Genomic DNA, 143,396 nt, shown 5'->3' on the forward strand with positions numbered 1-143,396 from the left:
ATATGTTGACGACATGTGCCAAGACCTAGAGCAGAAAGACACCCAGCATGCAAAGATCACCCAAGGTTAGGGAGTAGAAAGAAGTGTAGAAGCCTGGCATTTCTGTACCCCATAATGATAGGAAGAAATACCTTCTCTCCATCTCTCCCTCTTTTCCACAGGTGGATGTATCTATCTGGTTTGGGGGAGAAAGTGAGACACCACAAGGAACAATGGTTGAGGTGGGGTCAGCAGAAGGAAAGTATCAGAACAAGAAAGAAAACATCACCCCAGAGAACTGGAGATAATGGTACTGGGCCTGGGATCTGGAGAGAAGGGAGCTAAGTTAACCCTGGGTCCATCATCACATGAAAATCTGGAGGAAACAAAAATATAAGCTAATACCTCCTTAATATTGTGTGGGCTTAAAATCTGTAATGTTTACAGGTAGTCAGCAAGTGCATTTCTTACCGCTATGGGAAAGATCTAACTTGGCAACAATTTAGCTCAAAGAACTGGTGATTAAAAGGCCATATTCTGCTTTTATTACATACGGATGCCTTCTGATTCACTATCTGAATTTCTAGAAGATTCTCCTTCCTGCATTTTCTACCAAACAAAGACAAGTCCCTCTGCCCATGTGGGCATGCTTTGCTGTGAAGTAGCTATTAATCCCATTGACCAAGTATTCCTTGACCATCTCCTGCCCCACGGTGGGACTCATAGCTGACCCACTCCTCAAAGTCCTCTCCACTTTTGCAGGTCCTTGCTCTGTGACTTTCTTTATACCAGACTTTCTACACCCCCGGGTATTCCCCAGGTTTTAGGCTACTGCCCGCCGCAATAATTAAGCCTTCTTTTTCTATGATTGTGAAAGCAGTAAGTCCCTGGGACCCTACAGCCCAGTGATAGGAATAGAGGATAAGAGGAAAGCCAAGTTCAGAAGACCAGGGAGGACATCTTTGTGGTGACTTTGAAAGATACCATGGACTATTCCAAAGACAGAGAAAACCAGTGGACTGAACTGAGTGTTGTGTATGGGAAGGTACATACAGGGGTGGGCAAAAGTAGGTTTACAGTTGTTTGTATGGAAAAATATATTATACAAGAATAAACTCTGTGTTTCGTGCACTGGAGGCTGTAAACCTACTTTTGCCCATATGTATGTGCTGTTTTCACAAGACCAAGGGGCAGTCCCAATTAGGCATGAAAAGAGGATTTAGTGGGAAGGAAGTATCAGATCCCTAAAAGATTATCAGGAGACACAAGCAGAAATACACAGACATTTCTGCATTCCCCGCCTCCACAACACAGCTGCTTTCTCTTTCCCCATCACTCCCCTCCCCAGTCGCAGGCCTCAGCTTTCACAGAAAATGATTTCAGAGTCAGCTCTTCACCAGGCATATCTGATCTCTCAGCTCCACACCCGCACTTGTCTGAGGCTGATCCTATTTAAGAACGTATCAGACTCATCCATACCCAGGGATGTTGGGTGGAAAGTGAGCCAACTTTGAGGTCAGTCAAACTTGGTTTGTGTGGTGGCTCCACCCATGACTAGCTGTTTCACAGGAACTTAATAAAAGGATTTAATCATCCAGGCTCCATGGCATCAGTGAGTCCTCTCATGGCTGTCATGAGAAGTCAGTTTTTAAAAACAAGTCAGTGTAAGCTTCATGAGGTAGAGGCAGTGCATCTCTTGATCTGTGCTATACCCTCATTGCCAAGGACATTGCTCAGCATTTAGAACTTGCTCAGTAAATACAGTCCATAGTTCATAGTCTGTGTTAGGTGCTCACTAAATGTTTTTCTTTCCATACACTGTTACAACTACATGGGACACTAAGGATCCTCCATTTTTACACACGAGAAAACAGACTCAAGTAATTTGTATGGAACATACAGACTGCAAGAGGTAGAACAAGACAAGAAGCCAGTTCCTCAGATCTGGTGTGCTGTTAATAAAACAAGGGATAAAGGGTGAGATTAGAAAACAAAATGCCCCCCCCCCCCCAAAGCGGCAGAGAATATGGAATTGCCAGGAGGAGAGATCAGGAAAATAGCCTGGACCATGTCTCCTAAGCAGGAGTGATTAAGGCACAGGGGACAAGGAAGGACATTGGCTGGAACAGAAAAGTTGTAGTCAGAAGTCATAAGTACCAGGAGTGACGAATAAACACAGAAAGGAGGATACTAGGTAATTAGAGTAGGTAGTATTTATTAAGCAAGTACTATGTAACAGATTCTGTGATAAAGTTATTATAATATCCAGTTTAACAATGAGGAAATTGAAGCACAGAAGAATTCAGTAATTTGCTCAAGATCTGTAAAATCTGGATTATTAACCATAATGCTTACCATATTGAGTAAAATCCTAGTTAGAAATTATTGTCTTGAATAATCAGAAGAAGGTCAATCAAAGCCCTAAGTAGGGACTACAATGACCCCAGAAAGTGGGTGTTCAGGGAGGGGGAAACAAAGAGGAATTATTGAAAATGGGTGAGGGAGATGGGGACATCAGGAATGGGGATGAGAATAATAAAAGCAAGATAAAGTAGTTGGAATCACTCTACAGTCAGTCACTGGACTAGGCAGTTGAACTGTTAAGTTGGGCGGAAAGAAAAGTTGCAAATAATATAAAAACTAAAAGTATTTTGCTTGGTTTTGGAATGGCTATATGAGTGTTGTTGTGTCTGTTACCTCAATATTCACAAGATATCCAAAGAAATAAACTATTCAGCTGACTCTGGAGAGTCAGCAGATCTGATTTTCTCTCCCAGTCTGCTGATAGGTTCCCTCTTGTGGCACAATGGGGTATTACCACTAAGACTCAGGAAACACCAACACAAATGCCAATGTCTGGCTTGGACCTTACTGAAGAGAGGACATTAGGTGCATGGTCTGCCGCAGAGTTCCAGGAGGCTGGCAGTGAGAGCTGAATCATCCTGTTTTCCCTGCAGTGGTTGACCGGGTTCCCCAAAATTGCCCCAGCACATCTACACAAGAGGGGTCTTCATTGCTCAACCCCTTTTCCCCACGGCTGTTTGATCAGCTTGTTACATCAACAGGCAGGGTGGTCAGCTGGGCACACAAAGTCCCCTTTGCTAGTGGGGATACAAAAGCAGATAGAGGAGGTGCAGATACTTTTCAAAGTCTTGGATTTAACCCTACTTTCAAGCCAAGAAACTAATCTGTTACTGTTCCGTGGAAGCTGGCAGAAGACAGGAGAGCCCTGGGGTGGAGACAAAGGACTGGTGATCACACACAAAAGGCAGTATGAGTGTCACGCAGGCCAGGGTTGTCCTGGGCTCCTAACTCCCTGACAGTCACTCCAAGGACACAGGTTGATGCTATACAGGCAGTAGGCTTGCAGTGCAGTCAAGGAACACTGAGGTTGAGGAATGCAAGCTTTTATAGCCAGCTATCATAAGCCTGATCTCTCTCCAAAGGGGATCAGTACTTCATCCCCTGAGTATGCTCACCGCAAATGCTACCCTGAGAGATGGCCTGGGTAAAGATCACATGGGGTTTTTGCTTACTTGACATGCTCAGTATGAATGTGCCAGAACCTCAAGGCCCATGGCTAATTGTCCCTCTCAACAGCACTCTCCCCGACTCCTTCCCCCACCCCACATCTGTGCTCAATCAACAGGTTTTTGCCTGACTCACAAGCTGGGAGCCCCTACTGAGGAGGCAGGATTGCCTCAGAATGGTGCAACTCTGATCACTGGCAACTCTCATGGATGTGGGACACAGGAAAAGTTCGGGATTCTCGGCCAAAACTGCTCACTGCCCTGCACCTCTGAGCGTGTTTGGAGGTGTGGGGAGAATCAGTGCAATGCCCCCTCCAATCTACAGCACCCTGGGGGTGGCCACTGGTGTTCTTCTCCCCTGCTTCCCTCACAACCATCACTTAGGATGCCCGCCCCCCCACCCATGGTTCTCAGGTGAATCATGGAGGAAGGGAAGAGCACCTATCTTCCTTCCTGGGCTTCCCAAAGGAATCAGGCAGAGGAACATCCTCCCTTGCAGTGATCACTGCCAAACTCAGTGCTCACCTGACAGGCACAAGCATGAGGGATTGACTACCCTTCTTGACGCCCCTCCCTTGGCCCCCCTCCTCCTCAGCCATGAGTGGTTGTTGGGATTATGCCTGAGATTCCCACCCCACCCCCAACCTTCCCCACATTCCCTCTGTCTCTTGTGGGTAGCCCTCTCTGCCAAGGGAAGGGAGGGTGCTCCTGCCATTGGCATGCCCCTCCAGCCCCTCCCACTGGCCCTGGAAAGCTCCAGGTTTTTCATCAGATACAGGAGCACAGGGATGGGTCATTCTGTTTGTGGAGCCCCTCAGCCAAGGGGAAGGAGGTTTTCTTAGTTGAAGAAATCTCCCTGAAACTATGGTAAAAAGAAAAAGAGATAGTAGGGGAGAACAGATAAGAAAATGAATGACCAGGGCTTCTAACAGCTATACAATAGGAATTCCACAAAGAAGGAATCAAGAAGGAATAGATTCATACCAAAGCATATTGTTGGGAAATTTCAAAAGTTAGAGAAAAAAAATATTTTATAAGCTTCTGGATGAGACAGGAAAAAGAAACCAGATCGCACATGAAAGAATGAGAAATCAGAAAGGCTCTAGACATTTCAAATGTACCAATGAAAGCTGGAAGACAACAGAGAGATGCCTTCAACCTCTCAAGAAAATTATTTCAAACCTAAAATTCTATACCTAGCCAAACTGTCAACCAAGTGTGAAGGTATAATGAAGACATTTTCAGATACACAAGCACTCAACAATTTTACCTCCAGAAGCTTCTTGATAATGTGCTTCCTCAAGATGAAAAATAAGCTAAGAGAAAAAAAGAAAAAAAATAAGCTAAGAGAGGAAGATCATATATATCTACACATACATGTGTGTGTATATATATACGTGTGTGTGTGTGTGTGTGTGTGTGTGTGTGTGTGTGTATGGACATGGACGATGCTATATAGATAAGAGATGGAATTCCCAGAATGATAAGAAAAGGAGATTCAAGGAAGGTGTGGAGAGCAACCTGTCTAAGCCTGAGACTTCTGAATGTCTTGCAATATGGTTGGTGAGGATTTTGCAACTGGATAAAAACATTAAAAAGTAGTAACTAAGCCCTGGCTGTCATAGCTCAGTGGATTGAGCACGGGCTGTGAACCAAAGCATCACAGGTTCAATTCCCAGTCAGGGCCCCCATGCCTGGGTTGCAGGCCACAGCCCCCAGCAACCGCACATTGATGTGTGTGTGTCTCTCTCTTTCTCTCTCCCTTCCCTCTCCAAAGATAAATAAATAAAATCTTAAAAAATAAAAGAATGGAATCTCTTGATTCTCCCCCCCAAAAAAGTAGTAACTATTAGCTCCATTGAAAATGAAGTTATTTGGAAAAGTAAAATAATTATAGTTTACTACATAGAAGAGCTGTAAAGTTATTAATTACATAGTCATAATAATGAAAACAATTAATATAGATCTAAACCAAGATCTCATATATAATCTTTAGATTGAGAGGATGGAAAATGGAAATGGGTGTGTGTGGCAGAGGTTGGGAAAGGAAAGAAGGTAAATCATCATCCAGAATATTGGTTTTATAATGCCTAGCACTGAAATATCAAGAAAGCATTTTATTTAGAGACATGGAGGCAAAGAGCTGCAAAAAAAAAAAGCTAAAAGATGTGAAAAAATAATTTTAAAAGTGCATTGGGAACCACATTACTTTGAATAAGCCAGGCATTGTGAAAACATACTTACTGTCTTTAGCAAAGAATTTTCTCTGGGAAATGATTCACAGAAAAGGGAGGAATTGCAAAAAAGATTATGTATGCAATTGGAAGTAACAACGTGAAAGTTCATCTAAAACAAAAAAAAATGATTTGAGGCCCAACTGCTTTTAAAGCTTTATAGGATAAAATAAATACTAATAATGAAAAATTAAAATTAGAAAACCCTAAATGGAAGCAATGCCATGAACAAAGCAGAAAATGAAACCAGAACAACTTACTTGTGTAAGGACTTTGGGAGGCCAGACCTTTATGGCCTCACAGTCTCACACCTTCCAAAGACTGTTAGGTTGTGAGAACATCTGAGTCACACACACACACACACACACACACACACACACACACAAGTATGCCTACAATGGACAGATTCATCAAATTCAACAAAGGAATCCCAGCCTGAGTCCCCTTGGACCCTGCAGCCCTGAACAACAATCAGAAGCGGGAAGCAGAGAGCATCTCAATGAAGTGGCTGAGGCCTATCTGGAGGAGGAGTGCCCTGAGATGTTCAGAGGGATCACCTGGACTAAGTGTTCACAGCTTCTTATGTTCTACACACCAGCATTGAGCAGGAGAAGGGCCAAGGAACCTTGAGGAGAGGGGATAGAAGGGAGTAGATGACCTAGTGGAAGAGAAACAGGAGGGTTTAGAGGAATGGTGCTTTTAGAACCCTACTTAACCCACTAAAAAACACTACTCTCAGAAGCTACAGGTTCAGGACAAGAATGAGGACAGAGTGGGACATTTGTCAGCCCACTCCTGAGACTCCCTACAAAGGGACCTAAGTTTAATTTCTGTCCATGTTCTGAGCTCCCCAGGGAGAAAGTAGCCTGGATAAGGCACATGGTCCTTTACTTTCTCACATTAGTATTATTTAATTACACTGTATCTGGTGGGGAGTATGTAGAAATGTTGTCTTTGATATTTAGTAATGGGAGAAAAAACTCAGAAGAAAATAATCTAGCCAGTGGTATTTAAAAAACAACAACAACAACAACTTTGAACCCTTTGAAAACACCACAGGAAAGAACATTTTCAGATCAATGAGGAAACCAAAAGTCCACATGAGCAGCCCAAGGCTAAGGCAGATTAGAATGTGAGATCTCACCTCAGTTATAAGAGGAGAGGCAGAGTGGACAGGGACAAGAGGGAGGAAACCTCAAAAGACTGGAGTCCTGGCAGGCTATGGGAGAGAGGAGGAAAGGACACACAGCCACTCACACACCCAGAGAAATCTGCAGGTATTGAGGTTTCCAAGGAGGTGTGAAGGTCTAACACAGCTTGCCAAAAACAGGTAGAAAGAGTGTTGCTGAGCAGGAGGATGTGAGGCAGCTGAGAGGGGAGGGTCACACGGTCCTGACAGGGATGCAACCTGAATTTGGGACCAGGCCATGGGGATCTACTGGGTACACCAGGGAGGATAAAGGGGGTCCAGAGAACCAATGTGGGTCTTTCCAAGCCACCTCCTCCCCACCCAACAAAGAACACCAACGGCTTCCTCTGCAGGGTAGGACCACCTTCAAGTGCAATTTCAGGAAACCCCACCCCAGGAGAGCCTCCTTGCCACAAATTATCTCCTTAACAAATGCTCAGTAACTTTAGGATAGCATGTTGCTCTGTATCTGGGGGACCCCTCTGCAAACCACCCATCAGGCCACAAAGATGCATGGCAACACTTACATTTCCATGTAACTGGCTTCCTCTTTTTTCTATGTGTTTTATTTATAATGCATTAAAAATTATCTTGAAAGAAAAAATAAATAAATATATTTTTTAATTAGGAAAAAATAAAATTTGTCTCAGCAAGTGAGTAGATGGCCTAAAGGCTAAGAACTGGTAATGCAGAGGGATGGAGTATGCAGACAGTACAGGCTGTGAGGGAAAAGATGCAATAGTAAAATGTGCCTGATCCATTGGAAGACATTGGATGTTCTTTGGATGGGGGTCCTCAGGAATCTGACTCCAACTCCCTTTTGAATATATCACCCCACCTGCCATACGCTCTCTTTCCTCCATATTGGCCTCAATCACCCTCAGATAGATTTGGTGTCATTCCTTTTGATTGCTGCTCATTTATTCTTTGATCTATTTTTGTAAGTGTTACTCATTGTCTTCTTTCTGCCAGGAACTGGGCTAGGCACTAGGGACAGAGATGAACATTAACGCACATTATTGCTATCCTTCTAAAATTTGCCTCCCTGCTGCCAACAGAAATTCTGTCCCTGTCAACATCCTGCTTAATCACAACACCTCTCATGAAGCCTTTTTTGACATCATTCCACACTCAACTTCCTCCTCTGATTAAGCTCTTGTCGTCACCCACCATTAGTAGCAATTATGAAAGATGTGAAGAAATGTCTTGATCACGCTGGGCTATTTTACAAAATATTTTAAGTTTTTGTGATTAAGCTATGAAAACTCATTTTCTGTTCTTAGGTTTATTTTTAAAATATTTTTTATTGATTATGCTGTTACAGTTCTCCCAATTTTTCCCCCTTTATCCCCCCTCCACCCTGCCCCTCCAACCCTCCACCATCCCCCCCCCCCCCGCCTGCCTTAGTTCATGTCCATGGGCTGTATATATAAGTTCTTTGAGTCCTCTGTTTTCTATACCATTTTATGTTGGGAACCACACTGCCTGGTTTCAAGAGCTGTAACCCCACCATGGCTAAGGCTGAGTGAGCAACCTTCAGACCATAAGCCATTAAGGAGACAAAGTTTATCTCCCTGGCAGGAGTGCTACTTCTGCTCCTTTTTCCATAACTGGCCCCCAATGCTTGATCAGTTAGCCAATGACAGGTAAGATTCCCCAAGGGGGAAACCATCTAAGATAGGCATGATCGTGTGGAGGCCCCAGGGAAGGACTGGGAGGCTACAGCAAAAGGGGGTGATGGACCCTCGCCTCTCAGCTTTGACATAGCCTGCATTCTCATTCTGTCTGTGAGAAGTCTCCTAATTTCTTGGCTATCTTGCCTCCTCTACCTGACTTAAGCCTGAAACAATGACAGAGGGTGGTGCAACCCTGTGCTGGAAAGGGCAGGTTCCCTAAGTAATCAGGCCTGAAAAAGAATAAATAAACTCCTGTGAAACCTGCTTTTCTAAGAATGTTCTTAATTAAATGATAAAGGCCTGAGCAGGAAATGAGTTTGTTTCCCAAAGTTTTGTAGCCTTTTAGCTGATAGACCCTGACTCAGAATGAGCCCTAGTAGTTCTTTGTATGTTATCTATCATTTGATCCTTCCTGCCTGACAATAATTAATAAGCTGTACCTGTATTCCTGTGCAAATTAAACCAAATAAAAGCCTGTCTAGGCAAGGGCGTGTGCGCACTCTCTCCTCTTGAGAGAGTGGCCAGGCTGCTCTGAGGCACCCTCCCCTTGAGAGGGTAGCTGTGCCGTCCCTTTTCCTCCACAGGACTCGGTAGTCCATGTGTGTTCCTGTTCTGTTTGCTTAGTTTTTGTTTTCATTGTTTTTCTTTTTTTTTAGGTTCATTTGTTGATAGTTATGAGTTTGTTGTCCTTTTACTATTCATATTTTTTATCTTCTTCTTTTTGTTAGGTAAGTCCCTTTAACATTTCATATGATAAGAGCTTGGTGATGGTGAACTCCTTTAACCTAACCTTATATGGGAAGCACTTTTTCTGCCCTTCCATTCTAAATGAAAGCTTTGCTGGATAGAGAAATCTGGGATATAGGTCCTTGCCTTCCATGACTTGGAATACTTCTTTCCAGCCCCTTCTTGCCTATTAGATTTCTTTTGATATATTAGCTGATAGTCTGATGGGAACTCCTTTGTAGGTAACTGTCTCCTTTTCTCTTGCTGCTCTTAGGATTTTCTCTTTGTCTGTAATCTTGGGTAACTTAATGGTGATGTGCCTTGGTGTGCTCCTCTTCGGGTCCAACTTCTTTGGGACTTTCTGGGCTTCTTGGACATCCTGGAAGTCTATTTCCTTTGCCAGATTGGGGACGTTTTCCTTCATTATTTGTTCAAATAAGTTTTCAATTTCTTGCTGTTGTTCTCCTTCTGGCACCCCTATAATTCAGATATTGGAACGTTTCAGGTTGCCCCAGAGAGTCCTCAGCATCTCTTCATCTTTTTGGATTCTTGTTTCTTCATTCTGATCCAGTTGGATGTTTATTTCTTCCTTTGTTCCAAATCATTGCTTTGAATCTTGGTTTCCTTCTTGTCACTGTTGGTTCCCTGAATATTTTGCTTTATTTCATTTTGGGTATCTTTCACTTGTTCTTTCATTTTTTGACCAAGCTCAATCAGTTCTGTGAGCATTTTGATTACCAGGGGTTTAAATTCTCCATCAGTTAGGTTGGCAACATCCTCATCAGTTAGTTCTGAGGCTTTGCTCTGTTCTTTCATTTGGGCCATATTTCTTTGTCTTGGTGTACCTGGTAAGTTGTTAGGTGTTCACGGGGCAGGCAACCCTCTTTGCTGCGCTGCCTGTGGGGGAAGGGCCAGAGAGGGAGCAATGCATCTTGCCTGCTAGTCTCTAGAGCACTTTGCACCAGACTTTTGAATCAGATGGGAAGTATCTCTCACCAAGGCAACCCCAGCCATAGCCCATAGTCAGCTCTGAGTCTCGGTCCCCCCCTTTTTTTCATTTTTATTTTATTTTAATTGTTGTTCAAGTACAGTTTTTAGTCTTTTACTCCCATCCCAGCCCACCCCCCAGTCCTCCCCACCTCCCTCCCATTTCCAACCCCCCCCCCCCCCAGTTTTTGTCCATGTGTCCTTTATACTTGTTTCTGTAAACTCTTCCCCTTTTCCCCTGAAATTCCCTCCCCTCTCCCCTCTGGTCACTGTCAACCTGTTCTCTATGTCAGTGTCTTTGGTTATACTTTACTTGTTTGTTTGTTGTGTTGTTTAGGTTCCTGTTAAAGGTGAGAGGATATTGGTTCTCCCCTTAAGTCAGTCTCTCCCACGCAGCGGTTCCTCAGAACTTGACAGTCAGCCCCACCCCTTAACCACCTCCCAGCAGTTTTTCTGAGTCGCCCACCAGGCAGGGTCCCCCTTACCTGTCTGGTTGTTCTGGTTGATTTTTTTCTTTAATTGCTTGGTTGTCAGAGTTCCATGCATTTTTATTTTTCTGGTGCTTCTGGTTGTTTATTGATTTTAGATTGGTTGTTATCCTTTTTTTTTGGTTGTGAGAGGAAGCAAAGGGTTTCTACCTACACCTCCATCTTGGTCAGATCTCTGTTCTTAGGTTTAAATCATTAAGCACTATTAAGTTTTTGTCAGTTTCATCCTTAAAACTAGAAAAGCCAAAATTTTCTTTTGGCACTAGTATAGAAATCACCTGATTTTCAGACTGTGCTTTGAGTCAATATTTTCTGCTTTTCAGTTGATTTTCTTCTTCTCTAAGCTTTCCAGCCCCATGGACTCGATCATCACAGACTCTGTCCTTGCATTTCTCAAGTCCTTCACACTGTCCTATGGTAGCAGCTGCTTGGCACCTAATATTTTGCCTTTCTGAGCATTTTATTCTAGTATACCACTCAGTCAGCTGTTTGACCCTCCACTGTTTATCAGGCTTGCAAGAACATGCCCAACATAAGTTTTTAAACTGCCTTTAGCCCCAGTCTGGCCCCATAAACAACCTTGGTTCCCCTCCCTCCATTTCCCGGAGTGACTGTTGCCTGAAAACATCCTGTCCCAATTTCAGTAGCAATGACACCATCAGTTACCGAAACACATTCCTATTCTGACTATAAGCAGAATTACCAGTTAGTTCTCAGAATCAATAGATAGACTCAGAATTAGGTGGGAGAAGCACAGACCAAATCACACCATGGAACTCATTCTGTAAACACAAGCTGATGCCAACACGGCAACCAACGCTGTAGCATGGACCCATGACAAAGTCCCCACACCACGTCATATCTCGGCTCTCCAGTGGCAGACCGTGTGTAGACTCACTGAGAAAACCAACCAGCCTGGACTGCCCTGTTTATCCTGTTTTGTCACAGTCAGGAAAGGAGCCCGTCCTGGCACCTCACCAGAGAAGGGATAAAAGCCCAGCCATTCCCGGAACTACACCTGCCACTCCTTCCAAGTAGTCAGCTCCAGGATATGGGAAGTCCAGAACCTTCCACCCAGATACAACAAGCATGGTGTTGCCTTTCCTGCTGTCCCTACTGTTTGTTCTGGGTCCTGCAGTCACCCAGGAAACCCAAGATGGTAAGTTGGGAAGCAAGGGCTGGGTATGGAGGAGAACAGAGGGTAGGTAATGAACAAGACAGATGTGCTGGGAGAGGGACCCAGATGAAGCTGGGATTCCCAGTGTATGGTAGGAATGGGTGTTCCAGGCTGTCAGCTAACTCAGCTCACATGCTTCTAGAAGCAATTTAGAGACCTTCTGGACCCATATTAAATAAGGCCTTAAATAATTAGAATTAAAAATTCTTAGTAGACAAATGAACAAAACTAAGATGTAGACAAATGAAGTGACCTGTCCTACGTCACAGCCAGACAGGGCAGAGGCCACACAGCTGGAACTTTCTATTCCTCCTTCCTTCCAATAGCTGGATGCACTTGTCTGACTCTCAGGAATAAATATGGCAACTCCAAAGAGCACTTGTAAAAGCACATTAGCATATTAACTGGAGGACGCTTCTAGAAACAAAGCCATTCCCTCACTCCACAGTTAGTCACTACAACAGTGGACCTGGAAGGCTAGAGACTGGGAAAGAAGCCAGATGGAGGTCGGGCAGAACTAGGGTCAATTTTAGGACAGAGTAGTGAGGCTTTCCTTGGCCTACAAAATTTCAGGATGATATAAGCTAAATGGTACAAGTTTAGAATTTATTACATTCACAAGCTGTCAGAATATATCTTTTATAACAATTGATCCTACCTAGATTATCAATCACATCCTACACCAAAATGTAATTTAGTCAGGGTTCTTTAGAGAAATGCCATGAATGCTACATATGTGCACAGAAAGAGAGCTTTCTTTCAAGCTTATGGCTCACAGCACTGTGGGGGCTGGAAGTCTGAAATCTGCAGGGCTGGTCAGCACAGTAGAGATGTGGAGATTTGGTGTTTAGTCTTGGGTCCAAAGGCAGTCTGGAGGCAGAATTCCTTCTTCCGACCACTTCAGTCTCTGCTCTTGTGGTCTTTAACTGATTAAAGGAGGCTCACCCACATTACAAAGTGGAACCTGCTTCATCAATATCTACTAAGTGAAATCATAATCGTATTCAGAAACTAAGAGATTAACTTCATTAGTGGAACTGGAAATCTGCTATATGACCTCTAAAATTAGTATCACCTATGAGAGTTCTATCAGGAAACCATTTTAAAATTAATTATGGAAATGCTCCAACCATCTACCATTCCCTTACTCACACAAAATTGCAGGAACTCTTCTAAAAAAAAAAAAAGAGAGAGAGGCAGGGGCAACCCTGGTATATCTGAACTCCATCCTGTTCTTACTTTATGCTGATCCAATCCAGGTCATTTCCTGAGGTTTCTAGTCAATTCTCTTTCCTACACTTTCTAACTGTGTATCTTTGTCAGGTTCAACTAGGTAATGTTCCAGTGACAAGGACACTTTTTTGTGGCTTCACTCAAAAAATGTTTATTTCTTGCTCATGTAAAGATGAATACACATCAGTCAACTTGGTGTGCTCCCAGGGATGACTCAAGGATCCAGGTGGTTTGCACTTTGGGACCCTCCTCTTCATCCTCTGGCCTCCACAGTCATCACCTAAATGAACAGAGACAAAGGGTTCAAACCAGCTTGCAGGCCTCCGACCAGAAGCAAGACATCACTTTCCCTCACATTCCCTTTTGACAGAACTCAGTCATGGTCCCAATATACCTACAAGAAGACTGAGAAATATTATCTATGATGTGCTAAGAAACAAAACAATGTAGTGAAAAGATAACATGGTATCTGAAATATCATCCCCAGAATAGAAGTAGAGCCCCTTCTCTCACGTGAGCTTCCAATAGTGCATGGCTGACAGCAGGGCAGAGAGAGCTGGGGAGGAGGAAGCCCAGTGACCAGGCCTCCCTTCCTTGTCCTCTGCTGTGCCACTGTGGCATTCCTCTGTGTGGACCCCACATCTGAATCTTTTCTCCTCTTTTGCAGGGCCTTATTCTCTGACCTTCCATTCCATTGGAATATCCAGGCCTGAGGCAGGCTTCCCCAGTTTTCAAGCCACTGGCTACCTCAATGACCAGGCCTTCTTTCACTATGATCATGAAAGTGGAAAGGCTGAGCCCCGCGGCCCGTGGAAACAAGTGGAAGGAATGGAGGACTGGGAGGAAGTCAGTAAATATCAGAAGGCCAGGGGGGACTTCTTTCTGAAGAACCTGAAAGAAGTCATGGACTATTACAAGGACACAGGTAAGTGACTTATGGATTGCTGGGGTGGAAGGTCTTAGCTAAAGAGGCAGCTCTGCAGTTGAGTGGAACAGAGTCTGCAAGCTGGACTGTCATGCCATAGGAGGAGCCAGCAGCACATTCAGAGATTCACAGGCACTTCTGCATACCCCTCACCCACAACACACCTGTGTTTTCCTCCTTCATTGTTACTTTCCCCATCCTCACTCCCAGACCTCACATCAAGTGAAGTCAGCGTGAGCCCTTTTTATTATTTTTATCCTCATCATTTTTAATTGCTTTGAGAGAGAAGGAAAGTGAGAGAGACAAAGGGAGAGAAACGTTAATGTGAGAGAGAAACATCAATCACTGCCTCCTGTACACACCTCTACCAGGGATCCAACACACAACCTTTCAGGTTACAAAACGTTGCTGCAACCAACTGAGCCACACCGATCAAGGCAGTATCGGCCCTTATTGACGTACATCTGACCTCTCAGCTCCACACCCCCCACCTGCCTAAAGTCAATCCCACTATAGAAGGTCTCAGACTCACCTCCATGCAAGGATGCTGGATAGGGAGTGAGCTAACCTTGGGGTAAGTCTGACCAGGGTTCAGGTGCTGACTCTGCCATTCACTAGCTGTTGGACAGTGAACTTGTGCTTAACTATCTGGTCTGAATCTGCAAAAACTGAAGCACTGAGTCCTGCCTCCAAAAGATTCCATAAAATTTATCTAGGCAAATTCCATGAAAGCTAGAATATAGCCGGTCTTGACTCCCATGGACCCCCATAACCTAAGATGGACAATGAATATGATGAATGATTGAAAGTACCTAGTATGAACCATGGCTCGAACTAGCAGCTCAGGAAGGATTGAATTGAAAACCACGAGCTGATACAGTTCCATAAAATCATAAAGACCCTCCTGTTCATAATGAGGAGACTTGGGTGGAGGGGTCATCCGGATCGAGGTGTGAGGTGCCAGTGCAGAGTGGAGCACAGAGACTAGTTCTCGTGTTTCCCAGACCAGCACTCTCTCCTGAAACACACTGCCTAACCCCCAAGCCAGACAATCGCTGGCCTGGTGTACTGGTGATTTTAAATTGTTATAGAATGAGAGTCAAAAGATGGGTTTCTGAGTATAAAAATACCCAAGAAGTTACATGAAATATGAAAGTTTTCAAAAGGAGGCAAAGGTTACTCAGAAGCCTGAAGGACATGGAATGGGATGCCCCTGTGTGAAAACAGCCCAAGTCGTGCTCAGAAATAGGAAAGGGGGTGGCAAAGGTGTCTGGGAAGGACTCTGAAACAAAGCCTGATTGACTGGAATAGAAATGTTGATGTGAGTAACCATGAGCAAAGAGGATAAAGACATGAACACAAGGGTATTAGGAAATGATAAGACCTGGCATTTATTGACCACTACATGCTCAGCATGTGTAATGACACATGCAATGATCACAATAACCCTCTAGCATCTGCTATTGCCAATGCCATTTTAGAAATGGGAAAATGGAAGCAAACCAGGTTAATGGCTGAAGTTTATGCAACAGGCCAGATAAGAGTGGAGACAGATCTAGGATTTGAGCCCAGATAGCTTGAGATCAGAGTCTGTACCAATAACACTAATCAGTATCGGGTAAACACCTACTTTCATAATCAAAATAAAGCAGTTTGGTCCCCCTTTCCTAAGTAGGCCAAAGGGGTGTTGCTAATTGGGAAAAGGGGCCAATATTAAAGATTTTTGGTGAAAATATCAAACACCACAATAGAGAAAAAAACTAATCAACTAATGTTGACTCAGTTGGAGACATCAACACCAGGTACAACAGGGGAAAAGGGCAGATTGCACAATCTCTTTTAAAGTACAAATAATTTTTATTTAACTGGTCAATGCACTTTGGTGTGTTAGGGTCCAATTCCTAAGACCTCACACTGTAGTGAAACAAACTTCATTTAAAGAGAAGCCGCATGGGCCCAGGAGGTCTGTTTAAAGTCCCTACCTCTCTGAAGTTCCCTGGCTGGGAAGAAGGTGTCTCATCGCAGACTGGCCTAAAACACGAAAGAATACTCAGTTTCCCTCTCTCTGCCTGCTCTATGTCTGTCTAAGAACCTAATTTCCATGATAAAAGGGATGGATGTTCATATTTTAAAACCCTTTCTTCCTATTGGGTTGTAAACTGTGCAAAAGTAAGAGTTATTAAAATAGAGTTGATGCCAAGTTGACAGATTTCTGGTGTGTCTGGGTACATACAGGGAATCACACCATGCAAGAAAAGATTGTTTGTGAACTCCGAAATAACAGCTACTGCAGGGCATTCTGGATGACCACCTACGATGGCCAAGACTATATTGAGTTTAACACAGAAATCCCAGCCTGGTTCCCTCGGCAAACAAAAGCTGTGTTCACAAAAGTAAAGTGGGAGACAGAAGGATCTGTGCAGCGGGCCAAGGACTACCTGGAAGAGGAGTGCCCCCGGTTGCTGCGGAATTACCTGCAGTACAGCAAGACATTCCTTGACCGTCAAGGTACCCACTGCTCTCTATGTCCTGCCCCCCTGACACTGAGATCAGAAAGACCAAGGTGATCCCAGGCTGGGAACACAGAGGAACGTTTCAGGCAAATCCTGTAGTCATGGCTCTCTATGATATGCCTCCTGACTTCACTGTTGTGTGTAAGATGTCTGCTCAGGAAGGATGAAGATGACTAAGTGGGAGCAGGATTGATTGCCACAGGCTGAGACTTTAGTGACAAGTAATGAGAAAGAGGGTCCTGTGGAGGGAGGAGGGAAGGGTCCCAATGGCAGAACAGCAGACAGAAATGAGGAGTGGGACTCAGACAGTGGGTGACAGGCACCCCAAAGCACACAGTTTCTTTGCATCAGAAGTCACTACACAGTGGGTGGAGTGGGGGGAGGGGGCTGCTGCGAAGCAAGAAAGTGGCCAAGGACATTCCATTGTCTCACAGGGGAAGCTCATGGAAAGGCTCAGCTTCCCTCATCTTCTTGAAGTTTCCTTGAGGAGGCACTGAGCAGGGAAATGTCCCCTTCAGACCCTCACTCCAAGCTGTATCTTTCCACAGATGCTCCCTCTGTGTCAATCACCAGCCAGGTGGGCCCAGGAAACATTAGGACCCTCAAGTGCCTGGCCTACAACTTCTACCCAGGACCAGTCAGTATGTACTGGACTCGAGCAGGCAACGCAGTGGAGACTGATGAATGGGGAGACATCGTTCTCAGTGAAGATGGCAATTACCACTCCTGGGTGACGGTGAAAGTCCCCTATTCAGACACAGGCCCCTACTTCTGCCGGGTGCAGCACAGCAGCCTGGCAGAGCCCCTCACTGTCCTGTGGAATGAGGGGCAGGAATCACAGGCTGCAGGCACTGCCTAGTCTGGAGACCAGTAACCACCTGTGTGTCCTTTGGGACAGGAGAGAGGTGAGCTGGAGAACAGCTGTCATCACCATCAGTGCATCCCAGAGAAGAGGTGAAGGGGACAGACAGGTGGTGAATTTGGAGACACAAGGCTTGAATGCTGGGCACTGGGCTGCCCCACTGCTACATTCCCCCTCAGAACCCATTATCTAGTCTCTGAAATTGTATCAGCAATAATCTACACTAATCAAATAGCCTAGACGCAAATAAATCAGATTGTTCAACTGTTAAATGCTGTAGAAACTTCATCAGAGGTTATCATTCATCCTGCCCCCAAGCATTTGAATCATCTGAAATCCTTGGTATCCACTGGAAGCAGTATGTCCTGGCCATCTTGACCAGGGGTCCCCAACCTAGTGTGGCCTGGCCACCAGGTACCTTGAGCACTGTTCAGGTGCTCACTGCTGAGGTCCCTTCTGATTGGAAGGTCACACAAGTCTGAAACCTCCTTAATACAATCTGAAGCCTGCTCTCCAGCTCAGATTCCCCGGCATTTGCTTGCCACCCTGTGAGACTCCCTTCCACTCCACATACCCCACCAATCCCACACCACCGTGACCTTGGGGCCACACTCAACCATAGGTTACCTGGGAGGTTTCATTCCTCGAGGATGCACTCCCAAGGAAGCAAGAACCACTCTGATGTTCTCAGGCTTCTTCCAAATAATTTTGAGTGTGTGTGTGTGTGTGTGTGTGTGTGTTTAACTGAGTCACCAACAACCATGCACAGATCTAAGCCAAAAGAAAACTGAGCCCTGGCTGGCGTAGCTCAGTGGATTGAGTGCAGTCTGTGAATCAAAGTGTCAGGTTCGATTCCCAGTCAGGGCACATGCCTGGGTTGCAGGCCATGGCCCCCAGCAACCGCACATTGATGTTTCTCTCCCTCTCTCTTTCTTCCTTCCTTTCCCTCCCTAAAAATAAATAAAATCTTTAAAAAAAAAGTTTTATAATAAAATTAAAAAATTTTTAAAATTTAAAAAGAAAATAAAATTTAAAAAAGAAACTGAACTAACAAAACAAAAACCAAATTAAGAAATCCAGAGCAGAACTCATAGACGTGACCCTTTTTTTCAGCCTTGGTGCCAAAGATTACCTTAACAATTCCTCAGTCTCTCAAGACTGTCTTGCCTCTCCTTGGAGGATTCTTCTGGGGACAGTTTACCAGCTAGACTTCAGGGATGGAGTACTCGGAATCAAGCAGGGAACACTAATGGACATAGGACTTAAAAACAGTTTTTGCTAGTACCTTTCTCATTTTGATGAACACTACTTTTTTAACCTTGTTTTCAGCACTGATGGGGTAGCTCAATTGGGTGGAGCATCATCTCCATACACCCAGGTTGTGTGTCAAGCCTCTGGTCAGGGCACATGCAAGAACCAACCAATGAATGCACAGATAAGTGGAACAACAAATCAATGTTTCTCTTTCTCTCTCTCTCTCTTCCCCCTTCTTCTCTCTTTCTAAAATCACTGAATAAGTAAAAATAATTAACCTTGTTTCCAGCTAGATCTTGCTGTTTCAGCTAAATAGCCTTATCATTCATCAGACATATTTAGTATTTTCTCTCTATTTCCTTTCCTCATATAATGACCGACTCATTGTAGAATTATATATTGAGTGTCTGTTTTATGCTGGAGTTTACCTCAGTTCTGCTTAGTGACATAATATCCAAGGCCCAGCTCAAATCTCACCTCCTCCCTTGACCACTGCCATGACCACCAATGCCAGCACACACTCTTCATGCTGAGGCTCTTTCAGTTAAAAATATCAGGGAAGCCCTGGCTGCCATGGCTCAGTTGGCTGGGGTGTAATCCTGTAAACGAGAGGTAACTAGTTTGATTGCCCATCAGGACACATGCCCCAGGTTGTGAGATCAGTCCTCAGTTGGGGTGCAAGCAGGAGGCAGCTGATTGATGTTTCTCTCTCTCCCCACCTCTCCCTCTCCCCCTCTCCCTCTCTCTCCACACACACACGCACACACACACGCCCTCTCTCTTGAATGAAAATAAAATAAACCTTTAAAAATATATATCAGCAAAGATCAAGGAAGAAATTTGAGTAAAGCCAATCTCCATACTATCTAAGGATGTCACAAGCAATTCCAGACCACCCATCACAAATCCACTCCCTTGTTCCTTCCCACATGAAAGGGAAGACAAATAAAATAAAGGAAATCAAACATGGGTAGAGGTAGGGGGAAAAAACTGGGAAGACACAGAAATCAAATTGGCTGACTTCTGAATCCCAATTCAGACTTTTTTCCTTTGCTCCTTTTTAAAGTTTTGGTGATTATACCTATCCATGTATTTATTCAATAAATATTTACTGAAAATCCCTCAGCTATAAGATATTGAGATAGATGTTAATGTAAAAAGAAATGAGCCCAAAGTATATCATTTCACACAGTGATAAGGTCACAAAGGGCTTTTGCAGTCAAACTGGGGAGATTTTTGAATAATGATCTATGGTTCTGATATTGATTCTTAGTGTGACAGTTGAAGACTATTTTAAAACATCCTCATCCGAAGACACACTTATTGATTTTAGAGAGAGAAGAAGGTAGCAGTGGAGAGAGAGAGGAAACAAACATCGATGTGAGAGAGGAGCATGGAGCGGTTGGCCCGCTATGCGTGCGCCTGCTCCAAGGATCAAACCCACTCCTAGGTATGTGCCCTGACCAGGTGGAGAGCCTGCAAACTTTTGGTACTCACGATGACACTCCAACCTACTGAGCTATCTGCACAGGGCTACAGTGAAAGGCTTTTTGACTGTAGGGTGGCATGATCAGAATTGTGATTCAGGATTGTTAACCAGATATTAAGGAGAATAGTGGGTTGCAGGAGGAGCAGAGAAACTAGCTGCAGAAAGCGCCCCTTGTGGTCTAACAGCAAAGGTGCAGCTGCTGGACTCCCGTGGGCAGGGTCTCCTCCCGCGTGAGTGTCAGGAAATCCTGTGGCTCCCATAGAAGCTGATGAAGCCCAGATGGCTAGATTACTATTCCTGACAGCAGGACAGCTTCGGGAAGTGGCAGTGCTTTCTCTTTGGGAGGTTAATAACTGCCACGGATCATCCTACAACTGAAAGCCTGCAGAGAATGGAAAGAACTCCCGATGGCCCAAACTCTTCCCTAAAGCCAGGTTGGCAGACCTGCCTTCTGCCCCTCCTGCACCTCCCACCTCTGGCTGCCCCAGAATGCAGAAGAGGGAAGACTCCTAAGGAGGCTCACAAAGTGCCTCCTCTCCACAACAGGCTGCTCCTTCTATCATTTATTAAAATTTCATCTTATTTGATTTTCCTCTCTCCAGGTATGAAGATTCAGTTCATCATACCTAGAAAGTAAACACCATAGCACCAGCTAAGACAACTCAAGACCCCTCTCGCTTTTGTTTATGCAGCTATTTTCCCGATTCATACACATCCTCACATTGCACACCCTTGGCTGTTTACAGGAGATCGGCCTCTCTTCTACACACCAGCTTCTAGTAGGTTCTCTCCCTCCTGGGCAAATGAGTCAGGGTGAGCAGACTCAAATGCTGGGATGATAGTCACTTACTGGCCCCCTCTCTCTCTGTCCACCGTGAGTTATGAAATCCCTACGCTGTGTCTCTAATTTTGACAGATCACATTCTGAGATACTGGGGGGGTTAGGGCTTCAACAATCCAATTGCGGGGTGGGAGAAACAACTTAGCGCATAACACTGGTCCTGAGAACTTTCTGGGCTCTGGGCTGGTACTTATTTTACACATTGCCAAACTATGAAGGCCTTTTGGAGTAAGGTGTGTCTCCATAAGGATTTCACAGTGAAGAATAAAGTCCTAAACATCTGGATTTTAATGTAGGAAAGTAACCTACTTGAATATTCTGCTATTCCAGACCCAGCCAAATGGGTTGCTCTCATCTCACCTCTGTGTTCTGTTTGCCACACTTTCTTATTACTTCAGACTCACCATGTGTGCTGAGGCATGAGGCTTTGGGGACAAGCTGCCTTTGCAGCCCCTGCAACCTTGCAGAACCGTGTCCACCAGTGTTGTTTGAGGACAAGCAACAGGTACTGGCTGGCTAACTTCAGGCCGGCACCACCACCGCCCTCTTAACCAGAAATGATCTTAATTAGTCAAATTTTAAGTACCTGGTGATTAAAAGGAACAGCTGAAGAACTGTCCCTCAGGGGGCCAACAACAAACCGTTGGCAAGTATGGGGGCCAGGGAGAAGCCACATTAGCTCTAAGAGTAATAAAGTGCCTAGGAATGAATGGACATTCCCCAGAGGATGATAGGACTTTAGTGCCCGAATTTAGAGAGCTTGTTGTCGGCAACCAAGTTCCCTACCTGTGGCCTGGAATCTGGTATTTGCCACTTGTCTTTAGCAACCCAGGTTAGATGCTCATGCAGTGTTCCTGACTCCAGGAGTCAGCTCTCACGCATCTCTCATCTCCCATCCATCCTTCCTCATGCTCTGCAGAACCTTCTGCAGAGGGACCGCCTAGTTTGGCACCAGGAGCACTAGAAAGAGTCTTGAGTTGGTGACTGCAGACCACACAGGACACAGCATTAGGTGAGGGACTGAACACAGGAGGGGAAGTGTTGCTTGACAGTCTATATAACAAGAAGTCAGACACCTCACCCGCAAGAGAAGGGAGGTATTTTCTCTGGAAAGATCTGACTACAGTTTCTGCTCCAGATTCAGCAACAAGAGGCATGGATGTGGATGTCACCTGGAGATGAGGTACCAGGTGGAAAACGGGGAGGAAATGAAAGTCTACCTCTGAAGAGTGAGACAACCCAGCCCCTCTTCTCCTGATCTTTTCTTCATTTACTCTCCATCTTCAGACAGTGATTCTCAGGGCCACATGTCTCAAGTTTAATTTTTTTAAATGGAGTTTTTGCTTCCTTTCTTTACTCTCACTGGGTTTTCAATAGTAGTTTTTCAAGAGAACAGAGGTGAACACATCCTTACCTCACTGTTGGGGACTGCTCAGTGTGGTTGTGGAGGCTGTAGCCCCATGAGAGCAAGCTCTGAAAGGGGCTGGTAAGAGTCCCTGGAAAACCAGGTCATAACACAGGTGCAGACATGACTCAGTTCTAACACCGAGGGTCCCGTGGGAATCAGGCCTGAAATGTACATTTTTTGTCCTCTGAAGCCGGTTGTACCCAGCAATTAGCGCTGCTAGTATAATCCAGATGCTTGAGTTCAAGACATAAAGAGTAAAACTCCCTACTTCATGATACACAGCTTTACAGCCATCAGGCACCTGCATGTCTCACAGACCCCAACCTGGAAAGATTTCTGTGTTTCTTTAATTGTTATCTATAGATAGTGGTAGTTATTCATGACTGTAGCCTGTTGAACATTGATTGATAAGCTATGCACATGTGCTGTATCCCCCTGCACTTCCCAACCCTAACAAAAGCCATGTAGGAGAAGGGCTGGGGCATTCTCCATTAAAGGGAATCTCCACCCCTTTTCCTGCAGGAGCAACAGGATTGCAACTGGGACCAGATTACTCTTTATTTCCATCTGCCTCACGCCAGGGACCTCGCTGGCCAAAGTCCCCCTCACCTCACTATCCCACTATCCTCCAAGCCGAAGTCTAGGTTTCCTTTCACACTGGGAACCATCACCACCCCGTTGTCGATGGCAGCTGGGCCATTTTCAGCCTGTACCTCCCGCTCCACTTGCAGAGTTTCTCACTTTTGTTTTTCATTCTTCATGGAGTGGAGAAGAAAATGAAGAAACTGAACAATTTATTCAGCGTTCTTTCAGCTTTTTACTGTCTTCAAGATGAATTTAACTTCTGTTCTTAGGGTCTGTGTACACTTGCTTTTTAAAAATTTCATCCAGACTACCTGTCTATATCTGCCTGCACCCAAGCCCAAATTTCGTTGTTGGTTCCTCATATGTATAACGTGTGTCCTATTGTGTTTTTAAAGTGCTCCCTGACTTCCAAATTTTTTCATTTTTTAAAAAGATTATATTTATTTATTTTTAGAGAGTGGGGAAGGAAAGGAGAGAAACATTGATGTGCAAGAGATACATCGAACAGTTGTCTCTCCCGCAACCCCAGCTGGGAACCTGGCCCACATCCCAGGCATGTGCCCTGACTGGGAATTGAACCAGCAACCTTTTGGCTCACAGGCCAGCACTCAGTCAACTCAGCTACACTAGCCAGGGCTCATCCTTTTCTTAACAAAATAAGTCTTCTCAGAGCTGTGCCTTTCTGAGATTCCATGCCAGCTGACACTCTTTAAGGAATTTGTGATATTTTGGAAGGACCATATTTCTTTTCTCTTGACCATCCTTGAATGGGGACACATATTTCAACAGACTGCTGATCACCAAAGTGTGCCCCTTCCCACTACCTTTCCTCGGAGGTGCCCCTAAAGGGGTGTGATGGCAAGACCCTAGGTGAACAGAGATGCCTCAATTCTCTCCTTCTTAACAATTCCTCAGTCCCTTTAGGAGAGCATGTCCCTCTTTATCACGGGGCCCTCTGCAAACAGCTCACCAGCCCCCAAGGGTACACAGAAAGGCCTGTGTTTCCACACAGCTGGCTTCTCTTTATTCTGTGTTTTATATAATGCATGAAAAATCACCATTTTTCATATTGATTTTACTTTATTTTTTCCATTACCATGTCTCCCCTCTATACTCTCTTTCACCTGTCTCCACCCTCCTCCTGCCTTCAATCACCACACCGTGGTCTGTGTCCATCAGTTCTTTCTCCTTTTTTCCTTTTCTGCTCAATCCTTCCACCCCCCACGCCACCATCAGAGTTGTCAGCCTCCTCTTTATCTACCAGTCTGTCTCTGTTTTGCTTGTTAGTTCAGTTTGTCCATTATGTTCCACCAGTGAGTGAAACCATATGATACTTGTCTTTCTCTGACCGGCTTACTTCACTTACCATGACATTCTCCAGCCCATCCATGCAAAAGAAAAACAGTTCTCTTGAAAGAAAAAGGAAAAAGAATAAATACTTTCTAAAACCTAAGGGGAAAAATTGTCTTGGCAAAGGAGTGGATGGCACCAAAGGCTAAGAAATGTTGAAGCAGAGGGATGGGACGTGCAGAGAATAGAGGCTGTGAGAAAAAAGATGCAACAGCAGAATGCCTTCCATTCATTGGAAGATATTGCCTGTTCATTGGGTGGGGATGGGGGAACTCCAGAATTTGACTCTCATACCCCTTTTGAATATATATCACCCCAAGGGCCCACCCCCTCAATCTTCCTCCTGAACTCCATTTCCTCTAAATTGGCCTCAATGGATCTCTGATGCTGTCCATTTTGGTCTTTGCTCATTTAGCCATTGATCTCTTTTGCTAAGTGTCTATTCATGGTATTCTTTCTGCCGGGCACTAGGCTAAGCGCTAGGGACAGAGCAATGAACATGACACCCAGCATCGCTGTTCTTATGAAGTCTCCCACCTAAGCCAACAGAAGTCCCATTACTGCTCCACGTCCTGCTCAACCACAGCAGCTCCCATGAAGCCATTCCCAGGGCCACTGAACACTCCAATTCCCTCTCCAATGAAGCTCATGTGGACACCCACCTTGAATACTAATTACAAAATTTCTAGAAATGTCTTGATTATACTTGGTTATTAAGCCTTTTAGACTCGTGATTAACTGTATTTTTGTTCCTAGCTTTTAATCATTAGGCTGATTAAGTTTCATCTGTTCTGTCCTTGCAATAAGAAGAGACAAAGTATTCTCCCTGCACTGTCATAGAAACCGCCTGGTCTTCAGTCTGTGCTTTGAATCAATAGTTTCTGACTTTCAGTTATTGTATTTTTCTGTAATCTTTCCAGCAGTAACAGACTCACACATCCCAGATTTAGTCTTTGAATTTTCAAGCCCTTCACACTGTCCAGTAAGTAGCAGCCTGGCGTGAACAAACATTTTCCCTTCAACGAGCATTACATTTCAGTTGCTGACAAGACGGAACTAAACCAGCTGTTTGACCCTCCACTGCATATCAAGGCCTGTAAGGACCACCCCCCGCCAAGATATCTGGATTTTCACTGCCTTCAGCTCCAATATGGCCACTCAACCAAGATGGGTTCCCATCCCTCCCTTTCCCTGAGCAACTCCTGCTTAAAACTAGTCCTTTCCCAATTGCAGTCACATCTTTAATCAGTTGCTGAAACAGATTCTTATTCTGACTTTAAGCACAAAATAAATTTATTTACCCATGCTTCTAGAATCAGTGGAGAGACTGGAAAACACACTTGGAATCGGGCAGGAGGAGAACAGGCCACATCACACCATGGAAGGGGTTCGGTAATCACACGGTGCTGCCAACAGAAGGAATGAATGACACAATGGAACGATGACAAGGACCCAGTCCTCAGATCACCTGTCTCAGCTCTCCACTGGCAGACCGTCTGTAGACTCACTGAACACAACATCCGCCCTGGCTGGCCTCTGTATCCTGTTTTCTCACTGCCAGGAGAAGAGCCTCTCTTGGCATTCCCACCGGACTGTGCATTCTCCTCTGCTGGGGTGGGCTCAAAGCCCAGCCATTCCCAAGGCTACACCTGGCTATCTACAAGTACTAGGTTCCAAGCTCCTGGATCTGAGGAAGTCCAGAACTTTCCAGCCAGGAAAGGAGGGTTGAATTTGGAGTAAGCTCCATGGTGCCTGTCCTGCCATTCTTACTGCTCCATCAGCGTCCTCAAGTGCCCCTGCAGATCCAAACTGCTGAGTGTGGAAGCAAGGGCTGAGTATGGAGAAACACAGAGGGGCGGTGATGATTGGGACTGATGGGAGAAGAGCTCCGATGGAGCTGGAATTCTCAGTGTACAGTAGGAATGGGTGTTCTAGGTTCTCAACTAACTCAGCTCACACTCTTCTAGAAGCAGTCAGGGAGCCTCTGGACTCATGCTAAAGCAGAAATTTAAAAATCAGAACTTAAAAAATCCTTATTGTACAGATGAACAAAGCCAAGACCCAGAGGTGCAAGAGAACTTGTCCAGGGAACCCAGCCAGGACAGAGCAGGGGCCACACAGGGGGAAATTTCTGTTCTTTCCCTCCTTCTAAAGTCTGGATGTACTTTGTCTGACCCTCAGGGAGAGAGACAGCAACCCCAAGAGACAGATGTGAAGGCAGGTTAACTCTGTGAATGATTCCAGAAGGAAACCTGTTCCCTCACTCCACAGTGGGCCTGAAAGGAAGCTTTCAGGTGAGCAAGATGAAAGCCTGCTGGAGCTTGGAAAGCACCAGAGTCAATTTTCACACAGGGAAATGAGGCTGTTTGTTTTGGCACACAGAATCTCTGGATGAAGAAATGTAAGCTAGACTGTGCAAGTTTAGAATTCATTACATTCACAAACTGTCAGAATATTCACTTTATGTTGGGTATGTAACTATTGATCATAGTTGGAATGCTAATCACATCCTGCTTGGGATTACTCCAAAGTCAACCCTCCAAGCTTAGCTACTATACGAAATCATTTCCACCCTTCAGAATGCTGAGCCGACTCTCTTATCTTCCTCGAAAGCCTCAATTTAAGGACTATACTTTTTTATTGTGGTATGACACTTCAATCCAATTTCAAAATCAAAGCTGAGAAATAGCTTCTTTAGTGTGTATGAAATCCACATTCCCCTCCTCTGGGGTAAAGGAATGTCCTGTCTGAACATCAGGAGGTCTGCAGGGAACAAAATGCAGGGCCAAGGGGCCACAATGTAGCAACTGATGTTTCAAAGCAGGATGACCCTAGACAAAATGCTAAAACATATGTCAGGAGGAAAATCTCAGATCAGTGGGGAAACCCAGAGTCCACACAAATGGGCCAGGACCAACGCACATTGCAACGTGAGATCACACCTCACCTGTGACAGGAGGGCTGGGGCCCACCTGGCTGAAAGAGAGGGACTCTCAGAAAACCAGGGTTCTGGCCAGGTACAGGGGAGAAGGGAAGGGCATAGGGCCACTTACACACCTAGAGAAACTTCCTAGAGGGATTCAGATTTCCTGAGGAGGAGTGAGAGCCTAAGACACTTTCCAGGAAGAGATAGAAAGATTGTTGCTCAGCAAGAGGGTGTGAGGCACCTCATAGGGGAAGCTCACAATGTCCCAACAGGGATCCCACCTGAATTTGGGATCCAGCCATAGGCATTGACTGGTCACATCAGGGCAGATGCAGGGCTCCAGAGAATCAGATGTGAGTCCATCCACAGTCACCTTCTGCCCACCCAGCTAAAATCACCAAGAGATTCCTCTGCAGACAGGACCAAGTCCACCTGCAATTTCAGGATGCCACACCCCAGGAAGGCCTCATCACCACAAATTATCTTCCTTTTAACAATTCTAGTCACTTGAAAATAGCCTGTTGCTCTGCTAAGGGGGAGGAGGGACTGCAACAGCCTGTTGGCCCGCAAGGGCACTAGAAAAGATGTGTGTTTCCAGGTAACTGGTTTCCTCCGTATCCTACATGTTTTCATTTGTGCATTTAAAATTCTTCTGAAAGGAGGTAAATAAATGAAGTAATTAATTAATCAAGTAGTTGATAACTTATAAAAATACTTAAAATAAAATGTATTTTGAGAATAACCGTCAAGGGGGTAGATGCAGTAAAAGCTAAAAACTGCTGACCCAGTAGATGGGGTATGCAGGGAAGGCAGCCTGTGACAGAAACAAAAGACTCAAGAGTGAAATGTGCCTTATCCACTGGAAGACATGGGATGCTCATTGAATGAGGGCTCTACAGATTCCACCTCCAATTTCCTTCTTTATTTTATCACCCCACCTTCCCTGCCCCTCAGTCTTTTACCGAAACTATGTTTCCACCTAACTGTCCTCAGTGATCCCCAGATAGATCTGGCATTGTCTCTTTTTCATCTCTGCTCATGTATCCACTCACCAATTTTTTATATATTTTATTGATTATGCTATTACAGTTGTCCCATTTCCTTCCTTCACTCCCCTCCACCCTGCACACCCTCTCCCGCCCACATCCCCCTCTTTAGTTCATGTCCATGTGTCATAAGTTCTTTGGCCTCTACATTTCCCATACTATTCTTTCCCTCCCCCTATTTTCTACCTACCATCTATCTACTTATTCTCTGTACCTTTTTCCTCTCTCTCCTCCCCCCACTCCCTTATTGCTAACCCTCTGTGTGATCTCCATTTCTGTGGTTCTGTTCCTGTTCTAGTTGTTTGCTTAGTTTGTTTTTGTTTTAGGTGTACTTGTTAATAATTGTGAGTTTGCTGTCATTTTACTATACATGTTTTTTTATCTTCTTTTTCTTAGATGGGTCCCTTTAACATTTCATATAATAAGGGCTTGGTGATGATGAACTCCTTTAACTTGGCCTTATCTGAGAAGCACTTTATCTGCCCCTCCATTCTAAATGAAAGCTTTGCTGGATAGAGCAATCTCAGACGTAGGTCCTTGCCTTTCATGACTTGGAAGACTTCTTTCCAGCCCCTTCTTGCCTGCAAGGTCTCTTTTGAGAAATCAGCTGACAGTCTGATGGGAACTCCTTTGTAGGTGACTGTCCCCTTATCTCTTGCTGCTTCTAGGATTCTCTCCTTCATTTTTACCTTGGCTAATGTAATTATGATGTGCCTTGGTGTGTTCCTCCCTGGGTCCAACTTCTTTGGGACTCTCTGAGCTTCCTGGACTTCCTGGAAGTCCATTTCCTTTACCAGATTGGGGAAGTTCTCCTTTATTATTTGTTCAAATAACTTTTTCACTTGCTGCTCTTCCTCTTCTCCTTCTGGTACCCCTATAATTAGGATGTTGGAACATTTAAAGATGTCCTGGAGGTTCCTAAGCCTCTCCTTATTTTTTTTTGAATTCTTGTTTCTTCATTCTTTTCTGTTTGGATGTGTCATTCTTCCTTCTGGTCCACTCCATTGATTTGAGTCCCACTTTCCTTCCCATCACTATTGGTTCCCTGTATATTTTCTTTTATTTCACTTAGTGTAGCATTCATTTGTTCATCTAATTTGCGACCAAAATCAACCAATTCTATGATCATCCTGATCACCAGTGCTTTGAACTCTGCATCTGACAGGTTGGCTATCTCTTTGTCGCTTAGTTGTATGTGTTCTGAAGCTTCAATATGTTCTTTCATTTGAGCCTTTTTGTTCGTTTGTTTGTTTGTTTGTTTGGTCTTGATGTACCTGTTATGTAGTGAGGCACTCACCTATTTTTATAAGTGTTTATTGATTGTCTCCTTTCTGCCAGGCACTGGGCTAAGTACAAGGGACAGAAAAATGAACATGGCAAAAACCATCACTGTGCTTCTAAAATTTACCCCTTTAGCCAACAGAAATTCTATCCTTGCTCAATATCCTGTTCAACCACACCTGTCATGAAGCCTTACCCGATGCCATGCCACACTTGAGTTCCTTCTCCAATGAAGCTTCTGTAGGCACCCTCTGTCAGGACCTATCATACAAGATTTGTAGGAATGTCTTGATCACACTTGGCCACTATTCATTTGAGGCTCTTATGGTTGAGGTGTTTTTTCTTATTTTTTTACATTATATTGTATTGATTGTGTTGTTACAGGTTGTTCTGATTTTTTCCCCTTTGCCCCCCTCTGCCCAGCACCCTCAACTCCCTCAGGCTATCCCCCCACCATTGTTCATATCCATTGATCACATGTATAAGTTCTTTGGCTACTCCACTGCCTATACTGTACTGTGCATCCTCATGAGTATTCTCTAACTGCCTGTTTGTACTTCTTAATCCCCTCACATCTTCACCCATTCTCCGCTACCTTCCTCCCATCTGGTAACCATCAAAATGCTCTCCATATCCATGATTCTGTCTCCGTTCTTCTTGTTTGCTTGATTTGTTGTTTAGATCCAATTGTTGACAGGTATATATTTTTTGCCACTTTATTGTTCCTAGTTTTTATCTTATCTTTTCTTAGATAAGTCTCTTGAACATCTCATATAACATTGGTTTGGTGATGATAAACTCCTTTAGAATTCTATTGTGGGGGAAGCTCTTTATCTGCCCTTCTGTTCTAAATGATAGCTTGGCTAGGTAAAGCAGTCGACTCCAGGCTCCTCGTTTTCAGGACTTTGAATATTTTGTGCCAACCCCTCTTAGCCTGCACAGTTTCTTTAGAGAAATCAGCTGACAGTCTTATGTGAACTCCCTTGTGGGTAACTAGCTTCTTGTCTCTTGCCACTTTAACGATTCTTTGACTTTTGGCATTTTAGTTCTGCTGTGTCTTGGAGTGGGCCACTTTGCATCCATTTTGTTTGTGACTCGGTGCTTCCTGGACTTGTGTGTCTATTTCCTTCACCAAATTAGGGAAGTTTTCTTTCACTATATTTTCAAATGGATTTCCAATTTCTTGCTGTATCTCTTCTCCTTCTGGCACTCCTATGATGCAAATGTTGGACCTGTTGAAGTTGTCCCAGAGGCTGTTTACACTAACCTCATTTTTTTTGCGTTATTTTTTTTCTTCTTGTTGTCCTGATTGGGTTGTGGTTTGGGGTTTTTTTTTTGCTTCCTTATGTTCCACATCATTGAATTAATTGTTGGCTTCATCTACTCTACTATTGTTTCCATGTAAATTGTTCTTTATTTCAATCCACCCATTTCTGACTGGATCTTGTTTATGCAGTTGAGGTCCTCACTAAGTTCCATGAGCATCCTGATAACCAGTGTTCTGACCTCTGCATCTGATACGTTATTTATCTCCATTTCCCTGAGCTGTTTTTCTGGAGTTTTGACCAGTTCTTTCATTGGGGCTGTGTTTCTTTGCCTCCTCATTTGGCAGCCTCCCTGTGTGTGTTTCTGTGTATTAGGAAGAGTTGCTTTGACTCTGTGTCTTGGTAGCGTGGACTAATGAAGTATGTGTCTTGTAGGGTCCAGTGTCACAGCCTCCCCATCACCCAAGCTGGGTACTTGAGGTGCACCCTTCATGTGGGCTGTTGTTGAGCCTTGGTTGCTCTTGGCAGAACAATGGGAGGGATGTACCCAGGCCAGTCAGCTTTAAGACTGGCTGTGACCACAGACCACCAATTTCTGCCCTCTGTGGACGATCGACTGTGCAGGTGCAGGCGATGGTGCTACAACATGGACTGTAGCTGTCTACCAGGTGTGCTGGCTGGAGTTTCCTGAGTGGTGCAGGCCTAGATATCCCCAACCTGTGTTGTTCCAGGGGCTACCCTCCTGAGCTGTAAAGCAATATAATCTGCTACTTGTGCTGGGCTTAGAGATTCCCTGATGAAGCCAAGCTGTGACTCTAATTTGGCTGCCTTTAAGGCTCACTGAAGCCTGCTGTCACTTGTTGGATAGGATTTAGGAGTCAAGACCAGCCATTCTTATGGAAAAGCAGCTTATGTGGGCCCATACGTTGGGTGGAGTATAGCCTCTGTAGATCTCCAAGATGGGTCACACAGTGTTAGCCAGGTTCATGGAGTCTCAGATATTGCACTAGCCTACTGGCTCTGGTGGGGGTGGGGGGGCTCAGCAAAGGGACAATGGCCTCTGCTCGCCCTGAAACCAGACACTTCAGTCTCTCCCTGTATACCACTGGTGCCCTTCAACCTGCCAACCCCATGCTGGAACTCAGGATTGAGTCTGAGTGACTCTGAAGGTAGGTTCTTTAAGAGGATCTGCTTGGGTCTCCAGGAGTTTCTCCCACCAATCTCCCCTTGTTTTTGCAGCCAGAAGTTGTGAGGACTTATCTTCCTGGCACTGGAATCCTGGGCTGGGGTCCTGGTGTGGGTCTGGGACTCCTGGCTCCCGACATATCCATTCCAAATATTTATCCACCACACATGGGTTGTGACCAGCCTGTCCCACATCTTTGCACCTCCTACCAGTCTGGATGGTTGTGGTTTCTCTATTTCCATGGTTGTCAGACTTTGATTCAACTCCATTTCTGACAGTTCTGAGTGATGGTTGTTCTAAAATTTAGTTGTTTTCTTGATGTGGTTGTGCAAAGAGGCCAGCCATGTCTGCCTATGCCACCATCTTGACCTGAAGTCCACAAATGAGTTCGGAAACCCTGTTATTTTTGTTCTTAGGTTTTAATCATTAGGCATTATTATGGTTACATCTGTTTTGTCCTTGCAGACAGAAGAAAAAAAAGAATTCTTCTGCTCTATCATAGAAATTGCCTGGTTTTCAGACTGCGCTTTGAGTTGGTAATTTTTGCTTTCGAGTTGATTGTCTTTTTCCTTAGACTTGTCAGCACTTATAAACTCTACTATCCCAAACCTTTTTCTTCAAGTCTCCCGGTCTTTCACACTATTCTCTGTTAGAAACCTCCTGGAACCTAAACATTTGACTTCACTGAACTTTTTATTCTAGTTAAAACAAGAGATGACTCAGTCAGCTATTTGACCCTCCACTGCTGATCACAGCCTGCAAGAATGTGCCCAAGATATCTGTTTTTTCTCCCATTTCTGCCTTTGTCTCCTATATGGTCTCATAACCAGCACTGGATCTCCTTCTTCCATTTCCCCAAGCAACAGTTGCTTCAAGAGTCCTTTCCCTATCTGGGTGACAGTTGCACCTTAAGCCAATTGCTGAAACACATTCCTATTCTGACTTGAAGCACAAAATAAATTTATTTACCCATGCTTCTAGAATCAGTGGAGAGACTGGAAAACCCAGACTCAAAACTGGGCAGGAGGAGACTGGCCATATGATACCATGAAATTAGTTCGGGACTTCCGGCAAGATGGAGGAATAGGTGGACGCACCGTACCTCCCCGTACAACCAAGATTAGAAAAACAATAATTTACAACAATAATTTACTACCAGAATAACACCCAGATCCGGCAGAGGATTTATCTGAATGGAAGTCGGGCAGCCAAGAAGTTGAAGTAGACGCGTTCATCCGGACTGGTAGGAGAAGACGAGCCGGGCGGGTGCGGGGCTGGCTCGCGTCAGCGGCGCACGGAGGTCGTGGAAAGTTTGGCGCGAAATCGGCGCAACAGCCATCCCGGGCGCAAGAACGCAGTGGTGATCCCTGAGTACGCAAGCTGCGGCTGGCGGACCCAGAGGGGTAGCGATTGTGGACCAGGGCAGAACTCACGACCCGGAAGCCCAGACAAGGGTCTGAGTCCAGGAGAACGGAACTATCGCCATTGTGTTCTCCCGTCCTGCTCCCTCTCCCGCCCCACCCCCACATATAGCATCACAATCTAGTGACTGGGGTGCCCAGCCCCGGTGAGCACCTAAGGCTCTGCCCCCCACCGTAACAAGAGCAACCAGACTGGAAAAAGAAAAAAGGGAGAGACAGGGGAAAAATATGTTTTCAACAAAGCAGATCAGTCCCCCAGGACTCATCCTTTTGAGCGACCAAGAATTAGCCAATCTATCAGATGCGCAGTTCAAAACACTGGTGATCAGAAAGTTCACAGAACTGATTGATTTGGGATGCAATTTAGATGAAAGGATGCAGGTTACCATAAAAGAGATGCAGGAAGATACGCGGAGGAGAGCCAATAGTGAAAGGAAGGAATCTGAGTCTCAAAACAATACAGTGGACCAGAAGGAGGATAGAATCAACCAAGCAGGAAAGCATGATGAAATAAGAATTCAAAAAATTGAGGAAAAGATAAGAGCATCCAAGACACCTTTAAACGTTCCAATATCCGAATTATAGGGGTACCAGAATCGGAAGGGGAAAAGCAACAGGTTGAGCACGTATTTGAACAAATAATAAAGGAGAACTTCCCCAATCTGGCAAAGGGAACAGTCTTCCAAGAAATCCAACAAGCTCAGAGAGCCCCAAAGAAGTTGGACCCAAGAAGAAACACACCAAGGCACATCATAATTACATTAGCCAAGGTAAAAACGAAGGAGAGAATCCTAGAAGCAGCAAGAGATAAGGGGACAGTCACCTACAAAGGAGTTCCCATCAGACTGTCAGCTGATTTCTCAAAAGAGACTTTACAGGCAAGAAGGGACTGGAAAGAAGTATTCCAAGTCATGAAAGACAAGGACCTACATCCCAGATTGCTCTATCCAGCAAAGCTCTCATTTAGAATGGAAGGGCAGAAAAAGTGCTTCTCAGATAAGGTCAAGTTAAAGGAGTTCATCATCACCAAGCCCTTATTTTATGAAATGCTAAAGGGACTTATCTAAGAAAAGAAGATAAAGAAAAGACATGTATAGTAAAAGGACAGCAAACTCACAAATATTAACAACCACACCTAAAGCAAAACCAAAAGAAGCTAAGTAAACAATTAGAACAGGAACAGAACCACAGAAATGGAGGGTACATGGAGGGTTAGCAGCAAGGGGGTGGGAGGAGCAGAGAGGGGGAAAAGGTGTCGAGAATAAGTAGCATAGAATTTAGGTTGAAAATAGATGGGAGAGGGCAAGAATAGTATGGGAAATGTAGAAACTAAAGAACTCATAAGTATGACACATGGACATGAACTAAAGGGGGGAAATGTGGGTGGGAGGGGCGACAGGGGGGAGGGGAGAGAAGGGGGAAAATGGGACAACTGTAATAGCATAATCAATAAAATATATTTAAAAAAAAAGAAATTAGTTCGGTAATCACATGTTGCTGCCAACAGAAGGAATGAATGACACAATGGAACGATGACAAGGCCCCAGTCCTCACATCACCTGCCTCAGCTCTCCACTGGCAGACTGTCTGTATACTCACTAAACACAACATCCGCCCTGGCTGGCCTCTGTATCCTGTTTTCTCACTGTCAGGAGAGGAGCCCATCTTGGCACTGTCACTGGCCTGTGCCTTCACCTCACCTGAGCAAGGGCTCAAGCCCAGCCATTCCCAAAACTATATCTGGCTGTCTCCCCAAGTAGTCTGCACCAGGACCTGGGGAAGTCCAGTAGCTTCCACCCAGACACAATGAGCACAATGGTGCCTGTCCTGCTGTCCCTACTGCTTCTTCTGGGTCTTGCAAACACCCAAGATGGTAAGTTGGGAACCAAAGGCTGGGTATCAAAGAGAATGCAGGGGAGGTAATGAACAGGATAGACAGTGCAGGGAAAGGGCACAGGATGAAGCCGGGTTTCCCAGACTACAGTAGGAATGGCTGTTCCATGCTGTCAGCTGGCTTGGCTCACACACTTCCAGGAGTACTGAGCCACTGGACTCTTGCTAAGTAAGACCTTAAATAATTATAATCTAAAATGTTAGTAGACAAATGAACAAAACTAAGTCCCAGATGCTCTGGCCTGGTAGCCCTAGCCCAATATGCCAAGGCTGAGGGTTTCATCTCCGGTCAGGGCACACACAAAAGTCAACCAATGTATGTGTGATTATTAGAATAGCAAATCTCTCTTTCTCTCTCAGATCAAAAAATTAAAAGTTAAAAAAAAAAACAAAACTAAGACCCGAACAGATAAAGTGACCTGTCCTGTGTCACAGCCAGGAGAGAGCAGAGGCCACAGAGGTGGAATTTCTGTTCTTCCCTCCTTGCAATGGCTGGGCATGCCTGTCTAACTCTCAGGGAGAAAGACAGGACTCCAAAGAGCACTTACTTGTAAAGGCATGTTAACTGGAGGACGCTTCTAGAAACAAAGCCATTCCTCACTCTACAGTTAGACACTACAACAGTGGGCCTGGAAGGCTAGAGACTGGGAAAGAAGCCAGATGGAGGTCGGGCAGAACTAGGGTCAATTTTAGGACAGAGTAGTGAGGCTTTCCTTGGCCTACAAAATTTCAGGATGATATAAGCTAAATGGTACAAGTTTAGAATTTATTACATTCACAAGCTGTCAGAATATATCTTTTATAACAATTGATCCTACCTAGATTATCAATCACATCCTACACCAAAATGTAATTTAGTCAGGGTTCTTTAGAGAAATGCAATGAATGCTACATATGTGCACAGAAAGAGAGCTTTCTTTCAAGCTTATGGCTCACAGCACTGTGGGGGCTGGAAGTCTGAAATCTGCAGGGCTGGTCAGCACAGTAGAGATGTGGAGATTTGGTGTTTAGTCTTGGGTCCAAAGGCAGTCTGGAGGCAGAATTTCTTCTTCTCTCTTGTGGCCTTCAACTGATTACAGTAGGCCCACCCACACTATGGAGTATAATCTGCTTCACTTGGTGCTTACTAAAGAAATCTTAATAGCAATTAGAAACTAATTAGTGAAAATAACTTCAGTCCCAGAAAGAAGAATCTGCCATGTGACCTCCACTAAATTAGTAACACCCATGAGAGGGTTACTAATTCATGAATGAGATCAAGAATTCGTTATAGAGTTACTTATGGAGTCGCCCCACCCCTCTCTCTGTCCCTGCCTCATACCAAAGTGCAGGAACAGCCCAGGCAATTCTGAGGTCCATTCTGGCCTTGCCTTATGCTGATCCATTCTAGGACATTTCCTGAGGCTTCTAGTCAATTCTCCCTCCTACACTTTCTAACTGTATGTATTTGTCAGGTTCAACTAGGTAATGTTCCAGTGACAAGGACACCTTTTTGTGGCTTCACTCAAAAAATGTTTATTTCTTGCTCATGTAAAGATGAATACACATCAGTCAACTTGGTGTGCTCCCAGGGATGACTCAAGGATCCAGGTGGTTTGCACTTTGGGACCCTCCTCTTCATCCTCTGGCCTCCACAGTCATCACCTAAATGAACAGAGACAAAGGGTTCAAACCAGCTTGCAGGCCTCCGACCAGAAGCAAGACATCACTTTCCCTCACATTCCCTTTTGACAGAACTCAGTCATGGTCCCAATATACCTACAAGAAGACTGAGAATTATTATCTCTGATGTGCTAAGAAACAAAACAGTGTAGTGAAAAGACAACATGGTCTTTGAAATATCATCCCCACAATAGAAGTAGAGCCCCTTCTCTCACGTGAGCTTCCAAGAGTGTGTGGCTGACAACAGCGTGGAGAGAACTCGGGAGGAGGAAGCCCAGTGACCAGGCCTCCCTTCCTTGTCCTCTGCTCTGCCACTGTGGCATTCCTCTGTGTGGACCCCACATCTGAATCTTTTTTTTGCAGGACGTTACTCTCTGAGGTTCCACTATACTGGGGTGTCCAGGCCCAAGGCAGGCTTCCCCAGTTTTCAGGCCACTGGCTATCTCAATGATCTAGCCTTCCTCCAATATGATAGTGAAAGTGGAGTGGCTAAGCCCTTGGGCCCATGGAAACAGGTGAAAGGAATGATGGACTGGGAGAATGAAACTCAGTTGCAGGAGGCCAGGAAGGACACCTTCATGGAGACCCTGAAAGACATCATGAACTATTACCAGGACAAAGGTCAGTGAACAATGGACTGCTGGGTTGGAGGGTCTTAGCTAAAGAGACATTACATTTTGTAGCAGAAAGGAATCTACAGGATGGGAATACCCCTCATCTAAAAGTAGGGGGAACAAATGCAGATACACAGACACTTCTGCACTCCCTGTCCCCACATCTCAGCCGCCCCTGCCCCTTCCCCATCTCGTCCCCAATCCTCACTCTCAGGCCTCAACTCTCACAGGAGGTGAAGTCAGTTTCAGCCCTTACTTGGGCACATCTGACCTCTTAGTGCCACACCCTGACCTCTGAGGTAGATTCCACTTTCTAAGGTATCAGACTCACCCCCACGCAGGGATGCTGGGTGGGGAGTGAGCTAACCTTAGGGTGATTCTGACCAGGAATCAAGTGCTGACTCCGCCATTCACTAGCTGTTTGACAGTGAACAAGTTCTTAATTATCTGCTGTGAAAATTTAAAAGAAAACAAACACCTGAATCATTGATTCCTGCCTCCAAGAGGTGAATTCCATGAAGGCTAGAACACACATTGTCTTCATCTCCCCTGGAACCCCATCACCTAAGAAAGCCAATGATAGTTGCTAAAATGAAATGAAGAGCTTGTGTCTTCCTTCCAAGCAAATGTCCTTTTCCAAGACTTGTTGCTAATTGGGAAGGGACGTAGACATTAGAGATTTGTTTGAAGACATTAAAACCCCACTAAGAGAGGCAAACTGAGGAAATGGTGCTGACTCAACTGGAGACACCAACTTTACATACAACTGGAAAAAGGGAAAGATCCCCTACTGTACTGTACGCTACAAATAATTGCTGTTGAACTTGAAAATGCACTTTGGTGTGTTGGTGTCCATTTCCTAAGACCTCACACTGTAGTGAAACAGAGTTCATTTACAGAGAAGCCGCATGGGGCTAGGAGGTCTGTCCACAGTCCCTAGCTCTCTGAAGTTCCCTGACTGGGAAAAATGTATCTCATCTCAGACTGGCCTAAAGCACCAAAGCATACTCAGTTTCCCTCTCTTTGCCTCCTGTATGTCTGGCTAAAAACCCATTTGCCAAGATAACAGGAGTTGCATGCTTAGATTTCAAACCCTTTCTTCCTGCTGGGTTGCAAACTGTGTAGGAGTTAGTGCAAACTATTAAGATGGAGTTGATGGTCGATGCTAGCTGACTCATTCTGTGGGGGTCCTGGTGAATGCAGGGAATCACACTCTTCAAGGAAGGTTCGGTTGTGAGCTTCGGGATAACAACTACTGTGGAGCATTCTGGACATATATTTACGACGGACGGGAATACATCAAGTTCATCACACAAATCCCAGCCTGGTTCCCTCGGCAAACAAAAGCTGTGTTCACAAAACAAAAGTGGGAGACAGAAGGCTCTATACAAGCATCCAAGGACTACCTGGAAAAGGAGTGCCCGCGGTTGCTGCGGAATTACCTGCAATACAGCAAGACATTCCTGGACAGTAAAGGTACCCACTGCTCTCTATGCCTTGCTCCCCCGACACTGAGCTGATAGATACCAAGGTGATCCCAGGCTGGGAACACAGAGGAACGTTTCAGGCAAATCCTGTAGTCATGGCTCTCTATGATATGCCTCCTGGCTTCACTGTGGTGTGTAAGATGTCTGCTCAGGAAGGATGAAGATGACTAAGTGTGAGCAGGATTGATTGCCACAGGCTGAGACTTTAGTGACAAGTAATGAGAAAGAGGGTCCTGTGGAGGGAGGAGGGAAGGGTCCCAATGGCAGAGCAGCAGACAGAAATAAGGAGTTGGACTCAGACAGTGGGTGACAGGCACCCCAAAGCACACAGTTTCTTTGCATCAGAAATCACTACACAGTGGGTGGACTGGGGACTGCTGGGAGGCAAGAAGTGGCCAGGGACATCTCATTGTCCCACAGGGGAAGCTCATGGAAAGCCTCAGCTTCCCTTATCTTCTTGAAGTTTCCTTGAGGAGGCACTGAGCAGGGAAATGTCCCCTTCAGACCCTCACTCCAAGCTGTATCTTTCCACAGATGCTCCCTCTGTGTCAATCACCAGCCAGGTGGGCCCAGAAAACATTAGGACCCTCAAGTGCCTGGCCTACCACTTCTACCCAGGACCAGTCAGTATGTACTGGACTCGAGCAGGCTTGGCAGTGGAGACTGATGAATGGGGAGACATCGTTCTCAGTGAAGATGGCAATTACCACTCCTGGGTGACGGTGAAAGTCCCCTCTTCAGACATAGGCCCCTACCACTGCCGGGTGCAGCACAGCAGCCTGGCCGAGCCCCTCGTTGTCCTATGGATTGAGGGGCAGGAATCACAGGCTGCAGGCACTGCCTAGTCTGGAGACCAGTAACCACCTGTGTGTCCTTTGGGACAGGAGAGAGGTGAGCTGGAGAACGGCTGTCATCACCATCAGTGCATCCCAGAGAAGAGGTGAAGGGGACAGACAGGTGGTGAATTTGGAGACACAAGGCTTGAATGCTGGGCACTGGGCTGCCCCACTGCTACATTCCCCCTCAGAACCCATTATCTAGTCTCTAAAATTGTATCAGCAATAATCTACACTAATCAAATAGCCTAGACGCAAATAAATCAGATTGTTCAACTGTTAAATGCTGTAGAAACTTCATCAGAGGTTATCATTCATCCTGCCCCCAAGCATTTGAATCATCTGAAATTCTTGGTATCCACTGGAAGCAGTATGTCCTGGCCATCTTGACCAGGGGTCCCCAACCTAGTGTGGTCTGGCCACCAGGTACCTTGAGCACTGTTCAGGTGCTCACTGCTGAGGTCCCTTCTGCTTGGAAGGTCACACAACTCTGCAACCTTCTTAATAGAATCTGAGGCCTGCTCTCCAGCTCAGATTCCCCGGCATTTGCTTGCCACCCTGTGAGACTCCCTTCCACTCCACATACCCCACCAATCCCACACCACCATGACCTTAGAACCATAGGCAACCTCAGCTTATCTGGAAGGTTTCATTCCTCCAGGACACACTCTCAGGGGAGTAAGAACCACTCTGATGTTCTTCGACTTCTTCAAAATAATTGTGTGATTGTGTGATATTGTGTGTGTGTGTGTGTGTGTGTGTGTGTAACTGAGTCACCTACCAACATGCACAGATATAGCCAAAGGAAAACTGAGCCCTGGCTGGCGTAGCTCAGTGGATTGAGTGCGGTCTGTGAATCAAAGTGTCAGGTTCGATTCCCAGTCAGGGCACATGCCTGGGTTGCAGGCCATGGCCCCCAGCAACCGCACATTGATGTTTCTCTCCCTCTCTCCTTCTTCCTTCCTTTCCCTCCCTAAAAATAAATAAAATCTTTAAAAAAAAGTTTTATAATAAAATTTAAAAATTTTTAAAATTTAAAAAGAAAATAAAATTTAAAAAAGAAACTGAACTAACAAAACAAAAACCAAATTAAGAAATCCAGAGCAGAACTCATAGACATAACCCTTTTTTTCAGCCTTGGTGCCACAGATTACCTTAACAATTCCTCAGTCTCTCAAGACTGTCTTGCCTCTCCTTGGAGGATTCTTCTGGGGACAGTTTACCAGCTAGACTTCAGGGATGGAGTACTTGGAATCAAGCAGGGAACACTAATGGACATAGGACTTAAAAACAGTTTTTGCTAGTACCTTTCTCATTTTGATGAACACTACTTTTTTAACCTTGTTTTCAGCACTGATGGGGTAGCTCAGTTGGGTGGAGCATCATCTCCATACACCCAGGTTGTGTGTCAAGCCTCTGGTCAGGGCACATGCAAGAACCAACCAATGAATGCACAGATAAGTGGAACAACAAATCAATGTTTCTCTCTCTCTCTCTCTCTCTCTCTCTCTTCCCCCTTCTTCTCTCTTTCTAAAATCACTGAATAAGTAAAAATAATTAACCTTGTTTCCAGCTAGATCTTGCTGTTTCAGCTAAATAGCCTTATCATTCATCAGACATATTTAGTATTTTCTCTCTATTTCCTTTCCTCATATAATGACCGACTCATTGTAGAATTATATATTGAGTGTCTGTTTTATGCTGGAGTTTACCTCAGTTCTGCTTAGTGACATAATATCCAAGGCCCAGCTCAAATCTCACCTCCTCCCTTGACCACTGCCATGACCACCAATGCCAGCACACACTCTTCATGCTGAGGCTCTTTCAGTTAAAAATATCAGGGAAGCCCTGGCTGCCATGGCTCAGTTGGCTGGAGTGTAATCCTGTAAACGAGAGGTAACTGGTTTGATTGCCCATCAGGACACATGCCCCAAGTTGTGAGATCAGTCCCCAGTTGGGGTGCAAGCAGGAGGCAGCTGATTGATGTTTCTCTCTCTCCCCACCTCTCCCTCTCCCTCTCTCCCTCTCTCTCCACACACACATGCACACAAACACACACACACACACACATGCCCTCTCTCTTGAATGAAAATAAAATAAACCTTTAAAAATATATATCAGCAAAGATCAAGGAAGAAATTTGAGTAAAGCCAATCTCCATACTATCTAAGGATGTCACAAGTAATTCCAGACCACCCATCACAAATCCACTCCCTTGTTCCTTCCCACATGAAAGGGAAGACAAATAAAATAAAGGAAATCAAACATGGGTAGAGGTAGGGGGAAAAAACTGGGAAGACACAGAAATCAAATTGGCTGACTTCTGAATCCCAATTCAGACTTTTTTCCTTTGCTCCTTTTGAAAGTTTCGGTGATTATACCTATCCATGTATTTATTCAATAAATATTTACTGAAAATCCCTCAGCTATAAGATATTGAGATAGATGTTAATGTAAAAAAGAAATGAGCCCAAAGTATATCATTTGACACAGTGATAAGGTCACAAAGGGCTTTTGCAGTCAAACTGGGGAGATTTTTGAATAATGATCTATGGTTCTGATATTGATTCTTAGTGTGACAGTTGAAGGCTATTTTAAAACATCCTCATCCGAAGACACACTTATTGATTTTAGAGAGAGAAGAAGGTAGCAGGGGAGAGAGAGAGGAAACAAACATCGATGTGAGAGAGGAGCATGGATCGCTTGGCCCGCTATGCGTGCACCTGCTCCAAGGATCAAACCCACTCCTAGGTATGTGCCCTGACCAGGTGGAGAGCCTGCAAACTTTTGGTACTCACGATGACACTCCAACCTACTGAGCTATCTGCACAGGGCTACAGTGAAAGGCTTTTTGACTGTAGGGTGGCATGATCAGAATTGTGATTCAGGATTGTTAACCAGATATTAAGGAGAATAGTGGGTTGCAGGAGGAGCAGAGAAACTAGCTGCAGAAAGCGCCCCTTGTGGTCTAACAGCAAAGGTGCAGCTGCTGGACTCCCGTGGGCAGGGTCTCCTCCTGCCTGAGTGCCAGGAAATCCTGTGGCTCCCATAGAAGCTGATGAAGCCCAGATGGCTAGATTACTATCCCTGACAGCAGGACAGCTTCGGGAAGTGGCAGTGCTTTCTCTTTGGGAGGTTAATAACTGCCACGGATCATCCTACAACTGAAAGCCTGCAGAGAATGGAAAGAACTCCCGATGGCCCAAACTCTTCCCTAAAGCCAGGTTGGCAGACCTGCCTTCTGCCCCTCCTGCCCCTCCCACCTCTGGCTGCCCCAGAATGCAGAAGAGGGAAGACTCCTAAGGAGGCTCACAAAGTGCCTCCTCTCCACAACAGGCTGCTCCTTCTATCATTTATTAAAATTTCATCTTATTTGATTTTCCTCTCTCCAGGTATGAAGATTCAGTTCATCATACCTAGAAAGTAAACACCATAGCACCAGCTAAGACAACTCAAGACCCCTCTCGCTTTTGTTTATGCAGCTATTTTCCCGATTCATACACATCCTCACATTGCACACCCTTGGCTGTTTACAGGAGATCGGCCTCTCTTCTACACACCAGCTTCTAGTAGGTTCTCTCCCTCCTAGGCAAATGAGTCAGGGTGAGCAGACTCAAATGCTGGGATGATAGTCACTTACTGGCCCCCTCTCTCTCTGTCCACCGTGAGTTATGAAATCCCTACGCTGTGTCTCTAATTTTGACAGATCACATTCTGAGATACTGGGGGGGTTAGGGCTTCAACAATCCAATTGCGGGGTGGGAGAAACAACTTAGCGCATAACACTGGTCCTGAGAACTTTCTGGGCTCTGGGCTGGTACTTATTTTACACATTGCCAAACTATGAAGGCCTTTTGGAGTAAGGTGTGTCTCCATAAGGATTTCACAGTGAAGAATAAAGTCCTAAACATCTGGATTTTATTGTAGGAAAGTAACCTACTTGAATATTCTGCTATTCCAGACCCAGCCAAATGGGTTGCTCTCATCTCACCTCTGTGTTCTGTTTGCCACACTTTCTTGTTACTTCAGACTCACCATGTGTGCTGAGGCATGAGGCTTTGGGGACAAGCTGCCTTTGCAGCCCCCTGCAATCTTGCTGAGTCGTGTCCACCAGTGTTGTTTGAGGACAAGCAATAGACACTGGCTGGCTAACTTCCACCCAGCACCACCACCCCCCCCTTAACCAGAAAAGATCTTCATTGGTAAAATTTTAAGTAGCTGGTGATTAAAAGGAACAGGTGAAGAACTGTCTCTCAGGGAGCCAACAACAAACCGTTGGCAAGTATGGGGGCCAGGGAGAAGCCACAATAGCTCTAAGAGGAATAAAGTGCCTAGGAATGAATGGACATTCCCCTAGAGGATGATAGGACTTTAGTGCCCGAATTTAGAGAGCTTGTTGTTGGCAACCAAGTTCCCTACCTGTGGCCTGGAATCTGGTATTTGCCACTTGTCTTTAGCAACCCAGGTTAGATGCTCATGCAGTGTTCCTGACTCCAGTTCTCACACATGTCTCATCTCCCATCCATCCTTCCTCATGCTCTGCAGAGCCTTCTGCAGAAGGACTGCCTAGTTTGGCATCAGGGGCACTGGAAAGAGTCGAGTTGGTGACTGCAGACCACACAGGACACAGCATTAGGTGAGGGACTGAACACAGGAGGGGAAGTGTTGTTTGACAGTCTATATAACAAGAAGTCAGACACCTCACCCGCAAGAGAAGGGAGGTATTTTCTCTGGAAAGATCTGACTACAGTTTCTGCTCCAGATTCAGCAACAAGAGGCATGGATGTGGATGTCACCTGGAGATGAGGTACCAGGTAGAAAACGGGGAAGGAATGAAAGTCTACTTCCGAAGAGTGAGACAACCCAGCCCCTCTTCTCCTGATCTTTTCTTTATTTACTCTGAATCTTCAGATAGTGATTCTCAGGGCCACATGTCTCCTCAAGTTTAGTTTTTTAAATGGAATTTGTGCTTCCTTTCCTTACTCTCATTTCTTTAAACTCTTCCTTTACTCTTCCTTTCCTTAAACTTGTGGTTTAAGGAGTGGTTTTTCAAGAAAACAGAGGTGAAAACATCCTTACATCACTATCCTCCAAGCCGAAGTCTAGGTTTCCTTTCACACTGGGAACCATCACCACCCCATTGACGATGGCAGCTGGGTCACTTTCAGTCTGTACTTCCCGCTCCACTTTCAGAGTTTTTCACTTTTGTTTTTCACTTTTCATGGAATGGAAAAGAAAATGAAGAAACTGAAGAATTTCTGTGGTGTTCTTCCAGCTTTTCACTGTCTTCAAGATGGATTTAACTTCCATTCTTACACTATGTATAGACTTTGCTTCTTAAAAATTTCATCCAGACTACCTGTCCATATCTGCCTGCACCCAAGCCTGAATTTCATTGTTGATTCTTGTATGTATGACAAATATCCTATTGTGTTTTTAAAGTGCCGAATGGAGATTTCTGGCCAGATAGACGCATAGGTAGATATGCTTTGCTTCCTCACACAACCAAAAATGGACCACAACAAACTAAAAACAAAAAATCAACATAATTGCCAGAAAATCAAACTGTATCAAAATCCAACAATGAAGGACTTAAAGAAGAAATATTCATCCAGACTGGTAGAAGGGGTGGAGATGGGCAGCCAATGCAGAGAGGACAGTGGCATGGTTGTGGACTGGAAGGGTCAAGGCAGTGGCTGGCAAACAGGATATCCCACAATTGCAGGCAGATAAACTGGAACAACTGGGGAGTGAGACAAACAATGCAACCCAGGGTTCCACTGTGGGGAAATAAAGCTCAAAACCTCTGGCTGCAAAATCTGTGGGGGTTGTAGCAGTAGGATTAACTTCCAGTCTCACAGGAGAGTTCACTGGAGAGACCTACGGGGTCCTAGAATGTACACCAATCCAGGCCCAAGATGGAGGCATAGGTGGACACACTATGCTTCCTCATACAACCAAGATAAGAAGACAACAATTTAGAAACAGAAAAACCAAAACTAACAGAAAATTGATCTGAATGGAAGTCAGACAACCAAGAAGTTGAAATTGACCCATTCATCCAGACTGGTCGGAGGGGTGGAGTCAAGCAGCTGAGCTCGGGTCTCGGTTGGGGAGCAGAGAGTGTTGGGACCAGCGCGTAAAGCATCTGGGGGCACATAGGGCATCCGAGGCGTGCAAGACCACAGCAGGTGGACCCTGAGTGCACAGCCGGCAGCTGGCAGACCCCAGCCGAGGGGTGGCAACTGGCAGACCCAGTGAGGCAGCGATTGTGAAGCAAAGCAAGGCACACAACCCAGGATCCCAGCGCTGGGAAATAGAGCCTTAGGACACTGATTGAGGACACCTGTGGGAGTTGAGGTGCACGGGGAGACACCCAGCCTCACAGGAGAGGTCCTTGGAGGGTCCCATGGCATGCACAAGCCCACTCACATGGGAATTGGCACCAGAGGGAACCAGTTTGCTCTGGGGAAGAAGCAGAAGGGACTGAGGTCCCACAGAGAACGGAGCAAGCACCATTGTTCCCTCTCAACCCCTCCCCCACATACAACATCACACCCCAGTGACTAGGGTGCCCAGCCCTGGTGAACACCTAAGGCTCTGCCCCTCACCATAACAGGCATGACCAGGCCAAAAAAGAGAGAGAGAGAGAGAGAGAGAGGGAGATGGCTCAAACAGAAGACCAAATAAAAGCCCCAGAACCATCCTTTTAAGCGACTGAGAGATAGCCAACCTATCAGATGCACAGTTCAAAACACTGGTGATCAGGATGCTCACAGAATTGGTTGATTTTGGTTGCAAATTAGATGAGCAAATGCAGGCTACAATAAGTGAAATGAAAAAAATGCACAGGGAACCAATAGTGATGGAAAGAAAGCTGGGTCTCTCCAGTCAGAATGGCCATCATAAACAAAGCAACAAACAACAAGTGTTGGAGAGGCTGTGGAGAAAGGGGGTCCCTAGTGAACTGTTGGTGGGACTGCAGACTGGTACAACCACTATGGAAAGCAGTTTGGAACTTCCTCAGAAAACTAAAAATGGATCTGCCTTTTGACCCGGCAATTCCACTGCTGGGACTCTATCCTAAGAACACTAAAACACCAATTCAAAAGAACCTATGCATCCCAATGTTCATAGCAGAACAATTTACAATAGCTAGGTGCTGGAAGCAACCTAGATGCCCATCAGTAAATGAATGGATCAAAAAACTATGGTACATTTACACAATGGAATTATATGCAGCAGAAAGAAAGAAGGGGCTCATACCCTTTGCAACAGCATGGATGGAGCTGGAAAGCATTATGCTAAGCGAAACAAGCCAGGCAGTGAAAGACAAATACCACATGATATCACCTTTAACAGGAATCTAAACAACAAAACAAAAAAAAGTAGCAAAATATAACCGAAGACACTGAAATAGGGGATAGTCTGACAGTGACCAGAGGGGAGAGAAGAGGGAATTTCAGGGGGGAATGGGTAGGGTTTACAGGAACAAATTTGGAGGACACATGGACAAAAACTAGGGGTGGGGGGTAATGGGGGGAAGGGGAGAGGGTTGGGTGGGTGGGCTGGAATGGGAGTAGGGGGGAGAAAACTGTACTTGAACAATGATTAAAATTAAAAAATTTAAAAAAAAAAAGAAAGAAAGCTGGGTCTCACATCAATGGAGTGGACCAGAAGGAAGAAAAACACAACCACACAGAAAAGAATGAACAAACAAGAATTTTTTTTAAATGAGGAGAGGCTTAGAAACCTCCAGGACATCTTTAAATATTCCAACATCCTAATTATAGGGGTACCAGAAGGAGAAAAGGAAGAGCAACAATTGGAAAAGTTATTTGAACAAATAATAAAGGAAAACTTCCCCATTCTGGCAAAGGAAATGGACTTCCAGGAAGTCCAGGAAGCTCAGAGAGTTCCAAAGAAGTTGGACCCAAGGAGGAACACACCAAGACACATCATAATTGCATTAGCCAAGGTAAAAATGAAGGAGAGAATCCTAGAAGCAGCAAGAGATAAGGAGACAGTAACCTACAAAGGAGTTCCCATCAGACTGTCAGCTGATTTCTCAAAAGAGACCTTATAGGCAAGAAGGGGCTGGAAAGAAGTCTTCCAAGTCATGAAAGGCAAGGACCTATATCCAAGATTGCTCTATCCAGCAAAGCTTTCATTTAGAATGGAGGGTCAGATAAAGTGCTTCTCATCTAAGGTCAAGTTAAAGGAGTTCATCATCACCAAGCCCTCATTTTATGAAATGTTAAAGGGACTTATCTAAGAAAAAGAAGATTAAAAAAAACATGTATAGTAAAATGACAGCAAACTCACAATTATTAACAACCACACCTAAAACAAAACAAAAACAAACTAAGCAAACAACTGTAACAGGAACAGAACCACAGAAATGGAGATCACATGGAGGGTTAGCAACAGGGGAGTGGGATGAGGAGAGAGGGGGAAAAGGTACAGAGAATAAGTAGCATAAATGGTAGGTAGAAAATAGACAGGGGGAGGGCAAGAATAGTATGGGAAATGTAGAAGCTAAAGAACTTATGACACATGGACATGAACTAAAGGGAGGGAATGTGGGTGGGAGAGGGTATGCAGGGTGGAGGGGAGTGAAGGGGGAAATGGGACAACTGTAATAGCATAATCAATAAAATATATTTTTTAAAAATGTACACCAATCCACCCACCTAGGAATCAGCACCAGAAGGGTCCAATTTGCTTGTGGGTAGCAGGGGAAGTGACTGAAGGCAGGATGAGAGCACAGCAAGCAGCATTGTTTCCTCTCTGAAACACATACATATGACATATGTTCCCCACATACAGCGACATGACACAACAAAGTGCATTGCTCCTCCCTGGTGAATACCTAAGGCTCCGCCCCTTACAATGTAACAGGCCATTGCTGAGAAAAAGAAATAGGCCTAAATGAAAGAACAGATGAAAACTCCAGAAAAGGAACTAGGCGATAAGGAGACAGACAATATATCAGATGTAGAGTTCAAATCACTGGTAATCAGGATGCTCACAGAAATGGTTGAGTATAAGTGCAAAATAGAGGAAGAAGTAAAGGCTCTGCAATGTGAAATAAAAATATACAGGAAACCAACAGTGAAGGGGAAGAAACCAGGACAGAAATCAATGATTTGGAACAAAAGGAAGAAATAAACATTCAACCAGAACAGAATTAAGAAACAAGAATTCAAAAAAAAAATGAGACAAGACTTAGGAACCTCTGGGACAACTTTAAGTGCTCTAACATCCAAATCATAGGGGTGCATTTGTATGTTAGAAGAGAAGAGAAAGAGCAAGAAATTGAAAATTTATTTGAACAGATAATGAAGGAGAACTTCCCCAATCTGGCAAAGGAAATAGACTTCCAGGAAGTCCAGGAAGCTCAGAGAGTCCCAGAGTAATTGGACCCAAGGAGAGACACACCAAGGCACATCATAATTAAGTTCCCCAAGATTAAAGATAAGGAGAGAATCTTAAAAGCAGCAAGAGAAAAGGTGACAGTTACCTACAAAGGAGTTTCCATAAGACTGTCAGTTGATTTCTCAAAAGAAACCTTACAGGTAAGAAAGGGCTGGAAAGCAGTATTCCAAGCCATGAAAGGCAAGAACCTACACCCAAGATTACCCCATCCAACAAAACTATCATTTATAATAAAGGGCAAATAAAGTGCTTCCCAGATAAGGTTCATCATCACCAAGCCCTTATTATATGAAATGTTAAAGGAACTTATCTAAGAAAAAGAAGATCCAAACTGTGAATAGTAAAATGACAACAAACTCACAACTATCAACAACTGCACCTAAAAGACAAAAACAAAAACAAACCAAGAAAACAACTAGAACAGGAACAGAATCACAGAAATGGAGATCACATGGAGGGTTATTGGCAGGGAGCGGATGGGAGGAGGATGAGGGGAAAGGTACAGGGAATAAGAAGCATAAATGGTATATACAGAATAGATGGGGGGACAGAGGTTAAGAATAGTATAGGAAAAGGAGAAGCCAAAGAATTTACATGTATGACCCATGGACATGAACTAAGGGGGATGAGGCAGAAGGCTGGTGGGAGGGTAGGTGCACGGTGGAGGGGGATAAAGGGGAGGAAAAAATGGGACAACTATTATAGCATAATTGATAAAATATACTTAAAAAATAATAAAGATCAGAGCACCAAAGGCCAAAAAAAGCCTCAAAAACAAAATAAAGTGCTTGATGTCTTCCAAATTTTTCATTTTTTAATAAAAAAAACCTTCTCAGACTTATGCTTTTCCGAAATTCCATGCCAGCTAACACTCTTTAAGGACATTGTGACATTTTGAAAGGACCATATTTCTTTTCTCTTGACCATCCTTGAATGGGGACAGATATCCCAAGAGATTGCTGACCACGAAGGTGTGCTTCCTCCCACTGCCTGTCCTGACAGGTAACCCCTCAAAGGGATGTGATTGCAAGGCCATAGATTAACAGGAGATGCCTCATAGATGCTTACCAAGTAGAGAATCTTAGATTTCTTGCACAAGCTAGAGTCAGATCAATTTTTTAGTTCTTGCTCAGTCACTGTAGGGCATGAAACACCCTGCTTCACCAGAACACCAGAGGGAGAACAGGGCTCTTGACTGAATTTAAGCAAAATAATCCCCAGAAGCCCTGGGACCCCCCTTAGGTTACAATCAGTCATAATAACCTGTCTTCAGTGTTCCACAGCAGGATGCATGGCAGGTTCCTGAGGCGGCTGGTGGCTGAGGAGAGCTGGCACTCCACCCCAGTGGGGCGCCTCCTTCTTCCCATGCTCCTGGGGTTCCGCCTTGTGCTGCTGGCTGCCAGTGGGACCGGGGTCTATGGCGATGAGCAGAGCGAATTCGTGTGTCACACCCAGCAGCCAGGCTGCAAGGCTGCCTGCTACGATGCCTTCCACCCCCTCTCCCCACTGCGCTTCTGGGCCTTCCAGGTCATCTTGGTGGCTGTGCCCAGTGCCCTCTACATGGGTTTCACCGTGTATCATGGCATCTGGCATTGGGAAGACTCGGGAAAGGTGAAGAAGGAAGAGGAGACCCTGACCCAACAAGGACAGGACAGCACAGATGCCTCAGGGGCTGAAAGGCCCAGGCTGCTCTGGGCCTATGTGGCACAGCTGGGGGTGCGACTGGTCCTTGAGGGGGCAGCCTTGGGGGGGCAGTACCATCTGTATGGGTTCAAGATGCCCAGCTCCTTCGCATGTCGTCGAGAGCCTTGCCTTGGCAGTATAACCTGTAATCTGTCCCGCCCCACTGAGAAGACCATTTTCCTAAAGACCATGTTTGGGGTCAGTGGGCTCTGTCTCTTCTTTACTCTTTTGGAGCTTGTGCTTTTGGGCCTGGGGAGATGGTGTGAGCCCCTGGGGACTTTTTCTTCTTCCTGACACACACCTGCCCTGGACAGCACAAGGATGCTCCAGTGATACTCTGTCTCATCTGCTTGACCAGCCTTATTCTTTCCAAAACACCATGTGCCCCCACAGTCCAGTTAATAGTGGTGACATCTGATGACCTGGCCCAGCAGTGAATATAGCCAAGTATATGGACCCCTCCACTACATGACCAAACCAATTATCTTCCTAAAAATCCAGACTTGGGATCAATAGTGCCTGCAGTCTGTGCCAGGGGCATGAACAGAAAAAGGAGGAAATCTGGGTGTGCTTGGTGTACGTTAGCCTGATGTACAAGTGGAGGGAATGGCTTTTGAGCCTACAAGGAGAAAATGGAATCAGTAAGAAATGAGAGATAGATCACACAGACCCAGACAGAGATGAGAGACAGCGGGCAGGGAGAGTGGTGAGGGTGTTGTCTGAGTTGCTGATGGCTTTCCAGTTTCTGTTCTACTTCTTTGAACAGGACTGGAACTGGGCCTGGGGAGCCAGGCTGACAGTGTCCCTGCCCCAATCCACTGTTTCCCAATCTAGGGGTATGGGACATTTGGATGAGAACACTGGGATTGACAGAACCCCACTAGAATGTGGCTAAACATCAGCTTAACTGGAAAATAAAGATTCCGGGAAAATCTGGCCTGTGTCCAGGGGGCTGCTGCACAGGAAATCGGGTGGACTCTGAGGCTGGGTGGAGCTCCAGGGTCAGAAATAACTCTGCCCCATGAGCAGGTACTTATGCACAAATCACACCAGTGAGGCAGAAACTGCAGAATGTGTGTGTGCCACCAGGCTGGGGAACACAAGATGCTCTGGACACACTTCTCCACATTATTTACATATTGACCCATATCATTTCCCTCACAACAGGTTGCTGTGTCAAGGTCTTGAGAAGTAATCCTCTAAAGCAAACACGGAAAGGGGAAGTATGACATAAAGGCCAAATTGCTCTGGATTAAAATTTTAATGTGAAAAATGAAAAGCAAGCTCTTAAATGTACTACTGGAAAATATTTTTATAACCTTGGGGGCAGGAAGGATTTCCTAAACAAGACTCAAAAAGTATAAACAAAAAATAAGCTCTGGCTGGTGTGGCTCAGTGGATTGAGTGCTGGCCTGCGAAACAAAGGGTCACCAGTTCCATTCCAGTCAGGGCACATGCTTGAGTTATGGGCCAGTGCCCTCTGTAGGGAGTGTGCAAGAGACAACCACACACTGATGTTTCTCTCCATCTCTTTCTCCCTCCCTTCACCTCTCTCTAAAAATAAATAAGAAAGAAAGCTTGATTAAAGTCTACTGCATTAAAACTTAAAATGTGTACAACAAAGCAAAAACAAAGTGAAAAGCATATAAATCCACATGCTGAGAAGATATATTTTGTGTGCATAAAATCAATGAAATATTTAATATCCAAGTGCATTTTTAAACACCAACAAATCAATGAGTAAAGGCAAGTGGGGAATGGACAAATATTATGAACAAGACATTCACAAAAGAGAAAATAGGAAGTGGGAAATAAATAGATACTCAACTTCACTAGTAAATGGGAAAGTGCACATTAAAACAGTGAGATATATCAAAACCACAAGAAGACACCACCTCATACACACCAGGATGGTCAGAATCAAAAAGACAAACAACCGGTGTTGGCGAGGATGTGAAGAACAGGAGCGCTCAGGCGCTGGTGGGAATGTAAAATGGAGCAGCCGCTGCTGAAAAGTTTGTTGGTTCCTCCAAAGGTTAGACAGAGTTGCCACATGACCCAGCAATTCTATTTCCAGGTACATACCCAAAGAAATATAAACACATGTCCTCCTAAAAACTTATACAGGAATGTTTACAACAGCATTATTCATAATAGCCAAAAGGTAGAAAAAAACTCTATGACCATCATTAGATAAATAAAATATGGCATAATCACATAGTAAAATACTATTTATTAATCAAAAAAAGTGAAATACTAATGCATGCTAGATCATGGATGAACCTTGAAAACATTATGGTAAGTGAAAAAAGTCAATGACAGAGGCTCACATATTATATAATTCCTTTCATAGGAAACGTCCAGAATAGGCAAGTCTGTAGATCAGGCAGTAAAATAGGGGCTGACTGGAGCTGGAGGTAGGGGGTCGGGATGACAGCTAACTTTCACGCAGGGTCTCTTCTGAAGTCAGTCGTGCTGATGCTTGCACAACTCTGTAAATGCACAGAAACTACTGACGTACATGGACACTTTACATGGGTGGATTGTATGTGAACTACATGTGAATAAAGGTGTTTTTCTGAAGAGACATGTACCTTCCCCTCACCTACCCAAGGACGGTGAGCAATGGGAACACACACACTGCTGGTGGGAAAGTAGTGGGGGGCAACCACTTCGGACAGTATCCAGTAAAGCCAGACATTTACGGATCCATGTACTGAACAACGCCGCTCTTTGGCAGGTGCCCTGTGCAAATCCACGCAGGTGTGCAGGAAGAGACGAGTGCAATTCTATGTACTGCAACATTGTTTATGATAGTGAAATTTGGGGGGGGGTTGCTTTTACTTTTTATTGTATTTTTCCATTACCATTTATCCCCCTATGCCGTCTTCCACATCCGCCTCCACCCCACTAAAATTTCTTTTTAAAAAGATCAAAGTGTTCACCAATAGACTACTTGACAACATAAATTGTGACATAATCATAGGATGGAATGCTATACTGAACTTAGAGTTAGTGAACTAGAGCTACATGGGTTAACATAAATCACCTCAGAAATATATAATTTCATAAAAAGGTAAGTTTCAAAATAATATATACAGTATATCCACTTTATAATGTTAAATACATATAACCCAGTATTATTTATGGGTTTATCACATGCAGTAAACTAAAAATATGCAGAGGAAGCAGAACCAGCATATTCACAAAGAAGATGCCTCTGGCAGAGAGAAGACGGGGCCTACAAGGACTATGTATATCTGCTTTCCTAATGTTTTAGGTCTTTAAAATGTGTGTGTGTGTGTGTGTGTGTGTGTGTGTGTAGCAAAAATGGCAAAATGCTGAGATTTAGCAAAAGTAGGTTGTTATTTCACATGTGGTTATTTATAATATGCTCTACATTTCCTGTAGTATTGAAATATTTCATAATAAAATTAAAGTACTAAATGGCATTTAAAATGAAATTTAATTAACATGCATTATTCTATTTAAATTTTTTAACTTCAAATACTGACTATACACAGCAGCAAATTCATCTGGGTGCATAACAGTGCTGTGGGGTTTCAGGAGGTCAGTGAATCTGTGCACAGAGGCACGAGGAGGCAGGAAAAGGTGGTGCCCAGCAGGCATGCACACTAGTTTTAAATGGAGACTCTGAAAGGAAATGGCCTGGCCAGGTTCATGTGGTTTATGAATGACAGAGGCTGAATTTGATCCCTTCTTGGGATCAAGAAGAAACTTCCAATTACCAGATCAGTGCTATACTCACTGCACTTGTTCCCCCAAGTTCAAAGTCATACAGAGCCCTCAGGTAGGAATTCAGAAGCGTTTCAAAGTTACCTCTTGAGGTCATATGAATATTAGGTAATTACCAAGACAAACTTCATCACTAAACATACTGTTAGCATAAAATTAAAATATGTGTTACAAAACATTGCACATTCAGTAAAGAAAATGTGTATGTTTTAAAGAAAAGTATAAAGAAGAAAAACTTAGGGGACATGGGCTGGGATGGGAGTAAAAGGCAGAAAACTGTACTTGAACAACAATTAAAATTTTTGTAAAAAAGAAGAAAAACTCAACAAATCCCATCACTTAAATATGATCTTTCTCAACACTTTTATTTTGCTATACATTAACTTTTTAAAAATATATAAATTTGCAAATATTGTACAACTTACATCCTAATTATTTCCCATGTCCTGGAATATCCTGTGCAAGTGTTTGTTCTCCAGTGATAATATTCCATTGAATCGATGCTCCATGGCTTAACTAAAATGTATCCCTATGTCGGAGGCTTCTGCTGTTTCTAGTTTTTGATAGTGTAAATATTGCTGTGATATCTTCATGTCTGCCTTTTTAAAGCTTCTTGATGCATATTGCCAAGCTATCTTCTGAAACAATTGTCCATCCTTCTTGAGGACTATTTGTCTTTAGATATGAGAACAAGTTCTTAATACAATGCTATTGAACACCTCCACCCCACCCCACCCCAAAAAAGATACAAAACAGGGTATATGTGAGTTTGGGTTACTGGCTAAGCAAGTGGCCTTTAGAATAAAATTTAACAGCTTTAACTGGATGCTCTGCCATTTATAAGTCTGGGATTTCTCTACCTCAGTTTTCTTGTCTGGGAAATATAAATGTAGTACTTATCTCAGAGTGTGATGAGGATTAAAGTGAAGTAACACAGTAACTCTTTTTAGGGGCTGGTACATAAACATTAAATAATTATTAGCTATACTAGTTATTATGTTTGTTATTGTTATTGAGATAAAGGCCTTCTTAAGCCAGGTACTGTTCAAAAAGCTACCTGTACTAATTAATTTACTCCTCCAGACGACAGAAGTGTTGGGAACACCTCCCAGGTTGGACCCGTACACGGAAGGAGTGAGCCCTCCTTCCCCCTTCGGTCCTCCCTATTCTGCTCCTTGGAAACGGAGGTCGTGCCTGAACCTCCGTCTTGCACTGTGACCGTGACAACAGCACCCTGGGGATAATGGAACCGAAAGCTGAAAGCAACCTAGGTCCCAGGTGACAGTGGAGCCAGCGATCCAGCCCTGAATTGCCTAATTCAGACTTTTTAGATGTGAGAGAAATAATCCTCTGTCTTCCTTAAACCAGTCTTACCTGGAGTCCCATACATGTCTGTCAAACCTACATCCTAACTCGTACAGCCGGCCACCAGGCAGGTTCTGCCATTTGAGTCATTCCCGGGGTTTGTATTGAAATAAAGTCTCAAACTTCTGAAATGGCCTTTCCTGAAACTGAGACAGGAACAAATAAAAGGTGATAAAAACCCGGAAACAAAATGTTTTCCACTTAGTCAGGTTGTTGCTACCCAAGCAAACTATTTCTCTAAGCTGCTTAAACCGCTTGTACATTAATAGTTAGGGAATAGAAAGGGATGGTAAAAAACACGAGAGTGACCCCCAAGTATTTTCAGTATACACACTGAACTCCCCCTGCTATGCCCAATTAGCCCCGCCTTTCATATCCATCTGTCCACCAGCCATCTCTACTGTGTTGTCCCACAAGTGCCTCCTAGGCTCACGAAGTCTGCTGAGGGAACAGTCGGCTTCTCTGGACCCTTGAACACCCGATCCTTACGAGGAGGATCTTAAAACACATGCAGTGTGTCTGTGTCAGATTTCCTTCTTAGACTAATGAAAAACAAGCTTTCAGGATTCAGGAAAGACATTTCTGTCCTAGGCTGTAGGCTCCGTTGCAGTTGCATGTTACTGCCACGAGAGGGCATTATGTATCCTGCTAAAGATTCGGAGAAGTTCTTTCAGCAGCCCTAAGACACCGCAGGGCTCCAGGGAGCCGCTAGTGAGGAGATGGCGAGGACATTCTCTTCAAGTACATTTGTTGGCCCCATTTATAATTTTGGTGTCGTCTCACTCCGTTTTCACATCTGTCCTCCAGCTTTTCTACGAGCAGGTCCTGAAGACACTTAAGTTTATCACAAGTCTGAATTCCAGCAAGGTTTTCCCCACTCCACCCCATCCCCAAAGAAAACAAAAACAACCCCTCCCCCTCTGCCTTCAGGCTTCTGTTTCTCGCAGGCATTTTTATCCTCCCAACATTCAAACTAAGACCCTTTAGTTCCTGTCCCCTCCCTTTTTTCCCCATAAAGCCAAGATGTTACAAAGCTAAATTGTGCTCTAACTCTGGCCCTTTTCTCCGCCCAGCCTGCACCTCCCTCGCTGTGCTTCAAACTGGTATTTTGGAATCCTCCCAAGTCTCCCTCCTTTCCAATCTTCCTTAAAACTCTGACGACACAGGTAAAATCACAACGTTTCTTCCCTCTTTAAATGTTAAGATGGAAGCAACCCAACTGTCCATCGAAGGGTAAATGAATATATAAAATGTAGTCTGTCTATCCACACAATGAGGTATTGATCAGTGTTAAAAAGAAAGGAAATTCTGGCACATAGTCCAGCGTGGATGAACCTTGACAATATTATGCTAAAAACAGCATGACTTGGATTAATCCAGAACCAGCTGTTCAATCCAGATACTTTTACCAATAGACCTGGCTTTTGAGACAAAAGTCTCAACACATGGGAAACAGTGAGACAGAGAGATCAACTTCTAACATAACTAATTTATAATAAACCTTTACGTTAGCTATTTCCTCAGCCTCCAATTTCCATTTTTAACTAAGCAAAATGGCTGGGTTGAATTTCGTTTCCTCAAGTAGACTTTTCTATTAAAGAAAGGAAAGTTCTCAATCTCCATTCTCTATCTTGTAATAAATAACGTCACCTAAGAAGTAATAAAGCTGGCATTTTAGTTTACAAATGAGGCTTTGTGGCTTTGGATATTGAAAATTTGTCTGAGGTATCTTAGTGTACTGGCCAAGAGAATAAGCAGTCTGGAATTAGCCCCAGGGCTGCTCCTGGGTCTTCCAGTTCCAGTATGACTACTCTGCAATAACCATGGTCATATGATTTTTATCTTTCATTCCGTTTTGCAGAGTATCACAATTATTTAGAGGTGTGTATATTGAACCACCCCTGCATCCTAGGCATTAATCACAGTTGATCACATTGTATGATCCTTTTAATGTGTGTTTTTAATTGGTTTGCTAACATTTTGTTGAGAAGTTTTGCATCTATGGGTATTCATCAAGGATACTACCCTGTAGCTTTCTTTGCTTGTAGTGTCCTTATCTGGCTTTGATATCAGGATAATGCTGGTCTCATAAAATGAGTTTGAGAGTGTTCCCATCTCTTAAATTTTCTGAAAGTATTCGAGAAGGTTGGGCATTAATTCTTTTTTAAGTGTTGGATAGAATTCACCAGGGAAACCATCTTGTCCTGGGCTTTTCTTGTTGGGAGATTTTTGATCACTGGTTCAATCTCCTTACTTATTATTGATCTTCAGGTTTCAGCCTTGGTAGGTTTAGCCTTCCATTCTGCTTTTGTGCTTTTCAACTATGGATAATTTTACTGGGGAGATGGTTAATTTTGGAAAATAAAGCACTATATACAACCTTCAAATACTCCTACCTCGCTCTCCAAATACAGAGCTTAAGGTATCTGAGGAAACTGCCACAGGAGGCGGGCAGTGAACGGAAAGGGAGGTGCAGACAGGAAGGTCACCCCTGTTGTGCCTGGATGCAGTCCTGCTCTAGAGTGGATTTTGAGCTTACAAACCCACAGACCAGACACTCCTGTGTATATTCCCTACTTTCCACACATCCTCTTGCTAATTCACACCTCAGATGCTGCTATTTTCTTTTTTTCATTCTTTTTTTTAAATATTTTATTTACTTATTTTTAGAGAAGGGAGGGAGAGAGAGAGAAACATCAATGTGCGGGGGTCATGGCCTGCAACCCAGGCATGTACCGTGACTGGGAATCGAACCTGCGACACTTTGGTTCGCAGCCCGCGCTCGATCCACTGATTAAGCTACACCAGCCAGGGTTTTTTTAAATTCTTTTGAATTATTTTCTAATAGTGTTGCCTTTTTCTAGTTCTCAAAGCTATGTAAAATGCAGGACATTAGGAACAATATGCAGAGTGAAAAATACTCATGTTTCTTCTAACAGTGGCAGGACTTTTCTAATGCTCTCCCTGGTACTAATTTCCTATAAATACCAAGTAATTTGCTCAAAGCTGTTGTAAGCTTTTTTTTTAAAGTCTTACAGAACCTTCCTGGTAGCTGGCACAGAGTTTCAGTTTTTGTTCTAATCCCTTGAAAATGCTGAGGTTGGGGTGGTATTGCCATACTCATTCATGAAATATTGGTTAACATCCTTACTGTAGGGAATAAGGAAATTAAGAACTAAATTTCACCTTAGTAAACAAGAACCACATTGTAACTAAAAGGAAATGATAAAAGAGACAAAGTACAGTTAAGCAAACAGCCTGTGTTGAGCAGATGCTCTCCCCTGGGTAGGCTAGATAAGCAATGCTTTGTAGTTTTAATGAGAAAATAAGAACCTAGCTAGCTAGAGCCAGGAGATTACTAGGTTAATGAACAAACATCCTGCCTTCCTGCCTTATGCAAGAATGCTTGGTTTGAAATTCCCGCGCTCGATCTTTGTAAGCGAATTGCTAACGGCCACGTCTGCTTCTGTATAACGCTTGTTTGCCCGCCCCTATATAAGAACGTAGTTGTAAGCGCTCAGCACGTCTCTCATTTGCAGCTCCTTGTGGGCACTGTGTCGCTGGACACTTTGAGAATTCGCCCCTGCGCAGGTTAAACTTGGCCAATAAAGTAACATCTTTGATACCCTGAAAGTCTCCAATATTTGTTCTCGCGTTTGCTGGATGCAACACTTACCTACAAATATTTATTTACATTCTGCTACCAATCCTGTTTACTATTTCAGAAATCTATGTTTCTAACACACATCTAATGCTTTTTACATGGAATTGTGTTTTCTCTGAGCTCTTTTTTGCATGTGTAATAAAATACACATAACACAGAATTTACTGTCAACCATTTTTATTTTTTTTTAAAGATCTTATTTATTTATTTTTAGAGATGGGGTAAGGGAGGGAGAAACAGAGGGAGAGAAACATCAGTGTGAGACAGAAACATCAATGTGTGAGAGAAACATTAGTTGGTTGCCTCTAGTACTTGCCCCGACCATTCGGGACCAAACCAGCAACCCAGGCAAGCGCCCTTGTTACGGGGCAGAACAGGGCCAGTCACGTGGTGCCTTGGTGTGTGACCCAACTGGTAGAAACAGGTCTTTATTTATAACATTCCAACCTTGGGAGAGTTTACAGTACCTCAGCTCAGAGCCCTCCTTTCCCACGAGATCCAGCACTTCCCCTGCTCCCCACCAGGCTACCAGCCAAAAGCATCCCCCAGAGCTCCCCGTGTCCTTATCTGTGCAGGATCTGGAACACACTGTCATCAGCCTCCGTGTAATAGTCCAGAAAAACAGTGCCGGTTACTCTGGATCACAGTGAAACTCAGGAAAGGCACGGGTCTTAAAAGTCCAGGTAAAATCCAGATGCAGCAGATCAGGATCTTGCAAGGAAGGCCTCCGCAGCCCTGGAGTCAGCCAGAGCAGGCACCATCACAGCAGCAGCACCTTCTTTCTTACTAGTCCAGGCCGCATGGCCTCCTTCCTCATTGTAAACTACAAAGTTGCTTGTTTACTACTCCCTTCCCACTGCTGCTGGCTCTCAAACCACATGGTCAACTCTCCCCTTATCCTTCCCGAACCACAGGGCAGAGAGAGAGGGAGGGAGAGCGATTCTCACCTCCTGGCTGCCACTCCGATTTTACACCCAGGCCTGGGGCTCTGGCTCAACCCCATCTCCAACTCCTCCCTCCCACACGAGGCTACATTTTGCCTGTCCTCTGGTATCTTGCATTTGTTCAGCTGCCATCCCCAAGCTGGGTAGGCGTCTCCCTGTGATAAGGGGAACCGCCCCCTGCTTCTCAATGCAGGCGCTGCCCCCCACAGCAAGGGTTAAAGTCCTGCCCATCTCCCTGGCCCCAAGCGGGCAGGAACAGCTATTTAACATAACTATGACACTAACCAAGTGGCCATAGTAATGCAAAGTAACTCTCAATGTCCATCCTCCACTTTCTCCATCCCCCAAGCCAGGTTTATGGGGAATATCCTCTGAACCCATTACACCCTGACCAGGAATCAAGCCAGCAACCTTTCGATTTGTGGAATGATGCCCAACCAGCTGAGCTACACCAGTCAGGACTCAACCATTTTTAAATACACAGATCAACTGGCATTAAGTACATTCACTTTGTTGTGGAACCACCACCACCATCCACCTCCATCTTTTCACTTTGTAAATGTAAAAATTTATGCTCATTAGACAATAACTCCCTCTTTTCCCCTTCCCCAGCCCCTGGCAGCCACCATTGTACTCTCTGGCTCTGAATTTGACGACTTTAGGTCTCTAGGTACCTCATGTGAGTGAGAGCATACAGTGTTTGTCCTTTAGTGCCTGACTTACTTCACTTAGCATAGTGTCCTCAAGTTCATGTATCTTGTAGCAAATGTCAGAATTTCCTTCCTTTCTCAGGCTGAATAATATTCCATTGTATGAACATAGTATGTTTTGTTTATCCATTCATCTGTCTATGAACACTTAAGTTTTCACCTTTGCTATTATGAATAATGCTGCTATGAACACAAATGTACAATATCTCTTCAAGTCCCTGCTTTCAATTCTGTGGGTACATACCCAGAATTGGAATTGCTAGATATACAGTAATTTGGTTTTAAATTTTTCTGAGGAGCTGCCATACAGTTTTCTGCAGCGGTTGCAACCATTTACCATTTCCACCAGCAATCCTCAAGAGTTCCAATTTCACCTTGCAAACAAGCACTTGTTACCTAGTGTTTTTTGGCGGTTTTTTGTAGTAGCCATCCTAGTGGGTATGTGATGGCCTTCTCTGAATTCTTGCATGCTCATGTTACATGTTTCTTGCCATTTTGAAAGCATAAGTTTTAATTTTAATAGTATTCATTCTTCTAAGAGGCAGTCCCTGGCAGTGGAAAGACAGGCATGGCACAAGTCCTGGGTTACGACACAGTTGACACTGGGAAACCCTAAGCAGGTGATAACTTTCTCCAAGCATCACATTCCTCATCCTTTGGAGCAGGGGGAGGTGAGCATGACAACCCGCCATGTGCCAACCCTTAGCAGAAACAGGCCTGGGTACATTTTAAGAGGAGTTTCTCTTCCACGTATGAGTTGCTGGATCCGATTTCTAATTTTTTTTAATTCATTTTGCTGCCCCTGGAGTGGGGTACAAGCCCCAGGGAACCGGGTTCTTGCACTAGAGGTCCTGGGTGTCTTTGAAGCCAGGGGGAACCACCGAGATGTGGGGCCTCCGGAGTCCTAGAAAGGGCGCTTCGCCAGGCAGACGCGGGCACACTTACGGCCTTTGTGTGTCGCCAGCGCTCAGCTGGCGGGGTGCCCGCGGTGAGGCCCGCTCTGCCGGCCCGGGGAAACTGCGTTTTCAGACCCGCAGCGCCAGTCTCGGCCTCGGGAGACCCGAAAAGGACCCGCGGCCCGCTGTGGGCGTTGAGTCTCTCTTCCTGCCCCCGCACTGTTGGTCTCGCCCTTCCTTCGGGCCCCCAGGTGGCGGGGAGTGCGGGACTGATTTCCAAAGACTCCAGGGAGGTTGGTGGGAGGAGTCCACGCTTTCCCCTAGGTTCGGTCCTTCTTGGAGCCCGCCTCCGCCTCCGATATCCTTGCGCCTATCCTTGGAAACGCCTCTTGAAAGGACTTTGTGGAAGGTCCAGGTTGTTGAACCCCTCCCTCGGCTTTCCGTTTTCTTTATTCAACTCAATAACCCGAGCGTTGGCTAGGTATAGGGCGAATGAGTACACGGACTAGATTCTGCTTTTCCCGGATAGGGGTGTGCTAGCAAGGGAACCGACGTGTGTTCTTGATAGAGAATGAACTTTTGTAACCGAGAGATAGGTGGAGCTGGTGTGGCAGAGATGGAAAAGACTGCAGAGTGGGTGATTTCCGAAGAAGTGGCAGGACTTGGAGTTGTGGAAATACACTTCCAGCCAAGAACATGCTAGCCAGAGCTGGAGCAAAGGCACAAAGGAGGAAAAGTGGGGAGAACTGCAATTAGAGTGGTAAATATTTCGACACCATTCTGATAAATGCGTATTCTGTGCTGGATAGTGGAGTTCAAGAATGCGGGGCCAGAAATCAAGCCCAAGAGATTGTTAAATCCCGCCTGCTAAAAATAGCCAAGCTCCTCCCATCCCCCCACACCCCCGAGTTTTTCAAACGAAATTTGGAATTTAATTAAAATCAGGACAGGGATACAGCAAACAAACAAACATACTTTTCTGTTCATCAGATTTTGAGACTGTAAGCATCTCCAAAATTTTGGAGGTCCAGTTTATTCCTGAGAGGCATCACCTGTTACAAAAGGTTTCACTCTTCCACTATTCCCTTTCAAAACAAAACAAAACAAAACTGGGTTTGTTTTCTAGAGATAGAATGGCAGAATGAGATGTGAATGCCACTTATTGGCTGTGTGACCTTGGGCAATTTTCTTAACCCTTCTGACCCTCAGATTCCTTGTTTCCTTACTTCTAAAGGAGGGATAATAATAGTACTTATTTAATAGGGAGAAATGAATGAGGTGATATTTATGAAGCACCCACCTGAATGTATGTAACTGGTAATACTAAACTAGTACTCCTGCATATCTCTCTGCGCCTCATGTACAGAGGTGTCATTCCACATTTTTTTCTTGTGTAATCACAGGCATCTGACACTTTTCTTAGTGTCTTTATTTTTCTTCGCACAAACCTCTTTTGCTACTTTCACTATTCTTGCCTTCCTCAATTTCATTTTAGACTTTGCTTTTATTCTACTTTTTAAGATTTTTCTCTTCTTTGAGTACTTTCCCCTTTAATTTATTTTTCATGCTTTAAATCAAGTGTATTCTTTTTATACACAGATGTGTATGTTGTATCATGCTATGTGCTTTCCTAAAAACTTCATGTTCTACAAAATCATTCAAAATTAGACCAAGGCTAATGGAGCAAACAATACAAAACTATGTACTTTTGTAACAAACATCAAGAAAATAACATTCTCAATTTGAAATGTTGGCACAGATAAAAGACATTGTATTACTAAGAAAGAAACACTGCTGTACATGGGAATTTACACTAAAAAATAGAAGGTTAGACATACAGAGGGCCAACAGGTGCATGGAAGGGTGCTCAACATCCCTAATCATCAGGGAAACGCAAATCAAAACCACAGTGAAATATCACCTCACACCTGTTACAATGGCTGTCATCAAAAAGAAGAGATAACAGATGCTGATGAGGATGTGGACAAAAGAGAACCCTTATGCTCTGTTGGCAGGAATATAAATTAGTGCAGCCTGTATGGGAAACAGTATGGAGATCCTCAAAAAATAGAACTACCATATGAACCAGCAATTCCACATCCGGGTATATTCTGAAGGAAATGAAACACTATATCAAAAAGATAGCTACACCCCATGTTATTGCTGCAATGCCGCATTATTCACAACAGCCAAGACATGGAAACACTCTAAGTGTCCATCCACAGATGAATGGGCAAAGGGGAGGTGATATACATATGAATGTTTTTCAGCCATGAGAAAGAAATCCTGCCATTTACGACATGGATGGACTTTCAAGACATTATTCTAAGTGAAATAAGTCAAACAGAAAAAGACCTACTGTATGTTCTCACTTATTTATGGAATCTAAAAAATAAAAAACACACTCATAGAAAACAGATTGGTGGGGGTGGGAAGGTGAAACAGGTGAAGGTATTCAAAGGTACAAACTTTCAGTTATAAATAAGTCCTGGGGATGTGATGTACAGCATGGTATCTATAGTAAACAATACTATATTGTCATATATTTGAAAGTTGCTAAAAGAATATGATCTTGAAAGTTCTCATTATAAAAACCTGTGACTGTGAGGTGATGGATGTCAATGAAACTTACTGCGGTGGTCATTTTGCAGTATATACATATACTGAATCATTATGTTGTACACCTAAAACTAATAAAATGTAATATGTCAATTATATCTCAATAAAACTAGAAAATTTTTAAAAATAAAAGGAGAAAGGTAGCTTGATTGGAGGGCTGTAAAGAAAGGTTGAGGCTCTTGAATAAGGGAGACACAGACAAATACACAAAGATTCGGGGCAACTATGTGATAAGCCTTTCCAAAATGAAGCTCATGGCCATCTGAACCAACAGGTGTGCTGTACCCGGCTGCCCGGCAGCTAGCTGAGTTCAGCTTTGTTGGTATGCATTGCTTTTGGGTTAGCGACACAAAGTATGAATGTACTGCAAAGACTTGTATACAAACCAGAGACAATGAAAATAAGAACAAACTGACAGTAACCAGAGGGAAGGTGGGAGGAGGATAAGGTGCAGGGGGACGTTTCAGGAACATGTGTAAAGGACACATGGACAAAACCAAAGGGGGTAGAATCAAAGGTGGGAAGTGGGGGTGGCTGGAGTGGGGAGGAGTGGAAGGAAAATGGAAGCAACTGTACTTGAACAACAATAAAAAACAAGTTTTAGAAAGACTTGTATATGAAACGACTATATTATACTAATTATCATTACCCTATTTACCAAGTATATATGAACTAATTCACATCCTAGAAACACACATTCCAGTTAAATAGACCATCTGGTCATTGTTTTCTTCTGGTCCTCTTATAAGCCCTCCAGCTACATTTTTCCTAATTTCTCAGGAAAAGATATGATGGATAATAATTGTTTGTTTTTATAGCAGAGGGGCACAGTTAAAAACTGGGAACACACTTGGGGTGGCGTGGACAAGATTGAAATACAAGCAATACAGGTAGTCCTCAAGTTACAAGTGCCCAGTTCACAAATGTCCAGTACTAGAGTGGCCACTAAAGTGGCCTCCTTCCTTCTGTCTCTCCCCTCCCCTGAACCCCCTCTCTCCACAGCCCACAACCCTGAAGGCTCTGAGGAACAACCAAGAGTTAAGCTTCGAGGACATGTCTGATCTAGCATCTCTTCCTCACCATCTCGGGGAAATCTTGTGCTCATTGCCACCTGTCTGTGCCCGGCACTGCTCACCATTCAGTTACGCCGTCAGGCCCACTCTCACACAGGTACCAGCTCCCTCTTTTTCATCACTTGCCTTTGACCTTAGAAAACGTACTCTTTTTCTCTCACTCTCTTCATTGTACTTGTGAACTTTAAAACTACAAAAATTATGGCTGATTTGACACACAATAATGCAGAGATACAAGTGTATTGAGAAAAGGGAAGACCATAAGTATCAAAGTAAAATTACATGGATGCTGCTAGTACCTCAACTATTTGAAAGCCCAGATACCTCAATCAGAACCTCTACAGAGCCTCAAAGACTAGATTCCAAAGTGAACGAAATAGTGTTTCTAGACCAATTTTATTGTTTTTCTTTTGTACTTGGGTGCTAGAATTGCAATGTTTTCTCCTCTTTCGTTCACTGCAGGTACAGTGTTTTGTCTGCATCATGTTTTGGCCAAGCTTTTGTGAGAGCATAACTGATGTCTGTAGCATCAGGTAAGGGAGAGGGAGCTCCAAATTTCAAAAAGCCAATCTACAAATGGACTATTGGAATATGTTATTATTGTACATTAAAGACAACCATTTATATGTTAGTATTTTAGCCTTCTCATGTTCTACTGATGTAAATCATTTTTCTTCATTCAACCCACATTTAGTGGCATCTTGCTAGTGTTTTGGGAAATAACACTTTTAATCATTCTGCATGGAACTCTTTCTAAAGTTTATGAAATTTTATAAATCACATGTACATGCGCATGTGATTTATAACATTTTTTCTGACTCAGTCAAAATTATGAATGTCCTTTACACAATGATGTCCTCAGGGTTCTTTGCCCTGCATGAAATGATTCTACCTACATAACTTTCTTAGTTTCACTGTACATCTCTTTCCCTTTTTTGATAATCCTTAACAGAGCATATGCTTTTAGTGATTTGAGAGAAGGAGAGAGAGAGAAACATCAATGTAAGAGAGATGTCAATCAGTTGCATCTGTATGCGCCCAGACGGGGATCAAACCTGCAACCTAGGTAAGTGCCCTGACTGGGATCGAACCTGCAACCTTTTAGTGTACTGGACAGTGTTCCAAACAGCTGAGCCACCTGGCCAGGGTTGTACATTGCTTTTTAAAGAAAAAGTCAACACAAAACTTATATTTACAGATAATTTTCTCAGACAATTAAACATGAACCCTGCTTTTTCTGTCATTATTATAATAGCCTCTGAAGTGTTTAAAGTTATTTCATGTGCCATTTTGTAAACATGGTTTGACACAAATGTTTACTTTGTAATGTTCAAAGAGGAACCCCAAGCCTCTTTAAAAATAAAAGCAAACCCCTTTGCATGAGCTTTAGTCCCCATTTCTCAAACTTGTTGTAGACAGCCCTGATATTTCTTACCCCATTTAATAGTAAATGTATTCACAAGAGTGAAGTGATGTATACACACTTGTTTTCCCATTTCCTTTTTGGCAATGGTTATAAAGCATCATTTCCTGCGTCTGCTCTATCCCCATCATCACCTATCTCCCCTGGTCCTTCTTGGAACATTAAAACTCCCTCTTTCTAGGAGCAAGTCTGTAATCAGTCTGTTCTCAACCACGTGGTTCCACTGTTGGAAGGTGGGACTGTGAGTAAAACCACATCAAGAATTGCTCTTTCAAGGAAGTTCACTTCCCAAGGGCTCTATCCATGCTGGAGCATTGCACAGTAATCAGAAATGCTGTGCCCCAGAGGACTCATCCCATAGTACTAAACTGTCACTGGGCCTTGGTTTTGCCTGTTTTTAAATAGGGACATAAAACTTCACCGAAGATCCAGTGAAGAAGGATAGATGAAAGCACCTTGGAAACCACAAAACATTAGCGCATATAACAGCCACAGAGGATAAGCACCTACTAGGAATCAATAATAGTACTAGATGGTTTTTATCCATGATGGGGTCACTTTTAAAACCCAGACAACTCTGCAGGGTTGGAATTTTGCCTAATACCTTAATAAGAAAACCAAGGTGCAAACAGTTGCCATGAAAAAGTTCAGCAGCACAATCAAGTCAGTTCAGGTTTAAAGCTCATGCTCTTTTCACTAAAACCCTTTTCCAAATAGAAGCTCTTATTTTCCTCTCTAACCAGGATGAAGATAAGAGCTGTGTTTAAGTTCTTAACCAACAGCGATGGGGTGGCAGTGATTCTCCGCCTCAGCGTGGCTGGCTGGGAAGCACACCAGCTCTCCACGACTTGTGCATGCATCTTAGAGCAGGCCCCAGTGGCCTGGGAAAGCCATGGGCTCTATGCATTTTGGTGAATTTTGCTGCATAATGTAACAGGATAATTAAAGAGTTTAAGATAATAGGGTAGACCTGGCTGGCATAGCTCAGTGGATTGAGCATGGACCTATGAACCAAATGGTTGCTGGTTCGATTCCCAGTCAGGGCACATGCCTGGGTTGTGGGCCAGGTCCCCAGTAGAGGGCACATGAGAGGCAACCACACATTGATGTTTCTCTCCCTCTTTTTCTCCTTCTCTTCCCCTCTCTTTAAAAATAAATAAATAAAATATTTTTAAAAAAAAAGACAAGAGGGTAGTATGACCTTGCATTCCAAATATAGGCAGAGGTAATGGAATATACTGTACCAGAAGTTCTAACTTCCTCAGATTATCAAGTAGACGCACAAATGACAAGTGACATAGAACAACACAAGGACTCGATGGCTCTTTGAAAATGCTAAGCGACAACAAAAAATTGTTTTAAAGAAATGCAGAAATGTCCTTATCCATAGGGATTCACATGTCTTCTTTAAGTTTTGAGAACAATTCAATATATAACCTGAATACAGCCATATGTTTTACCCTAGAAAAATCCTGGAGCTTTATTTTCCGGCTCCAAAATGGCCTGGTTGCCCCCTCAGTTCCTGCACAGCTGTCATCTCAGGGTCTCCCTTCAGCAGCACGTGGGGAGCCCTGGTCCCACCCCCACCTGCACCCCCATAAGACCTCCTGCTTCTGGGTCTCAGTTCTCTCTCTAGTGGCCTCCCTTTGGTAGCAGCACAGCCCCACATAAGCTGCCTGAGATAGGATGCCTGTGGAGCAAGCATTTCAAGAACTTGCACATCTGAAAATGCCTTTTTACTCCTCTCATAACTCTTCCTTAGTTTGAGTATAAAATTCTAGTTTGGAAATTATTTCCCCTTGGAATTTTGTCTTCTAACTCACAATGTTCCTGATAAGAAATCAGGAGTGTGGGGCTGGGTGAAGGTGAGTGAGCAAAGGGAGAAGAGGCAGGGACCCCTGTAACAGCATAAACAGGTTTGTTTTTTTTTTTAAAGAGAAATCAGGAGCGTTCTGATTCTTAGTCCTTTACATGAGACTTCTGGAAATCTTTGGGTTCTAAAATTTCACATTGATGAGCCAGTTTTGTTTAATTCTTTCCCACTCATTTTGCTGAGCATTCAATGGGCATTCTTTATTTCTGAGACTTTTTATTATTATTTTGTTGGTAATTTCCCTCACTTCATTTTCTCTGTGGTATCTTTCCAAAATTCCTAAAATTCAGATGTGGGACCTTCTGGGTTGATACTCTAATTTGCATACACCGACTCTCATATTTTTAATCTCTTTTTTTGTTCTGTTTCCTAGTATATTTCTTTAACCTACTCTATTGAATTTTTCATTTTTGAGCTAATATTTATGTCTAAGTTATTTCTTTTGTTTCTGAATGTTCCTTTTATAGAGCATTCCGAAATTTCTTCTCATACCTCTGAAGACATTGCCTGGAGGGGTTTGTGTTAAATGTTTTCTTCTGCTCCCTGTATTGTCATGGTCTCCTGGTCTTTCTCTTGTGGCAGCCTGCTTTTACAACAATGGTATCAGGCGTGATGATTCCAACCTTGCAGGACCACTCTAAAGACGGGCCCTGTGTGATTTCTTCACAGTGGGCTCAAAGCCCACCAGCACTAAACTCAAATTCTTATACCCAGTTGTTTTAAATATAGCCCCAATAAGCATATTTTTAGCCAGTTAGAGCTGCCTGCTTTGCAAAACCCCACCTATCAGCTAGCCATAGATAAAACAAACCCCAGGACTATAAAAGCCCTCCAAACCTCTGCTGCTCTTCACAGTTCTCTGACCCAGAAACCCTCAGTTGCTAAGTGAAGTTGTTACAGAAAGGGGGGGGGGGGTGGGTATGATATACTATTACCATAAGGACCCCACAGGTTCGCAATGTCTGCCGCCAGAGGAAAGATGTCTCTCAATGCCAGAGATTTTTGAAAAGGGAAGGAAATGTTTATTTAAAGCTATAGAGACTTAAAGTAGTGACATACTGTCTTCATTGAAATATTAAAGTCCTTTAGGATACCCTCAGATGCACACAGTCCTTCTTTCTCCCCCTGCCCTAATCTGGGGTACTGTATCTCAGGAAAAGAAGCAGAAGTCCGTGATTCAGGCTCCCGGCACCATCAGCTGTGTCACCGTCAGGATCTCCAGCTTTGGACCCCAGTTAATCCAAAGTCATGTGGCACCTTCTCATGGCCCACTAGCAAAAGTCCTTTCACCCTTTTTTCTTGGAGGCAAAGTCTCTCCTACTTCTTAAGCCTTGTGGCCAAAGGGAGCACCCCAAAGCTGTGAGGTCCCCACTCTCACCAAAGCCACGGGGGTCCCCCCATCAAAGCTGTGGGGGTCCCCACTCTGGCCAAAGCCTCGTGGTTCTCCTCAGTGGCTGCCGTGTCTGAGTTTAAATCCTCGAGCCAATCTTCCTCTGCACCCCCATTTCCCACTCCTCCTACAATCAGTTACACCTGCCAGCATTCCTGTATTATTCCAAGTTTACTGGGCTGCCATCGTGAGTCTGGGCAGGTGTGGCCCCATGTCATGGAGCCAGTCTCCAAGCTGTCACACAGGTGCTGTAACCAGGGGGAGCTGCCCCCCAGTTACATCTTGGGTGGAAGTCAATTCCATCCCCCTGGCTCAAAGCATGGCCACAGCTATGTAACATATCTATGCAACCAGTTAAAGGTTATAGATATGTTTAGTGACCATGCCAGATGTTAGCTGCAAAGCTGTGGCTGTACAAAACAGCTCTGCATGTTCCTGCTCCATGTGTCCCTTCCCCCAACTCACACCTGTTGGGGGAAAGGGGTGAGGACACCCTATATATCTTTCTAATGTTTCCTGGACACCTTGAGTTCTGGAGCCTATTCCAAATCCCTATTTGGGGCCCCCCTCTTGGCTGCACACTGTATCAAAGTCACCTAGACACACAAGTCCCCTCTTGGATTCCCTGCTCTCCTGGGAGCTCCCTTGCCCTATTCCCATTCTGGGCACTGCAGCTGTCTCTGTAAGGTCCTTTTAGTGCAAACCTGTCCAAGATCCACCCAGAAAAGCTCGTTATACAGTACTGCGGTGCTCTGGTCTTGTCTCTTCCTCCCTCTATCAGCCCCAAATCCTCAGCCTCACCACACCACCTATAAAATAGGGCTGTCCCCAGACATCTTGGCTGTCTATTCACATGGACAGAATCCGCGTGGGACTCACACAGTCAGCGGGGACCTCTGGGAGGTGCCCTGAAAGGCTCGGATGTGGGCAGACCTTGTGTATCATGAGCTACCCATGGAAAATTCTGTGGGAACTGGACCCTAACCGACAGTGTCTAGATCTTGTCTCTTACTTTCTCCAGTCGAAAACCCTCCAGTCTCCCTCCCAAGGAGCCCACGCCTGGCTGCCAGTGCTCTGGATGCTGGAGGAGGAAAGGACTTGACCCTTGAAGGGTGGCAGAGGAGGACCAATCAGGAGAAGTGAGTCTGAGAGCCCACACCCTCAGGCTACTGAGCAGCCCAGCTGGATCTCTACACCTGGCACAGCTGAGGTGTGGGCACTTAACAGAAAACAAGGAATTAAATAAATATCTGCTTCCGGAATGAGGAGACCCTCCTGCAGGCCCTGCTCAGGCACATGCTGTTTCCTACAATAGGAGATGGCAAACTTTTCCGTAAGGGACAGATGGTAAATATTTGGGGCTTTGTAGTCCACATGGTTGATGTTGCAACTACCCAATTGTGCCACTGCAGCACAAACGCGACCACAGACTCTATGTAAATAAAGGAGCATGGCTGCATTCCAAAACCACACTACTTATGGAGGCCAAAATTTGAAATTAATATGATTTTCAAATGCCATGAACAATGAGTCTTTAAAAAATATTTTCCAACTATTCAAAAATGTAAAACTCTTAGATCATTGGCTGTACCAAACAAGTAGCAAGCTGCCTTTGACCCAGTAGTGGAAGTTTGCTAATCCCTGTATTAGAATGTCATTGTTGAGAGTTTATTGTTCAAGGCCTCTGACCCTTTCTTATTCTTCCTCTTAGCAGTGCCTCCTGGTGCTAATTTTTGTCTGCAGGGTTAAGGGTTACTAGTTCTGTCTCTCTCATGCAACCTCCAGGATGTGCCGTGGAAATTTAGACATTTATGGATTGCCCCGGAATGGAAAAGGTGGTAAAAGTGATTCCAGGAGCTCCTGCCAAGCTCTCCCCCGGGGTGGAACAAGTTGTTGATTGTTCTCCTTCCCTGGATTTTAACCAGGGTGATAAATGTGTGCAGTGGGAGGAGATCTCTGGGAAAGGTGGAAGCCTGCACTCCCAGGCCTTGAGCTTATCTGAGTCAGAACGTCTGCCTCCTGCAATAAAGGTTGTTCTAAGTAGGCCAGCACCGGTGTAGTCTCAGCTTTCAAATTACCAAAGAAAGAAGTGCCACTTTCGTAGCTGCAGGGACAAAGTGGGGGCGTTGGCAGAAGAAAGAGCTACCTCTGCCACTGACTAATGTGTATTCTGGGGGCAAATCAGTTCTCCTTAATGAACCTTCATTTTTTAATCTCTAAAATGTGGATCCCTACATCATTGAGTAGTTATGCAGATTAATAAGATAACATCTAAAGTCCATGTCACAGTAAGGGAGCTCAACAAATGCAGATAATATCATTCTAATTCATGGAGACAGGAGACTCATTAGAGCCTAAGTCAGCATCCAAAGGGCACATAACTCGTTAGGGGTGGGGGCAGGAGTACAATTTGCTTTCTTGTCTCTTCGGCTGACATTCTTCTACCCTGCACTGCTGGAGGAGGAGGCCTTAGTTGTTTCTTTCTTTTTTTTTTTTTTTTTTTTTTTGAAACAACACCCGAAATGCTCAAGTAGAGAAGGTGTCAGGGCTGCAGGATATCAGCTCTGTTCCCCGCCTTTCTCACACCTTCCTTGGTTTCTGCTGCAGGGCACAGCCGCTCTCTCCTCTCACAGTCAGACACTGGGTAAAGCTAACCTCTCCATATCACACGGCACAGGGGGTAGTGGTGGGCACCCTTCATTTGCCGCCTTCCTTTGCCTCCCTCAGTGTTCACCGACCCCCACCCCCCTTCCTGACACTGGCTCCCTTCCTCTGGGCTGGGCTGCTCTGCCTGGATGGTCACAAAGATTCTTTGTAATGTGTTTACATGAAGAAGAGTGAGAGCAGGGGCCTGGCTGTACTCACACCACATGGCCCCCGGCCCTGTTTACATAGAGAGAGAAGAAGCCAAGACAGATGACCCTGTTGCTTGGGGCCCAGATTAAAAACATAACCCAAGTCCAGAGCCCGTGGCTTGTTTCTGGGTTACACCACACAGAAGCACCACGGAGGCCCCTCTTTACCCAGGGAGGCCTGTTTGCTAGGCTGGGCGAGCAATGTTTGCACAGGGAGGGAGGCAGCAGTGGCCATCTGGCTGTTCTCTGGCTGAGCAGGGGAGCATTTACAGGGCAGGCACCAGTTCGTTCCAGGGCCTACTGGAAGGCAGCCCCCTGAGAACAGTCTGCCTGAAATGTTTATCTCCTCTTTGAGAGGAAATATGGGCGATTTGGGAAAAATCCTTAAACCAGTGCTATTTTTCCCCTTTAATTCATTCCCAAAACCAAATAAATCTAGGATCTTTCCCCCAGTTGTTGTTTTGTTTTGTTTTGTTTTGTCTTACAAGGTGCAGAGTAATGTGGTTTTTGACATTTAAAGAATATGATGTTTAAGCCCTGGCTGGCGTAGCTCAGTGGATTGAGCTCGGGCTGGGAACCAAAGTGTCCCAGGTTCGATTCCCAGCCAGGGTACATTCCTGGGTTGCAGGCCAGAACCCCCAGCAACCGCACATTGATGTTTCTCTCTCTCTCTATCTCTCTCTCTCCCTCCCTTCCTTCTCTAAAAATAAATAAATAAAATCTTAAAAAAAAAAAAGAATGTGATGTTTGGCACTTATAAAGTACTTTGCAGTTTACCAAGCATTGTCATACCCACCACTTCATAGGATCCTCAAGACAGCAGCGTAGGCAGCTGTGGCCAGCATCATCCCTGTTTTACACAAGAGGCACTGACACTTAGGTCAAGCTGTTTGTACAAAACCACACATCTAAGAAGAGGACTCACAGCAGAGGCTGATGATTGCATGCTCTTTCTGCCATCTCCCCCAGCCTCCCCATTTGGTTGAAAAGTGAGGCTCACAGAGAGCTTATTCCAACACGTAACCACCTTGCAGGTGGTTCCCACAAGACAGCCTTGCACCTTGCAGGGACATATGGTGGAAGCCAAGGCAGTGAGTCACAAGGGCACTGTGCCGTGACCACAGGTCTATCTATGAATACCACCATGGGGCATTCCCTGTGCCCCAGAACGAAGCTTATGTGGACCAGCCATGTGAAACTGCACATAATATATACAGTGTTTTACCACCAGCGAAATCATGGATGTGAGGGAGCATGTTACAAAATCACTGTCTGTGTCCTCCGAATTCCTGTGCCCCCTTTGCCTCTTGGGCTTCGTCTCCCTGCATTCAAACCTGTACATGTCTACCTGAAGCCACTACCTGAGTCTCTAATACAGTCCTAGTTACTTCTTCCCAGTTCTTTATCCTTTTATATAACCCAGAACACCAAACCTACCCAAGAGGCGTCATTCCCAGCTTCCTTCTGTTGCGCGTGGGTCACCGGCCAGCAGTGACCACGGAACGCTGTGGATGGCTCGCCGAAAAAACACGCGAGAAACAAACACACATGCACAGAGACAAGACTAGTTTCTGTGGGGAAGTAGGGACAGAATGGCCACCCCCCCTAGTGGGGAGGGCCCTGATTTACCGTCCATACATGCTTTTATTGGGCTCATTTTGCATAATAATTCAGGTAAAGTACAGTGCTTATCAGTGCTTATCAGGGGGAAGTAAGGAACTATAGAAAACAAGGAACTCTGCTGGTCTATTGAGTGGGGGTCAAAGAGCTGTAAGACTTTGAGGAACAAACTTCCTCCTTGGACTCCTCTCATTCAACTGAGAGCATTCTTAAACAAAGAAGGTTTCACAGTAATTTACATGTTCTTTCTTAGGCCTGATCACCCGGGGAATCTGCCCTTTCAGCACAGAGCTATACCACCCTGTCATTGTTTCAGGCTTCGCACGGGAACTAAGGCAATAAGGAGATTTTCTCCCAGACGATGAGAAAACTCAGGCTATGTCAAAGCCGAGGAGCGAGGGTCCATCACCCTCTTACGCTGCAGCCCCCCAAGTCCTTTTGGGGGGGCCTCCCAAAGTGATCGTGCCTGGCTTAGGTCGTTCCCCCCGTGGGGAAGCTTACCCGTCTTTGGCTAACCGACCAAGCTTTTGGGATTCAGCAGCAGAAGCAGCATTCCTGCCAGGGAGACAAGCCCTTGTCTCCTTGCTGGCTTACGGTTCCAAGGGCGTTCCCTTAGCCTTAGCCTAGGCGGGGGTTTCAGCTTCTGATACCAGTCAGGGCGGTTCCCAACATCCTTCCCTTTCTCTCTCATCTGCGTCCTTTCAGTCAGACTCCACTGCTCCATCCAAAGTGCTTTGACCTGTGTAATCAGTTAGAACTCCTTGGCTCTGTTCCTGCCATGCTTAGCCCACCTCCAGCACCTGACTCAGACACCAGCCTCACCCTCTGGTCTTTTCTTTCCCACCACTGTCAAATCCTGCTTGCCTTCTCTTTTCACCAGTCTACCTTTCAGAGACCATCTTTTTGTACAACTAATGTGTTACAGTGTTCTGTTTGCAAAATACTTCTGCATAAGTGCATAAAGACATATATTCATACAGAGTCTCATTTAGAAGTTATTCCTTCTCCCCACTTCTGCCTAACCTATAAAACAGTTTTTTAATTGCCTTCACCTTGAATGCACCTGAATTCTACCTGCCATCATTATTTTACCAACCTACATTCAGATCTTTCATTAGCTTTCTCATAAAATGCTAGTGTAAGCCTCAAGTATTCTTCCTAATATAAAGGCCTCACTTCCCTTCCCCCCAAAATTCTAATTATCTCACTCCCATATTTTTCTACATTCTCTGCCTTCAGGCACTCAACATGCAGTGCCTGTCATCTCTTGTTAAAATCAGACTCCTGGAACCAGAAGCTTTAAGGATCATGGGGCCAGTGAATGAGAGTTCTCCCTGTGGCCAGGCCCCTACCCCATGCGGCCTGGATGTGTTGGTACATCCACAGTGTGCTTGCTTGCACTGTAAGCTCCCTGGAGCAATGATGATCCTCTTCCTTTATAAACTACTCAGATGTCTGGAGGAAGCTCTGGGGTTACTTCAGCTGCTCTCCAAGTTGCAGCCCAACTCGAGGTTGTGTCTCCATGCCATATGTTCTCTCTCCTCTGCCATTTGGCCTATACTAGAGGCAAAATTGGGGAGACACTGCTATACGTGACCCCCAGTTTGCCTGTGATTAAAACCCCAATGATCACAAAAAGCTTGGTATTATGTACTATATAGTTCAATTCCCGAATTTTAAAGAGGGCCATGCGGGATCTGCATATAGTTTGGACAAATGAAGGCAAGACCTGGGAACAAGGCTCAATGTCATCGTTGCCTTCTTTACTTTGGTTCTTTCGGGATGAGGAAGGGCCACCTGTCCCAGTTGGGTGCCTGTCAGAGCCACTGAAGTTGCACTGAGCTCTCCTATATCCCTGCCACCTTTGTGTGTTGCCAACAGAGGCTGCCTTGTCATTGGCACACAGACAGAAAAAAGCTGTTGGAGGGGCCCACACATGTGGCTCAAGCCCAAGGGTCAGTCACCAACCAGAGCCCTAAACTCATCTTGTGTCCAATGGGAGTGAATAAAAATTAATAATGATAACAATAGCATTACTAGCTAGCCACAGTGCTTCACAGTATGCCAGGCACTGTGCCAGAGTTTTACGTGGGTTAACTGAGAGCCTCACAACAACCCAATGTTGTTATAATCCAAGTTTTACTGCTAGAAAGACTCCTAGAAGTAATGTAACTACACCAAGAATAAAAGGCACAGATGAGATTAGAACCAAGGTTGTCTAAATCCATTGCCCATATACAACATAATATCGACAGAAAGGACATGCTTTTTGGCTTACTTGCTTTGTTTTGATGAGGTATCGATCTCTTCATTCAGAACCAGGTGCTTTTGCACTCGTGTGACTGAATGTGCACTGAAATCCGTTGTTGCTGACTGGAGTCAAAAGTAAGGGCAGAGAGGCCCAAACTTCTGGAAGATACTCCCAGCCCACAGCACAGTACATCAAAGATTCCAGATGCCACCTACATGACAGATGGAAAAGCTCAGATGCTTTGCTAGCTGGGCCAGTTCCCCTGCTTCCCCAAATAGAGGAAATTGGCAAGAAAGAGATAAGGGCTTTGTAGAAGTTGAATGCATGCTTTCTGCCTCTTAGAAACTCTTCCTTCTCCTCCATGGTGATCCCCACTCCCGCCCACCACGAAGCCAAGTAAGGATGTCTCCCAAAACTGGGGGCAGGGTGGAGAGGAGTGCCAGTAGCAGGAGGAGGCTGGCATCTCATTCTCTGCTTGGTCATTATCTTAGGAGACTTCCTCCTGCCCAGGCAGGTGGAGGGTGATTCAACAAACCCATGGTCTAAGATGAGAGGGTAGCCAGAGGAGAACATTGTGAAAGCCCATGTTTATGCCATTTGAGTGGCCAAAGATGCCTGAATTTCCCACGGGTCAAGTGGACCCATAGGAAGGCAGTTGGACATCATTTGACCTGCCATGCCCCACTGAAGGGATCCAGCAAAAAGAGGTTGTTTGATGCCTTGCTGGGACAAATCTACTCAGAGAGGGGCTGGGTGTGAGCAGACCCCTAAGGGCTCCCTGAAGATTTTGTCCCGGTGTGACATAACATTGGATGTCTGACACATCAGTAGTGGCAGATGGTATGCCCTTCTGTTTCTGCTCTCCTTGAAACTGGGGATGACTTTATAACCACCGTGAGGAACTGAATGCAGTGAAATTGCTGCTGTGTGACTTCTGAGGCTGGGTGATAAAAGGCAACATGATCTCTGTCTCTCTCTCTCTGCATATGTGTGTATGCCTGGATGTTTGTCGTGGATCCAAGCCACTATCCTGTGAGGCGGCTCAGGCTACATGGAGAGGCCATACATAGGTGTTCGGAGCAACAGCCCCAGCTAAGACCCTAGTTGACCACTAGAATCAATCACTGGACTTGGGAGTTAGTGAGTGAACTTCTGGACAATCCAAGTCCCAGCCTGGTAACCTTCCCAGCTGAGCCAAGTGGAACAAAGATGAGCCAACCACACCGGTCCCTGCCAAAAATCAAGGATTTTGGAGCAAAATAAATGTCCTCGTTGTTACAACCCACTAAATTTAGGGATAATTTGTTTTGTGGCCTAAGTAACTGCAATACTGTGTTACCTAGGGAGCAGTAACAGTCAACAGAGAAAGTTAGGTAAAAGACCCTTGACACTTCCTCTGTCTCTTTTAGATGATGCAAGGCGAGGAGAGGGTGGTCGTCTAGAGGCAGACCACTCACTTCCTCCACTCCTGGCAGAGCAAGGGATAGAGTAAAACACAGACCACCCCCACCCCCTGCAGTTCTCCAGCCACAACCTGGTAACAGTAAAGAAGGGAACTTTGGAATTAAAAATGAAACTAGGGTTTTAAACTGGGCAGAGCCTTAAGTGAGAGTGATTAGAATGCATGCAATCTCCTTCAGGTGCCATTTAAAAATCTGTCACCCAGATGGGAGATTTAACAATAGAGAGGGGGATGACAATGCATAAAAAATAAACCTATTTCATGTGTGTGCCTCTCTGAATTATGGCTGCTCAGTAAAGTTGGTTATATTTGTTAAGTAATCAGATTTATTCCTACCCAAGGACCAAGTGTGGGCACCATCCTCAGGGCAGTGGGAATGTTTATTTCAGAAGTTAGATGACACAAGAAGATGTGGTTAGAGGCATGGAGACTCTGAGCCCCAGAGTAATCAGGGTAATTCCTGCAAAGACAGGAAGAAGTATACTGAGGAGAGCGTTTTGCTGGATAAGGAGGTGCTGTACAACCTGATAACTTCCCCTGGAGGAATACCACATACTGCAAGCACAATGGATATGGCTAATCTTTGCCAGGTTATTCTGTGGCTGACATCAACCTAGGAGCTTTTTATTTAAGCCTCACAACAACAAAATAGAGATTCTGTTGATAGCCCCATTTTACAGACAGGGAAAGTGAGGTTCAGAGAGATTAAGTACTCTTCTCAGGTTCACTCTCCCAAGTGCAGTCTCTGTCTCATATACACAAAAGGTTAAGTAACTTTCCCAAGGGGGCAGAGCAAGGATTGAAGCCCAGGCTGACCCCACGGCCAAACAGAAAAATTCCCACACTGCTTTGCCTCTGCTCTCGAGGGAGAGCAGCGTTGAGGGCTATTTTGTTAAGGCAGGGAGTTTTATTCTCAGTTCATCCAGCGCTCCAAGATATGCTTGTATATATTCAGAAATCATTAATTTTTCCTTCTACCCTGAATCTTATCTATTTCTGACCTTTTATAATGGCTATTAAGTGGCTCGGTGTCCCACCCCACAACCTCTTTCCCCACAATGTCCTTGGAGGTGCTTCACACATGGGAAAGAAATTTGAGGCATTGGCTATTGAGGGTAAATGGAACATATTCCTAAGCTCCCTATAAAGGGTCCTTTCCCCTTCCAATGAGACTTTCCAATACTGATTCTGGACATTTCACTTTCATTATCAGCACCATGGCAAGAAGAATTTCATGTGGAAATAACTTTATGCAATAAGCAGGGCCGGTCCTCATCCCTTTTTAAGCCTCCTGTGACCCCCTAGCCGCAAACTGGGGAAAAACCACAGATTTGGCATATTAAAAACAACCAAGAAACCAAGAGAGATTTGTGTAGGAGGAAGAACCCATTATATGCCAGTTTCAAGGAAAGTGAGCCCAAAATTGGGTGCAGTAGTGGCTGCTGCCTTCACAGTTGAGCAGGGAAGTGCTTTTTCCAGGGAAACATTATGGTCTCAGAAGCCAGGATGACTAGAGCCCGTTAATGGCACATCTTTAGGTAAGGCTGGGCATGGCCCACTTTCCCATGGACAGGCTGGACATGCTATGAAGAGCAGAGATCTGGAATTAGACTTTCTAGCTGGAGGGTCAGAGCACTAAGGTGGGTCAAATGCAGCTGAGAACACCAGGGGGACATTCTGACAAGTGTGAAAATGAATGTCCCAAGGGTCAGGGGCAGATAGGCAGAGTTGGTACTGGGAATCTCATACAAAGTAGAGGCTCCAACACTGGCTGAGAATCCAGGAGGGGTGATACTGGGAAGCAGGTCAGCAGGCAGCATCCAGGTTTGCCAGGAGGGATCTAGGATCCTCCCACTGTGATCAGGAGCCGGACATGGGCTTCAGTCTCTAGATGAGGCAGGGCCAAAGCCTTGTGCCTGTCCTAAGTGGACCGGGGTACTAGGCAAATCCTGAACCAGGACATCAAATGCAGGCACAAGACAGGACTCCGGGCATGGGAACTCAGACACAAGATAGGAGAAGACCCGATCTTTGAAATCAAACAGAAATTCAGGTTACAGAACTGGTACCCAAGAACAGCCAGGGTGACCTTCTGCTGAGAGCCTGTGGTCAGTTTGGTCCCCTTACATCCTTCCCTGATATGAACAGACTTGCAAACAGAGGGGCAAACAGAAGGACCACCAGGGGTCCCAGCTGGGCAGAACCAAGCAGGATTTGGCTTCCCCCTCCTTCTGGGATACCTCCTTGTGGTCCAGCCACTACCCCTGCTTGTCCCTATGCCTAAAAGTTAAGGACACAAGAAATGGCTCCCTGACCCAAATCATGGGGTCATCAGGCCCAATAACAGGTCATTTAAGGGGAGCACAATAGATATTTTTATAACTGTGTGTGTATATTCTCAAAAAACTAAAAATTATCTTCAGAACTCTAGTCTTAAATAATCCGGTAAACATTTATGAGCTATGTTCTTCATCCTGCCCAGTGCCAGTCAGCATCAAAGAACCTCAGGCTGCGAGATGCATATCGAGGGATCATGTAGTCTGCCTCTTCTCTATACATTTCCAGCAAGAGACTGTCCACCCTCTCTCTGACCATCTTTGAAACCATCCCGAAGGCAATGCTTTTCCTTATATTGAGCCAGAATTGGTGTTCCTTATAAGTCCCACACAGTAGTCTTTGTATTGTCTGAAGGAATCTCAAAGGAGAAATCTATTTCCTTTTCCGTGCATGAAGGCAAGATTCAGGAACTGTTATAGGCTGAGTTGTGTCCCCCCTAAAATGCATATGTTGAAGTTCTAACCCTCACCCCCTCCCTCAAAATGAGACTGTGTTTGGAGACAGGGTCTGTAAAGAGATAATTAAAATGAGGTCACATAGGTGGACTGTCAGCCAAGGTGCCCTTATGAGAAGAGGAGAGCCCTGACTGGTGTGGCTCAGTGGGTTGGGCATCATCTCACAGACTGAAAGGTCATCAGTTCAATTCCCCGTCAGGGGCCTTGACGGGGTTGCAGGCCAGGTCCTAGGTTGGAGATGTGCAAAAAGCAACTATTATCACACATCAACAGTTCTCTCCCACTTTTTCTCTCCCCTGTCTCCTCACTCTAAAAATAAATTAAATATGGTGTGTGTGTGTGTGTGTGTGTGTGAGAGAGAGAGAGAGAGAGAGAGAGAGAGAAGATATTGGACCATGTAAAGAAACAGGGAGAAGGAGACAGGTCTCAGAAGAAGTTCGCCCTGTTGACACCTTGATCTTGGACTTCCAGCCTCCAGGCCTTAAGGCAATAAATATCTGCTGTTTAGGCTGCCCATCTGTGGCACTTTGTTATGGCAGCCTCAGAAGACTAATACAGGTCCCCTGCCAAGCCCCTCTTCAGCCTAAGCAGACGCTGCTCTTCTTGCTGAACCCCAGAGAAGTTTCCATGTCTTCTTCCCTGTGTTGCTAACCCTCCTCTCCCTGAACGCTGATTTGTTTTTGTGCCCAGAAGGCAAATCCCTGCACTCAGGTGGCCCGACCACTGCAGAGGAAGGCATGCCTCTCACTTTGCATTTGGACTCTGTACTCCTGTCCATGGACCCTAAGATTTGTTTAACTTTATCGAATTGCATTCTTAGCTCCCTTCGAGCCTACAGTCCATGAAAAGCCCCAGGTCTCGATTGCTGTCAAAAAGCCACATCTTCCCCTTGCAGTACTTTCTTATTTATTTTTTCCAGACTGATGTTCCATCTTGGATGATGGCCATAGGGATATTTTGTAGACTTTTCCACCTACATGCAGAACATTTGGCCTTTTTACATTTTAACTCATCCATTCCCTGTTTGTGTTTCCCCACTCTGGGGAAGGGGGAGGAGTAACAAGGATTGCTTCTCTACCTTCAACATACTAGTGAATACCATTAGCTAAGGTTGTGCACAAATCTAATTTTATGTCACGAACATTCTCATGTATAACACTGATAAAACAGGAAACAGGTCATATAAAACACATGCAAGAGGATCCGGTTGAACGGGAAACAACAGGACCCAGTAGTAGCTGACTTGGGGGACTCCAGAGAAAGCTGACATGACTTTTTTTCATGTAACTTGGGTTGGATCCATCCAGCCCTGTCCTTACCTGCCTTTCATTCATTTAGCAAACATTCATTGAGGTCCACACATCTCTAGCTTGTCCCACTGCAATAAAATCCATAAACTCACTATCTTGTTTATAAAGTAGTATCTCTAGGTCTTTGTCCTTTATATTCTACTAGAGGTTCTTCATTCTCGTGTTTCAAGATTTAATGATTAAGGTTTACTCCAGCTGTGCCATCTATAAATTTTCACACTTATGAATCTTAAAAATATCTTATTCCAGACTTCTGTTTCTGGCTGTATGGCAGACAAGATGATAAAAGAAACCTTTCCCATGTAGCTCACTCAAAAGCTATGGGTTCCTTGCAAAAGGCATCTTTTTCTTTAATGCATGAATGAATTGACAAGAAAGTGAGGGAAATCTTTGGAGGCCAGAAATGACAAAAAAAAAGCACAAATTCAGAGGAATCAGCACACCTTAGAGAGACTTTTCCCTGAAGTGTCTGCTCTTTAACAGACATGTGGGAGTAAAAGTTGGGGATCTGAGACCTCTGCTTAAAGCTTAGGACCTCAAAGGACAGCACTCTGGAGGGCAAATAAAAATAATATTCATACCAAGGAAGAAGGCAGTGGGAATATATGGTCCTGTAGAATTTGAGCCTTGGAAATTTCCTTACCACAAAGCCATGATCACAAAGTTCTGGAGCCTGAAATCATGCTATCTGAGTGACCCAACAGATCTCTAGCTACATGTAGTTTACAGTGACCCTGGCTTATTACATGTTCCTGAGCATCAAACTGAATCAAACACAGATTCTCACGATAAACCCAGGGCTCAACTGGCTCCCATAGAGAACCCTGAGGAACTCACAATGAAAACTCACGAGACACAAAAGGAAATACCCCAAGGCCCCAGTGCCTGTGTTGGTGTCATATTCAGGGTGTATCCCTCCAGTATTAACTCCTCCAGCTTTCACAACAGAGAAGTCAAACTTAGGAGCCCAATTTCTGGAGTGCCCTTCAGAAGCGTGTATTTGTTCAGGGCAGCCTGCCAGGCAGTCCTTAAGCACAGCGTCTATTTGTCATAGTAAATCATTATATTTAGTGGTACTTTCAACACGTGTACCTTTGAGTTATTTCAGAACTCTTGGGTAGATGCCATGGGACCACACTAGCTGAGCTGGTTTGCCATAAGTCTAGGACAGTGGGGGGACCAGCACTCTTTTGCATAGACCCTCGGATTATTTGTGGGAGCAGCAATCTCATTTATTCTTAGGAAACAATCAGGGATCTCTTTAATGATGTTACACAAAGATGTTTTGCTATTCTCATAGCACCATAGAAACTGTCTTATCTAACTATTTACTTGTCTCTTTTTCCTGTACAGATGTAAGCTCTATTACTTCCTCCTCAAGTTAAGATGATAAGAATAACAGTAACAATAATAATAGGTAACATGCATTGAGTATTAACTGTGTGTCAATCATTTTGCTATGCACTTTTTTCACATTACATCATATAACTCTCTCTAAGGCTTTGTGAGGTTAGTTAATAATTATCATCATCAGTTAGTATCAATAATTATCAATTATTAATTATAATTTTACAGATGAAGAAACTTAAAGCTTAGAGAGGTTATTAGAAAACCTTTCAAACACATATGTAGTTAGTAGGGGGGTTGAGACCTGAACTCAGCTCTCATTTGACTCTAATTTTTATGCTTTGAGTAAATACACTCTGCCTGGTAAATGGTAAAGCTTAAGAGGAGTTCACCAGTCTCCTAGGTCATTCCAGGGAATAGGTAGTATCTCAGAGAAGTGTCATGGATATTTAAGTTTCTTGTCTAGTGTGAAAGAACCTGCCGGTTAGTCTATTCAAATCTCTGCCCCTACACCCCTAGGGTCTCAGCTGTCCTACTTTTTTCCCCGCCAATAGAGTCCTGATTTTGTTTAGGTTCTCACTGTCCATACAGTTCACAGGTACCATACCCCAGGTCACAAATCTTCATAAGCCTTAGCCAGCTGTGGTATTTCCATCCTCTACGTTCAGCTGGTCCCTGGCATTGGTATGTGATGCTCTTCTAGCTGAGAAGAAGTGAAAGTCTACTGGGAATGGGGGTGGGACAGAGAGTAATGAGATTTTCCTTGCTCTTAAAAGGGGACACAAGACAGAAGACAAACCAGCCCTTTTTGCACCCTCTGGGTGTGGTGTGGGGAGGAGACAAGTGGGGGCCATCTCTGGACCATGAGGGGAAGCCGCCGAAAGCATCCAGCATGGGTGTTGCAATTGTTCTCACTTGTCTTTTAATTTTGTAAGAGATACTTTTTTCTTTTTTAAAACTACTTTTAACAGGATTTTAATCTAATATCTATCATATTTACGGTTCTTATTTCTGGATTTTTTGAATTGGAAATTTGAGTGGCAAGTGATAGAAATTGTTCTAAAATAAGCTTAGGCAAAAATGAGAATTTATTAATTCACACAACTGAGAAGGATAGGCATGTAACCTAGCATTATGGGAAGGAGGAGCTAGGCACCACCTCTTTGCTTCTCAGCTTGCTTTTCTCTCCTTGTCAGTTTTTTTCCACATGATGGCTGTATCCATCCATAAGGTTAGATTCACTTCCAAAGGCAGTGCCAGAACACAAATCTCTTCAGTTTCATGAACAGAGACAGGTTCAAAGAATCTCAAGGTGGCTCAGATTAGTGGCCAGGGGAGTGATTAGCCCAGAGTGGTTGAGGAGCTCACCTCTAGCCCAGCCACCATGGTCAGAAGGAGTCACATAAGGAGAAGACATCTCCTGTTCAAACCACATGTCCATGGCAGGGGAGGGCTAGGGTGGTGGAGGCTCCTGGGAAGAGAGGTCTGCTGGGCAGACAAGCCCATAGATGCCCGCCTCTGGTGCCATACTTAATAAGCCCCTCCTTCTCTGAAGTGTGCAAATAGTCACGCCTCTTTTCCTCTCTTACTCATACGATTTTACATTTAAATTTTTAACCGATCTGGAATTTATTCTGATATAAGTATGAAATACCCATCTAATTTTTTTCCCAGATTGTTAGTGAGCTGCCCCCAAAACACAACCACACAATGAGTTACAGAAATAAGACTCATAGCAACTATGCATATTCTTTCCTATTTGTATTCTATTTTATATAAGTATTTATATTTCTATATATTCACTAATCTTTTTCCCTCCTCTCTTTCTCCTATTATTTTATATAAAGATTATCATTAACTTTACATCAGAAGTAGTTAATTTACAGTTCCGATTTTAGGTTACAGACTATGCAAGTGAAAGATTAGAACTGAGCAAGAAGAGAAATTAACAACACCCAATGGCAGGTACATGCCATTGGGTGTTGCCAATGACTGATGGGACTGCCAATGACTGATGGGACTTTGTGGAAAAGGCAAAAATGTTTTGTCTGAGGGAGAGCTGAGTCATCTTAAATGAAAGTGTAACATGTTTCATTGTTACTGTTGTTGTGTGGAAGTTAAATCTGGATGGAAGAGTGAGAATGGATGTAATGGACTTTGTCTGTCTGCTCTCAGCTCAGTTCTCTCCCTTATGTATTCCACTTTGTGTTGAAGAAGTCTAGCAACCTGCAAGTTACACTTTTTGGACTCTTTTGCCAACAGATAACTTTATTGTCATTCTCTGTGGGGTTAGTGGCAGCAGCAACAGCCTTGATGGTGGTGATGGCGAGCCAGCAGGATGATGGCTGGTGGTGAAGTAGTAGTGGGGGGCGCAGGTTCACAGGAGCCCAGGACCTGGAGGTGGATGTACAGTACAGCCAAAAAGGAGGGTGTGAAGGGTTCTTCCCTCAGGAAATTGTGATGGGCAGAATGATTCCCCTCTCCCCCAAATATGTGTCTTAATTCCAAAACTGTGACTATGTTATCTTTGCAGATGTGATTAAATTAAGGGTCTCAACAGGGGGAGATTATCCTGGATTGTCTGGGTGGTCTGCGCCATCATGAGGGTCCTCAGAGGAGTGGGAGGAGGCAGAAGGCTTGGAGTCAGAGAGTGAAGATGAGGATGGAAGTAGAAGTCGGAGAGAGGAAGGGAGATCTGAAGACTTGAAGATGCTGCACGACTGGGTTTGAAGGTGGAAGCAGGGTCCACGGGCCAAGGAATGCTAATGGCCTAGAGAAGATGGAAAAGACAGGAAATGGACTCTCTCTAGAACCTCCAGAAGGAATACAGCCCTGCTGTCAACTTGATTTTAGCCCCTCGACTCCTACTTTCAGACTTCTGACCTTCCGAATTGTAAGAGAATACATTTGTATTACTTAAACCCCTAAATCTGCATTTGTTGCAGCAGTGATAGGACACTAATACAGAAACTAATTAGCCTCACATAAAAGGCTCCTAGAAATTAACCTGTGGGAATCTGCCAGAGGGAAAAGTTGGTTGGCAATCCAATCACACTGCAGTGACAGCAACCAGCATTCAGTGAAACTGCTTTATGGAATTTTGCTTCTACACGTATGTCCTAGGGGCTGAGACTGGGACAGGTAGCCACAGGGAGCCAGCTCAAGGAGAAAATCTGAGGGGCAGCGGCATCACACTATGCTCAGAAGTGTGGTCCCCTGTGATGACTGAAGCGTTGTTGCAAGACTTGTCTGCCAGCCCCTCACATGATGTGAGCAATGCCTCAGGCGGTTGCTCAGACCTCCGTGAAAGTACACCAGAGGAGGACACATTCCTCCAGTTCAAATGACCCACACATGTCTGAACTCCTAGGGTGGATTCAGGTCGGAACCAAGGTGGCACCTCCTCACCGTCTATACCCATATTATCCTCACAGTCACCTTTCGGGTAGGTACCACAGCCCCCAGTTTGGAACTGAAGAACTGTATTTGTTCAGGCTGCTGTAACAGAGTGCCACGCACTGAAAAACAACAGAAATGTACTTACAGTTCAGGAGGCTAGAAGTTCAAGATCGAGGTGTTGGTGGGGTTGGTTCTTTCTGTGGGCTTTCACTGTGGCTTGTTGATGGCCAATTTCTCCATGTGTCTCTTCACATTGTCTTCCCTCTGTGCAGGAGTATTTAAAAATCTCCTGTTGTTATAAGAGCACCAGTCATATTGGATTTGGGCCCACCCCAACTTAACTTGATTACCTTTGTAAAAACCCTACCCCCAGATATGATCACATTCTGAGGTACTAGGGTTTAGGACTCCAACATACCATTTTTGGACAACACAAGTCAATCTGTAACAGGAACTAAGGCTCAGAGAGGTTAACTAACTTGCCCAAACTCACATAGGAAGTGAGTGGTCCAGCAAAGATTTAAAACCCAGTCTGTGCTACCTTCCATGTGTAGCCACCAGACATAGCAGGAAAAAAAATCATGGCTCATGTATTTTGCCTTCCAACCTGAGTTTCTTAATTCCTTATGGTTTCTGGGAAATGTTTTCCATATCTTTGGGGAAAAGAAAGGTTTTCTGTTATCCACCAACCTGTCTCCACCCTTACCCTCATCACACACACCAGACAGGTGCTTTGCGAAGCTTCTTCTCAGTGACAGCCACATTAGTGCAGTATAAATCAATATTTGAGTAGCACTTATCAGACATTTTTCCAGGTGTTGACTCATCTTGTCCTAGGTGATAGAAAGGGGACTGGGGTATTATTCTGCTCGTTTTTCAGTTACCAGCTACAGCTGAGAGGTATGAAGTCTCTGGGGAAGATTACACAATTCAGAAATGATCAACTTGGACCTAGCTGAGGCCTCCTCACCCAAACGCCAGGGAAGCCTCCTGTGGCCTCCTCCTGCTCCAGCCGTCCACTTTGCCCAGGGAGTAGTACTAGCCTTCCTGCAAGCAGGACTAGTGGGCAGCTCACAGACTCCTCAGGAATTTGTGCATGGTCATCACACTCCCCATGGCACTGAGGGCCACAAAGAATTGGGAAGTTTGGTTCTGTTTTAAGATAGTGCTGCTAAGAACTAAAAACAACTCATTAGCCCTGGCTGGTGTGTCTCAGTGGATAGAGCTTGGGCCTGCAAACCAAAGGGTTGCCAGTTTGATTCCCAGTCAGGACACAGGTCTGGGTTGTGGGCCAGGTCCCCAGTGGGGCACATGAGAGGCAACCAAACATTGATGTTTCTCTCCCTCTCTTTCTCCTTCCCTACCCCTGTCTGTAAAATAAATAAATGAAATATTTTTAAAAATAAATAAATAAGTAAAATAAAAACAACCAGCCACATCCATCAGTGTCCTCACTGAGGGCCTAGTGGGCCTAATTCCAGACTGCACCATTTCCTCATACAGTATGCAAAAAAAAAAGTCTGTTTTTTGAAAGGAAAGGAATTGCAACTGTGCTTCCATACTATGGAGGAGGATCAGCATTCACTTCACCAGCAGATGGTTCTTTGTTTAGGCAAACTCCCTGAGGCTTCTTTGTTTAAGAAAGGGGAGTCCCCTTGGCCATGGGGCCAAGACAAGACAAGTAGCACTCACCACCTACCTGCAAACCTGTCTGCTTCTGTCTTGGAGGGTGCGTGTGTGCATGTGCCCTGTGCAAGTGTGTCCCTTGTTTGTTTTTTTGGGTACCATTTAAAAATGGAGAAATTTCACCTAAAAATCCCATTTCTCTTTTCTCCTTGGAAAAATGAGCCTGTCTGTTAATTGTGAGCCCACACCCCAGGTGGCAACAACAGCCTGAAGAATGACTTCTTCCCTCAGCCTGGCTATGTGCTCAACAGATGAATGGGTACCCAAAGACCCACTTCACGGCCAGGTAACAATTAAATTTATCCCTTCCATTGGCTGCCTGGCCCATATGCACTTGTAGCGGGGTGAGGCAAACTGGGGTATATAATGAGAAGTTAACGCTCAGGATAATAAAGGCTCCAAGAGATTGTTAGGTTCATAGAAGAAAGACATAAGGAGGATCTGGGTGAAGCAAAGGGCTTGGGGGTGGGGGGAGGGGGGAGCTGTGGGGCTAAGCACCAGAGAGCTGGCCAAGGATAAATCCTTGGCTGAGAGACCTAAAACTGTGAATAATCGCTTTGAGGTTGATTCCAGTCTTCATTATTATAATATTCCTCACTGATTCGGAAATCTAGCATTAAATCTATTGTGCATAACAGTCTTGTGTTATGGACCTTTCATAGGTCCAAAAGGCTCTTCTAAGCCTGGGAACCCAGAGAAGACAGCAACAAACAGTGGCACTTAGGGACGGCAGGGGAGAAGCTGCAGCACAGTTGACCTTAGAGCAGGCTTGAGACAACCCCATTTTTCACTAGCAGAGTGTAACCTTCAGAAGAAGGGCCACACAGGCCAGAGAAGTGTGTTTATGTGGTAAGGGATTATGCACCATTTCACTATGCATTTTGGTGACCCACACATTGGTCACTGTAAGCTTCTTACAGACCAGCACAATGTCACTTTTGTATCCTCCAAAATCAAGCATAATCCATGATACATAATAGGTGATAAATGACTATGAATAAATAAATTCTGCCATAATTCTGATGTGATCCAATAAATTAAGCAAGGTCAATGGAAGGATATTTGCCACCCTTCCAATGTAAGTAATGTTGCTGCAGGATGAAGATAAGAATTAAACATCTTTGGGGAAAATATGGTTATATATGTATTTATTTATTTATAGTTCATACCTATTAACTCAGTAAACCCACCTATCAGAATCTGTCTTAATTAAATAAGCCAAAAGGTATTTGCACAAAAATCTTCATTTAAATATTTTGTAAATTAGCCAAACTTTGGAAGTACTCTGCATTTCTAGGAATAGAAGAATTATTAAATAATGAATGGTAAAGCTGCTCAATGGAATACTATATAGCTATTAAAGCATTAATTATCCACTCTGTGTGGCAAAATTTAAAGTGTTAATGATATGATATTGTCTTATTAAGTAGTATACATGATTTTCACATCAATCACCTTGGGCTTTTCCAGGTAGCAAGGAACAAAGTTAGACTCTTTTGCTGGCCAGGGGTTTATTCTAAGAATATGCAGGGAAGTAGGAAGATGGGGCATAATGACACCTGCAGCAAAGTCAAGCAATGCAGAGAATAAACATTGTTTGAGGCCTGAAGGTTATTCAAGCCATCACCTCCGTTATGCTGTGGGCCTTGAGTACTAGATGGCTGGGCTTCTTCAGTGAGCCTGCTCTGCCACACGGTGCACCTGTCTTTGTTTCTACCGCTCAGTTTGTTTTTCTCTCAAGCCTCTGCTTACTCAAGACTTCTGAGGCTTCATGGCTTCTATCAGCTAACAGCTTCTGCTTACTGATTTCTGCTTGCCCCCCATTTCCTGTTTGTCTAACATTTAAACTCCCCAAGAAAGGGGATCTAGTGTTCCACTAGTCAGAGCTCTCAAGCCAGGCCACCTCAATAGTTGCCAAGGTCAGCATGTTGTATTTTGTGCTTTCCTCAGGTGCCCAAACCTAATCCAATCAGCTGTGGTCCAAAAAGTGGTCATTGTAGCATGAATGTGGTACTTCAAGCATACCAGTCACCTATACAATACAACTATAGTTTTGAACTGTGTGTAAAATAATAAATTAAAAAATATATAACATTATGTATAAAAACAGGAAAGGGATAAATTAAAGCCATCATAGTCAGGTTAGGGTGGAGGGATTACAGATGATTATTTTCTCCATTTTTCAATTTTCATTTAATGGTACTGTAATTGCTTTTTAGTTTTCAAGGTTTTTTATTGTTTTTTAAATTGCCCCCAAGCAGTTTTAGTCATGCCACCAGTCTCTCTCTCCATGAACTTGTCTTGGAACATAGAGCAAAGTCACAACCATTAAAGGTCGTGATCACCCTTGCAACTTGCCAGGTAAAGGTGAAGGTCATAATAGTAGGTTGTAAAAGCACGTTGAAGGTAAAAGTGTCTATTACTATGAAAACTCCTTCTAAACTGCTATAATAGCATATGCCACATAAGCACAACACAGAACCTTATAACTAACTTGGTTATGGAAAGACGTCCTTTGTCCACCCCCAAACCATCCCCAAGTGTTTGAAAATACCACCCACTCAATTGGCAGACATGTCCAGGGCAATTTTATGAAACCTGCCACCCCTGGAGTCACTTTGATCCTCCTCTGTCAACACCCTTGTTTCTGCTCCTCTGACACAAACATACAATTACTAAATATTATTGCTTAATAATAACTATAATTACTACAAGGACTACCCAAGATGGAAGAGCGGAGAAACTGAATTTTCACATGAGTTGGTGCGTGGGCTGAACAGTCTGTGTTTCATTAAGTTTGAATCGCCAGCATCAACTCGGGGCCCACGAGCTGAGGACAGGAAACTCAAAGCTGGAGGCCTGATCACCCACCCAAAGAACTGGGGCCCAGTCCGGAGATTTGGAAACCGAGTAGTAAAATCCTCCGGCACTCCTAGAGAGAACCCGGAAGCGCAGCACAGCCCCGGAAGGCGAGGTGCTGACACACTTCCGGCCTTTGTGACTCATTGTGTCTGAGTCGAGGCGTCGGCAGGGCCTAGGTCCTTGTGCAGCGCCCTTCGGCCGGTCTGAGCCCCAGAGTCAGCTCCCCTTTCTCTCCCAGCGCCCCAAGGCTGCTCCCGGGGCTCACGGTGAGACTTGGGCCGGCCTCTGTGGAGGGCGGGCGGGGCCGCTGGAGGGGTGTGTGTGAGGGTGGGCTCTGGAGCTGCGGCCCTGGGGTCCCCTTTCAGGCAGCCTGGCTGGATGTAAAGAGAGTGCCTATCCCCTCTCCAGGCTCGGCTGTAGGAAGTGCTGTCCCCTAGGGAGACGTTCTCCTCCCCCCACCCCTGGGTCCTGGCGGGAAGGGGGCGAGGGTCTAGTGACCAGGGGTGCTCGGGGACTGGGGAGAAGCCAGCTGCCCTTTCCGGGCCCCTCTCCCGCAGTGTCGACGTCGTCGTTTGACGTTTCTTGGAACAGAGTCGCGAGTGAGCCCACGACCCCAGCCTCTGGTTTTTCTGCTCTCCCTTTGTCGCCATTTGCTTTGATTCCAGTGAGACTTTTTTTTCGGGGTCCTTCAGGACCTTGAGGTGGAAAATGTGGAAGGCCGAGGAATGGACACGTTTTGAAACGCAGCCATACATATTTCCAGATCATTGCTTCTCCTTACTCCACCCCACCCCTGAACCGGGATTAAAGAGTAGTTGAAGCTTAGACTGGATCAAGAAGCGATTCGGATCTAGTAGAGATTATGTACATTCCACTCTCTTTCTGCTTTATGGAGTATTTTGAAGGCTTTGGAAATCCACCTTATCTGTCAGAAAGATGAGGTGGATTTTTTTCGGTTCTGGGTAGCTATTCTTGACTTGGCATGGGTGAGATAGTGAAGAAAATTTGTGGAAATTACACTGTGGGATCAGGGGAATGATTCCCTGAGTGACCTTGAATAAGACAACACATTTTGTCAGCTGTCAATTTTGTCATTAATAATATTAACTAGGTTTTCTCAAAAGGTCCCTCATTTTGAAATTCAATCTAGTCAATATATTGAATAGTTGAAAAATTCAGCTATAGTTCGCCCTAACAGTGCCTCCTCCCCTCCTCGCAGTGCCTCCAGTACACAGTAAGATACTTTCATTATAGAGAGTGGCTGTTACATGGCCTGGGACCAAAGAAAGCATTTATTGTACAGGCCAATACTCCATGGATTTGGAGGTGGTCAGTAAATATGTGTTGAATTGAATTGTGGAGAATTCATTGTAACCGGCTCAACAAAGCACTCTTACTATATATGCTGGCCAAATGAATAGCTGTATTACATAGGGAGCCATAAGAACAGCTTGCCCCAGAATGTTTTTCCAAGTTGTATTGCCTCTGAATTACTGTGCAATATTCCTGTTCATCTTTTCAGGCAGTTTCCACCAATCTTTCTTCTTTTTTTTTTTAGATTTTATTTATTTACTTTCAGAGAGGGGAGGAAGGAAGGGAAAGAAATATCGATGTGTGAGAGATGCATCAGTTGATTGCCTCTCACAGGCCTGCAACCCAGGTGTAAGCCCTGAGTGGGAATCTAACCAGCGACCTTTAGTTTTCAGGCTGGCACTCAGTCCACTGAGCCACAGCAGCCAGGGCTCCACCAATCTTAAAATACAAAGAGGGAAGCTAGCTAATTAACGCCATAGTATTTTGCATATTTTCCACTTGCTCTAAGCATGTACATTTTTTCTAGCTTTATATTGCATCTAAATACACAGGGTTAAATCTCAATGTTTCTTTCTGGGGTAGTATTGATACTCTTTGTGTAGCTAGCTGTCTTTTAAAGGTACCTTTTTTAGACATTTTAAAACAGTTTATAGCTCTGTTAAAAAATGGGAGGGGGGCAGTTTGTTTAAACTTTGAAGACTACACCCTGGAAAAAAATAATGGTCTGTTTAGAAAATAGCCTTTGGAATAAAGTGAGCTTGTAACTCCAAGCCCTGTTTGTAAGAAAATCGTTTGTATTTATCCTTGGTGAGAACTGGTTGCTGGGGGTAATCTTATCTAAATCGGATAGAATGTCAGAATGTTTTTCAGCTCAGAGAGACCCCAGAGGTAGTATTCTCCTCCCAGTTCCTTCTCCCAATTTGACAGATAAGGATACTGAGTGCCAGGGAGGTTAAATACCAGGGAGAATCCCCTTCCTCCAAAATGGAATTTATTTATAAAAAATTGTGTATTTATTCTTACATGTTTAAACTTAAGTCAACTTCAAAGTACTCTCCATTTGATGCATTAAACCTATTGAGACATTTTTTTCCACTGCTCAAAACAGTTTTTGAAATCATCACTTTTGATACATTTTAATGCTTCTGCTGTTTGTTTCATCTCTTCCACAATGGCAAACTGTTTCCCATTGAGAACTTTTTTCACTGGGGAAACAAACAAAAAAGTCGTTCTGGGTGAAATCAGGTGAATAAAGAAGGTGGGACACTCAGTGTTTTGGCCAAGGTCAAAAACTGCTGAACACTCAGCACAGTGTGGGCAGGTGTGCACATAAATCACTCATGAAATGGGCAAAGGCGTTGAAAGTTCAAAAAAATTCTCCGAAACAGAACACAGTCTCTCACAATGCCAGCTGGTCCACTGACACAGATGAGTTCTTACAACACTCAGATAGCGGGGAAAGCCTGTACTATAAGGGGCCTGCCCTCCAGAAGATGGTTTTTTGGGGTCCTCCTACCAAGGATGAGTTACCATCCCATCCTTGGTAGCTCGGGGACATGGTCTTATTTGTGAGACACTAGAACTCAGGTGTTCCAACCTGTGCTGCTTTCATTATGGCAGGATTTCTCCCATTGCTTTATCTTTTAAGTAGACTGAAAGTTGGAAGGTACAAGTTATTACACCTCTGAAGTTTATTTTTTAAAATTAAAAAATTAAAATGCTTCTTTAGTGTCTACTAAATGCCAGACATTCTTAAGTGCTTTACATGTGTTAACTCATTTAATCCTCCCAACAACTCTGTGAGGCAAATACTGTTTCATATTTTCACTATATAGGTGAGGAAACATGCATAGAGAGATTACGTTGATTAAAATCATGTGGTAAGTGGTAGAGCAGCTTCATGAAACTCTTCCAAGTAACCAATTTGAAGGCAATATTGAATGCTGTATGAATGGGCAAAAAAATAGTAACATCATCAAGTAGTTTTTTAAAAACTAATTCTTGCAAGGAATCATATGAAGTGGTCCAATAGGTACAAAGAAGCATACTCTTAACAACAGTCCAATTGAGGAGGGAAGGCATGAAAAATTACAGAAAAAGAAAGCATAAGAACTTAATAGCACATGGGTGCAGACCATTAGGGCCAGGAGATTAGAAATGGGGGGAAAGCTGTGTGTTCCCACTATGTGGGAAAACTAAAAGAAAACCCAGCCCTTTCACTCCTGTTGTGACTTTCCTCTTGCCCAGAGTAGGAGTAGAGAAACGGGGGGAGGGGAACAGGGAGTGTGCCTATACCCTCATGTCTTTTTCTTTAGGTCTCACTTCCTCTTCCCAGTCTCTTCCTCTTAAGTTCCACTGACCCAAAGAGTGTCCTGCTCTTAAAACTCTGGGCTGGGTGTGGGTACAGATCAAGATTCCATTCCTTCAGTTCTCCTTAATATAGCTAATACAGGATAGAATTTTCATGAAAAAGATTTCTGATGCTAGCCTAGTTACTGCGCTAGTTCTCATTGTCCTGTTTGAATGCCCTACCTGGTTGATTTTACAGTAAATGATTCCCACTTGCATCTTCTGCTGTGTCTCTAGTTGCACAGCTTTCTAGTGAAAACGGTGGGTGTCAGATGAGGCCCATTCCTGAGTGGTCATCCTTCATAGGCCTTCCTCTTAGATTCTGTATGTGCACAGAAACCCTTCCTTACCCCACATGTTGGGACAGGGTAAGTTGATACGATAGAGCTTGAACTGAGGAGTCCTACAGACCTAATTTCAAATCCTGGCTCTACCATTTAATTGCTGTGTGACCTTGGGTATATTTAACATCAGTAAACCTTAGTTGTATCATTGTAAAGTGAGATGATAATTGTATCTACTTCCTAAGATTGTGTGAAATGCATAATACAATATATGGTACGGAGAAGGCTTCTTGAATACTAATGAGGGACAAATGGCATTTTAGCTTAGTTCTGAAGGGTAAGTAGGCACTGAATAGATATGAGAGTATAGCAATCAAAATACAAGGTATATTTAGGAAATGCTGAATAAACTTATTTTGCTGGACAACAAAGATTCATGCAAAGGGAGGGGGAGAAATTGTTAGGAAATGAAGCTTAAGGGGAAACTGGGAGCAGGCACTGGAGTTGTTGACTGCAAGCCTGTAGAGTTCTAGGGAAAATAATCTGAGAGTAAGGTGGGGGGTGGGGAAGTATGAACAAAGAATTGCTTCTCCCTGATGCTCAGAGACTGAAGCCATGTAAGAAGAGAGGAGTCCCGAAAGGTTAGATTCTGAGCCTGAGTGACTGAGATATTATTAATAGAATATTGGATCACTAATTGACACTAAAGGCAATTAGGAGATGGCAAGGAATTGGGGGCTGTAATAGTTTGAGTAGTTCTTATTTCTTATATTCATTTTAACAGAATTAAACTGTCAAGTACTCTGGGACGTAAGTACAAATAATACGACAGTCCCTGTTTTTGAGGGGCTTAAAATTTATTTGGGAGGTGGAGATGGGAACTGCAACCCAAATAATGATAATACAAGGAGAATGTAAGTGCCTTAATTTAGGGACAGAGAAAGTACTAAGGGTGTTCAAAGGAGGAAGGTAACCTTAATTAATTTGAAATAACAGGAACATTATACACATCTTGAAAAGTGAGTAAAAATCTGACCATTATGGAACATTAATGTACCAGAAAGGCTGAATTTTAGGGGATCACTAAGAAAAGTAGTAAGAGGTGAGAATGGAAAAGTACAATGTGGTGTATTGTTTGACCGTTAAATTGGTAGATTTCAAGGATTCTGTGACAGTGATTGAGGGTAAGGAGGGAATGACCAGGAGCATACTTTGGCAATACTGTATTGGTCTTGGCATGTTGTCCATATCAGAACAGGGAGAAATGGAAGCTAGAGGAACTATGTGCAGTGGTGACACTAGTCTAGGCAGGAGATGTGGAGTTCGAATTATGGTAGTGGAAAATAATTGTGGGAGATGTAGCAGGAAAAGATAATCTTCCTTTTGACTTTTCACAATAAGGAAACTAAGACTTACAGGAATTAATTAGCCTCTACTTGGCTTAAGCTAGCCAAAGGGGTAATCTCCTGGACTACCCACTCACTGCCTCTTCCTGTAGAGATCTTGGCTATTCTGACGCCCCAGTTCCAGGGAACCTCTTCCTAGAAGTTGCCTTGTTTTAATCAGTTAAGTTACTTCTCAGGGCTCCTCCAGCACTCCTGTTGAGACCTTAGAACAGTTGGCACGTTCTACTTTGTACTGTGATAATTTGTATAAAAATAGGAATCTTGCTTCTCATGTATTTATTCCCCTCAGTCTAGCAGGACACCTTGCATATTGTGGATATGCAGAAATGTTTAGGAAATTGAATGATTGTAGCTGTGAGGACTTCATTGGGAAAACTACTCAGAGTCTGAAAAAACAGTATTTACCTCAGGGAGGAAGCGGGGTACAAAACAGTTCTGAAGGAATCAAAAGGAAAGGCTAGACTATGGTTTGCAATAGGACTTTTTACCAGTTTAATGTCCTTGTTAAAATGACTTAATTACCCTATTTCCTTTACATTTAAGAAGAAAGCCCTTTTGAATGTAATGTTCTTTATTGTTGTTACAGACTACTAGTGTAATAAGGATTTCTGTTTTTCATTAAGGACAAAAAATGAGATAGAATAAAATCATATTCTTTGTGGTTAAATCAGTCATCTCCAAACTTTTATGGTCACACATTCCTATCAATTAAAAACTAAAAATTACATACATGTACTGTTATATTTTGTATAACAAAATAAAAATACATTAAATTACGCTATTTAAAAATAACTTTTGTGCTTTAAATGTACACAATCCCTTTGCCACCAAAATTACTAATAATTTTTTGTGAGAGCCATGTAATTAAAAATGCTTCGCTAGTTTAAAGCTCTTGGCTTAACTCATTGGATATAGCAATTGGATGCTCAGTCTCTAAAACTTGAATTTGATGCTTAATTTTGATGGATATAAAGGTGAAAAAGAAGCCTCACGAAGTTTTGTCAAGTCAAATGGAAGAAACACATTGTCAGCTGGCTCTGTTTAGTAATTCGCCCACCAACCATGGTAAATTTTTGTTGAAGTTCAGCTAGTACCTTTCTGTTTCCATGAGCCTAAATCAACCACCTGTTCTTACAAACTAAGCAGAAGGTTTTTAATATTTTTAACAAACAGGCTTATGACCTACTAAAATTGTTCATCTGGGAGATTTTTAAACAATTTAGAAAATAATTTCAAGTTTTTAAAATGTGTAGATAATAAGGATAATTAGTCATTTTCGGCAGTTAAACGTACATAACAACATATGTGTCCCAGCATACGTCTGTTAAATAGTTCTTTCCTCACACCCTTTTTTTATAGCACCTACTTTCTCACTGTTTCGCTCCTCATTTGATTTAGATTTACTTGGGTTTTCACCTCCTAACCTGGCTGAGTAAAACCTTGCTCTAGATAGAATTTCAGTTGTGCCGTTTTCTTGTTAATGTGTTTGTGTCATTAGTATTTCCTGTAATTGTAGTTTCTCTAAGAATCTCTAAAGCCACTTTTTTAAAGATATAACTGACATATAACATACTAGTTTCAGATGTACAACATAATGATTCAATATTGCGAAATGTCCACCACAGTAAGTCTAGTTAATTTCAGTCACCGTAGTTAGAAAACTTTTCATGATGAGAATTTTTAAGATCTACTGTGAGCAATTTCAGATGTGCAGTACAGTATTACTAACTGTAGTCTCCATACTGTGTATTACATTAAGAACTTACTTAATTTATAAGTAGAAGTTTGTACCATTTGACCTCTTCACCCAATCCCCAATCCCATACTCATCTTTTTTATACCTCCTTAACTTTTATTACTTATTTTTAAATTATATTTCATTGATTATGCTATAACAGTTGTCCTGATTTTTTCTCCCTTTGACCCCGTCTACCGACACTCTCCACTCCCTCAGCCAATCCCGCAACCATTGTTATGTCCATGGGTCATGCGTATAAATTCTTTGGCTACTTCATTTCTTAACACTGTACTTTACAACCCCATGGCTATCCTGCAACTACCTATTTGTACTTCTTAATCCCCTCACCTCTTCATCCAGTCCACTAAGCCCCCTCCCATCTGCCAACCATCACAGTGCTCTCCATATCCATGAATCTGTCTCTGTTCTTGTTTGCTTAGTTTGGTTTTTTATATTCAATTGTCAACAGATATGTATTTTTGCCATTTTATTGTTCCTAGTTTTGATCTTTTTCCTGAATAAGTCCTTTTAACATTTCATATAATAAAGGTTCAGTGATGATGAATACCTTTAGTTTTTTCTTGTCTGGGAAGCCCTTCTATTCTAAATGATAGCTTTGCTAGTAGAGCAATCTTGACTGTAGGTCTTTGCTTTTCATGACTTTGAATAGTTCTTGCCAATCCCATCTAGCCTGCAAAGTTTCTTTAGAAAAGTCAGCTGACAGTCTAATGGGAACTACCCTGTAAATAACTAACTTCTTTTTTCTTGATGCTGCTTTTAAGAGTCTCTCTTTATCTTTACCTTTGGCATTTTATTATGCTGTGTCTTGGAGTGGGGCTCTTTGCATCCATCTTGTTTAGGATTCTGTGCTTCCTGGACTTGCATGTCTATTAAATGGTTCTTTATTTCAATTAGTGTATCCTTTGTTTCAGACTGGATCTTTTTTATGCTACTGAGGTCCTCACTAAGGTCCTTGAGCATCCTTATAGCCAGTATTTTGAACTCTGTATCAGGTAGATTGCCTATCTCCATTTCATTTAGCTCTTTTTCTGGAGTTTTGGTCTGTTCTTTCATTTGGGCCGTGTTTCTTTTGTGTCCTCATTTCAGCAGCCTCCCTGTATTTGTTTCTGTGTACTAGGTAGAGCTGCTTTGACTCTGTGTCTCGGTAGTGTAGCCTAATGTAGTAGGTGTCCTGTAGAATCCAGTGACACAGCCCCTGTGGGTTGTGTCACTGGATCCTACAGGACACAAGCTGGGTACTCAAGTTGCACCTTTCGTGTGGGCTGAGAACATCCTCCTCTTGTAGTTGAGCTTGGGTTGCTGTTGGCAGATCAGTGGGAGGGATTTACCCAGGCCAGTCAACAGCAAGGATTAGCTGTGACCACTTACTACCAACATCTGCTCTCTGTAGAGGATTAGCTGTGCAGGGGCAGCATTGTGGTACTCCAGTGTGGTCTGTAGCTATCCACTGGGTGCATTGGCCCTGGGGTTTCCTGGGTGGTGCAGGCCAAGGTCATCCCCCCATCACCCTGCTTGAGCAGGGCCACCCTGCTTGAGCTATAAAGCACTTTGAGATGGCTGCTACTTGTGCTGGGCTTGGAGATTCCCACATGAGCCAAGCTGTGAATCTAGGCTGGCTGCTGCTAGTGCCAGGCCTGGGGCTCACTGAGGCCAGCTGTTGCTTGTTTGAGAGGTTTTAGGAAGGTTTGAAGCATGAGCAAAGACCAGCCATTTGTGTGGAAAAGCAGCTTGGGTGGGCCTGTAAGTTGGGGCAGAGTCTGGAGATCTCCAAGGCAGGTCAAACAGTGTTAGCCAGGTTGATGGAGTATTAGATGTGGTACCAGCTTTCTGGCTCTGTGGCTCTGTGGGGGGGAGGGTTTAGAAATGGGACAGTGGCCTCTGCTAGCCTTGATACCTGACACATCAGTTCCTCCCTGTCTGCCACTGGTGCCTTTCAATCTACTATCCCAGTGCTGGAACTCAGAGAGAGTGAGTCTGAGTAGGTGAATCCATGTGTGGGTTCTTTAAGAGGAACTACTTGGGGCTCCAGAACTTTCTTCCACCAACTCAATCCCCTCTGGTTTTTGCAGCCAAAAGTTGTGGGGACTTATCTTCCCAGCACTGGAACCCTGGGCTGGGGTATCTGGTGTGGGGCTGGGACTCCTCGTTCCCAATATATCCCTCCCAAACTTATCCACTACCCATGATTTGGGATCAGCCCATTCTGTGTCCGTACCCCTCCTACCAGTCTGGACGGATGTGTTTTTTTTTAATTCCATAGTTGTCAGACTTTATCCAACTTGATTTCTGACAGTTCTGAGTAATGGTTGTTCTATATCTTAGTTGTAATTTTGATGTGGTTGTACAAAGAGGTGAGCCATGTCCACTTACAGCACCGCCATCTTGACTGGAAGTCCTCTCCATGCTCATCTCTTAAACGCTAGAAAAAGTAATCCTTTATTCCATAAACTGGTCTCAGTTAAAGCAGGAAACATCACAATACCTAAAAGTGAACTTGTGAATGAAGGCACCATGGCAGCCCTCTGTGTAGAGGGAGAGGCGGCTCCCACATTTCCCTTTAGCCTGACGACAATACCATAAAAATAATAGAAATAGCTACATGGTAGATTAGCACTTCCAGGGCTTCATATTTGGTGTGAACATTGATTCCACTAAGTAGGTAGCCATCTGCTGCTGAGCAAAATACCTAAATTATCTAAGCCTTAGTCATGTTATTTGGAAAGTGGTAGTTGCATTTGTGCCCACCTGCTAGGGTTGTTGTGGGATGAAATAATGTTGTTAGTGCAGTGCTTGAAGTCTCTGCCTGTACCCTGCTGACATTCAGCTCTTGCCAGGTTAAGTACTATAAAGGCATGATGTCGTACCTGCTGTCCTCCTGGAGGTAAGGTGCTCAGAATCAAACATGCTGAGGGTAGAATTTGCCCATTAGAGGCAAACCCTAATGTATAAAGTGACTGTAAAAACATTGTGACTCTGAAAGGTTTTTTTCTCCTTACTGTTCAGAGGCATTCTTAGTGCCTTGATGTAGAGTCTTGTATGAAGTGTTGATAGCACAGGTCACTTTTCATAAAGGTACTAATTACTTTTTTTAAAACTGCAGAAACAGGTATCAGAAACGTCTCCTAGGACAGAAAGGAAAGCACAGACCCTGTTTGGACCCTGTTTGTTTGGATCAAGTCAGTTCCCTGACCCTGAATGATGACTGCTGAATCAAGGGAAGCCACTGGTCTGTCCCCCCAGGCTGCCCAGGAGAAGGATGGTATCGTAATAGTGAAGGTAGAAGAGGAAGATGAGGAAGACCACATGTGGGGGCAGGATTCCAGCCTGCAGGAGACTCCTCCTCCTGACCCAGAGATCTTCCGCCAGCGTTTCAGGCACTTCTGTTATCAGAACACTTTTGGGCCTCGAGAGGCTCTGAGTCGGCTGAAGGAACTCTGTCATCAGTGGCTACGACCAGAGATAAACACCAAGGAGCAGATCCTGGAGCTGCTGGTGCTGGAGCAGTTCCTTTCCATCCTGCCCAAGGAGCTTCAAGTCTGGCTGCAGGAATACCGTCCTGATAGTGGGGAGGAGGCTGTGACCCTTCTGGAAGATTTGGAGCTTGATTTATCAGGACAGCAGGTGAGAAGGGGTGGAATTTATGTGTGAGCAGCACGCAGAGTCTGAAACTAGAACAAAGAGAAAGTTACTGATTTAAAATTAGTGTTAGTAGTTTTAGTATTAGACTAGTTATAAGTGTTAATATATAAGCTACTACTTATGTATAATAGCTATATCTACTCATGTGTTATATATGCATTTGTGAGGTCTGTCCAGAAAAAGTCCAGCCATTGTTAATATAATGGGAATGATTTGCATAACATTGATGTAACCTGGCAGCCAAGGAAAGTGGACTGGAATGCACATGCGTGAACAATGACAACTTCACTGTACTAGTCAGTGGGGGTGGTGGATGCTATTGAGTGAGCATGTGTACTGTGTGGCCATTACATTCAAAATGACTGAGTAAGTAGAGCAATAAATCTGCATCAAATTTTGTGGTAAGCACGAATATTCCCCCGTGGAAACTATTAGGGTGATCCAGAAGGCTGCAGCTGTGGGCACCTGGTGATCCGCAGCTTCACCATGACAACACGCCCACTCATGCATCACATTTTATGCAGAGATTTTTGGTGAAACATCAAATCTACCCAGGTAACTTATAGCCCAGATTTGGTATCCTGCAACTTCCAGCTTTTCCCAAAGCTACAATCACCTTTGAAAGGGAAGATATTTCAGACCATCAATGAGATTCGGGAATATACAACAAGGCAGCTGATGATTATTGGGAGAACTATGTGAATCCCCAAGGTGCCTTCTTTGAAGAGGACTGGGGTGTCATTGTCCTATGTACAATGTATCTTGTATCTTGAATAAATGTGTTTTTCATAGTACGTGGCTGGATACCTTTGGGACAGATCTTGTATAATGTTATCTATCTATATAAAATAAACTAATATATAAGCTACTAGTAATATAAGCTAGTTATTAGTAGTTTGTAGTGGTTATTCTCCCTGCTTTGCTTGGAAATTAAAAAGTATTCTGGCCTTCTCTCCCCTGCATCCTGGTATACTTTTGTTCTTTTCTGTTTATTTAAAGTCCTCATTAAAAAGTAACATACTCACAAACCCAACCTGTTTGTCCTCAGGTCCCAGGTCAAGTTCATGGACCTGAGATGCTTGCAAGGGGGATGGTGCCTCTGGATCCTATACAGGAGTCCACAAGCTTTGACCATCATGAGAACACCCAGTCCCATTTCAAGCATTCATCTCGGAAACCCCGCCTCGTACAATCACGGGGTAAGAAGCAAGGTTTGTTGTGGGGGAAAGAAGCAAACTATTCCAGAATGGGTGTGCCCCCTCTGTGTTGCTAAATGCCCGTAATAAAGAAGCATGCTTGGGTTTTTTTGGGGGGGGTGGGTGTTAAACATTTTATTTATTTATTTTTAGAGAGGGAAGGGAGGGGGAGAAAGAGAGAGAGGAGAGAGAGAGAGAGAGAGAGAGAGAGAGGGAGGGACAGAGACACACATCAATGTGTGGTTGCTGGGGGCTGTGGTCTGCAACCCAGGCATGTACCCTGGCTGGGAATCGAACCTGCGACACTTTGGTTCATGGCCCGTGCTCAATCCACTGAACTACGCCAGTCAGGGTGAAGCATGCTTGTTTTTATCATTATACATTATTGCCATTACTGACTATTAGGGGAAATATAATTTACAGACCAATCTCAGGAGTTAAATGTTACTAAGGAAGTAAATGAAATGTGCATAATGAACTTAGATGGACATTACATTGTTTGTTGACTTGTTAACATTCTGGATGTCTAACAGATTTTGATTTTTTTTTTAATAGGAAAGTGCTTAGAAGAGATAATATACTTTCAGCCTAGGTTTTGAAACACTATAGTGCATCATAAATTACTTTATAGAGTCCATTTTACAATTTATTTTATTTAAAATATATAAAAATGTCGTATAACATCAGTTTTTCTAGGTTACTTTCTAAATTTTCAAACAATGGAAAAGGATGGAAAAATTTGGTTTTGGGGGGAAGAACATAAGGAAAAGCATTATTTTAGGGTCATGGAAATAAATATCAGTTTAATTATCAGAGCTTAAGGAAGTATTCTCTTCTGTGCTTTCTGGAGGATAGCCTGCATTCATGCTTCAGAAATCCATATAAATCAGTACATTGTGATGTTTAACCCACCACTGTTCACACAGTCCCACTTATGACCTTCTAGGGTATATAAGGTCTCCACACTCCACAGGGGTGAAGTCAGGAAATTGAAGAGGGTATTTATGGTTTTAAGTGCCAGATTAGAACTTCAGGTTACTGAAATAACAGTTTTAAGAGACCCTGGTATATACAGTTGTCACTTAATAAATAGTGCTATAGTGAATTGAGGGATATGCATTTATTCTCAATTTTTTCTTTGTGCTATACATCATTTAGAGTGTTTCCTAACTCCCAGAAGGTTAAAGTGCTAAGGTACTTGATCTTTTCTTACATTTTGCTTTAGCTCATTTTATTATTGTACTGTCTGAAATAGTTACAAATTTAGTAATTCAGTTTAAATTCATTTCTTTAATATTACTTGGCAAGGGAGGATTTTAATTTTGCACTTAAAAATTTTTCTAACTGTTCTTTCCCATTGCAGTTAGTGTGATTATATGATATATTATAGATATTTTTATTAGATGAGTGTCATATACCTTTATACCTTTATAAATATCTCATTAACATTTGAACCATGTATATACATTTCATCAAAAAACTGGATATAGCCCTGGCTGGTTTAGCTCAGTGGATTGAGCATAGGGCTGTGAACCAAAGGATCACTGGTTTGATTCCCAGTCAAAGCACATGCCTGGGTTGTGGGCCAGGTCCCCAGTGGAGAGCACGTGAGAGGTAACCACACATTGATGTTTTTCACCCACTCTTTCTCCTTCCCTTCCCCTCTCTCTAAAAATAAATAAATAAACTATTTAAAAACTAGATCTATGAGGGAGAAAAGTAGAGGGATAAAAAATGACAAAACCCAGAAGTAGGAAGACCCCCTTCCTACCTTCATTTCAAGATTACTACTAAAGATTTGTAAAGGTGTGTTGCATTTTTAACAAATGGGATTGTTTTAAAATTTGTATTTATTTTTTTAAGACTTTATTTATTTTTTTAGAGAGGGAATGGAGGGAGAAAGAGAGAGAGGGAGAAACATCAGTGTATCAATGTGTGGTTGCTGGGGGTCGTGGCCTGCAACCTAGGCATGTGCCCTGACTGGGAATTGAACCTGCGACGCTTTGGTTCGCAGCCCATGCTCAATGCACTGAGCTACGCCAGCCAGGGCTAAAATTTGTATTTATTGATTTTAGAGGGGGGGAGAGATAGAAATATCGATTTGTTGTTCCACTTATTTATGCATTAGCTGGTTGAGTCTTATATGTGCTCTGACCAGGGATCAAACCGGCAACCTTGGCATGCCTTAACCAACTTAGCTACCTGGCCAGGGCCTAAATGGGATTCTGATGTCCTATTACTTGTTCTTCAGACTGGAGAAAATTAAATTTTGAGCCAGGCTTGAATCATGGACTGAATGTTACCTACTTCTGTAGCTGAGAGTAGGAATGTGGGTTCTAGATCTGACTCAGCCATTCTTAAATGTATAACTTTAAACAAGTTATTTACCCTCTCAAGGCCTCAGTTACCTATTCTTTAAAACACAGGGGTTAGATCAGGTAATTTTAAGGATCCTTTTTATATGATTCCTTGTCCTGCCTAAGAATAGAAATATTGGGAAAACAGAGGTCATGCTTTTTCTTTTTTAATTCTCTCTAGTTACCTATTCTGTAGTTGAACATTGAACATTCTGATACAGGAAAAAAAAGAGTGCCTTTGGGCCCTTCTTAGAGGGGAGGCTAAGAGCAGAGCAGATTTTGCTCAGTTCTTTCTCCTCCCTCAGCTCTTCCTGCCACCCATGTTCCTGCCTCTCACCACGAGGAGAGTCCCAGAGACCAGGCAATGACATCTGCACTACTCACGGCAGATTCCCAGGTGAGCTGTGGGCCCCTCTGCCCTCCTGAGTCCCTCATATCTGCCTCTTCCTGGAGTTCTTTTAACAGTCTCCACCCAGGACACTAAACTCTTGAAGTCCCTGCCCACACAGTAGCTGTACCCATCCACCCCTCAGTCCACCAGAGCCTGGCATGGTTACCTTTTTTCCCCCAGCACCCTGCAGGTTTGTAAATCACCTCTGTCCCTGACTCCAGGTTTGGGCAATGGGTTTCTCTCTGAACTTTGGGGGAACTGAGTGTGGGGATCTCATATTTCAGGCGATGGTGAAGATCGAGGACATGGCTGTGTCCCTTATCCTGGAGGAATGGGGATGTCAGAACCTGGCTCGGAGGAATCTCAATAGGGACAACAGGCAGGAGACTTATGGGAACGTGTTTTCCCAGGGTAAGACTGCAGGATTATTGTCTTGTAAGATTGCTTTGCTTCTTTTTGTTAGTTGTGGGTCTCTGATGTGTTCAGTTGAGTGTTGGCAAGGATTTAGAGACTACTGAGCCCCTTGCTTTAGACCAAATACAGAATGAGAACATTTGAGTTCATTTAACTCCCAAAAGGCTGGTACTGTCATTCCCTGATTACAAGTGGATCTTTTTTTAAGATTTTATTTATTTTTAGAGAGAGAAGGGAGGGAGAAAGAGAGGGAGAGAAACACTGATGTGCATTGATCAGTTGTCTCTTGCATGCCCCCCAGCTGGGGACCCAGCCTGCAACCCAGGGATGTTCCCTGACCAGGAACTGAACTAGTGACCTTTTGGTTTACAGGCTGATACTCATAATCTGCTGAGTCACATCAGCCAGGGCAGATTTTTTTTTTTAAACCACCTCTAGGTAGCTTTTACTGTTTGAAATCAGAAATACTCTCATATTCTGATTCCTCGCCTCTTCCACCACTCTGTTACCTGGGAGGATTCTGCTCTACTCCCTCTGGGTTACAATTTAGATGCCTCCATTTGGGGAGTATCTGTATTTCCTAGTGTAGAAGGGCAAGTGAGAATTAATCAGTGGTTCTACTCCTAACTTGGGACCATATTCCTAAACCTACCAAAGCAAGCAAGCATCCTTCTATGGGCTTGTTCTGTCTTCTTTCATCTTGTGGGTGATTCTCAACAGCTTTGCATAATTCTATAAACTTGCACCTATACCTCCCTTGTGATTAGGATCCCCAGTTTTCAAGCCAAATAGTAATCTATGAAGAGCTCTGGTTCCTGGGTGTATGGTAAGAACAAAGAAGTTCTAAGCAGCCTCAACCAGATAGGACAGAGACACAGGTGACAAACATTCCCATTTGTCTCTGCTAGGTATCATCCCCTGAGAGACAGTACTGCAAAGGAGCTTCTTAAATAAGTCCTGTCAGAGGGAAGTTCACTGTGAGGCTTCTGCCTGGGGAAGACAGGGAGGGTAAATGAAGGGAAACTTCATAAAGAGTGGATGTTACTAAAGAAACCTCAAATTTTGCTTCAAACCATAGGGATAACTGGGATTTATGTTTGCTTGGTACTTACTCTTTGGATTAGTTGAAGATTAAGCCAAATATGTTTATGATCTGGGTATTACCTACTTCCAGGAAAATTTTTTTTAAAAATTGGGTTCAATCTGGGAAGTATCCATAGAGTCAGGGACCTTGGCTTGGAATTCAGAATTAGACCAAGTTCTTCCTTACAATTGGTTTAGTATTTATGGCAATTTCATCACTAATGTCAGGGGTTAAATATTTTCCAGCTCCCTAAGGAGTTGCATGCATTCAAGGGCCTGTTGCGGATAGTACAGACCCTTGGGACAAGTTTCTTAAGGCCAAATAAAGAATAGAATTGGGATATTTGTGGGGGGGGGGCAGTTTCTAGATGTAAGTAAACATATGTAAAATAACGTATGTTTATTGAACAGTTTTTAATCTCACCTTAAAACAAAGTGAATATATCACTCTACAATAAAAACATTCCAGTGTTTTAATATGCCATCTCTGGAATTGTTTTCATTTTCTTTTCTATTCTCAGTTGTCTTTCGGTGAAGGTTTTGATCATATTTACTAATGCCCCAACCAACTTCACTCTTGTTTCTATTATTTGAGTGCTGTCAGTTCTATGTCGCTCCCCTGGTGAAGAGCAATTATTTCCTATGTAACATCCATGTAACCTGCCAAGTTCAGAGCTCCTTGTTTTGCCATTAACCATTTCCTTGCTGATAAAAAATTTTACAGAATGGAGTTTTTTCTTTTCCTTTACTAATGATATTCCTTTATTTCTGTTAATATCACTTATCATTTTCTAGGAAGAATTTGTCCATTCTCTTTTTAAGTTCCGATTCTTAGAAATAGAACATGATTTTTTATGTATATTTGTTTCTTCAAATTAATTAATTATCAGTTAACCAAATAGAACTGTGGGTTGTTACCTGATATGTTCCTTAATTCCTCATCCTCCTTAACTTGTTCTGTTTCCTCTGCTCATTCCCCAGTAGGTCTGTTCATTTCCGTCCCCTCTGCACACTCCTTCTGTTGTCCTTTGCACTCTTCCTGCCCTCTCGTTTCCCAACTCCATTCCCTGTTTACTGTATTTTTTTAATCTTATTTTTCTCCTATTTTATCTTTGATTAATAGTGTGAGGTTGTTTTGCAGGCCTGTAGGAACTTCCTAGAAAACAGTGCCACTCGATTAACCTATAGATTAAAAAGAAAAAGGTACTATATGTATTTTCTATTTATTGTGTCAGGTTGTGAAAGCAGGAATGAGAACGAGCAGTCAACCTCCAAGGCTAAAATCGCAGAAGACTCAGCATCACGTGGGGAGACAAGAGGAAGAACCCAGAAAGATTTTGGAGAAAAACGTGAACAGCAGGGCAGAACAGCAGAAAGGCAGCAGAGGAATCTGGAGGAAAAAACTGGAAAAGAAAAGAAAGATTCAGGGCCAGCTGTGGTCAAGGAAAAAAAAGCGAACACAGGAGAGAGAGGTCCCAGGGAGAAGGGTAAAGGACTGGGAAGAAGCTTCAGTCTGAGTTCAAACTTCAACACCCCTGAAGAAGTTCCAACAGGAACAAAGTCTCATAGATGTGATGAATGTGGTAAATGCTTCACAAGGAGTTCAAGCCTTATTCGCCATAAAATCATCCACACTGGAGAAAAGCCCTATGAATGTAGTGAGTGTGGGAAAGCCTTCAGTCTGAACTCAAACCTTGTCTTGCATCAGAGAATCCACACGGGAGAGAAACCTCATGAATGTAATGAGTGTGGCAAAGCCTTCAGTCATAGTTCGAATCTCATTCTGCATCAGCGAATCCACTCTGGAGAGAAACCTTATGAATGTAATGAGTGTGGGAAAGCCTTCAGCCAGAGCTCAGACCTTACAAAACATCAGAGAATCCACACAGGGGAGAAACCCTATGAATGTAGTGAATGTGGAAAAGCTTTCAACCGAAACTCATACCTTATTTTGCATCGGCGAATTCACACCAGAGAAAAGCCCTATAAGTGCACTAAGTGCGGCAAGGCCTTCACTCGAAGCTCTACTCTCACTCTGCATCACAGAATCCACACCAGAGAGCGAGCCTCTGAGTACAGTCCGGCCTCCCTTGATGCATTTGGAGCATTCCTGAAAAGTTGTGTGTAAAGTGAGAATTTGTCAACAAGCCATTTACCCCCTTTGTTTCTAAAATTATTTCAGCGATGTGTGCTCATGGAAGGGAAAAGACATCCTCAACAGATTTTTTTAAAAATCACATTTAAGGATCCTTGTAGTTAGATTAGGAGTGTTCTGCCTTTGCATAGTCTGTAGGCATATTCTTCCACATAGCCCCTGTAGGGAAAAGCTAGTCATGTGGATAAGCCACACATTTCCATATGAGATAAAAGCACACACAATAAAATGTCAAGCTTTTCAGTAATGAGGATACCTTTGAGGCGCTATTTTACTCTCAACAACCACAATAATAGGATTGAAAGATTGAGATTGGCTCTGTAAAAGCTGCTTGCTGCAAATAAGCCCTGGTTGGCCGTCATCTTGCTATACCTTATCTCTCAAAAAAGAGACAATTAAAAACTACATTGGGACATGCTGCTCAAACTAGTTATATATATGATAAGTTATATATATGATCACTGGTAGCCTACCAAAGCTATAGAAATCTAGGACTGTGCTGATAAGTATCAAACCAAAGATTTCTATCTCTTCCTGAAAGAGAGGGTATGTGCACCAGTCTATAGTTCCAAAGGACTGCCACAAATGTAGATGGTTTTATCCTCATCGCTGAGATAAATTCTACTGACATGGCAACAATGATTCAAAACATTTCTCTCCCTTCTGGAAGAAATCCCTAAAGCACTAGTTGTACTCTGAAATGCCATTTCTCCACATGTTAGCACTTGATTATATGCTGTCTTTTAAGCCTTCATTGTTTCATGTATGAAAGTTCTCATTACTCCCCAAAAGAGATGCTTTGATTGACAAGGGATATATTTATATCCTTGACAGCACCGGACACAATGCTGAACACACAAGAGGCACTCATTGTGCCTGACTTCTAACAGGACTTTTGCACTTCTGAAGCCCTGTGAGTACCTGAAATATGGTAGCCTGACCTAGCCTTTGAAGAGGACATTCAGAGCCTGAGGCATGCTAAAGCTCTGAGGTCTTATGCTATTCTTGTCCTACTTATAAAAGAAAGGCACCGGCCACTTGCATAGACTCTATAAACATGGATCAGTGAGCACCATGGAATATCAGAAATGACTCTATTCTCATCATCTTAAGAAAAATACAAAAACATACTAAGGCCATTTTTTGACATCTTTTTCTAGCAAAGCTGTTAGCCAGAATTTTCTTCAGTCAGCTACTGAACAATGTGGTGATTTGGACAATTTCTGAGTAATTTGTAACTTGAAATGATACAGTTCAGACAATGTAGTTTTTGTTGCTTTTCAGAAAAAGGAAAATGTAGGGAGTATTTTTCCCCTGCACTTTCCAAAAACTTCACAAAAGCATTTGACGTTACCTGGCCATTACTAAATGTGTTAGTTGCTCTGAGAAGTTCACTGACTTGCTAATTAAGATGTGGTTGGTTGTATCAAAGTCATACTGTACAATGTCTTCTCATCACTAAAGACCGAGGTGAGGTTACAAAACTTTTATCTTTTTCACCATTACAGGAGGATGCATTTGGCTGTCTGGAAGCTAAGACAGAATTTTCAGATACACGTACAAGAGACCCACTTATCGGGGTCTACATAAGTAGTCATAAGGGATTCGAGTAAAGATGACTCAGCTCATGAGAGCATGCAAATGATTGTGGACAGCCCTGCGGGAACTTAGACCATAGAATTAGAACATATCTGAAGGCTGTCCCCATAACAGAAGAACCCCACACAGCGGCTGAAATTTTCCATCAAGAAACAGAACTAAAAATTTTGTTTGCTAACCAACAACTCAAGCCCATGAGACAGCATGTCTTTATGGGGAGCCAGTGAGGTGGGGGTAGCTGTGACCTCAGTTCCAGACCAAACTAAAACTGCACAGCAGTCATCCTTTGGCTTCTATTACTTGGACCAACCACAGCTTCCCTATAGTTCCTAAGCAGTTTCATCTGTTTCCTGGGGAAACTTCAAAGAAGTCAGCTGATGACCAGAATATTTCTATCCATTCAATTTAAGAAAAATAAAGATACTCCAGAAGAGTATACCTAAGTAATGTGTTAAAGTAAAGTGAAGTTAAAGAAATGCTTTTAGTATTTTCTTCAGAGTGAGCCACGTGATGGTTGCATGGAAAATTGCTGGTGCTTTTGAGAAAAGACTTTGCTGCTGGGAAGCAACTGAAAGCAGCGAGCTGCTTTAACTCCAGGCACTGAGCAAAGCACTGACTGCTCTTAGGGAAAGAACTTTGGTTGGTTCCACACTGGCTTTTTTTTTTCCAGAACTACAAGCTGATAGAATTCAGCCATTTTTTTAAAACAAAAGTTAAATATAACCTGTGCCCCCACTTTTAGTTCCCATTTTTCTGGGATATCATGCTGTGTGGGATAGCCACTGCAGTTGCTTCAGATCTTCAGCAGATTCACTCCTTGAAGCAACTACTTGAAGATATGTTTTCTGAAGAAAAAAAAAACAGACTACAAATGTTGATTTAAACCATTTACATCGCTTTTATCAGCTGCTCAAGGCAGAGTATAATTGAGTTATGGTCAAAAAGGCTTACAACATCTAATTAGTGCTCAGGATAGTCACTTAGTAGCCCTTGACTGGCTAAAGTCTGTTAACAGTTTACTGTGTAGTTAAGCAGTAGCATGTTAGTTGACCTAATGGAAATTTTTGAAAGTCTTTTCAAAACAATACCTTAACCTTGCCAGGAAGAGAAGTAAAGTTCTTCAAGCTGTGGGATATTTGTTTCTACTCTGGCCTGGCAGGCAATGCGAAGGCCTGAGAAGAGAGATCTATGAGGCTTCTTAACATGTAAGGCACTTAGTATTTTATTAAAGGCATAAAGGTGAAACTATGCTGAATATGTATAGAGAGGTCGATATGTTTGTTATGGGAGACTATTCACATCTTATGTACATCAGTAAATTCATTCCGGAAGGGAACCTCTTGAATGTGATAATGTGGAAAAGCCTTTAATCACATCTCAGCCCTTAGCATCAGAAAGCTTACACTGTAAATAAACTTTATTAATATATGTGAGGAAACCTTTCATGTGTAGCACTTGTTGCTTTGGACAGAAAATAAGTTCCACCAGTATGTTCCAATGGTAATGAATTTCAGAAACACTGCAAAGGACACTTAATCAACTCCAGAGGATCCACAGAGGGAAAAATTGTGGGGGAAATAGCAAAATGTACAACCTCTTACAAAAATTGTCAATGTTGAGTACTTCTATATATATTTTGTATGACCTTAATGTCAGTGTCTGTGTTTTGTACCTCTAGCCCCAGTTGCTATTCTGTATACTCTCTGTAAACAGATAATGTATTTTATTTTAATCTATTTGACAGAACACATCACCTAAAAGAGCAGAGTTTTGGAGTGAGTAGTAAAGAAGTTGATGTGATTATAGACACAAAACATCAGTTCACAGAACTGAGGAGGGGGAGTATGAGAAAAAACCTCATAGTTTGGTGCTTATCAAATCAGAAGACAAGGTTAGTAGATGGGTTAAGAAAGACAGGTTAATAGGGTGCTAAAATTGAATAATTCCTATAAACATTTGCAGCTCCTTGAGAGTTTTCAAACCAGAAAGTTGACTTCTTAGCTGCCAGGTCACCATTTTAAGCAAAGAGAATGGGTTGTCTGAGCTCATCAGGGGAAGTAAGAGGGTCTTCTCCGTGAATTGAGAGTAGGGAGAGTACTGGAAAGGCTAGTGGGACCACTTAAGTTGACTGGATTCTATAAACCATAGTCTTTCTTCCCCCAGGAACTCTTAAATGTTTATACTTAGAAAATTTGGGATAGGGAAACACCAAGATGGACTCTTTCCTGGAAAAAAACAGATGCTTGCATTTCCTGGCATTGCAGGAAGTTTTTCTGACAGCATTTTGCAGTATTCCTGTTGGCTGTGCTCTGTACCTTCCCTGCTCCCACTCTTCCTGGTTTATGCTTATTAGGAGAGAAGGCTTGTGACAATTCATAGCTGTGAAAACTTTTTTTCCTAGTTTTTATCCTGGATTTGATTACCTTTTGTTCCAGAGTCTGGCCATACTGATGTACTAATCTAAAGCCAACCAGGTTCATCCTACCATCCTCATGGAAGATGCATTGTGTGAATTGGAGGAACTATTACAATGTAGTCAAGCGGTGACAGCCATACTTGCAAGAGGAGCCATATTTTTGTGTGTCCCTCTCTGAGCAACTTCTCAAAATAGGGGGCTGGGGTTTCCCACCTGGGAAACTAAATGAAGGTCTACAGATTGCAAAGTGAAATGTAGAGTCAGAGAAAAGGAAATTGAGTGGTATTAATAGATCTTTTCATAAAAGTTAGAGTAGACTTTATTTCAACTGCTACTGAAGAATTTAATAAAAAGCATTATTTGAAAAATTTTCCTAACATAGATTTAGGTTTCATTTTTAGAATGGACACACTACTATACATTAAAAGTAGTTACTTATTTTGCTATTAAAATTAATTTTTTATATCTGAAAAATTACCTGTTTTCAAAGCTTTGTAAAACAAACTTGAAGTTATAGGGAGATAAGCCATCTCCAATTCTGCAAATCAAACAAAAGTTTGGGAAGTACTTTGAACATCTCATAATACAGACTATCTTAACATAAAATCTTAGTTTCAGATGGTCTGGTTCTATTCAGTAGTAGACACCACAACCTCATGGTTTTCTGTCCTCCTAAAACAGTGGAAGACACAGCATTAAGTTGACTTCTAAACAATGGTCTGCTGTTACTTTAACAAATTTTTAAAATCTCAGGATTTTCATCTCCATTTACTAAATAGTCTCACTTCAAATTACACAGTAATCAGCGAAGTTAATTGGTCGTAAAATTTATTTTCTCCCTTCAGAAAGCACTCATTAAGCAGTGAGGATGAGTGTTTTAAGATATATAGAATTAGATCTGTGAGTGAGTGAAAGGTGGTTTTGAAACTTGGATTTAATTCTGGTTTCAGATTTGGGTTTTAAATTCCTTTGATTCAGAGAAGGAACTAGGCAGCTGCTATTGTTTAGTCTCCTGACAAGGTCCAATATGCTGGGAAGGAGAGTGGGGAGAAGGGTTGTAACAGCTCTGCACTCTCAGCTAAAGAAGAGGAATGAGGCAGCCCGGTGGAAGGAGAAAGAACCATGGGAGTGTGTTGAGGTCAGTGCTTGCTTGCCTTCCCTTTCACCTCAGCTAGTTAACAGTTTAAGGTTTTAGTCTGCCCCGGGAAGAACAAAGCATGTTAAGGCTTAGAGATGCTTCTGCAAGTAGCAGGGATTCTTACAGGAAGACATAGGAGGGGTGTGGGATGGGAAGAAGTGGGTAATGTGTATGCAGGAAAATCTTGTTCTAAAAATATATGAGTTTAGGGGTAAGGGGTGGGATATGCAAGCAAAGTCAATTATTTTAAAATGAACATGTATTTTTATTAACTTTTAGTTATAGATTATTACAACCAGCTCAAAATGATAAGCCTAAATCTATATAGAGAGTTAAGTCAGACATTATCTTGTTTAAAACAAGAACAAACACTGTCTTGAATGGAACAAATCTTCCTGTTTTGTCAGTTCTTGGTTTTATAGTTTAGAATAAATTAGACAAAAAGACGACACCTGTTTCTGTATACCTGCAGAATTAAGTTATTGCTGTTAAAACCTGGCCTAGTCTGAAGAGTCCAGATGCTTGGTAGATGCTCAATAAATTACTTTTAAAATGAATTTGTTCTTTTAAAACACTCAACAGTTCTAGAAAGACTTCTTTCAATCAATAATGGAATCTTAGAAGAAAGGTTTGTTTTTAAGGTTAGGGAACTCCACTGAAAATAATTTTAAACTTTAACTTAGTGAAGTTGCAATCATGAGAAATGGCAGCAAAGTTAAATGTATACACATTTGTAGTCAATGATCCATTTTAGGAGGCTGATGGTATCTGACAAATTAATGTAGTGAAGTTGGGGAAGGAAATTGGGATTCATAATCTATGTTATTGCTCTTCTGGGTCATGGTAAAATAAATTATCTTTAGGTGACAATGTTTGTGGGGGTGGTTTTGTTTTTTGTCATCATAAATACACATTTGAGGTAAAGAAAATACACTTTATAAGTTAAAAACTGGAACTTTGACCCACAATCCAAATGAAGTTTTAAGTATTTTCACAAGGGCTCCCTATGAAACGCCACCATAGAGCTTTGGGTAGGTTCTTCAAAAGGGGAACAAGGTGAAAAGCCATAGAATAAAGTAACTTTTTAATGGTCACGCAATTTTATTATAAGATGGAACCATTAAAATAACCTTTGACTAATTCATGTCTTAAAAAATTGAATATCCTGGCAGAGGCCGCAGTTCAGTCACCGACATGCAGCTTTTTGTCTGCGCCCAGAAGCCACACACCCTCAAGGTGACTCAGCCAGGAGACTGTTGCCCAGATCAGGGCTCATGTAGCCTCGCTGGAGGACATCGCTCCAAAAGATCAAGTGGTGCTCCTGGCAGGCACTCCCCTAGAAGATGAGGCTACCCTGGGCCAACGTGGGGTGGAGGCTCTGACCACTCTGGAAGTAGCTGGCTGCATGCTGGGAGGTGAAGTCCATGGTTCCCTGGCCCATGCTGGGAAAGTAAGAGGTCAGACCCCCCAAGGTGGCCAAACAGGAGAAAAAGAAGACTGGTCAGACCCAGCCATAGATGCAGTACAACCAGCATTCTTAAGTCCTTTGTAATCCTGGCTTTCTCTAATACAGCCACTTAGCCCAGTCAAAAAAGAAAAGAAAATTGAACATCCTAATAGTATGGCATGTAATCTGATATTAAGACTAGCGATTTTCAACGGTGTGCAGCAAGAGTTTTTAAAACATGCAACACCTGACTAGTCAGGGGCATGGACATCTCTTTCCTTAGATTGTCAAATTAAAAAATAAAATGACAATAGCCAACACAACAATAGCTGTCTAGTGTGAATGAATCAAAATTATACCTATTTTTTGTCAGATCAGCAAAAAAATTTGATGGTGTGTTGCAGAATTTTAGTAATTGGTTTATGTGTGCCACAAGATAAAAAAGGTTGAAAATTGCTGGGTTAGACTTTTAAACTGACCTCTAACCTAAATAATCTTGTTTTGTTGCATAATATATTGAAACAAATTCAATGTGATTCTTTTAAGTAAATAAAAAGCAGCACATGTGAATAAACTATATTTTTACCCACGTAGCTTTACAACCAAATCCTGGTTCAGATGAACTGCACCCTATCCTGTCTGACTGTTAGCCTGTGTCCTCCAGAGAGCAGAACCTGAGGTGGAGACTTGAGTGCAAGTGATTTATTTCAGAAAATGATTCCAGAGAACAGAAAGGGACAGAGTGGACAGAAAAGGGAAGAAATCCAGTATTTTTAAAAATCCTTACCTGAGAATATGTTTATATATTAGAGAGAGGAAGGGAGAGAGAGAGAAAGACATCAGTCAATTGCCTCCCACATGCATCCTGACTGGGGGTCGAACCCACAACCTTTTGGTGAATGGGACGACACTTCAACCAACTGAGCCTCCTAGCCAGGGTGAAATCTGGTATATTATTGAATTTAGTCACTGCTGTGGAGAAGGGCCCTGTCAGAGATTCTGGTCCCAAGTTTAAAGGCCTGCGTGTTGAGAGGACCAGAGCCTTACAGTGCCCCAGTGCAGACAAGAGTCCCAGGAGTCATAAGAGTCGGGGTTTACACCTACCAAGAGCTGCTCTTAGCCTCCCACGCTGTTCAGTCTAGTTCAAGCTCTGGACTGGTTTCCTCCATTCCTAAGCCTTGGCTACAGAAAGCTGCAGGAAGAAAAGATAGAGACAAGGCCACCTTCATTCTTACCCTTGCCCCTGCTAGACAGTCCTCTGCCTTAGTCTGGGATTCAGAGTGTGGGTTTCTCCTACTCCCCAAACTCCCACACCTATCACAGCCTCACCTCACCCTTTCTCAGCAGATGTCCTCAGTATTCTTTCCCAAGGGCCTCAGGCCATCAGGTGTATTCTTCACTTTCTTCCCCTAGGGCCCCTTTCCTAGCCGCCTGTGAAGGGATGTGGACTCACTCTGGTGCCTCCAAGTCCTCACCCCTCAACAATCTGTTCCACATTTAAATAAGCGCAAGCCTGTAGCTTTTGGGAGCAAAACCAAATTTTAAATATCTTTTATTTGACCTTGCCCTTTTTAGCTACCAAATTACGAGTTGGGCCTTAACCAGTTTTCATCTTTTCACTGTTGATATCCCCCCTCTTCAAGCCCCTGTACCTGATGTCTTAACCACTTACCAGGGTTTTGATGGAGCATTTTTCCCCTCATCTTCATTCTTCCTTACGCTTCTATAGTATTTGACCATTTCCTTGAAACCCTGTCAGTTTGTACTACTCTTTCAACTCCTCTCTTCTTGCACTCATGAATAATAACCATGAAATTTCTCTAATCCACATATGAACTCTGCAAAGATAGGTAGAAATGGCTTACCCATTAAGTGGCAGAGCTAGATTTTAAAACCAGGTGTGTCGGACTCCAGCAACCAAGTTCTTTATGAACTCAATTCTCCCACTTTCATATATCACCTATGTATGAAGCCAGAATGAATTCTTTATCTACCAATTACTTGCTGTGTCTTAGTTTCCTCATCTGCAAAATGGGCATAGAGTTATTATAAGCATTAAATAAGCCATCACATGTAAAGCACCTACAACAGAGCCTACCATAAGCATTCCAAAATGTTAGCTATTATTATTTCCTCCATGGGCCTCTAGCTCTTTTCTTTTGAATATTCATTTACCCCTCACTGAAATCTCCTTTTTTAAGGTGAAACAGGCCGGCCTCGTACTATATCTCATTAGTCCCTAAAATATGTAACTTTGAAATATTTGTGAAAATTCAGGACCCAGGCTCTGGGCCTATTTTAGTCCCAGATGTTATGGACAGATCTCACAGGGTCTCTGTGATTCTCTCAAATTGCCCCAGTCCTTGCTTAATCCTTTCCCTTGCCCCAATCCTTCTTCAGCTGATGCAATTCCTTTTGCAATCCCAAGCAAGTCCTCTTAGGAATCAAATTTCCCTGGGAAGGATGAAAATTGCTGCACAGTTTAAGCGGCCTTTCTTGTCCCAAACTACTCGTGTCCCTTTGCCAGTAGTTACTACCACTGCCTCCAGGTCCTAGATGTCTTCCACTCCAGGTTCTTAAACAAAAAGAGGTGCCAGGCTGACTCTAGGGTTACCTGTCACCATGTGGCCGGCATTTGGTTCTGGACTCCACATTTTAGAAGAGAGACAAGCTGACTGCAGGATGGCAAAAGCAAAATGACCTTGTGTGCAACCAAGGGTTTTGTTTGATGAGGAGAAACCTCACTGGGAACTTGGCCTGCACCTCAGAAGCGGGTTTCTTTTTATTCTGCTTGACTCCAAGAAATAGAATTAAATCCCTTTCAACAAATACTACTGTCAAGCCATATGTTGGGTGTTAGGAATAATAAAAGGAAAGAGATACAGCAATAAGTAAGGCAGGTAAGTAAAGCCAGCTCGGCTTAGCTGCTGCCAGGATTTTGGGCAAATTAGAAAAAGGCGCCCCTTCCTCAGTAAACTTGACTGCCTTCTGCTGGAAAATTGAGATAACTGTACATTTCCCTGATAAGATGAATGGTGGTCCCTGGGGTTATGCAGGGCACAAGTTGCACAACCAGGAGTGATGCTAGTAGAAGCCACTGGGATTAGAAAGAAACTTGTTGCAGAGCCAGCCAGAGCAGGTGGCTGTGTCAGTTCATTCAGGAAGGGGGTGGGGAGGAGGGGGATACTCAGGGGTCCTAAGCAGGAAGGGATTTTGCATGGAGGATGGGGGGGGGGGGGCGTTGAGATAGACCAGATACCCTTTGTAATGCCCTTCTACTCTGAGATTATGCAAATTCTGGGGAGTGGTTCTTCCACAAACTCTCAGGGAACAAGCTAGCAATGTGCTCTTGTGAAAGTCTTGGCAGGAAACTACCCTCTCTTACTAAGGAGAAGGTAGGTGGCCTGACCCCCAGAGTGGACAGGATGGAAGAAAGGATCTGTGGTAGGTGGAGCCACATCTATCCCTTGGTGTGGGCAGACATTAAAACAAAGAGATCAGAAATAATATAGCCAGGAGTTTTGAAGATTAAAAATCCCTTACTATTGGTATAGCTAGTTGCAAAGCTAGTTCACTCTCACATGATCTAAACACTTTACAGTTGTCAGAGCAGATATTGTTATACCATTTTCAGATTATCAAGTCACACATCCAAGTCTCCCAACACTCATTAGCAGCAGAGCTTCAGCGCTAAGCCACGGGGTTGTCTAACTACACCACTCCATTTCTATTTCCATTTTCTCATTTTTTCATTCGCAGATTCCCAACATGCCTTATATATACGTGGACTCCGTCTAGAAAGAAAACAGGAAAGTTTACAGAGCTGTAAATGGACAAGAAACTTGCCCAGCCTTGTTCTAAGGGAAATCAAGGTTTGATCACCCTCTACTGGCCAAAGACAGGGATGGCAGCAAAAATAGGTAATGGCAGATGCCAGGAGGATCCAGACAAGCAACGATTTTAGAGAATCATAACTACCCTGAGGGAAATGGAGAGAGAAAGCCAGGGCCCACACTGGTAGCTTTCCCCTTTCCAGATTTCTGCTACAAAGTGGAGAGGAATCCTTTTTCTTTTTCAAGCCAAACAATTTTTCAAGACAAAAGAGAACCAAGTAGTGTAAAAGTGGGAGAGTATGGAGGTCATTTAAATGAGAAAGAGGAACTGTGGACCCTCAGAGTGCCCAAGGGCAGTTCAGACATTTGACACTCCAAGATTCAGAAGCAACTTTCAGGCATGATTGTGGAACTGCTATAGGTGAACTTTGGGACAATCATATGTGATAATTTAAAGGGGTAAGAACATCCACATGCATTTTGTGAGAGAAAAAGGATTAATCAAGACTAGGATCAATGAATTGAAATTATAGGAATGCAGATTTTTGCTTTAATTGAAAGAATTTTTACCAATGAGAACTCTCCTGAAAGAAGGAACTGTCCTCTAAAGTAGTAAGCTCCCTGCGACAGAAATGGTTAGAAACAGAGGACTGCCCTGGCCAGTGTGGTTTGGTTGATTGGAGCTTCATTCCCTACACTAAAAGGTTGCGGGTTCAATCCCCGGTCAGGGCACATATAGGAAGCAACCGATTGATGTTCTTCTCTTACATCAATATTTCTCTCTCCCTCTCTCTCTTTCTCTCAAAGCAATGAAAAAATGTCCTCAGGTGAGGATTAAAAAAAAACAGGACTATCAGAAAGGAAGTTTTCATTTTACAGTAGGTCAGACTGTAGATCCCTAAGATGATACATTCATTCAGTCACCCCTTACTGGTCTCATCTCTATTATTGACCATATCTGTAATACTTGATTACATATCTGCTAAGAACTGCATGTATTTTTCATTTTATTTTCCCCTGGTGCCTTAACACAATGCCTGACACATTGTAGGTTCTTGGTGTTTTTTAAATTAATTTATTGGAAGAGTATGAGGTCCCTAAAAATCAAAACCATTCTGAAAAGGAAATGCCAGTGATACATTACAGCAAGTCACCAGTACATTGGCTAACTTTTTCTTTGTCTGTTTTGTTGTGTTCTTGTCATATGGCCATGGTTATATTAATGGAAGAAAATAATATATCATTCTAAGTTAGCTTATTTTAATATCATATGATTTGGATGGACTTCATTTTGGTATCTCTGATGGTATCTTTTAGAATCTGTTGAGACCTAGTAATGACATGGGATTGAATTAGAAAATTTGGATTCTACCCTAAGCTCTGCTACTAGTGTGCCTTGTGCCTGACTTCTTCAGGCATTGGTTTCTTCATCGAAAAACAAGAGCTTAACCAGATTATCCTTAAGGCTTCTCTTGGTATTAGTCTTATGTGACTACGTCCCTCTGCTCAGAATTGGAAGGATTCCTTAAGCCCCAGCACCACAACTTACTGGTTGCATGACTAGGTGAAGATCAAAGATCCTTTGACTAAGTGGCTGGATAGAGCATGGCCAAAGCATCAACACATGTGTGGCTAATTGAACAGATGCAGGTTTCCTGGTTTCCTCCCTCAGTCCTAGTGATTCTGTTCCCTTTAACCATTTATTCTTTCTCCAGCTTATGCAGAGGAAGTATAGAACTTAAAAGCGTAGGCTCTGGAGAATGAAAGCCAAGTTTGAATCTTAACTTTCCCACATATCACTTGTATGACACTGAAAAAGTTACTTTCCTTTCTGAGCCCGTTTCCTGACCTATAAAATAAAGATTTTACTATTTCACTGGGGTAGGTATTCTCAGGATTATAATATTTCATAGGATTGATATAATGAAGAAAAAGGTGTGTAGTAGATTGTTTCCAAAGAGAGTTGCATCATCTCCCAGCCCACATACTCTTGCAGTGTGACTAAAAGATAGAATCTGTTTTTCTTCCACTTGAATGTAGCCTAGAGCCCTATTTTAACAACAAAAATGTGGTGAAAACGATGCTATATAACTTCCAAGGCTGGGCCCTATACATCTACAAGTTCCACCTTGATCTCTTAAAATGCTCCTCTTGGGGATCCCAGTCATAATGTGAAGACGGCCCAAGCAGCCATGCCAACAGACTCACATGGAAGAGCATGGGGGCCCCAGGCCAACATCCCCATTGAACTTCAGTCTGTGGGCCAACACCAACTGCCAGCCATACCAGCTCCTCGGTTGATACCACAGGAAGCAGAACAGCCCAGCCAATCCAGATTTGCGAGGTTGAGTGAGAAACAATAATCGATGTGTTAAGGTACAAAGTTTGGGGGTGGTGTTTCATACAGCAATAAAGAACTGAAACCAAGCATTTAACACAGTACCTGGCCCATAGTACTCAAGGGAGGTGTGCAGAGGGAGTGGTAATGGTGAAAGTGTTGTAAAAAGTTTCCTTCTCCTTGCCCTGGCTGCCATGGCCCAGGTGGTTGGGTGTGATTCCGCAAAGCAAAATGTCATGAATCTGATTCCCAGTTAGGGCACCTGCTTGGGTTATGCCTAGTCCCCAGTTGGGGTGCATGTGAGAGGCAACCGACCTGGGTTTCTCTCTCATGTTGATGTTTCTCTCCCTCTCCTTCTACCTCCCTTTCCTTCTAATTTTTTTTTTTTTTTACAGTTTTCTTCCTCCTATTAAGGGGAAAACTAATAGGAGTCTGGGGCAAGCTGTAGGAAGATGTTAAAGATCACCTAACCCCCAAAATTCATTCTGCTAAATTGTCCTTCCCATTCCTAGGGCTCTTCCACTTCTTCAAGACAACACAAGATGATGCAGGAAGTGGCCATTTTTGAGTAGCTCTTTTTTGATAAAGTCCTTCCTTGTATAATACTTTTAAAACCAGTTCCTTGGTTCCTATAACAAAAACTTCTTTTTCAAATGACAACACTTCACATATTAGAAAACTAAGACAGCTTTGTCCCTCATTCCGCCCCCTCCCCACCCCCATCTTCTACCTAAGGTAAGAACAAATGCTCCAAATTCTCTCAGGTGGAATGTCACGGTGTTCAGACCTCATCCCTCCCAATTTGCTCATTTCTGGCCAAAGCTGCCTTCTTCATGTCGGACCTTACTTAGTCAAAACCTAAAAGGGGCGGAACGACAAGACCCGTGTGGATTTACTTTGGTGGCAACTCCGTTCGCACTGGAAAAGCCTCGATCTCGTGCGTACACCAAGACACCGAGATGCCGGTATCTCCCGAATTCCTAGAGGGGTCTCTGCGGCCGCGCACTACTGTGAGAGGGCGGTGCTATGACGCACTTCCGGCTGCGCCAGCCGCGGTGCGTGTTTAGGTGTCCCCGCGCCAGGAGAGCCTGACTCACGGTGAGCCTCCTCATCCTCGGTTAGCTTGACGGGCGGAAGAGGGATCCTAGGTGAACCGTTTCGGAGAGGAAGGAGTGGGTGTACAGCTGTGGCCCCCGAGGACCCCACCAGGCCGGTCTTGGAAGGGCTATAGGTAGGACCCCTGTACCCCTGCCCAGCCCCAGAGGCGCTTGTTCCTTGGAAAGCCTTTTTCTCCTCCCAGGGCCGTAACAAATGAAACTTTGTTTCGCAGTTTCCAGGCAGTTTCTTATGCGCTCCCTGAGTCGAACAGGGGCTGCCATTTCTATTTTCCTGACTCTCAATGGGAGTCCGAACTCTGGGCTAATTGATGAAACACGCTGGAGGGGTTTGGGGACCTCCTCTGAGAAACCCAGCCTTTTTAGAAGTCCTGGGTTATGTCTGATCAAGGGAGTAAATAGTCCGCTTGGTCGTTGTTATGTTAGAAAGCGTGCCAATAACAGGAATCTGCTCAAGTTTGGAAACACGGTATTTGGGGACCATTTGTTAACAGAGTTTGTCCAGAGAAAGGTGATCTGGCTAGTGAGGTACTTGGAAGTCTGTGCTATTTAAGGAACAGTTGAAACAACTGTGGATAAGAAAAGAGTTAAGAAGCAAGAAGATTGTTTTCAGGCAGCATAAGGTTACTATGGAGAAAGTAAGTTTGGTATAGGACTGAAGTGTGAAGACAAGTTAAAAAAGTTATGCACAATTTGATTTGATTTAAAGAAAAGTTGGAATCATCTCACAGAATTTTGGGCCTCAAAATTATCAGATTTGCCTGCCTGGGAGTTTTCAGGTGCAGACTTTGTGTACATTAAAGGCATTCTAGCATTAAATTGTTACAATCTACGATCATTTGATTTATTTATGCCTGATTTTCCAAATGGATTTGGGGCACTTTTATAAGAATACACATGCTTTGGGAAACCGGCATAAATGGAGGGGAGGGAAAAAACTGGGAACAGAACAAAAGCTTTCTTTTTTATAGACCATGAACTTTTGCTTCATGGATGTCTTTAGCCTAACATTCTAGACAACCTAAAAACGTAGTTCACAGCAGTTGAAGACAATCTGAGTTAGTAAGGAAGCCTCCATTTTCTGTGTACATGCTTTTTGATTTTATGAGCATTTTATTAAGAAAAATTCAGCCCTGACTGGTGTGGCTCAGTGGAATGGGTGCTGTCCTACAGACTGAAGGGTCACCAGTTTGATTCCTGGTCAGGGCACATGCCTGGGCTGCAGGGCAGGTCCTTGGTTAGGGGTGTACAAGAGGCAACCCATCAATGTTTCACACATCCGTGTTTCTCTCCCTCTCTCCTTCTCTTCTCCCTTCTCTAAAAATAAATAAATAAAATATTTTAAAGAAAAATTCAGAAACCAAGACCTGGAGGGCTCCCCTAAATGAACCTTTAGACAAACTCAACATGAACAAATGTGAAATTATTGGCTTTCTTCAGGTGGAAAAAAAAACCAACCCAGAGGATTATCAGATTTGTTTTTTTTATTATTTGCCGGTCAGAGGGGTGGGAGGATTTTCTTTATTGTAACTAAGGTTGAGCATCTTTGCATGGGTTAATTGTTCAGCTGAGATTTGAAAGGCAAGTAGAGTCTATGGCCATACCACCCTGAATGCTCCCAATCTCGTCTGAAAGATGAGTAGACTCAGTGCCCTTATGAGAACTGGGCATTGAGTGAGCATAGGGAATGAGAAAGGGAGTGATGACTGAAAAGGGAGGCAGAGGCCAGATTGGGATTTCTTTGCCATGCAAAAAGTTTAATTATAAACAGCTGGGTGACATGAGCAAACTTAAGTGTTTTTAAAAATATTTTAAAAATTGTTTTCATTTGTATTGATTTTAGAGAGAGAGAAACATATTTGTTCCACTTATTTATGCATTATTGGTTGCTGCTTGTATGTTCCCTGACCAGGGATCGAACCTGCAACCTTAGCATATTAGGACCACAGTGTAACCAATTGACCTACCCAGCTAAGGGCAGCAGATTTAACCTCTGCAGATAGCCTTTGAGCCTGTGGAGATAGAATTCCCAAACTGGAAAATGGCCTATGTGATTTCAGAGGATGAAGGACTATTATAATGTTGCCAACTAGTTCAAAACTAAAAGTATTTGATAAAATTAAAAAATAGGCTTTGTGCTATGTTTGAAATAGATCTGTAGAAACTATTTCATTAGGCCAATATTCTGACAGTTACTGGAAGAAAATAAAAAATTAACTATTATTGCTGACAAGGCATGTGCCTTTTAAAAAATAATCCTAGCCCCAGCTGGTGTGGCTAAGTTGGTTGGAGCATTGTCCCATGACTGAAAAGTTTTAGGTTTGATTCCTGGTGAGGGCACATACCTAGGCTTCGGGTTTGATCCCCAGTCCAGGCATGTACGGAAGCAAACCAATTGATACTTCTTTCTTGCATAGATGTTTCTCTGCCTCTCTCCTTCCCCCTCTCTCTAAAAACAGTGAAAAAATGTCCTTGAATGAGAAAAATAATCATAAAAGAAAATGGCTTTACAACTTTTTAAATGTCTGTTGAATTCTAAGAATGGTCTGCTTCAGTATCATAAGTGTTGAAGTTCATAAGTGAAGTTCATAACAGTCACATTTCTCTTTACCACCCTTCCATAATAGAACAGCATTTACTAAAGCTGCTCTTTACCCCAAACCCCCATATTTTTAATTTAAATAAACATTTTAAGATAGTTTTAGAGAAGCTCAAAGATAATACAGTGAGTGAGTTCCTATCTGTTTCTCACCCAGTTTCCCTTGTTAACATTTTACGTTACTGTGTACGTCTGTCACAACTAAGGAACCAACATTGGTACATTATAGTTAACTGAGCTCCACCATTTATTCAGATTTTATTAGTTTTTCCCTAATGTCCTTTTCTTTTCCCTGATCCCATCGAGGATACCACATGACATTAATCTTCATGTCTACTTAGTGTACTTTGGTCAGTGGCAATTTCTCAGTTTTTCCTGGTTTTTGGTGAAGTTGACAGTTATTTGGGGACTACTGGTCAGTTATTTTTGTAAAATGTTCCTAAATGTTTGTCTGATGTTTTTCTCATGATTAGACTGGGTTTATGCATTTTGAGGAGGAAGACTGCAGAGGGAAGTGCTCTTCTCTCTGTTTTGTTTTGTTTTTTATTGACTTGAGAGAGGGAGAGGAAAACATCAATTTGTTGTTTCACTTATTTGTGAATTCATTGCTTGAGTCTTGTATGTGCCCTGACCAGGGATTGAACCAACAGCTTTGGTGTATTGGGATGACACTCTAACCAACTGAGATACCCAGCCAGGGCAAAGTAATTTTTTTCATACCAGGACATATGACTTATCACTGATGGTATTAATCTTTTTTTTTTTTTTTAATTATAGGGCAGACCTGTCTCCCAGATCCTTTCCTTTAAGTTCTGAACTATGAAATACTAAATACTAATTCTTCCCTTTATTAACAGTAAAAAAAATTATGCATTCATAACAGTAATAGTATTCAGAAACACATTGAGCTAAAGTTGTTATACTGTTTACATTATTTGCTCAGATGTTCATTGAAAAGGACCAAAGAATTTTTAAAAATTGTTTTTATTAAGGTAGCATTGGTAGTATCATTAAATAAATTTCAGGTGTACAATATTATAGTTCGATATCTGTATACTCTATTTCATGCTCCTCACACCAAAAATCTAGTTTCATTCATTACCATATATTTTGACCCCTTTACCAATCTTGCCCTTCCCCCTCTGGTAGCTACCATTATGATGCCTGTATCTATGAGTTTGTGTTTGTTTTGTTTGTTCATTTGTAATTTTTGTGTTTTTTTGTATTCTACATGTGAGTGAAGCCATATAGTTATTTTCCTTTTCTGGCTGACCTGTCTCACTTATCCTCAAGAACTAACCATGTTGTCGCAGATCGCAGTGTTTCACCTTTTATGGCAGAGTAGTGTTCCATTCATGCAGATGCCGGCAAGCAGTGTCCACAGCATTGTGGCTGAGACAAGACAAATTCACACGGACTACCGAGTCCTTTGGAGGAAAAGGAACAGTGTGGCCACGCTGTCCGGGAGAGCACGGAACCTTGCGTGGACAGGCTTTTATTGACTTTAATTTGCATAGGAATACAGAGCGTTTATGGAAAGCTCATCAGTCATTGTCAGGCAGTAATAATCAAATAGATAACATTCTCTGAGGGCTTATTTTGAGTCAGGGTCAGATAGCAAAAGGGCCATAAAACTGGGGAGATAGACTCATTTCATGCTTGGACCCTTACCGTTTAAATTGAGGGTATTAGCAAAGCAGGTTTCACAGGATTTTATGCATTCTTTCTCAGGCCTGATTGCCCCGGGGAACCTGCCCTTTCCAGCACAGGGCCGCACCCACCTCCAGCATTGTTTCAGACTTAGGTCAAGCAGGGGAAGTAAGGCAGCCAAGAGATTAGGAGACTTCTTGCAGACAGAATGAGGACTCAGGCTATGTCAAAGCCAAGGGGTAGCCCTGCCTGGCGTAGCTCAGTGGATTGAGCGTGGGCTGGGAACCAAAGTGTCCCAGGTTCGATTCCCAGTCAGGGTACATGCCTGGGTTGCAGGCCATAACCCCCAGCAACCTCACATTGATGTTTCTCTCTCTCTCTCCCTCCCTCTCTCTCTCTCTCCCTCTCTCCCTCTCTCCCTCTCTCTCTCTCTCTCTCTCTCTCTCTCTCTCTCTCTCCCTCTCCCTCTCCCCCTCCCTTCCCTTTCTAAAAATAAATAAATAAAATCTTTAAAAAAAAGCCAAGGGGTGAGGGTCCATCACCCCCTTTCTACACAGCCCCCCAAGTCCTTCCCTGAAGGCCCCCTTGTGACCGTGCCTGTCTTAGGTAGTCCCTCCCTTGAGGATTCTTACACGCCATCAGCTAACTGGTCATGCACTGGGGGCAAGGCAGGGTGAAGTAAAGTGGGCAGAGGTGGTGCTACTGCCAGAGAGTCTCCTTAGTGGCTTAGGGTCCCAAGGTCTGTCACTCAGCCTTAGTCATGGGGGGGGGGGGGGGTTACAGTTTCTGGAACCAGGCAGGGCAGTTCCCAACATTCCATAATGATGTTAATTTGGATCTGGTGGGTGAGGTGGTGTTTGCCGTGTTTTTCCCCTATAGTTACTTTCTCCCAGCCCCCTTTTTTTTTTTTTTTTTTTTTTTTTTTAATTTTAAATTTTTTTATTTCTTAATGTTTTATTATGCTATTATAGTTGTCCCAATTTTTCCTCCTTTGTTCCCCTCCACCTAGCCCGCCCCCAAATTCCGTAATCTATCTTCACACTGTTTTCTATGTCCATGGGTCCTGCATATATGTTCTTTGACTGATCCCTTCACCTTCTTTCAAATCCCACCTGACTCCTCCCCTCTTAAAGCCATCAGTCTGTTACATGATTCTCTGCCTCTGGTTCTATTTTGCTCATTAGTTTATTTTGTTCATTAGGTTCCTCTTATAAGTGAGATCGTATGGTATTTGTCTTTCACTGACTGGCTTATTTCACTTAGCATAATAGTCTCCAGTTAAATTCATGCTATCACAAAAGGTAGGAATTCCTTCTTTTTTTCTGCCATATAGTGTTCCATTATATAAATATACCACAGTTTTTTGATCCACTCATCTATTGGTGGGCATTTAGGCTATTTCCAAGTCTTGGCTTTTGTAAAGAGCGCTGCTATGAACATAGGGGTGCATAAGTTCTTTTGAATTAGTGTTTTGGGATTATTAGGGTATATTTCCAGCAGTGGAATTTCTGGGTCAAAAGGCAGTTCCATTTCTGGTTTGTTTTTTTTTTTGAGGAAATTCTATACTGTTTTCCACAGTGGCTACACCAGTCTGCATTCCCACCACAGTGAATGAAGATTCCCTTTTCTCCACATCCTCTCCAGTACTTGTTTGTTGTTTTATTAATGATGGCCATTCTGACCAGTGTGAGGTGGTACCTTATTGTGGTTTTAATTTGCATCTTTCAGAGGGCTAGTGATTTTGAGCATTCTTTCATGTGCCTATGGGCCCTCTGTATGTCCTCCTTGGAGAAGTGTCTGTTCAGGTCCTTCGCCCATTATTTAATTGGACGGTCTGTCTTTCTGGTGTTGAGTCCTATGAGATCTTTATATATTTTGGAGATTAAACCCTTGTCCAATGTATCATTGGCAGATATGTTCTCCCATATTGTAGGTTCCCTCTTTATTTTGCTGGTGGTTTCTTTAGCTGTGCAGAAGAGTTTTAATTTTATGTAGTCCCATTTGTTTATTTTTTCCTTTGTTTCCCTTGCCCTAGGAGATGTATCAGCAAAAATACTGCTGCATGAGATATATGAAATTTTACTGCCTATGTTTTCTGCTATGATTTCACATATCATAACTTATATTGAAGTCCTTTATCCATTTTGAGTTTATTCTGGTGTATGGTATAAATTGATGGTTTAGTTTCATTTTTTTTAGTTTTCATTAGTTTCATGTACCAGTTCAGATCTCCCAACACCATTTATTGAAGAGACTATCTTTACTCCATTGTATGCTTGTGTTCCCTTTGTCAAATATTAATTGACCATAGAGACATGGGTTTATTTCTGGGCTCTATTCTGTTCCATTAATCTATGTGTCTTGTCCCTTCTTATGTCAGTACCAGACTTTTTTGATTATAGTGGCTTTGTAGTATAGTTTGATATCAGGTATTGTAATCCCTCCAACTTTGTCTTTCTCAGGATTGCTAAGGCTATTCATGGTCTTTCTGGTTCCATATAAATTTTTGGAGTATTTGTTCTAGATCTGTGAAATACACCACTAGTATTTTAATAGGAATTGTGTTAAATCCATAGATTGCTTTGGGTTATACGGACATTTTAATGATGTTAATTCTTCCAATCCATGAACATGGTATATGCTTCCATTTATTTGTATCTTTCTCCGTTTCTTTCTTCAGTGTTCTGTGGTTTTCTGAGTATAGGTCTTTTACCTCCTTGGTTAAATTTATTTTTAGGTACTTTTTTGTTGTTGTTGCTATAGTAAATGGGAGGTTTTTTTTAGTTTCTCTTTCTGGTAGTTCATTGTCAGTGTACAGAAATGTCATGGATTTGTGAATATTGACTTTGTATCCTGGTACTTTGCCAAATTTTACTTATTAGGTCAGGTAGTTTTTTGGTGGAGCCTATAGATCTTCCATGTACACAGTTTTGTCTGCAAATAATGACAGTTTTACTGACTCCTTTCCAGTTTGGATGCCTAAGAGTGGTGGAAGTGGACACCCTTGTTTTGTTCCTGATCTTAAGGGAAGTGCTTTTAGTATTTGCCCATTAAGTATGATGTTGGCAGTAGGTTCCTCATATATGGCCTTTATTTTGTTGAGGTATACTCCCTCTATTCCCACTTTTCTGAGTGTTTTTATCATAAATGGTCCTGGATTTTATCAAATGCTTTATCAGCATCTAGTGATGTGATTGTGTGATTTCCCCAGCCCCTTTCTATACTCTCTTTGGAAGCAAGTTGGTAAGTATAGCCTACACTCAAGGAATGGAGATTTAAGCTGCACCTTCTTGAGGGGAGTATCTACATAAATTATTTGGAATAATTCTGTATGGGAGATTTGTCTTTTCTCCTCTATTTATTTATTCAGTCACCTTTTTTCACGTCAGTATGGGCTTATGGATATTTATTCTATACTTAAGGTTACAAGCCAGTACTACATTATGTATTTTGTAACTCAGGCTTCTGTGTCCCTTTGACATGCCTCACTGTTGTTGATGGTTTTTTTTTAAATACTTACTGGCATTACAAGATGGTCCAGGTTCATCTTCAGTATTCTCCGACCTAGAATTAGCCATTTCTCCATGTCTGGTTCCTTTAATGGAGAATGATGTTTAGAAACCAAGATGTGGGCACACACACTTATCTAACTCTGTATCAACCTCTGTCTATATTACACTGAACATAAGTTCATACTGCCCTATTTTTCAAAGATTTTATTATTTTTAGAAAGAGAGGAAGAGAGGGAGAAAGAAGGATAGAAACATCAATGTGACAGAGTAACATCAATCAGCTAAATTTTAAAAAGGATAAAATATATAGTATTTGTATAGTGGTAAATAATTTGAAGGAAAAGAAGAGGAGGAAAAGGAGTTCCATGTAAGGGAGGGTAGTGTGCAGTTTAAAACAGGGTGGTCGGGGTGCCTCAGCCAGAAGGTGCTATCTGAGTACAAACCTGGAGGAGGTGAGGGAGTGGGCATGCATAATCTCGAAGAAGTGTGTCATCTGCAGGAAGTGTTAGTGGCAGTGTGGACAAGGCTCTGAGGTGGGAGGGTGCCTCACACATCCAGGGAATAGTATGGCTGGTTAGAATGAGCAGAGAGAGAAATATAAGATGAGATCATCTTCAGCTTATATAAGCTTTTTATACACCCTTTCTATGGTCTCTACCTTTATCATCAATATAACTTCATATAACAAACACCCACCTATGTTTTTATCTGTTTGGCTCTTTATTGAGACTGCTGGAGTTTTCCGGCTGTAGGTATCCAAATCTAGGATGGAAACACCTGTGAAAATTGCAGCTTAGCTGAAAACATGGTCAGGAAGCCCAGTCACAACATAGAGGATTCACTAATTTATATAGTTTTCTTTCAAAATATATTTAATGAGTGCCAATTATAGACTGATTCTGTTGTCTGTTTACTTGTATATTTTATTTTCTTAAGTTGACTCTGGAGCCCTAAAGAACCAGAAATCCAAAGGAAGTAGTATTCCTGCTACACAGAGCCCTATCTTTAGTGAAGCTATTTCCGGAGTCCATATGATGACCAAAGTGCCTCGCATGGCCACAGGTGTGGGCCCTAGGCCTCCACAGGAGCAGGTGGGGCCCGTGATTGTGAAAGTCAAGGAGGAGAAAGGGAAGTGCTTTCCTAGCCTGGAGATGTTCCGTCAACGCTTCAGGCAGTTTGGGTACCATGACACACCTGGACCCCGGGAGGCCCTCAGCCAGCTCCGGGTGCTCTGCTGTGAGTGGCTGAGGCCAGAGATCCACACCAAGGAGCAGATCCTGGAGCTGCTGGTGCTTGAGCAGTTCCTGACCATCCTGCCCCGGGAGCTGCAGGCCTGGGTGCAAGAGCACTGTCCAGAGAGCGCTGAAGAAGCTGTCACTCTCCTGGAGGATCTGGAGCAAGAACTGGATGAACCCGGACAGCAGGTAGGCTGGGGGAAATCTTTTTTTATCCTCTGAGATTGGGAGCATAGTATTCCAGGCAGGAATGGGTTTGTCCCTACAATACAAAGAGGTAAAGGAAAGTTTCTGCTGAGTTAGAGCACATGTCCTTCTTTTTTCCCTACTACCTATACTGGCTTTAGCCTTGAGAGTTGAAGGGAGGTGTTTTTCTTTTCTCTTTCCTAGAGATTCTATATAGCTCTCCTAATATTTTCTTTCATTTTAGTTAAAGTAAGCTTTGCATAAACCTAGCCATTCCTCATCGTCTCTAGGTTTCACCTCCTCCAAATGAACAGAAACAGGTGTGGGAGAAGATGTCGTCTTCAGGAACGGCAAAGGAATCCCTGAGCAGCACACAGACATGGTCTGTGGAGACAAGTCCCAAATATGAATCTTGGGGACCCCTGTACATCCAAGAAACTGGGGAAGAGCAGGATTTCACTCCAGAGCTGAGACAGAACCAAGGTAGGAACCATCTGTAAGGTCCTTCCTCGGTGCCCCAGGCCTTTGTGGTTGAAGAAACAGACTAACTCTGATCACTGATTGTGAGGTGGTTCCCTGGATTGACCTGATAGTTTTGGCTGACTAGGCAGAATGAGTTCCATCTCCTCACTCAGGTGTGTTCCAGTCAAGGTCCTGGCATGGGAACAGATATCGCAGTCTAATAAGTTCAGCTGAAGTGAGTTTAATAAAGGGACTGTTTATGGAGGTGTAGACAGGTTGAGTGAATAAATTAAGAGATGGTTAATCTAATAAACTTGTTAATGATTTACTGAACCTGTTTTAATTAGCTTTGGATTATGTATAAATGGTCCCTGGTAAATTCTTTTTCAACCTCTGCCTCATTAGGGTATTTAAAATTTTTAACTTTTAAGTTACTTATTTCCCACACATAGTGCATGGCAACTTGAAGGGAAGCCTGTATAAGTAGCCAAATGATTGCTCACCGTGGAGACTGAAAGAGATTTTAGCTCCTGCTGGTACAGTTATCAGCAGACAGTGAGTAGGGGCGAGCCTGGAAGCAGCTGAGTGGTTACGCTGGCAAAGGAAGGAAATAGATGGTCAGGTGGAGACAGATGGAAGGATAAGAGAAGAGGGAGTTAGAAGAAAGTACCTTTGTCAACTGGGGCTTCTGTACCTGTGGAGGGATCACCGTGCTCAAGGACAGCCCATTTTTCAGAGGGAGCTTCTCTTCTCCCTTTTTCCGTGTGTGGACGGTTAAATGGAGTTTTAGTGGTGTGACTGCCTAGGGAAATGCTCTAAAAAGATGTACTGCTTTGATCTGATTTCAACAGTGTTACTTTATAATAAAAGAATTACAAGACATAGCCAATGTATAATAGATTAAATGGACTTCGGTGGGAGTTAAGTACTTACTTTCATTCAAATTAATAAGGATCTTGGACTGGAATGATTATAGATGGACTGAACATTCTCTTTTATTGCTTTTGTATTCAACTTCTGTGAGCATATGAATTTTTCTGACTTTGCCACTAGCCTCTTTTCCCTTAATTATCCTTTTTATTTTCCTTAATCAAATTTGACCCTTCAGCAATCTTTCTTGTTTCATTCTTCCTGGGCATCACCCATTTCCTTTGCTGCTATCCCAGTGTACTTGGTTTTGCCTTACTGCCCTTTGTATAATAAAGTGTTTCTCCTGGCAGAAAAAAACAGGTGCTCTTTATGCCATAATAGTTTCTGGTAGGGGCCTGGTGTGACAGTCTGGTATTGTAAACTAGATTTGATGATGGCTCATTTGTTTCATTGTGGTATTGTGACCTCTCCGAGCAGTATTTGGTCACCCTTCAAAACTCATCAATATCACCTGATGGTTCTCTTTGTCCTTTAACGGTTTCTTCTCAGAACAGGAAACAACTCACATCCTTATTCTGTTTATTGTTTCAGATTGTAAATCGAACACCCAGAATGACGAATCAACAGATAAACAGAAAAATTCTGAAGAATCTCATGCAGAAGAATTCAAAAAGGATATTATTCCCATGGTTATTGCCAGTAAATGTGAGGCCAGGTCAGAAAGGCAGTGGGTAAATCTTGAGAAAGAAAGAGGAACAAAAACCCCTCTCCTAGGCAAAGGTTCCAAGAAAGGTAGAGAACTAGTGCCCACTAAACCTGCCCCAGGGGAGAGACGTTACATATGTGCTGAGTGTGGAAAAGCCTTTAGTAATAGCTCAAATCTTACTAAACACCGGAGAACACACACTGGGGAGAAACCCTATGTGTGCACCAAATGTGGGAAAGCCTTTAGCCACAGCTCAAACCTTACCCTTCACTATAGAACACACTTGGTGGACCGGCCCTATGACTGTAAATGTGGAAAAGCCTTCGGTCAGAGCTCAGATCTCCTTAAACATCAACGAATACACACTGAGGAGGCACCATATCAGTGCAAAGATTGTGGGAAAGCTTTCAGTGGTAAAGGCAGCCTCATTCGGCACTATCGAATACATACTGGGGAGAAACCTTACCAGTGTAATGAATGTGGGAAGAGCTTTAGCCAGCATGCAGGTCTTAGTTCTCATCAGAGACTCCACACCGGAGAGAAGCCATATAAATGTAAGGAGTGTGGAAAAGCCTTCAACCACAGCTCCAATTTTAATAAACATCATAGAATCCATACTGGGGAAAAGCCCTATTGGTGTGATAACTGTGGAAAAACGTTCTGTAGTAAGTCAAATCTTTCCAAACACCAGAGAGTCCACACTGGAGAGGGAGAAGTGCTTTAACCGTCAAGTATGCTCTCGGTGATTTTTTTGTTTTTGTTTTCTTAACTTTAGAACAAGAATGCTAGGGAGAAGCCAGGTAATTGTAATAAAAACTTCAGTGGTAGATTTTGTTTCACTCAATATCAAGGGACGCTGGAGGAGTGAGGGCGGTGGCATTGTTGTAGGGGAGGTCCTGGAGGGGGTGGTGGACTCTGCACTCGCCAGCGAAACTGGTTCAGGATCCCCTCACCACACTTGAGGACCTGTTAACCATGCCAGCATTGCCTTGTGTATAGTTAAAATGTGTATCGAGTACAATTACGGAGAAACATTGTAACTGTTTTAACATGCGTTCAAGATTTGTGATTTGTAAAGAATTGAGCCATTTGAACACAATCCAATCTGATGCAGAATAAATGTATAATGTCTTGTAATGCTTCAGGACTGATATAATAAATGGTACATATATCAACTTATTCTAGGAAAAAAATTGTTCCTACTGGTTTACCTTTTGGAAAATTTGAATTCGGGATAAATAGAACATTTAGTACTTGCGAATGAATATATGTATTAGGAAATTGCAGTAGAGTGTAGAGTAGCTGTATCTTGGACTACATTGTGCTGTTTTTTTCTGCCTACTGAAAACATTTCATCATTGGGAACATTTTGTCAGCCTCTGTGCGTTTTGGTTGTGTATATTCTGTCTTTGCCAAAGTCTGAAAATCTGACACTCCCTGAGAATCTTCCTTCTTCTGAACTCCAGAAGTCAATAATACACAATTTGATTACCTGAAGTCCATCCTGTCTTTTCCTTCTGACTGTAGTCTCTTTGATTTCTTAAGATTCTTCTTTATACTTTATAAAAAGTCTTTTGGCTGGTAGGTTCTCCTGTTTAACCTACAAACCCAGCTGCTTCACTCCTTCCTCTTGTCACTTGCTTATTGTGGTATTCTGAGTTGTTTTCACCTCTTAGTAGTAGTCACTAAAATAGTGTTTTGTCTACTGCTGCAGCCATAGTGGTCAAGCAAACCTGATATGCCAGGATTAGAGACAGCAAGAAAGTGTCACGTCTAGTACCAGCTCTGATCTCTGGAAATTGCCTGTATGTCATCTTGGGATCAGATTAAACTATTGGTAACAGGTCTTTATGCAACAGCCAAATGTATTAGGGAGAGAATCGTTACTGAAAAAAATCAATTATACTTGAAATCTGAAATATTCTTACTGTTCCAGTAGCTTATTGATGACCTGGATGTCCTATTAGCACCTTAACTCTTAGTACCTTTTATGTAAGTTCTGTTTATGCGTTAACCATGATGGAGGCCCACAGAGAATTTCATGATTACCGGTAGATAGCCGCTAATTATCTGTAGGGCCCCTGGAGCTGCTTCGCATGAGGGAAATAAAGGAAGAGCCTGCTAAGCCTGAAGGCCTGCCTCTCATTCTGCTTTGGTGAGGTGGCTGGGTCCCACGTCTGTACTAGCCCTTATTTTCCTGACACCTTCTGTGCAGTGGGTACTTTCTGAGGGACATTGATACGTGACACAAAGATCTACACACTTCATTTCAGCTTCCGTAGATCCCTCTGTAAGTTGAAGTCCTCAGATCTTGTCTCCAGACTCAACCTTATTCTTTGCAGGCCCCTAATCTAGACAAGCTGTTTGCCACAGCCCAGGAGACCATGAAATCTTTACTCCAGGCCACTTCTCCCTCTGTACAAAGTTGGTGCCAGATACACTGCTTGCAACTCTGCCCACTGGGTTTCTCACACTGGCCCTAGGGCCATTCCTGAGGAAAGTGAATCAACAATGCCTTCTTGATTCACACTAACATTACGTGTCCTCTCTGCAGAACTGCAGTTTCTTCCACCAACAAGTCTAAGGGAGCCTTCCATGGGTCCATAGTAATGAGCTGAGAGAGGTGTCAGCTCAGCAAAGGCAGGTGACAGGAATGGATACTCAGTTAAGGATTGAGGATACGCAGTTACTCCATGTGAGCTTACATAACCTGTGACTTCTGGACAACAAGGGGTGCTGATGAGGAGAGCGCAGATATTGCTAAGAAGTTCAGTGATGTTCAAGTTACATAACCTACTGAGTAAGCTAATGCTTCCCCTTCATGTGCTTCATCTCTTGCTGTAATTAGTGAGAAGCTTAGTAATTGCCATACTACAGCAAGCCAGAAGTTACCATCACTGCATCTATTACCAGGCTTCGTTTTAAGTCATCTGACCAGTGAATGATCTGTTCCAGAGTCTGATCCTGAGAGCTGGATTTCTAGGGCCACATCTAATACCAACTGTCATGGCTTGGATTTCCCCCAAAATAGCGTGGGACAAGGGCTTGGGGGCAGACAGTTTATTTAGAGAGGTGACTTGAAGCAAGAGTGAGGGAGAACTTGGGGGGAGAGGAGGAGGGAAAGGCAATAGTGGTGCATTATTGAACTAGTGATTTCTGTGGGCAACTAGTGCTCAGTTCTGATGGGGACCTTCAGAGAAATGTAGCAAGTGGGGCAAGTGGTACACCAAGCACCACTCCAATCCCAGTGCCCACCTCCCATGGTTAGGAAGCCAGTGTCTGCTCGGCTCCAAGAGAGTGAATGAGGATCCCTGATGGACTGGAAATGACATTCCAGGGGGCTTTGAGGTTGGCTTGGTCTGAAGATGACTGTGGGCCTCCTCCCGTATCACATACAGATACATGTTCACACACACACATACACTGTACCCTTGTCTAGGGCAGCCAGATTAGTAAATAAAGCACAAGACTTACATTTGGGTTCCAGATAATTATTCAATTTTTATCTGAAATTCAAATTTAACTGGGCATCCTGTACCTTATTTGGCAGTCCCACCCCCAACATGAGTGGGCAGCAATGCCCCCACTCCTTTGTCTTTCCACACGTGGTGATCTGATAAGTTGAAGATAGTTATTCCAGTAAAATGTGTAGCTGCCGATGAGGTGGCAGCTTTGTGCATCTCAGGAAATACACTGTGACTTTTTAAGTTCTAGATTAACCTCAGAGTGCTAGCCCGGATATGGGAGCTAAAGAGGGCAGGAGCTGTTTCCTTTGCAGCCCACCTCCAGAATTGTCTCTGGTGGAGACTGTCAGCTTCTAGGAGAGAGAAGGGTCTGATCTATCTTGAGATGACAAGAAAGAATTCAAACAGCTGTCTCAGTTCTATATAATGGCTTAAGTTCACAATTAGTCTATTCACAATTAAAATATAGTTCAATATATGATTCATAAACAAGATTCTAGATGAATAAACCAATTTGACTCCTATTGTTACATTTCAAGTAATATCACAACCAATATATTCTTACATTTCAGTTATTTTTAAATGATAAAATATACATAACATAAAATTGACCATATCCCTGTTTTCTTTATATCCCTATTTTAAGTATGAGGAAACAGACTCAAGATCACCAAGCAATTAAGTGGTGGAACCAGAATTCTCACTGAAGCTCTGTCTGCCTCCAACACCCAGGCTACCTGCTCATCTACATAACAGCCATGTAGATCATTTTAGACATTTTGTAGAATATTTCTTCTCCTGACCACAGAGGTTAATGATATTTGCCTTTTCTATTTATTGTCTTAGACCAATTGTGGACAACCAAAAATGAACTGAGTGTTCCACAGTGGGATGATTGTGAAGCAGCAGATATGACCAGATTTGATGAGTCTTATAAATCTATGAGCTGTTAAGAGTAATAACAGCAAAATTTCATAAGAAAGAAAAAGTATCCCATCTTGCAGGTTCCATCCAGCAGAGCAGCAGCCATCCCCCAAACCCTCCCTGACCCCGGACCCCTGACCCCCACATTGGAGAAAAAGCCTATAGCCATAAGTTGATATTTCTGTAAGAAAACAGATCTTGTAAGAAATGTAACATCTGGGCTGGCTCAGCCATTGGTAATCATCAGAAAATCCCCAGAGTAAAGAAATCTTATGAGTGTAGTGACTGTGAGAAAAACTGCCGTCAGAAGTGCCACCTTGTAATGCATTTGGGAGAAAAATACTGGAGAGAAGCCCTCCGTGTGTAATGAACGTGGAAATGCATTCACGGGGAGCTCCACCCTTACTCAGTATCGTAAAATCCATGCTGGGGAGAAGCCATTTCAGTGCAGTAACTGTGGAAAACCCTTAAGGCAGAACTCCTACCTCATACATCAGGAATTCATTCCAGAGAGAAACCACATACCAGTAAATGTTCTGAGTGTGGAAAAGCCTTCAGAAATTGCTCATGGCTTTTTCAACATAAGAAACAAAATGGAAAGAAACTATTCCTGTCATCGGTGTGAGAAAACCTTTTAACACAGATCTCAACAAACATCAGAGGTCCCACACTGGAGAGAGACCCCATCAATACATCAAGTGTGGGAAAACCATCAGAAATCATGTCTGATCACACATCAGAGGATGCACACTGGGGAGAAACCTCACACAGATTCACTGGGAAAATTTCCTACCAGCCATCAAGTCTTATTGTACATCAGAGAATCCACACTGGAGGGAAAACTCATAAATGCAGTGAGTGTGGGAAAGCCCTCTGCAAAAGTTCAAACCTTACACACACCAAAACATTTACATCAGAGAGGCCCTATATACATGACTGGTGTGAGAAAACCTTCTGTCTGAGTAGGGACATCACCAAACATCAGGCTGTTCACACTGGATAAATACCTTATTAATGCAAACAATGTGAGAGATGCTTTTGTCAAAGTTTGAATCATCTTACCCATTAGTGCCCACACTGGAGAAAAACTTTATGACTGTGTCTTTATAACCTAATGTAAGTGTAAGAAGGCATTCCACTTAAGCAAGGATGTCAGCAGACACCAGAGAGTATCCACACTATACAGAGAAACTTTTCCAGTGCCATTTATGTGAGAGAGCTTTCAGCCAGAGCTGAAGCCTTATCAATTATCAGAATGTTCACACTAGGGAGAAGCCCTATTGTGTGTGGTCAGTGTGAGAGAAACTTCTGTCTCAGGAGGGATCTTACCAAGCACCTGAGAGTTCACCTAAAGAGAAATGTTGAGAGAGCCTTCAAGCAGTTAGGGTTTTATCTCATATACAGTTTATATATCAGGTTATTATAATTTAGGAACTCCACAGCAGAGAGGGGCCCTGTAATTGTTATAAAATGGGAGACATCCTACATCAGGCATGTACAGTCACCCAAACTTATACTTCAGGAAAACTGTTGATGTACCAAAAAGACACCAACATTATGAATGTACTGAAGGCCACTAAATTATACACTTAAAATAGTCAAAAATAGGAATATTTATGTATATTTTACCATATATTTTTAAATTTTATTTATTGATTTTTAGAGAGAGTGGAAGGGAGAAAAAGAGAGAAACCTTGATTTGGTGTTCCACTTACTTATGCATTCATTGGTTGATTCTTGCATGTGCCCTGACCAGGAATTGAACCCACAACCTTGGTGTATCAGGACAATGCTCTAACCAACTGAGCTACCTGGCGAGGGATATTTTACCACAATTGTAAAATTCGGCAAAAAGTATCTCCCTGGCTGGGTGGTTCAGTGGGTTGGAGCATTGTCCCATATACCATTAAAGGTTGCAGGTTTGATTCCTGGTCAGGGTGCATATTGGAGACACTAATCAATGTTTCTTTCTCACATTGATGTGTCCCTCTCTCTCTCCCCCACACTCTGTCCCTTTCTCTCTCTAAAATCAATAAACATATTCTTGGGTGAGGATTTTTTAAAAATCACCAAAAAAAATACTGCTTGGTATATGTAATTAATGCCATATTTTAATATATTTTATTGATTGTGCTATTACAATGGTCACACTTCTTTCTCCCCTTTATTTCCCTCTGCTCTGCATGAGCTTTCCACCAGCATTCTCCCACCTTAGTTCAAGTCCATGGGTCATACATATAAGTTCCTTGGCTTCTGCATTTCCTATACTACTCTTAACCTCCCCCTGTCTATTTTGTACCTACCATTTATGCTTCTTATTACCTGTATATTCACATTCCCAGGTGCTCTGAGACATATATATATATATATATATATATATATATATATATCCCAAATGAAAGAACAGATCAAAGCTCCAAAAATAGAACCAAGCAATGAAGAGATGGCCAACCTATCAGATGCAGAGTTCCAAGCACTGGTAATCAGGATGCTCACAGAAATGGTTGAGTATGGTTCCAAAACAGAGAAGTGAAGGCTATGCAAAATGAAATAAAGAAAAATATAGAGGGAAGCAACAGTGAAGGGAAGGAAACGGACTCAAATCAACGATTTGGAGAAGAAGGAAGAAGTAAACATTCAACCAGAACAGAATGAAGAAACAAGAATTTTAAAAAATGAGGAGAGGCTTAGGAACATCTGGGAGAACTTTAAACATTCCATCATCAAAATCATAGAAGTGCCAGAAGGAGAAGAGGAAGAACAAGAAATTGAAAACTTACCTGAAAAAATAGTGGGGAACTTCCTCAATCCAGCAATGGAAATAGACTTTCAGGAAGTCCAGGAAGCTCCGAGAGTCCCAAAGAAGCTGGACCCAAGGAAGCACATATCAAGGCACATCATAATAATTAAGATGTAAGACATACATCTTGGGTAATAATTACATTACCCAAGATTAAAGATAAGGAGAGAATCTTAAAAGCAGCAAGAGAAAAGGAGACAGTTACCTACGAAGGAGTTCCCATAAGACTAGCAGCTGATTTCTCAAAAGAAAACTTGTAGGCAAGAAGGGTCTG

At 43.2% G+C, this 143,396-nt stretch overlaps 4 protein-coding genes and 2 long non-coding RNA genes across 17 annotated transcripts; 4 read left to right on the top strand and 2 right to left on the bottom strand.

The window, feature by feature from the left end:
* Positions 1–11,703: 11,703 nt before the first annotated feature.
* LOC118499239 (zinc-alpha-2-glycoprotein-like) lies at positions 11,704–26,513 on the top strand. Of its 4 annotated transcripts, XR_004901766.1 has the most exons (5): positions 11,704–11,968; positions 13,887–14,144; positions 16,353–16,652; positions 17,206–17,593; positions 26,501–26,513. XR_004901766.1 is itself a non-coding variant. In XM_036019893.1 (4 exons), exons 1-4 carry the CDS (start codon positions 11,899–11,901, stop codon positions 17,514–17,516), a joined length of 939 nt encoding a protein of 312 aa, XP_035875786.1. In that variant the 5' UTR covers positions 11,704–11,898; the 3' UTR covers positions 17,517–17,795. The 4 variants fall into 4 exon arrangements, 3 of the variants coding, with proteins under 3 accessions (XP_035875786.1, XP_035875787.1, XP_035875788.1); XM_036019893.1 differs by lacking the exon at positions 26,501–26,513 and having other exon boundaries at positions 17,206–17,795; XM_036019894.1 differs by lacking the exon at positions 26,501–26,513 and having other exon boundaries at positions 16,374–16,652; positions 17,206–17,795.
* On the bottom strand, positions 19,182–31,990 carry LOC118499243. The gene is made up of 3 exons (XR_004901769.1): positions 31,980–31,990; positions 25,899–25,904; positions 19,182–19,341 (listed from the first exon to the last, which is right to left on the bottom strand). It is a non-coding gene; the product is annotated as an uncharacterized LOC118499243 (long non-coding RNA).
* Positions 31,991–35,282: 3,292 nt separating this feature from the next.
* AZGP1 (alpha-2-glycoprotein 1, zinc-binding) lies at positions 35,283–40,358 on the top strand. 2 transcript variants are annotated; one of them, XM_036019897.1, is made up of 4 exons: positions 35,283–35,444; positions 37,490–37,741; positions 38,938–39,216; positions 39,762–40,358. In XM_036019897.1, exons 1-4 carry the CDS (start codon positions 35,378–35,380, stop codon positions 40,070–40,072), a joined length of 909 nt encoding a protein of 302 aa, XP_035875790.1. In that variant the 5' UTR covers positions 35,283–35,377; the 3' UTR covers positions 40,073–40,358. The 2 variants fall into 2 exon arrangements, with proteins under 2 accessions (XP_035875790.1, XP_028362435.1); XM_028506634.2 differs by having other exon boundaries at positions 35,297–35,444; positions 37,490–37,747; positions 38,944–39,216.
* A 9,938-nt stretch (positions 40,359–50,296) lies between these two features.
* LOC114502151 (gap junction gamma-3 protein-like) lies at positions 50,297–52,160 on the top strand. The gene has a single exon (XM_028519015.2). The coding sequence runs from the start codon at positions 50,789–50,791 to the stop codon at positions 51,476–51,478; it is 690 nt and encodes a 229-aa protein (XP_028374816.1). The 5' UTR covers positions 50,297–50,788; the 3' UTR covers positions 51,479–52,160.
* A 66-nt stretch (positions 52,161–52,226) lies between these two features.
* Positions 52,227–55,143, bottom strand: LOC118499242. Its single transcript, XR_004901768.1, has 3 exons — positions 54,696–55,143; positions 53,515–53,676; positions 52,227–52,383 (listed from the first exon to the last, which is right to left on the bottom strand). It is a non-coding gene; the product is annotated as an uncharacterized LOC118499242 (long non-coding RNA).
* A 37,456-nt stretch (positions 55,144–92,599) lies between these two features.
* On the top strand, positions 92,600–137,109 carry ZKSCAN1 (zinc finger with KRAB and SCAN domains 1). Of its 8 annotated transcripts, XM_028506519.2 has the most exons (7): positions 92,600–92,747; positions 102,694–103,214; positions 104,281–104,431; positions 107,091–107,182; positions 107,461–107,587; positions 109,909–110,727; positions 136,051–137,109. In XM_028506519.2, the coding sequence occupies exons 2-7, from the start codon at positions 102,789–102,791 to the stop codon at positions 136,656–136,658; spliced, it is 2,223 nt and encodes a 740-aa protein (XP_028362320.2). In that variant the 5' UTR covers positions 92,600–92,747; positions 102,694–102,788; the 3' UTR covers positions 136,659–137,109. The 8 variants fall into 8 exon arrangements, with proteins under 8 accessions (XP_028362320.2, XP_035875772.1, XP_028362377.1 ...); XM_036019879.1 differs by lacking the exon at positions 136,051–137,109 and having other exon boundaries at positions 92,604–92,747; positions 102,707–103,214; positions 109,909–117,476; XM_028506576.2 differs by lacking the exons at positions 92,600–92,747; positions 102,694–103,214; positions 104,281–104,431; ... (1 more) ...; positions 107,461–107,587; positions 109,909–110,727 and adding exons at positions 124,562–124,697; positions 133,412–133,899; positions 134,187–134,379 and having other exon boundaries at positions 135,820–137,109.
* The last annotated feature ends 6,287 nt before the right edge of the window (positions 137,110–143,396 follow it).

Source organism: Phyllostomus discolor, chromosome 3, assembly GCF_004126475.2.
Source record: "Phyllostomus discolor isolate MPI-MPIP mPhyDis1 chromosome 3, mPhyDis1.pri.v3, whole genome shotgun sequence".
Classification (NCBI taxonomy): domain Eukaryota; kingdom Metazoa; phylum Chordata; class Mammalia; order Chiroptera; family Phyllostomidae; genus Phyllostomus; species Phyllostomus discolor.

Coding starts and splice junctions, on each gene's coding strand:
- LOC118499239 (XM_036019893.1), top strand. CDS start 11,899: ATGGTGTTGCCTTTCCTGCTGTCCCTACTGTTTGTTCTGGGTCCTGCA. Junction 14,145..16,352: donor GGACTATTACAAGGACACAG/GTAAGTGACTTA, acceptor CCAAGTTGACAG/ATTTCTGGTGTGTCTGGGTA. Junction 16,653..17,205: donor GACATTCCTTGACCGTCAAG/GTACCCACTGCT, acceptor ATCTTTCCACAG/ATGCTCCCTCTGTGTCAATC.
- AZGP1 (XM_036019897.1), top strand. CDS start 35,378: ATGAGCACAATGGTGCCTGTCCTGCTGTCCCTACTGCTTCTTCTGGGT. Junction 35,445..37,489: donor TCTTGCAAACACCCAAGATG/GTAAGTTGGGAA, acceptor TTTTTTTTGCAG/GACGTTACTCTCTGAGGTTC. Junction 39,217..39,761: donor GACATTCCTGGACAGTAAAG/GTACCCACTGCT, acceptor ATCTTTCCACAG/ATGCTCCCTCTGTGTCAATC.
- LOC114502151 (XM_028519015.2), top strand. CDS start 50,789: ATGCATGGCAGGTTCCTGAGGCGGCTGGTGGCTGAGGAGAGCTGGCAC.
- ZKSCAN1 (XM_028506519.2), top strand. CDS start 102,789: ATGATGACTGCTGAATCAAGGGAAGCCACTGGTCTGTCCCCCCAGGCT. Junction 107,183..107,460: donor TACTCACGGCAGATTCCCAG/GTGAGCTGTGGG, acceptor CTCATATTTCAG/GCGATGGTGAAGATCGAGGA. Junction 107,588..109,908: donor TGGGAACGTGTTTTCCCAGG/GTAAGACTGCAG, acceptor TTATTGTGTCAG/GTTGTGAAAGCAGGAATGAG.